Below are 144,179 nucleotides of genomic sequence, written 5' to 3'. Positions count from 1 at the left end.
TTCAAAATACCATATGTGAATTGGGTACACTCTTCCCTCTATACTTCTAAAAAATTGTGTACAGCTTCAAAAATTAGTTTCCTGGCTGATTGTAAGCCCCTCTTTTGGGATAGCCTAGTTCCCTCGAATTTGCAAACTTTTGCTTTCTGAATATATTAATTTAGGTATTGTACTGTGGTTCCATTGACTGTCCTTTTGTACAGTATAAACTATCCATTTTAATCATTGTCACCATAAGTAATTCTAAATTATTTTTGTTTACATTTTTCTGATGTGTGGATGTGCACACCATTTGTTTCATAAATGGATTGCTATGCACCACTGCATTTTTCATTAAATACTCCTACTCATTGTATTTTATCAGTTATATGTGACACAATTTGGTTATAGTTGTTTGGTTTTCACATGATATCATAACTTAGCAATTGCGTGATGTTGACAAATAATTTCGCCCTCATTTGATTTTGTTTTACTCCATTCCCACTTGACTGTAAGCCCTCTTATTGGGATAGTTCTATATTTGCAAAACATTTATTTGAACAATGGATCTATTAACTTATAAGTACTTTCTATTATTTGATTTTCTAACTTTGTTCCCTTTAGTTGTCCTCCCCCCACCTTTTTTTCATCCACATCAATTTGGGTTCTAAAAAGATAGGTCAGCATACTAATAGATTTCTTACAGACTGACCACTGTATACTTTTGCCAAGTCTTATTTATTTCTGTGTCATTACCCCAGCCCTTTTGTGATAAAGGTGTGCAGTCTAGTTTTTACATGCACTGCATGCCCTATGTTGCTGTACTTGATTACCCCAGCCTTTTTGTGATACAGGTGCTCAGTCTACTTTTCACATACGCTGCATGCTCTACATCCCTGTACGACTAGCGTCATCATGATATCAGCAGTTTTTAGGCCGCAGCCCACCAGACAGCACAGCTGTCTGGTTTGCTAAAGGCATTTTGGGAACATTCAGAAACTTGACCTAGGAATCTATCCATCTCTTGATTGCCACTGGCTCTGTGGTATGTCACCACATGTTCTTAATTATTGGCGTTATTTGCATTAGGCTGTCGAGCTTTAGTGCATACCTTCCCTTGCTCAAACCTTATTTACAGTATCTTTCAGAGTTCTCCCTTTCTGTAAACAGGTCCGTAGATCTTGTTCTTATCTTGTCACATTTGCTGTGCATTCAAAGACTGAGGTCAAATGTCAGGCACTGTCTTCTGAGGGCTCTTGTTTACTTTTCTTTCTTTGATTTCAAAGAGAGAGGATTTATGTTACAATCTTGCAGGATACTGGGTGTAGGAAAGAGTTTTTTCTAGCACATGACAATGTTTAATGAACTGTATAATTATTTCAGAATTAGGAACACAAATGAAGCAAATTTGTTGTTATTTCTGAAGTGTGTTTGAAACAAATACTTTAATATGATCAAAGCAAATCATTACACTAGGTGATGCAATTTCCACACATATTTGTCTGTGCACTGTATAGTTTTATTAGTAAACTGCATGTCTGTGCAAATGTCATGGTCATTTCAATTGTAAATGTGTTGTCTGTAATGGCATTGTGCTGCAACACCATGAATACTCTACTCCATGCCTCTTCAGTCTATTCTGCACCAGTCCACACCACTGCACTCTGCTCTGCACCATTCCACTTCATACCACTCCATGCCACTGCACTCTGCACCACTCCACTCTACACCACTGCACTTTACTCCACTTCACTCTTTGCCTCTCTACTGTACTCTATACCACTCTACTCTATGCCAATGCACTCTTCGCCTCTCTACTCTTCACCATTACACTCTTTCCACAGCACTCCAGACCATTCCAATCTATACCACACCAATCTACTTTGCACAACTCCATTCTACACCACTGTACCATTAACACTCTGCAACACTGCACTCTACACCACAGCACTCTATACCAATACACTCTATGATAATGCACTTTACTCTGTAACACTCAACTCTATGTCCCTGCACTCTAAGTCAAATCACTAGGCGCCACTATCATCTACTCTGCACCACTGCAATCTGTGTCACTGCACTCTACACAATTGTGCACTTCTAGGTGTGCATCTGTGTTTGGCCAACTGTCTCAGGCTGGTCAAACACACATGTGCACCCGGATTTTTCCAACCCAACTGTGCTACACTGCCAGGTTGGAGAAACTGCACAGGCTCCAGTGCACTGTCTGAGTGGCAGAACAAGCTACTTGGACCAATCCTGACGGTGCTATCATTCTAGGTGTAGCATGAGAGCAGCACTGGGATTGCTGAGGAGCTTGTACTGGTGTCTCAGTGAATGCTGGGACACCAGAAGAAGAGCAGAGGAGTGAGGCCGCAGGCGGCGATGGGAACAGGTAAGTTTTTGTTTTTAATTATTTTTTTATTTGCTGATGTGTGACACACACATACCTTTGTAATATACTGCAATGGTGTCTGTCTAAGTCTACATAGGTTTTGTACTGAAAGGTTAGCCTTCCAGTACAAAACACTATGCTTAGACTAACTTTAAAACTTTTCACACTTTGTGAGTGTGCTGTACAGTGCAGCATACATGCAAAGCCAAAAAAGAAAGGAGAAAGAAAAGCATTTCTCCTTGATAGCACCTAGTTGGAATGGGTGTTATTTTTTGACACAAAACCATGTCCACGTTTTTTTGTAAATAGGGATATGAGTAAAAAACCTTGGGTGGTTGCATGGGAACGCCCCTGCACCACCTATGGAACACCCCCTTGGCACGAAGTAACGCAGAGCAGCACTATGTGTTGTTTACCGTTACTTTCAAGTGATTTTTGCAGTGGAAAACGAGTTTTGCACTGGAAAGTAAATAGGTAAAAAAAATATTTTGCAGCTATTTGTGTCACTTTTGTGATGCAAGCTCAGTGGCAATCTTAGTAAATATACCCCTGTGTGTTCATCTTACACAATGATCACTTTGCATCTATGCTTGATGTTGCCTTTGAACAACTGCATATGTATAAATATGTTTTAAAATATTAAAACATCTTCAGTATTACAGTTGGCCATATCTACTTCTGTAATTTGTTTACATAACCAATATGTTGAACTATTATGGTGCATGAATTATGAAAATTAGTTACCTTAAATGATGCCATTTGGGACATTATTGTAGATTTTCTTTATTACCCCTGGCCTCTTGGGTCTAAGGATTTCTCCTATTGTTTATAAAACAATTAAGAGCAGTGACAGAACTTCAAGAGTTTTGTGACATTGTTGTGGGATGTCAATACATCCCTGAGGCATTTACACATATTATGGCTCAACTTTGTAAATGGGGGGTATGGGGATAGAATAAGAATAAGCCTAAAATAAAGCCTCCTCCACCATAAAGGTCGGGGTGCTATGGATGCAGGGACATATTTATGAGAAAGTCAAGCAGCGAGGCATACCAAGTCACCTTTCTGCATTGCGTTGCATGACAGGGAAAGGGCCGTAACACACCATATGTAAAATGATACAGCTCATTCCTTCCTTTTCCTTTTGCTGACACCCTTTTAGCTGCCTAGCACAAACTTAGCACCCTTGCACCATGGTGAAAAGGTGCCTGTGTTGTAAGGAGGATCGTTTTTCTGCGTGAAAGTACACCTTCCTGTATAGACAATCCCCTGAGGCATTTTCCCCTTTCTCTGTGTGCTACATGATACAGCACACATATAAAGATATTTCTCCTTGTTACACCTCACCTGTGGAAGCATAGCATTTTGTTGCATTCCAAGGTCTACCACTTTTGATAAACCTGGAAATGTGTCAAAATCCATTGGTGTTGCATAGGAACACCCATGCAACACCCATTGAATGCATCCCTGGGAGAGAGTAACGCAACTCAGTGATTTGCACTACATTGCATTACTCTGGATTTATCAAGTCAGTCAGGGCCACATAAGGTGCCTTGTGTGGCTTTATAAATCACATTTTACAGTTGCATCATGCATTCACCACATTGCCTGGTGCAAGAGCGACACAACTTCCTATGCCCCTAGTGTCAGTGTCGGAGGTACCATACATTGAGAAGTAGGGCAGAGCAGAGACAGAGAGGCAATGGTGCTTCCTTAATCAAATTCTAGCATGATGCACAGATGTCAGAAGCTGGGTGACCTATTCTCAAAGGGGGCCATTAAATCCTTAGAACGGTTTAAAAGAAAGGTTGCACACAGTATGGAAGGAAAAGGTGAAATGTTTGCAAAAAGGTGTGCCCTACTGCTGAAGTTTTTTACAGACAATGTTAGATCAGTCACCTGGCCAAGAACACTGGGGGCATTACTAATCCTGTGATGAGACCACTAGGGAGGGCCTTTACTAATATTTCTAAATTCCTTGAAGTCATAACATTGATCTGACAAACATCGGAATGAGAACTACAGATATGATTCCATGACATCTCATAATTGTGGTATGCCATGAGGTCAGAGAGGGGAGGATGGATGGGTTTGAAGTTGTTGTGTGCTCTTATGTAAAACTTACTAAAAATCTTGAATCCTAAAACCACTCTTCCATCATTGCTGTTGTCATGACCCTCTCATCCATCAGTGGCCCATTAAGATTAACAGAAATGTGACTGAGAAGGCTGTGCTAATCAAATAAATCACCCAGGCAACCCTCCTGCTTATAAATTGAACACTTTAACACATGCTCTTTCATCATTGTGTCAGTGCTCTGAAACCATTCTTTACCCCTCAGTTTCCCATTAGGATTGACTATACTTTGTACATCCTTTTGTGGAAGGGCCACCACTGGCAGAAGTATTCTGCATAATACCACCAGTTTAAGAAAACACAACTACAGTCCGCCCTTTGAAATGGCTCAGCCTGAAATGTTGACAGCTGCATAAGGTGCACTAGTGCTTTGCGCCCTTTCTTATATGCCATAATGCATTTTTTATTTTAAACAATCATTGGCAAAGCAAAAAGGCCAGGCTTTAATATGCTAACACATGCAAATTCAGGCATGCAGAAATTCTGTTTTCCGGTTTTCCATGCACAATTCCTTTAATCACATTAAAGCAAGACCTATCACCTGTTTTCAACATGGAAAAGAACTCAATAAAACGTAATGGCTTTTTGTAAAGAAAGCATTTAGTAGGCAAAGGACAGAATGTGACCGTGTGATGACTAGGTGTACTTTACACACGTAATATCATCTCTCATGCATTCCAATGGAATTTCTTCTAGAAGGTGAAATGACACCCCAGTCAATAGCACGAGGTGGGAGAGAAGTGCTACCTTTGGCAGTGTCAAACCCCCATGTATACAAATTTTAGAAAGGGACACTTGATACAGAAAATCTGGTATGCTGGGCTCCTCCCAAATCCTCCAGCTCCTCTAATAATTAACTTATGAATGCCCCCAGAGGAGGAGATGCTTGGCCTCGTGGCACATCATTCTCTGCCTTAGTACATCTTTTAAGGAATTCTTTACATTCAGAGCCACAAGCTACGCAGCAGAAAGAACCTTTCAAAGGGGACTAAAACTTGGTTTTAAGTCATTGCGGGTCACAGAATTCCCTGGGTCATTACCTGCCAGCACAGTAAAGATCAATGCATCACTTTTGGTATGTCAAGTTTTTTTTTCGCTTCTTCCTCGTGTGTCGCTATACGTAGAGTCTTTATGGGAAAACAAACGCTTACCTAACCCTTTAATGTAACACTGTCAGGCAAAGGCATGCATCTCTTTACAGTGGACACCAAATAATACTCCAGACCATTAGTAATGTTTTTCGTGTGCATGTTTGTGATGGCTGATTCTAGTGACTTTATAATTATTTTATTTCATAAAAATTGAGTGGTTCTATTCCATCAATATTTGATTCAGCTGCTCCGTTTTTACATGGTTTATTAAACTGTATGTAGTTTTGGGGCACTGACCGGATTCTGTAAAGTGTGTGAGTAACAGAACTGTTTTTATCAGTGGTCTCACTCGTGATGTTTGACCCTGCGAGGTAGGATGGCCTGAGATGGGAAGTAAAAGGAATGAAGATTGTTTCTCAGTGGACTTCGCAGCGAACCCAGACCTAGTTTTGATTCTGTTTAAGGTGAGTTTATGTCACCTCACTGCTCAGACCTCATGTGGGGTTAAACAGATTGTATAAGTATATTTCATGGACCTGAAACAAAGAGAGATGGAAGGAATACTGGTAGCGCACGGTGCATAAACTGTATTGATGACTGTTGAAACAAACAACAAGCTTTTATTGACTAACTGGGGAAAAAATAGGGTAAGTAGGCAAGGAAAAAATATATACATTCCTTCACTCAAAATATTGCTTTGATTAAAGTAACTATCCCAGGATCTGTTGATTATTTTCAGATCATATGGCCATCCCTCCATGGGTGAAATGGGTGAGGCGTTCTCTATAGGGATTCCCCATTGAAAAGGAGAAAACAGCTTGCAGTCTCTGATTATCTGCAGTGCATGCAGACTAATTGTTCAGGGTATCATAAACAAAACACGTTGCTTGCTGGAAACTAGCAGACTTCATGTTTCTGTGCTGACGTGAACACTCTGCTGATTTGCCGTGCCAGCCTCAGTAAAGTCCAGTCCTCCCCAAGTACCCCAGTAGGTCTACTGTTGTGACACTGGCCGCAGAGCGATCAAATGTCTGCTTCCGTGAAAACGAGCATTTCTGTGATGGCTACTGCATTCCTTGTAAACCCTGTAACTGTTGAATGCATCCGGCGCCAAACCTGCCCTTGGGCTCCTATTATACAAGTTGCCCAGAGGGGCAATGTGTGTGTGTGTGCGCACCTCCTTTTTACACCGTTAAGGCACTCTTCCATTAAAGAAGTGGCTGCAGATGCTTGTGCGCCCTTTTCCGTAGTATGGAGCGCACCAATGCTAAATGTGCTATTTTTACCATGCAAGCCTGTTCTTCTTCCTTTTACTGAACCCCAGCTGCACTTTCTCTCAGGAAGGTGGTGCTTTCTGGGATTAGCAGGAGAAGCACATTAACTGCCTCTAACATTGTCCACTTTGTTCTTTGTCCCTATAGATTCAGATCTATATGTCCTACACATCTGGTCTTGCAGGGCTCCAGGCCAGAACCGAATGGTTCAATGGCACACTGGCCTTTTACCAACGTTAGTGGTCTTGTTGTGAAACATGAGCCTGTATAACTGGAGGGCGGTTGTCTTGTTCCATTATTATCAGCCCAAGTGGCCACCAGGCTACATCCAGCTCATCTGCAGGGAGCAGCTCAGAAGCGCATGTTTTATCTCTCAGCACGCAAGAGGAGACAGTTTAGTCTTGGCTCCACAATAACACAAGTTTCATTGAAAGTCAGACCTCCTTTTTCTGAATAAGATCAGTGTCCACCTCACAGAGTCCTCTTTCCCATCGATACTGTGAAGCCATGGGGCCTCCTCACATCAAGATCTCATCAGAGACCTTGTCTGGTCATATTTTGTGGTGTGGGTTTTCACCTCCGTGTAGGTATTTATTTTTGAATGATTCTCCTTGATATGTCATGTCCACTTAATACACGATATGCTATTTAACACGGTATAATGTTTTCCTTACCAAGTACTAACTGTCTGTTAAGGTATACAACTATAGGTTCTAAAAAACGTATTTTTTACATATTGTCATAACAACTTTATATCCATTATTATAATATATACATAGGGCCTGATTACAATTTTAGGTGGTATTTATCGCACCTGGTAAATAACAATACCTCAGGGTTCGTTATTTAATTGGTGCAATAAGTAACACTTATTATGAGTTGTTGGGGAATAACATGCAGCTTTTGATGTTGAACACACCAAAATCCACATGGCAAGGTGGTTGCCATATGTTTTTCTCCTGTTAAATTTCAGCACGTTTGACCTGACGAAATTTGATGAAGGCTAAGGTATTTAACATATCCGATAATCATCAGTTGCATTAAATATCACTCAACTGGTAATTCTGACTCATGCATAAACAGGGGTTTACCCATGGGTTGCAATCAACCGACCCACTCATAACCAAGCCCGTAGTGTCTTCTAGAGTTTGTATTACTATCATAACTATTCTAATATATCTATTCAATAATACGTCAAAGTATACAAATTCGCCATTATTGTAGTAACCTATTATGTATACTGATATTGAGATCCAAAATGGGATAGCCCTCTCACTTTCCTACATATTATTTGGCAGGTCTGTTGTCTCTATATCCATTTTCATCCAATCTTTATTACTGGCAGGCACACCTCTCTGTGCTTTCCCTTTCTTCACAGAGATACGCTATAGCCACACTTCTGGGAGAAAGGGAAATCTAATGGTGCGTGCCCCCAACAATTGGTGGTCCAAAACACGTTGCCCATCATTTTTCTGTGGTAGGGCTTTTCCTGAGCATCTCCCAGACTAGGGATTCAGTTGGTAATTGTAGTGCTTTGGGAGTAAGCCTGGGGGTTAACAGAGGTCCATCCTCTGCTAATCACATGTGGAGGAGCATAGGCTTATTGGGTGTCCCTCTCCAGAAACAAGAACCAATATCTGGCCTCCTTCCTACATTTACCTAAACCAGGGCATAGCTGGGAGCTGAGATCCAGTGTCACCATCAGTGCATTCTCCTAACCTGCCTGGGGGATTTGGGGGGAATGCCGAGGTAAAGCAGCAGATTGCCTGAGTCCTATCCTTCTGGACTACTGATGAAGTATAACATATGAAACATGTTAGAAATGGGGTCTTTGGTTGGCAGTCAGGTTACCCCCTGTCTAAGCAAGGACCCTCACTCTAATCAGAGTAAGTCACACACAATCCAAATTATTTTGTGCCCACCCTCTGGTAGCTTGGCACTGAGCAGTCAGGCTTAACTTAGAAGGCAATGTGTAAAGTATTTGTGCAATAAATCATACAATAACACAATATAGCACCACAAAAATACACCACACAGTGTTTAGAAAAATATATAATATTTATCTGGATATTTGCAGGTCAAAAAGATCAAAGATGCAATAAGTAAATGTAGAGATACTACTGAAAAGTGATATGAAGTGTCTTAAGACTTTAAAAAGCAAACAAAGGTGGTCATTCCGACCTAGGCGGGCGGCGGTTGCCGCCCGCCCGTCGGAAGCCGCCTGAATACCGCCCCGCGGTCAATAGACCGCGAGGGGTATTCTGACTTTCCCGCTGGGCCGGCGGGCGATCTGATTCAGATCGCCCGCCGGCCCAGCGGGAAAGCGCCTTCCACAAGGAAGCCGGCTCGGAATCGAGCCGGCGGAGTGGAAGGCGTGCGACGGGTGCAGCAGCACCCGTCGCGCTTTTCAGTGTCTGCATCGCAGACACTGAAAAGCCTAGTTGGGCCCTGTTAGGGGGCCCCTGCCGTGCCCATGCCATGGGCATGGGCACGGCAGGGGCCCCCAGGGGCCCCGCGACCCCCCCTACCGCCATCCTGTTCATGGCGGCTTTCCCGCCATGAACAGGATGGCGGTAGGGGGGGTCAGAATCCCCTCGGCGGCGCAGCGAGCTGCGCCGCCTTGGAGGATTCTAAGGGGCAGTGGAAAACCGGCGGGAGACCGCCGGTTTTCCCGTTCTGACCGCGGCCAAAGCGCCGCGGTCAGAATGACCAAGGGAGCACCGCCGGCCTGTCGGCGGTGCTCCCGCCCCCGTTGGCCCTGGCGGTAGAGAACCGCCAGGGTCAGAATGAGGGCCAAAGTCTCTTTCAAGCACAAAGTACCTGTTTGGAGTGGAAAATCTCCGCAAATGGCCGCAGAGGAGGAGATGCGTGGAAAAATGGTGTGTGCGTCGGTTTCGCCCCTTCACACACAGACTTGCGTCGTTATTTTTCACGCGGGGAAGACGTGCGTCGTTTTCCAGCGCGCGGACAGTCTCCTTCTGTGGGTCGCGGGATTACCAGATGTCCCGGGGTCTGTGTGTGGAATCCTGGGCTTGTTATCCAGTTGGAAGATGGAAGTCTTTTTGGTCCTGAGACTTCAGGAAACAAGAGGCAAGCTCTATCCAAGCCCTTGGGGACCACTTCTGCAGCAAGGCAAGAGTTCAGCAAGGCAGGCCAACAGCAAGGCAGCAGTCCTTTGTAGAAAGCAGTCAGGCGAGTCCTTTGAGCAACCAGGCAGTTCTTTTTGGCAGGATGCAGGTTCGGGTTCAGGTTTCTTCTCCAGCAAGTGTCTGAGGTGGTAGGTCAGAGGCCCTGTTTTATACCCAAATGTGCCTTTGAAGTGGGGGAGACTTCAAAGAGTGGCTTAGAAGTGCACTAGGTCCCCTTTCAGTTCAATCCTGTCTGCCAGGGTCCCAGTAGGGGGTGTGGCAGTCCTTTGTGTCAGAGCAGGCCCTCCACACTCCCAGCCCAGGAAGACCCATTCAAAATGCAGATGTATGCAAGTGAGGCTGAGTACCCTGTGTTTGGGGTGTGTCTGAGTGAATGCACAAGGAGCTGTCAACCAAACCTAACCAGACGTGGATTGTAAGGCACAGAAAGATTTAAGTGCAGAGAAATGCTCACTTTCTAAAAGTGGCATTTCTAAAATAGTAATATTAAATCCAACTTCACCAGTCAGCAGGATTTTGTATTACCATTCTGGCCATACTAAATATGACCTTCCTACTCCCTTCAGATCAGCAGCTACCACTTCAACAATGTATGAGGGCAGCCCCAATGTTAGCCTATGAAGGGAGCAGGCCTCACAGTAGTGTAAAAACGAATTTAGGAGTTTTACACTACCAGGACATGTAAACTACACAGGTACATGTCCTGCCTTTTACCCACACCGCACCCTGCTCTAGGGGTTACCTAGGGCACACATTAGAGGTAACTTATGTGTAGAAAAAGGGGAGTTTTAGGGTTGGCAAGTCCTTTTAAATGCCAAGTCGAATTGGCAGTGAAACTACACACACGCCTTGCAATGGCAGGCCTGAGACAAGGTAAAGGGGCTACTGGAGTGGGTGGCACAATCAGTGCTGCAGGCCCACTAGTAGCATTTAATCTGCAGGCCCTAGGAACATACAGTGCACATTACTAGGGACTTGTAAGTAAATTAAATAGTCCAATTGTGTATGATCCAAAGTTGCCATGTTTAAAGAGAGAGAGCATATGCACTTTAGCACTGGTTAGCAGTGGTAAAGTGTGCAGAGTCTAAAAGCCAGCAAAAACAGTCCAAAAATTGGAGGGAGGCAGGCAAAAAGTTAGGGGTGACCACCCTAAGGCATATCAGATCTAACAGGGCCTGATTATGATTGGGTGGTGTATTCTGACCCGTGCATAAACCCCTGTGTCTGAAGTATGGCCCATGTTTATACCTTTTTTTAGCGATGCATTTGCATCGTTTTTTGACGCAAAATCTGCGCAAACATAAAATACAATTGTATTTTGTAAGTTTGCGCCGATTTTGTGTTAAAAAAAACGACGCAAATGCGTCGCTAAAAAAGTATAAATATGGGCCTATGAGTTAAATTACGCACCTCAATTTTTGTTAAAATTCCGCACCTCAAACCTGCCGAAATGTAACTAACAGGGGACATGTGTAAATTATTTACCGTTCTAATCGGATTTTGGTATTTTCACCCCCACATTCTTCATGCGATTACGCACAAACTTGTAATAGCTGGTGTTTATCACATCTGATAAAAAAACAACCCCCATGGTATAGTAATTTATCAAGTGCACTAAACAACACCTGAACTTGTAATCAGGACCACTTTCTGAAGAACGGTGAACAGAGCCAGGATGCGGCCAATGTTTGTTCTATTTACCTATTAGATCCAGTGTTTTAACTGGTAAACACAGCTCCATTTCGTGTTCCGTGCCTGGGATTAGAGGCAGGCACCTACACAGGCACCTACTCTGCGGGACACACGAATCGATCGGACAGACGTGTGCTCGCGCAAACCTAATACACCGAATAAACACTAATCGCATTTGATTTCAACTTCATTTAGGCCAGAGCTAGAGAGGGCGCGATACACTGCATTCCTTGCTCTCTCTGCGCATAAATGAGCCTTGCTTGATTGGGTGGAATTGCCTGATCGTTATTAATGTCGTGCAGTCTCTGGAAGATGCCAGCTGCTGAGCGAACCACGACTGCGGATCTCGCAGCTATGCTTGTCGTGCACGTCATGCTGATTCTGGAACAGACGCCATATCTGAGGGTGTAGAGGCCGACCTCAGAAAGCTGAAACAGTATAGAACAGTCCGAATGGAATACCACGGTGACATATTCAGTTTCGAACACGCCCTTTGAGATTTTTTTGTCTTTCTTCCTCCTCCAATGTTCCCTAAATCGTGTTTTGCCGTATTTTTTGTGTTTTCTGTAACTCACTTTTGCATTTACTGAGGAAAGGTTTTATATTTTGGGTGGTATGTATGGAAGCAGCGCTGACCTCTTTAACATCATCTGTCCACTGTGCCGTTACTCCATTTCAGTAGACATGCCATATGCAAGAGCTGCATACCCCTGTAGCGGCGGCGGCACTCCAATCACTGCAGAGCAGCATAAGCAGTTGGTGATAAGGTTTCAGAGCAGGGGTGTACAACACTTCCTCGCAAAGTTGGGAAAGTGTCCTTCAGTAAAGTGGGTGAAGAGTCTGACTTCATCTGACTTGTCCTTGGTAATGGTCGGTCCTCTAAGTCCCTGCAGCCAGCGGAATTATTTCCTCTTCTATCACCCAAGGCAGCGGGTCTTTCCAGTGGCCAGTAAGGTCAATCGAGAATCATTGTTCTTCCACTGCAGTGCAATGAGGGGCTCATCTACGAGGACATAGCGGCACACTGTGCCATCAGAGCATCATTGTTTTTGTGCTCCGGTGGCACAGTGTGCCAACTCATATTTACAAGGCCAGCTTGCATGGCTTTAACCGGAATGTATCTGATGAATTACCAGATTTACAAGTCTCGGAATGTGTCAGATACCTACGCCACCTCAGGGGTGGCATAAGAGTGATGCAACAGGAAGACAAATATCTTTAGTTCTCCCCGTTTTTTCCTCTTTCTATGTGTGCTGCATCCTACAAAGCAAATAGAAAGGAAAAACAAATGGCACTGTGATGGCGCAGAATGGCGCGGTGAAATCTTGTAGATTTCACTGCGCTATTTCCATGGCCCTTTTTGAGGGTGAACATCTACCTTGCATAGATTATACCTGGCACATACCTGGTGCAATGCTTTACAAACCGGCACAGTGCTACCATTGAACCAGTTTGTAAATGCGGTGCTGTGTGGGAGATTGTTTGTGCCACCATAGCATTAAAAAAATAATGCTACAGCAGTGCAAGGAGCTTATAAATTAGTCCCTCAGCGTTAATGATGTGACATTTAGCCATATGTACGATTTATGACACCTATCCAATGTGTGACATCTAGCCAACAACTATAAACCTTTCTCCTCCCATGCCACAATTATATATATCCCCATGGACCTTGCCACGCATCTATATTGTCGATCATTCTTATCTCAACCTGAAACTCTTTATATTACATTCAGAGCATGACCACCCTAGCCTTCTGTCTTAGCTTGAATAGGTTGATTTCCCTTCTGCTTTAATTTGTTTCACCCAAGACTGTGGGACCACATTTCAGCCCACTGCTTCTGAACAGTTAGAACACCAAAACAGCCCTTCTTTTATTTCACTTCCAGACTTTAGAATTATGTTCAACACGACACAAATAAAGACCCAAACTCGCAGGTCTTCTGCAAAGTCTTAAAAATGCATTTATTTAAATCATATTTCAAGTGCTAACTCTCCTTCTGTTTCCAATTAATTAGTCATTTTATGACAGCCCTTGCTACTCTCTTGTCTATTCTTTTTTTGATTTCGCATAAAAGTTCCAGGGCGTATCTAAGAGAAAAAAAGATTAACAATCAATTGTATAATTACATTAATACATGTTCTAAAAGAAGAAAACATTTATAAAGTGGTATGAGCACTCTCAAGATGAGAGCTATATGACAGTAATGCCACCTCCTCTGTGCAAATGTTCTAAAATTAATACATTGCCTTGTTAAAAAGTAATCTTTGTATACAGCATTCAGCATTTCATGTGTCTGTTTTTGCGAACTGGGGTGCTGTTTGCTCAACTATGCTCTTGCTAGTATCATGTGGGACATTAATTAATTTATTTTATTTAAATGTATTTGCAAAGAGCAAACAAACACTAATGAATAGTCTCTTAGGACTCAAGGAGAGGAAAGAGCAGAAAGTCTTAAGTACATAAAGAATAACTGTGACAAGGATGAAAAGAGGCAGGTCTTTAAATATTTTCTAATTCTGAAATGATAGGGCTGTGACGAAAATAGGAATCGTGGGCAGGTTGCTCCAGTTTAAGGCACATTGAACACAATAAGATCTGTATCTCCACCTATTATTATATTTATAAGTGTGGACTTTAAATAAAAGTTAAGAGCCAGGTGGTATATTGGGACTAGATACAAGTTTAGTGAATTTTTGACTGGTGGATTGCTCATGTTAGAAGGTATATTGAGTGGCATGTTCTCTACGGCTAAGTTATGAAAATATATCTGTTTCCTTCACGTCAAGCAAATTCATTATGTATGCATCTCTGATGTTTTTCTGACTAATAATGGTAGTGATGGTAGCATGTTATGCTTCCAACTAAGATGGAAGATGTTTAAAATACAAAAGACTTATCCCCAATCACAGTCCAGTATGGTAAACGACCCCTCATGGGATTTTGACCCACCCTCGAGAGAGAACAAAACTGAAATGGTTGCTCGAGGACATCTTTAAACGATCAGTATACTAAGACAATTAAATGAAGATCATTGTCTCACAATCTTTGCTTCCCAATCCCATGTGCTGACATATGTATCTGTTTGAGTGCACTTTCTTCTATGATCATCGATGTCACAGTGTTTCCAGTTCTCTCCTCTCCATGGCTCTTTAAGTATCCTCACTGACTATGGCGTTTGTCTTTTGAGTCACCCATCTGAGTCCGAAAGGAACCATACAGTCATATAAACGCAGTATTGTATCCTGAATTCACGTTTGCTGAACAATTCCTGTTGAGATGAAATACTTTAGATTATGATACCAAAATCCCTTTCTCCTGAAAAACTAGGAACTAGGATATTTGTTTTTGTCCTAATCGCCATTCTGCAAATGAAATACAATATCCTTTTATATTCATTAGGTACATTAGATGGTGTATACCTGCATGCAGAAATCTGGACTTGGAACCCAAAGCATCCCTACCAAATTTTGTCAGACTATACCCCGTACGGTGAGTAACGAGCAAGTGCAGCAAGCAAGTCTGACCACTACAATAGTATTTGGGGAAGAGTTCCCTCCAAGAAAATTCAGGAAAAATGGTGCATTCTACAACACCTTTTTTTATCATATATTCAATTGGATTCGCTTTTAAAGCATAGCAAGTGATGACCTTACAGTGCACCAACATACCTAGTCATCCCCACAGACATTCTTATGGAAACACAAAAAATAAGATGTCAAGCATGAAACATGAATTTAAATATAACAGAAGAGCACACATTCACATTTAAACACAGTCAAGAAGCTGAGAATCCAATGAGAGACCATTTTAATGGATGCTAGCATCCTCCATCGCAATAAGCAGCACGACAGGGCCAGCTTTAGTGCTGGTGGCTCCCGGTATGATAGCATCCTCCACCCCAAATTAGCAGCACGGCATGACCAACTTTAGCGCTGGTGGCACCCGGTATGATAGTATCCTCCACCCCAATAAGCAGCACAGCAGGGACAGCTTTAGCGCTGGTGGTGCCCAGTATGACAGTATTTTTGAGTGTCACCCAATTGACCTCCTCCTCTACAAATTCCCTCACAATCACTGTCCAACAGTATCCCTCATCTCTCCATAGCCCCGTCTCACAAGTATTGCATTTGTTTTATAGCACATCTCATACCAGTGTAGGGTGTCTGAGCACTTTACATCCCACATACATAAAGAGACAAAGATTCATACATGTGTAATCAGTGTATAAAAAATGTTACATGAGACAAAGCGGACTACAATGTCATCCATACTGGTAGGCCATTTTTAGGATTACTTGCTCTGGAGAAATACAAACTCAAGGACTCAAAATGTAACAGTTGTTAGGATTGGCTTTACTATTAGCATTTTCTTTCAACCTAAACAAACCATTTTTAGCAACATAAGGATAATGAAAGACTGGGAAAAACATAACTTTCTAACCTGTATCATACAGTTTGCATTCAGCACTTTGATGGCAGTTCATAGTGTACTAGGGACTTATAAGTAAATTAAACATTCCAATTGGGGATCAGCCAGTATCACTATGTTTAAGGGAGAGAGCACAAGAACTTTAGCATTGGTTAGCAGTGGTAAAGTGTGCAGAGTCCTAAAGCTAGCAATAATAAGGACAGAAAAGTGGAGGAGGAAGGCAAAACATTTGGGGGTAACCCCGTAAAAAGGGCCATTTAAAACATTTTTCATTTTTGTTTCTGTTTTCATTCATATTACAACCTTCCTTTGAGGCAATATGGCTTGTGTATCTCAAAGGAAAATGTGTATTCCCTGGTGAAATATCCCTACTTTCAGAAGCTCCCACACTGATGTTTTCAGGCACAATTAATGCAGTTTGGAAACACTTTAAAGATGCTCTTTCAGAAATAATTTTTCAGTTCAGAAGGATAATTTATGATTTTGGCTCCTTGGTATCAGAGGGCTGTTACTGCTATGGCTGTTATTTTATGACTTTTGTGAAGACATGTACTTATCTACATTGATAACGTGTTTTATTATATCAATACTGCCCTCTAACGAAAGCTAAATTGGTGTAACTTGTCTCCTGTGCAATCTTGTAAACTCTGAGTAACTGAGCAATAGCATTGCTATATGAGCCTGTAAGATTTTTCCAGCTCTATTTTCTATGGGCTGAGATAGCAAGATTTGCATAACCTTTAATTGCATCTAGCATCCCCATTGAAGTAGAATCTCCTTCATAACATGGAAGGGGCAGGGTGGAAGAATGAAGTGAAGGAAGATACAGTAAACATTTTTTATAAATTATAGGTCATGTTACGTTTCAGATTCTCCTTTATACCATGCAAGGGGCAGGACGGAAGAATTAAAAATAGAGGAAGATACAGTAAACATTTTTTTTCATTATAGGTCATGTTACATGTACCTCTGTGTGTGGTCAATTTTAGGGCAATTGTGCTAAAACATACATTATTTTGGCACCCTATTTTTCATTTTTCTTGGGGAGGTAGAGCCTGCACATTAATGTGGATTATAAGTTTTGTCTGGCGAGGCACAAAAGAATGAAAGCATATTATAAGGAGCCCTTCTGATAGTTTCTGTCTTTAGCAAACTGATGTGAAAATTGTGACATAAAATGTCACATTCGCCTCTCTGTTTTTCAAAATGTTTTCTGTGATGGAAGCGCCCACATACCCTAGACATCTCAAAGAATACTAAGGATGCTTTAATCGATTAACACTTGCATGCTTATTTAACTTCGAGGAAGGTGTCTATCCCCCACCACTAACAAAATGTACTAGCTGCGACTTTATGTAAACATCATAATAAACAAATGGAAATAATTAGTGGCAAGCTGTTTGACCACATGAATAGTACAAGCTTTTAAAGGAGGAGGCTGGTTCAAGATTGTTTACTGTTGCATGCTCTGTATGGGAACACGCCCAGGAAATGGAGATGGATGGAGTGGTGGCTACTTGGGCCCTGGATTTTGTGTGTTCATTCTGACTGTAGGCTAGCACAGCCTAGAAAAAGGTCTACATTTGTGTGCTTGATTCTGGATGCATGTTATCATTGAGTGTATATGAATTAAAACCCCAGCTAGGAGTAGACTCTACCGATAAGACTTCATGGTAGCATATCCGGATGGAACAGGTGGTTGTGGTCACCAAGTTGAGCGTATGTATATTATCCATGTAGGCCTCAGAAGGACAACATAGATGTGACCTTCCCCTTATTTGGAGTCCTATACTTGAGCAGCTTCTGTCTCCTGATCCTTCTTGACCTTTCTGCAGCCTTTGATACTATAAACCATTAAACACTTCTTAACACACTAAAACAAAGAATGGGAATTGAACGTACAGTACTTAAATGGTTTGAATCTTCTCTCACGGGGAAATCACAGATGATTAAAATTGAAAACTGTCTCTCAACTCAAAAGGCGGTGGATTAAGGTGTCCCTCAAGGCTCTATCCTTGCATTGACCCTATTTAATCTTTACTTTGATCTGCTAGGAGCCCTTTTAAAAGAGGCCAGGGTTGTTATTCACCTTTATGCTGAAGACAACCAACTCTACCTCAACGTGTCCTCTGCACAAAGCATCTCACTTCTCGCCACCACCCTCAGCTCCATCCAAGAATGGTTGATGTCTCATCACCTAAAACTGAATCTCTCTGTCACTGAATTGCTTTATCTCGCCCTCAAATGCTCCACCTCCTGTTCGATCATGGATAGATAATATAAACACTTTTAACAGTAAGCCTATCATTTTTGACAGTGCCAAATCCCTAGGTGTCATCCTGGACAAAATACTTAGGGCCATGTTTATACTTTTAGACGCACAACTGCGCCAACGCAGTTGTGCGTCAAAAAATCTAACGCCGGCTAACGCCATTCTGAAGCGCCATGTGGGCGCCGTATTTATTCAATGACGTTAGCCGGCGTTAGCCGGCGGAGCTGCCTGGTGTGCGTCAAAAAAAATGACGTACACCAGGCAGCGCCAGCGTAGGGGAATATGGAGCTTGGGCGCCAAAAAATGGGGCAAGTCAGACTGAGGCAAAATTTTCACCTCAACCCGATTTGCGCCATTTTTTTTTACTCCCAACCCCCATTGAAATGACTCCTGTCTTAGCAAAGACAGGAGTCATGCCCCCTTGCCCAATGGCCATGCCCAGGGGACTTCTGTCCCCTGGGCATGGTCATTGGGCATAGTGGCATGTAGGGGGGCACAAATCAGGCCCCCCTATGCCACCCAAAAAAAAAAAAAAATTACTTACCTGAACTTACCTTATGTTCCCTGGAATGGGTCCCTCCATCCTTAGGCGTCCTCCTGGGGTGGGCAAGGGTGACAGGGGGTGTCCCTGGGGGCATGGGTGGGCACCTCTGGGCTCCTTCCGAGCCCACAGGTCCCTTAACGCCTGCCCTGACCAGGTGTTAAAAAACGACGCAAAAGCGGCTGGACATCATTTTTTTTACCCGCCCACTCCCGGGCGTCAGTTTTGCCCGGGAGTGTAAATACGGCGCACATGCCTCGGAGTCAATTTTTTAGACGGGAACCACTACCTTGCATATCATTAACGCAAAGTAGGTGTCCACGCTAAAAAATGACGCAAACTCCATGGACTTTGGCGCTAGACGCGTCTAACGGCAGAGTATAAATATGGAGTTCGTTTTGCGTCGAATTTGCGTTAAAACAAATGATGCAAATCCGGCGCAAACGGAGTATAAATATGGCCCTAAACCTCCAAACCCATATCAGCACCATGGCCAAAATGAACACTTCCAACAGTGCCATCTCTGGGAAATCTGATTTTATATTCCTGAGCATGACATAAAAAACTCTTGTCCAATCTTTCGTACTCTCCAGACCAGACTGCTGTAATTTTTTCCTTGCAGCTTACCCAAGATCCACCCATATCCTCTAAAATACATTTTTACTCAGCTGTGTGTTTCGCCTATGGCGCCAAAAGAAATGACCATATCACACCTATGCTGCTAACTCTTCGCTGACTTCCTAATGAAGCCAGGACTATATTCAAGACTGCTTGTATTACCCATAAAGCCATTTATACTTCCACTCCTCACTACCTAGCAAACAAACTCAAGATATGAGGTGTCTCCAGACCTTCATGAAATGCTGTAAATCTGCTGTTCAAACCTCCAAACTTCAAAAGGAAAAGACTCATGGCATAATCTTTCTCAGGTAATGCTAATAGAATTTGGAATTAGCTACCTCCAACCCTTTGCAATACCACCTCTTTTCGGATCTTCAAAACGGACCTTAAAACTCTTCTCTTCCCAATGCATTTTTCTCAGTAACATTCCTCGGTAAATGCTCCCCACCAACCATATTCCCTCACAGTTAATGGTGTGACCCTGACTGGTACATGACACCTCGAGAGCTATAATGACCTTTCGCTCCAACTCTGTAACCTTGTATTTATGTAGCCCTAGTCGTTTTAACTTTTCTAATTTATAATTTATGATTATGTAATTTGTATAACTGTCAACATGAGTAAACGTAGTAGCTGTACGTATTGTCGCCTACTTCCATATTACTCTAAATTTCTCATGTGATGTTCTTTCGCTCTGCTGTAAAGCGCTCTGACTCCTTTGAGTAATAGCCGCGCTACATAAAAGCACATAAAAAAATAAATACATACATTTGGAGGGTTTCACCCACCTTGGATACAACTTCGTCTTCAAGCACGCAAAATGCCTCCCATTGACTTCAAAGGGATCACCCGCCCTGAGAAGCTTCCTCAGTCTCCAAAAAATATTTCAGCTTTATTTTTTTAGTGTGCCCACCCTCCAAAAGCAATTAATCTCTCCTGACTTGGAGACTCAAGGCAGGTTCAGGAACGGGACAGGCTATTTCTTTCATACCCTGTATTTCAAGGGTCCCGGGGGAAACTATTTCTGAAAGGGTGTTGTTTGCCCTGAGGCCTCCACAGTGGGCAGAGTTGGTTCCTTCAAGTGGTAAGCTGTGATATCCAGCGGCGTAGGTAATAACGGTGCAGCAGGTGCAGTGGCGCCGAGTACCACGGGCTCTCGTTGCCCTCTGCCACCGAAATATGTCTGTATTTCGGTATAGGCACTTGTGTTATCATCACCCATACTGTGAGCTGGATAATTAAATTTAAAGATAAACCATATTGGTTATGATCTTGTAATTCTAAAACTTTTCATCCTTGTATTTTCGTCTCGGGAATTAATTACGCTTCAGTGAATCAATCAGTTGGGGACGGGATGACCCGGCAACCGAACCATTAAGGCCCTCATTTTTTTTACCTCAGTCTTAAAAATTAATTGTGTCTTTGTTAGAACCGCTTCACATAAGCCCCATCAAACCATACTTTAAAGCGAACTCCAAAGCGCGCGAATGCAAATCCCGCGCAACGGGCGGCTAATTATTGGTGTATCTTGGCATCAAAGCCGAGTGAGATCCCAGCATAAGGGAAGCAACGCAGCCCCGGCACGCGAGGAGGGGGATAGACATAGGAGAGAGTAATTGCAGCTAAAGAACCTTCCTTTGAAAGATTCAATTAACTTTTCTGGCAGAAGAGGAGATTGGCAGGATCATAATTAAGACATACTTTTCGCTTGGATGTTTTCGTTACATCAGTGTCTACTGCCTTCACGATGCACGGTTGTCTCGGTGCTGGGATTAAAAAATCCAAACATGCAATTTAAAGTGCCACATAAGTCAAGAAAAGTAGTTCCCATAACAACGCTGCTATTTACAAGTAAAGTATGACCCATAAATAGCTTAAAAGACCTCCATAAATGATGGTACTTTTCACAATAGCTAGTGATGTTTGTTTCAAATGGATAACATTTTCGATACCGTTCAAATGAACGTCCAAGCTTCTCCAGTGGTACCTGCTGTATTTAATGCAGTAAATTGGTTACGGGTTAGGCCTGAGGCTAATGTTCTTGATGTGCTGAATATATGAATACTGGTGTTTGCATAGCGCGTTCTGCCTCAGGCATGGCCTTGAAGCCCTGTGGGAAGACAACCGGCGCTTCGGTTATCCAACTGAATTTTGCTCGTTTTAGCCACGGCTGAAGAATTCCTGCACGGAATACACATAAAGTTACGATTTTCCCAGGCTCTGTTCCACTAGATTGCAAGCGGTGTATTTAGAATACCGCAGATATCAGATAATGTGGGAAGTTCATTCGTTGTCTATGTTAGTAAATAAACCAAGTGTTCAAATACTGACTTCAGAGCACTCCTGCTCAAGCCATTTGCTTCTGGGCATGTGATCTACAGTCTTGTTCGTCTTCTTTGGTCAGGGTTGCCCATGTAGGTGTAACACAATGATCCTTTCTTTATTTTATTGGCCAAAAGAAGCCTTTTATGTATGTTATTTTTCTCAAAGTACCAACCTTTAAATGACTGAATTCAACCTAGCTTTCTGGACTTTACTAATCATCCTTATACAGTACATTGGTAAATGCAGTGCCTTTTGGAGCTTCAGTGAGCGGTATATTGTTCCTCATTAAATACACTATGATTATCTGAATATTAGCTACTTCTTTCAGTATTCAGAATCATAAAATGGGTGTTTTTTTGTTTCAGTTTGCTCATGCTGTCCCAAGTTGACCTTCAGTGTTGGGCATCAGACCATCTTTTACTCTGAGGCATGTGAACTCTGGGTTCCAGCACCTGTGAGTTGTTGCTGTTCATCCTTTCTGTAATGCGAGCACTTCCTAGATTGCTTGACACTGCTTCTGGTACCCTTGTGGTCAGGGCTACCAACCTTGTTTCGATGGTCCCACAGTTCACTTAGGTAGAAAGCATGAAAATAATGGCTGTAAACCAGCACATCTGTCAACATGTTTTACTTTTCCACTGTACCTTTAGGAAACCCAAGCTCAATAAATTGGTCACCATTAAATTTCCAGGAAACAGGAACACCTGCCATGTACTACCCATTTTGTAACCCATGTGTTGGTGGGATGGTGGACTATAGAAAAGAGCTATTATTATACCTATCGACGCTGGAAGTCCTGGACCTCTCTGACATTGCATTTCTGCTCTGCATCTGCATACCATAGGCTTGGCACCCTATCTCAACCTTTCTGCTTACAATGTAAGACGGCCTTGAAAGGAAATTAGCAACTGTGTCAGGAGTATATCTCTGCTGCAGATTTACTTAGATGTACAAGAACCATTTGATGTACTTTGATGTGTAGAGTAGGGATATGTACAGCAGAGGGATTGTACACATGGAAGGATCAGTTAATGAAAATGAATAATACTCTTAGTTACTACATCTTTTACACTACTTCCTATTGGACGTGAGCACAGCCCCACAAAACCCTCATAAGACCCACAGAGAAGGAGTATAAGACAGGGATTGTCTCCAGAGTGATGGAATGTTTATGCTGGTCTTCAATGTAGCAAAGTCCCTGATTACCAAATGTGAGCATGGACAACATCTGGGAAGTCTTTGTTGTAGTCAACATGTAGAAAACCAGAAGGAGGTATCACACTTGGTCACTACACTCTTGTTGAGACACTTTAGAGAAGTTTATAACACAACACATTGAAGTTTGAATTGTAAATGACTGAAAGGTCCCAACCTTAATTTCAATTGTACCGTGGTCAATAGTATACAGGTCAACATTTTTCTCCATATTAGTCCAGTCTGGTGATATTTAGATGCTTGTTCTTGGTAATTCTTTCCTCTGACAATGCAAACGATCTTATGTATATACTCAGTGGATCTCAGCACTCTTGTTTGCCACCATTCCACCATACGCTTGAATATGCAGACCTTCTGGTAATATTCGTCATCGCTTCACAGTCACCAAACCTTTCCAAATGCAGTTTGTGCCTTTACAAAGAGTGGCTGAAGTTCTGTCTTAGAAACTAATTCATGGACAGGTGTGCATGTGTCTCTTTTTTCTCTCAGATTGCATCACTATCAGTCCCCTGTTATCCTGTGACCAGTCTATTTCCAATGTTTATTAGCTTCGGGACTAACTGCATTGGGATTAACTCAGCTGGTTACGAATCTTCCTTTATAAAGGGACTCGAGGTAGCTTTCCTTTTCAGAAGGTATGTTATTTTGCATTTATATATTGCGAACCACAAGTAGTGCTAGTTGTAGCTGCATATTTCTAAGATATATGTAGGAGGGGTGGATGGTTGCTGTTGTTTGACTACCTAAATAACTTTGGAGCTCTGTTGTGCGCCTAAAGCTGAGAGGGTTCTTTGTAGCATGTGTGTTACCATTTATTAATGTTTGGAACAATAGTGTGTGGTGTTGTTGGGTACAGCGTCGGTATTACGTCAAATCAAGTCCTAATATATCGTGGAGCTGCTGCAAACACGTGTTAAGGTCGAAAATTAATTAATTGTGATGACGTGCTGAGTCTTAGATTAAGTAGCAGATACATTACGAAACATCAATTTTATATAACAGAGATGGTGTGTTATCATGAGTGGAATTAAACACAACCTCCTCAAGCAGTTTCATACTCAGCTTCACTAACATGCTGGCTCTCTGCCATCTTTACTAAGTGCAATTCAATATATTACTTTAAAAAAATTGCCTGATAAACAATAATCTCCAATACATGGTGCCTGGGTGCTTTACTATTTGCCGCCATTGTCAAAGTATTTCTATGGTACCTGCAACGGTAACACCGGAACCAAGCACTACTAGGAGCCTATAGTGTTATTAAGCACCTACCTGGAGGCTCACTACTAGATATTGGCGGAACAAAATTAATAGTCCAGACATCACATTTATCACTTAAAACAAATGCACTGTAGTTTTTCATTAATTATATAGTTTTAAATATTACATATTAAATATTTTCATACATAACATTAATATAATGTATAATAAATAAATGTAAAATGTAATATTAAATACAGTTACTTCTATAAACTTTGATACATACTTACATATTTAGGTGTATGTTTATATATATGTAAATATAATCTACCACTATTGCATTTTTAGTACATGTTTTACATTATATTACATTTTTTGTATTTTTTTCCAATTTTCTACTCTCTCTCTCTCTCTCTCTCTCTATATATATATATATATATATATCCCCAACTCTTCATTAGAACCAGTCTTCAGAATATCTAGTGCAGAGAAGTAGGCATTGTTCATCTTAAAATCCCGACTTAACTATCCAAAGACACTGTGCCAAATGTTACCCCCAACTCAACCACCTCTCTTCAGATGGACAAGCAAAGTGTTTGACTGTACTGATCCTGACGAGTAGCATTTCCATTCATGCTCACTTCAAATCACATCCTCGACCTTCACATCAGGACTGCAGAAAAGCATTGATGAGAATCAGATGTGACAGGCATTTGTAGATAAGAGCAATGGATATCCCTTGAACACGAGAAGTGATGAATCCATCCTAAGCAAGTGTGACATTTCAAATGCTGGTGCCAGCTCCCTGAGCCTCCCACATTCACCACCAACCTTTGGAGTGCTTTAAAGAAGTCGGCACATTAAAAACCCCAAACCTCAGGCGCTACCAGTCACAGCACCTGGAAGGGCAAGAAGTGCCATATTTCAAGAGACATGAGAGCCTCCCTGGGGGAACAAGTTGCAAGGCACTTAAAAAAGAACCTTGCAGGATCTCAGCCAGACCATGAACACTGTAATTAGTGAGATGTCTGACACATGTACTCAGATCTTACCAATCATGCTTTGTGGTGTTAGCCTTACCCATCTCAGGTTCATCCCCACTAATGCATGTCCCCATTTGGAAATGTGCCACCAGTCCAAAATTAAAGGTAAAGCACAGAATAGGATACAAAAGGACCTAATAATCTGCCATCTTTAGCTCAGAGCCCATATAGTTTGCAGAGTGTGTGACAACAGCAGTAATTACATACGTCACAGCCAAGGAGGCCATTTTAACCATGGAGCTAAGCCTAGTCCCTGGTTCTACAGTGCCTGCCATCCATTTTGGACAGAAGACATGAGTTCCTTCCCTCCCTCCATACATCCCCTCTCTGTCCAGTCAAGCATCTTCCATTGTTGTGGCTTCTCTCCTTGAAGAAAATACACACTACAACCCAGCCAATACACGCCTGCCTATTGGGGCCTGGCACCTTTTTGTTTAACATCTCTGTTAGATTCATTAGCTCATCTTTCCAGTCTTGGTTAGAGCAGTGACAGCCCTACTAGACTTGACAACCACAACCTAAACATGTTGTCCACAACTTAGGCTTGACAATCTAAACATGTTATCCACAACCTGATAAAAGTGTATGGAGCCCAAGTGTGTTCTTCTGTGCGAGGGTGATGAATATCTGCAACCATCAGCATTCAGGAAACAGTAAAGAGGGCTGATGAGAGGCAGACTAGGAGGTCCAGTGTGTTATAGGAGGTTGAATTTGGCCAGTAAGCACAGGCTTTGAGAAGTGTTATGTGCAATATGATATCATAAGTGGTTTCTGAAAAGTTGTACCAAAATGGGAGAGACACTCGATTGCTGTTTTACCATGCAAATGCTCAGCAAACACAATGTCAAATCAAGTTCCCAGGCAATGTAATGTCCACTCCTATAACGTACTTCATGAATTAGATTTTGGGCCTGATTTAGATATTGGAGGACAGGTGACTCCATCACAACAATGATGAATATCCCGTCCAACGAAATATAAATCCTATTATTTCCTATGGGTTTTAGATTTCGGCAGATGGGGTATCCGTCTCCATTGGGATGGAGTAACCCATCTGCAAATATCTAAATCAGACCTTTAATTAGACATATTTTCAAAGAAAAGCATAATGTGAATTGAATCAGCCAATGTGCTTGGTTCTGCTTCTGGAACTTCTTCCAGACTAAAACTGTTCACATGTGAAATCATCCTCAATGGATCTCACTGGAGTAAACCAACTGTATGATGACTAAAAATTATATTTAATCATGTGAGGGCATGATAAGCCAACCATATGTTAAGCACAAACTGCGTTCAGTTTACAAAGTATGTAGTGGGCTTCTCTGCAAACCTCATTTGCCTGCAACCAATAGTTCAACCCTATCCTATACTTGGTGAGATGGTCAAGACCTTCACACTTACTGTGGCATGTGTATCGTTTGTCCCTGATACAGTAGTTTTCAGTACTAAGCATGCTTAGTTTCGTATTTAATTATGCAGGATGTAATTTGCACATTATAGGAAATCAGGTTACTGGTTGAGAGGGTGAAACCCTACTCAAGCAGCAACCACAAGCTCTGTCAGGGTGAAACACAAGGAAACCCCAAACTAACCTGTGCTTAACCCTGTGATACCTTGGCACAAAAACAGTCTGCACATCTACAGGAAACGTGTCCCTGTGGTCTTAGGTGACATGAATGTTTGCGGTCACCTCCATGGGTGTCAATTCACCAAAATGCCAGGGGTAGCGGAATTGACATCACGTGCCCTTTGACCTCCACTTTCACTCACAGAAACATACTTATACATACACACAAATTCACACTTACACACACACACACACACTCTCACATAAACACACTCTCACCCGCAAGCACGCACACCATATACATTTGAAAGCATTTTACTTGAATCAGCTGCCATGGAAGGGCATATAGACATTTTTATTACACTAATAGTGAATATTATTTTATTATTCACTATTAGTTGAGTAATATATTGACCAGCGATAGCTGGCTCTCACTTACAATGGGGGAGGGGGTGGTAGGGGGTCCAATTATAATAGAAGAAAAAAAAAACAGCATTTACCTTTGGATGGACGTCCTCCTCTCAACGTCTCTCCTTCTCTCCTGGGTCCAATGCGTGAAGGGACCCAGGAAACTACAGTAGCCAATCCTGGTGCTGCTTTCATGCTGGTAACCAGCATGAAAGCAGCATCAGGATTGGTGGTAGGGGGCTCTCGCAGCTCTCGCATGTCTGGCTGGCCGTTGCAAGACGGCCGGCCAAAGGGACATGCACACTTTAAACAAGTGCACATCTCCCTGCTGCCACTCAGCAGCAATTGCCTCGCCCCGTCTTGACACTCGGTTCAGGACGGGGTGCTGAAAAATAAAATGGTAATAAATAAAGTTTATTGCCATTTTATTTTTCTGTCCTGGGGGCATTTTTCTCAGCAGGGCGATGCTCCTCCGCTCTCGCCACCCCTGAAATTTACTAAAAACAAAGAGAGCGGAGCCCTAATTGACGGCCACAAAGACCAGCTGCCACTGTGTTCCTGGCATTGAATTTGCCATCTCTGAAGCCAGGAGTTGCAAAAGCAGGGCCATGGGTCGCAAGGGGCAAGCTAGGGCATTGCAGCTGCAACCATGGCCTCCTCAGTGGATTGCTCCCTAAAGAGTGCCATGGGTATTTAAAGCATACCATGACTACCTTACACAGTTTGCTTAGGAGGACCTTTTCAGCTTTAATTTACTGACATTAAAAGAGAGGCTGCAAATCATTTCTCCAACTGTACCTGAACCACAGTGCATATAGAAAATGTGATAATTTTCATTTTTTGAGGTTGGTTAAAACTGCAGTGACTAAGGATGAGGCCACATGACCCTGGTTACGTGCTTCCAATTAAGTGTGAGCATTTCTCTCTAGGGCGTTGGTGAGTACCAGGGCAAATATCTGCTCAACCCTTCTAGGAATTGTATGACCTTTGAAGAACTAAAGGCTGAGTGGATGAGCCAGAATTCAAACCTGTGAAGTACAAGAGAATACATATATCTACAGTAGGTGAAACAACCCACTAACATGTATCAACTTGTTGTGTAAAAGACTTCTCAGAAAAAGTTGCAGCTGGACACCATGCCGTACTTCATTTCTTTATTAAGGTGCCACATGCATTAGGAACAGGTTCATCCTCGGTCTGTCTCCGCCAACCGCCTCCCATCTCTCCCCATTGAATATCGCTGGTTCGACCATTCTAGCGTCTGGCAACTGCCATGACGCAGTAATTGCCAACACAACACATCCCCCTTCTTTAATAATAAAGAAAACAAAAAATAAATAAATAAATGCAAATAAAACAACTAATGAGGTAACAATATGAGATTAAAACAGAACAATTACTAAACAATTAATATAATACAAAATACTTTAACCACCCAGGTAATTCTCTTTTTCTCTTATTAGTGTCCACAATCCGATTCTGTTCCAGCTCTTGTGACTCTTGTTATGACTCTTGTACCTCTGCACCATCTATCCCTTGTCCATCTAGTTCTATTCCTTCATCACCCCTTCCTGCTTCTCCAGTTATTCCTTTGTAGGAACCCCCTGACGTACCACAATTAGTGTCTCTCACAATTGGTGTGCCTGCCTCATTATTCTTATCATCATACACCCCAATGGGATCATTCACCTTGTCATCCAGATGTTTTTCCCCCATGTCCTTCCGGACACACAGCAACATGTTTCAAATTCCATATCTTCCCACTTCACAACCTTACTGCATTATGTAACACATCCTTTACTATTTCTGGTTCAAAGTACTGGCTCTCCCCTTTCTTCACCTTGAAGGGTTTTTTAACCCTCACCCAGTCTCCTGCTCTAATCTGAGTCGGTTTCACACTATGCATCTTATCATAATATGATTTGATTCTGTCTTGAATCCTTTCCATTTTCTTTTTAACACCACTCAAGGACCAAAAATCCATTCCACATTTGCACAACCACACAGGATTAAATTTGCATCTAGGTTTCCTACCCCTCATGGCAACAAACAGGCTAATGGCAGTAGCCTCATTCTCTGTTACTCTATATGCCCAAACCGCCTTCCATACCGCAGTATGCCAATCATACTGTTTCCTCATTGCCGCTTGAATAATTCCCTTTAACACTCTGTTAAACCTCTCCATAGTACCGTTCCCACTAGGATTGTATAATGAGGTAGTCTTGTGTGATAAACCAACTCTTTCAAAATATATTTTGGCACTGTTTGACAATGTTTTACAGTTTGTTTCACTTAAAAGTAAAGCCGGAATACCTTCATAACAAAAATCTGGTCCAAACATTCCAATACAGATATCAGCCTTTTTTGCTACCCTGACAACCGGCCATTTTGAAAAAAGATCCACAATGACCACCAAATACTCCTGCTGTTCTCCAATAGGTCTCATTAAATCTACAACTACACATTCCCAAGGCCCTTCAGATCTAATTTCTGATCTATAGGTGGTCTTAAGGTGTGTAAAGTCTAATCAGCAGATAAACAAACATGACAATTATGCATAAATGTCTTCACAGCCCTGCCAACTCCTGGCCACCAAAACTATTCCTTGACAATGGTTTTAGTTCTCACTATCCTAAAATGACCTTCATGGCAAAATTCTATGATGTTTTCACGTAGGATATTGGGAGGAACAAACCTATTGCCCTTTAAAATCAAATCATTCTCTATAGATAACTCTGATCTAATCTCCCAAAAATGCCTACACCCCTTTGATAATACATCCTTCTTGGGCCACCCTTCCAACATACATTTTTGTACACTCTGTAACTCAGCATCTTCTTTCTGTCCTATTTCCTACCTGTCCTTACTTAAAGCCGTTTTGCCATAATCAAAAACAAATGCAAATTTAAATTCATCCCAAGGATCCTCCATACATTCTTCAAGTGGACACAGCATTCTAGATAAAAAATCAGCTGTCACATTCTTCTTCCCAGGCACATACACCATCCTGTAAACAGACTCTTTCAGTCTCATAGAAATCCTTGCAATTCTAGCTGGAGCTACAACACTACCCTCAGAAGATAGAAGTTTTATCAATGGTTTATGATAACATTCTTTCCCTACACAAAGGAACGGAAATGCTCCAACCCCCATGCACACGCGAATGCCTCCCTTTCAATAATAGGATATTTTTCTTCCACTGATGTCAAGGATCGGGATGCAAACAAACAATATTTTCTTTGCCATTATCATTCCTTTAGATAATACAGGCCCTAGTCCTTTTTCACTTGCATCAGTAGTTAGATAGCACTGAAGCTGAGGATCAAAACTGCTCAAATTAGAGACCTTACACAAACTCTCCTTGATGTTCCTAAATTCCATATCACACTTTCAATTCAATTCAAATTTTGCATTTTTTAAAGAAGTTGTCTAATGTAATACACCTTCTCTGCGAAATTCAGAATGAATTTTTGCAAAAATTCTGCCATGCCTAAGAATGATCTCACACCATATTTACTAGATGGTGCTGACATCTCCCTGATTAGTGATCTCACTAAAGATGGTTTAGGTCTCACCCCCTCACCCCTGATAACATGTCCCAAATATGTTACACTCCTTTCAGCAAATTTACATTTACTCATTTCAACAGTCAAACCTTTCTTTTCCAAAACACTTAACACATGATGCACCCTTTCATCATGACATTCTCTATTGTTTCCAAATATGAGAATGTCATCTTGGAAAAACGTTACTACCTTTTCTTTCCCAAATAGTTTATGCATCAAGGGCTGGAAGACAGCCGTGGCTGATCCAAACCAAAAGGCATTCTTTTAAATTAGAAACTACCTACATGAGTGATGAAAGCTGTTAATTTCCTCGATTGGGGTGACAGAAGAATTTGGTGATATGCCGCATATAAGTCAATACTGGAAAACCAAGTAGCACCCTTCAAACTTGACATAATTTCTGTAATTATAGGCAAAGGAAATTGGTCTATGACAATGTTATTGTTAAGATGACATAAATCCACACAAAGACGGATTTTTCCTTTACTGTGTAGTACTACAACTACTGGTGAAATCCATTCCGATCTCTCAATGGGCTCATGTTTACCAATTTCTCCAATTCATTTGACACCTCTTCTCTTACCATTATAGGTACAGGTCTTAACTTATGCATTTTAGGTTGTGCATCTTCCTTCAGTACAATTTCATGCTCAAACCCCTTTAGTTTTCCAAGCTGATTGCAAAAAACCTTTGGAAATTACTTTTCTAGTTCCACTTATATTGAACTCCCAGTATCCGCAATGAGTACTTTATCCCCGCTGCTAGGATCCAATATCATATGTTATTTCCCTTGATCTTGCCAACCCAAAACAGAAGGTCCTTGTTCTGCCACGTATAGTTTTCTTCTAGTACTCCTGCCTTTGAATTGAAAATTCAGCCACCTGTAACCAAACATGTTGATTTTTTCAGCTGTATAACTTTCTGGTTCAATATCAGGTGGTAATAGACATTCTCCCATCTTAGGTACGAATTTACTCTTCCATACACTTTCATTAATTATGGTAAAGGGTGACCCTGAATCTGTATGAATTTTAATATATACTCCACCAATCTTCATTTCGCAACCTGGTTTGTTAGCATGTAACTTTCATTAATATTCAATACGAATTGATCCTGTAAATATTTAACCACATTCGTATTTTCACTGTCATCCTCTGAATCGCTATTTCTGCCTTCTTTATCTTCATACACACATATAACAGTGCTCCCTTTCTTCTGACACATTTTCCCAAAGTGAATGCTGCAGTTATTGCACTTATGTTTTGTAGCAGGACAAGATTTTGAAAACGTCAAATGCTCTTTACTACCACAACAATAACACCTTTTCTCTCTGCTTTCTCTTTAAAGTTTGGTGTAGAGGTTTTATCTGACTTCCGGTTGTTTACTTTGTAAAAACCACCCTCCTCTTTATCAGGTGTGTTCAATTCTGTCACACATCTCCTGGAAATCTCAGCCTTGTGTACAATTGCGAGAACTCCTTCTAGCGGAGCGTCGCCATTTATCCATAAACGTTTCTGTGTAGACTGATTATGGGCACACATAACCAATTGATCTCTGAGGAGATCATCATGTAATATGCCAAATTTACAATCAATGGCTAACTTCTTTAATTCCACTACATAATCATCAACATCTTCCCCTTTATGCTGTTTACATTGAAAAGATTTAAATCATGTAATGCCAATACACACTTTTGGCGCAAGATCCCGTAAAGCTGCAGAAAAAACATTCCCATCTCCGCTCGGTAAATTCTTCTGCATCCTACTATATGTCTTTAGATCAACAGGGCCCAAAGAAAGCAATACAATTATTTTTTTCTGTTCCCCTGACATTTTATCCTTCTTCATTAATGGCCTCAATATAATTAGTAAAATAATCCTTCCATTCTGTCCATTTCATTGAAGGCTCTGTCCCTGAGACCCAAAACGCATGAGGAGGACTAATACTGAAGTTCTGTTGTGCCATTGTGATAATAAGAACACCCAGGCACCAGAGTAAAAGCACCGAAAAGGAGTATGACCTGTTCCTACTAATTAAAGTTTAATTCAAGTATAAACAACAGTTCACTTCCTGTTCTACAATTCCTCTTGAATGTACTTCTTTTTTTATTTTTTATTTAAAAAACATCCTTATAAGCTTGTTTCCTCTTTAATTACGCTGCCTTTAATAGATGTACACAGAAACTCCGATGCAGAGTCAGTGTTGCCTTGACAACACTAAAACAATACTGCCCAGGGTGTATATCTGTTTTGCAACATGTTTCTGTGTCGTAAAACAGGTTAGAGTCATTTTTCCAGAGTTAACATTATTTTGCCTTACGACAAAGTGCAATGGTTAACGTCAAAAATTTGGACTCCAACCAGTTTTAGTGCCACCCAGCATCATAGTATAAATATGACACCAGGGTGGCGTTAAAAAAAAGATGCTAGCCAGCGGTAAACTTTTTGATGCAAAACTGTGTTTGCACAGTTTTGTGTCAAAAAGTATAAATATGCCCCTTAGTATTTCAAGAGAAATAAAAGGGTGCAATAATTGGTCAATGAAGGACATACGGTCAAATGCTTGTATACTATTATACTATTGTGTACTATTGATACATACACAGCATTGGAGGGTACAAATAATTACATGATCATGTTCAAAAACACCTTTTTTACATGATTGAGCTGGAGCAAAAAAAGAAAGCTTTCTCACAAAACATGTGTAGAATACCTTATATGGGAATGCAATCTTCAGTACATGGGTTCTCTGAGCCTTACCACCACTCCACAAGATAAGATGTATAAATGGAGAGGGAAAGCTCACTGACAAAGCAGAAGAAAAGAAGCTACAGACAGACTATTACAGCCAGACAGTTTGAGGTAAAGAAACTTGAAATGTAGAAGTAAATAGGATAATGCAGGGATAAGAAGAATTTATGAAACAGATACATTGAAGTGGAGTTAAAAAAGAATTAGGAGGCAGGCACAGTAAAAAAATAGAAAATAATTCTAAATGTGGAACAGTGAAAGTTAGGGGAATAAATATTAAAATTAACAACAACAGGAGGACTTACAGGGGCCAGGAGAGCCACCTGCTCTGGCACTTCTGGAGGGGCCATCTTAAGCTACCTCGCCCACCTCTCCAACCCTCTTCCTGCCCCTGGATGCTGGATGATGTAAGAAAAAAATAGAAAAGATTAGTGGTACTGTTAATAAATAATCTCTCAGAGAACATTGCGTTTTTAAAGGAAAAGTGTAACACAGCATCATCTGTTCAGAGCGCCTGTATTCTAATAATAATACTATTTTCATGGACCATCCTATTCCAAGTTTCCTAACCCTATTCAAAATGTCCTAAACTACATTTTGGAGGTACTACTAAATTGCAATGAATGATTTCTACAGTCCTCATCTCATTCTCAATCACTCAATGCATAGATTGGATGTAGGTATGCAAATCTACTACACATCACTGGGAAATTGCTTGGAAGTTGGCACTGTATGAGCTATAAAAAATAAATGCACAGAGAAGTGAAAGAACATGCTAACTCACTAATACTAAAACTAATGACTATCTTAGACAAGGCACAGGAGGAGTCTCTGCATTACTTCTTAATCAGTCCATGCAGCGCCAAAAACAAGTACAATTAGGTAGCGCTGAGCACAAGTCTAGATGACGATCACATAATATTATATTTGTAACATAAAGTTAACTTACCTGCGTGTGAGCAGCATGCTTGCTATTTGGGAAGAAACTTTAAGCATAGAACACAACTATTAATTAATTATTACTCACTGAGCCCCACAGCCTCTACGCCTAGCAGGTCGAGCAGGTCCATTTCACGGTCCAGGATACTGGCCCACTGGTTGTAAGCTACTGCTGGGTGCGCCGGACCCCAGATCTGCAGCGCACAGCACGGTGCACCCTCTCCCAGTGTTGCTGGTGCTCCCAGAGGCAGTACCCAGACCCGGGCCTCCCGCCTGCTGCCAAGGTGGAGGGCAGATGGCGCTGCACATAAAACAACAAAGGCAGCCACCTCCATCTCAGACAAAATGGCGCGGGCTGCACCCCTTCACGTTGCCACCTGCAAGGAAGGTGGCTGATGGTTGTGGTTCGGGGCCCTGCATTGCCACTCTCCTGATTTACCATGGTGCTCAGGGTTTGGCGATCCGGAGCGTGCGCCAGTGTTATCTTGACAAGCATTAAACAACACTGAGATGACACATACGTCAGCACATCATGCCGTCTTCACATACCGGAAAAATAAACCCCTGAGGCTTGTGGAGCGGCGAGCAGTTAAAGCTGTCTTACGCGTTTGACAAACCATCCCAACTAGGTTGCGCGCTGCGTCTAGCAACCAACGGTAAGTTTGAGAGTGTCCATTAATTTCTTCACCAGACAGCGCGATAGCTTCAATTACTGCACACCAAATCGCATGCAGATTCGTTCTTTCCCCAATACTTGGCAGGCAATTAAATGAGGCTGCAATCCTTCTAGTCTTCGTAGAGTGTAATGAAATCAGTGGGTTCCACACGACGCTCGTCGCCAAATTTTGTTGTGTAAGACACTTCTCAGAATAAGTTGCAGCTGGACATCATGCTGTACTTCATTTCTTTATTAAGTTGTTACACGCATTAGGAACAGGCCATCCTCCGCCCGTCTCCGCAATCTGCCTCCTGTCTCTCCCCATTGAATATCGAACCTCCCTGGTTTGACCATTCTAGCAACATGGCAACTGCCATGATGCAGTAATTGCCAACATAACACAACTACATGCATAAATAAAAATTGTGCTTGGAAACAGGTGGAACGCCAGCTTGAGGCATGACTTGTACTTTTTGTTTCAATGTGTCGCATCCTAAGTGGTTCTATGTGAGTTGTCATTTGAGCATTGCAAATGAAGAATGTCTGCTTCAGTAATACAGTTCCTTTCCTCACAAAATAGTCTCCTTTTTGTCTTCCCTCTCACTGATAATCCTGAACAATACTTATGTATGTGTTGTCACCACTGAAATGTTTTTTGCTGCACAAAAGCTATCAATGTGTTTTACCAAGGTTTGTTTAAATTGGTCGAGACAACTACTCACTGCACTTTTCTCCCTCCATGTAGGTCTTACATTATTACATTTGTGCAAAGAATCGTCCCTCCTCATCACCCCAAAAGTTATGAGCCTGACTTGTTCCTGAAAAGCACCATTATTCCTGAGGCTAAAATACCAAGATCCTGGCTAGACCTTGTGGTCATCCTTTGCTGTGAACATTTAGGCCCTCATTACAACCCTGGCGGTAAATCCTGCTTACCGCCATGCCGATGGCCGCCAAGATACAGTAATCAGTAATCCACCACGGGTATTATGACCCACGCTGAGAATACCGCCACAATACAGACACCCACACAAGTCCGCCAGACCAAAGGTCAGTGATAAACTGGTGATAGCAAAACCCACACCGTCACGCCAACAGGAATACATCCACAGTATCATGACCCACGAATCAAAGCGGCGGTCTTTCAACCGCGGTAAACCATTGGTGGTATACACCGCCACGCTCAAAATACACACACACTTACAAAACTACACCACATTGGACAATTAAAAATACACACACCTGATACATATACACACACCACCCCCACACACCCACAACACTATAAAACACACACACACACACACACACACACACACACTACCCATAACCCCTTACAACAACACAAAGAGATCAAGCACAGAGAGACAAGCAAACAGCACACAACCAATCAGCGGCACAGAACACGATCACTCATACACCATCCACGCACATCACAGTATACACCCCAACACATCACCCCACACATCACCTCACACATATCACTCACACCACATCCATGGTACCCCAAAGACACCCCAGGTTTTCTGAAGAAGAGCTAAGGGTCATGGTGGAGGAAATCATTCGGGTAGAGCCACAGCTATTCGGATCACAGGTGCAGCAGACCTCCATTGAACGGAAGATGGAGCTATGGCGGAGAATCGTCGATAGGGTCAACGCAGTGGGACAGCACCCCAGAAAACGGGATGACATCAGGAAGAGGTGGAATGACCTACGGGGGAAGGTGCGTTCCGTGGTATCCAGACACCAGGTAGCTGTACAGAGGACTGGCGGTGGACCCCCAACTCCTCCCCCACAACTAACAACATGGGAGGAGCAAGTCTTGGCAATCATGCATCCTGAGGGCCTCGTAGGAGTAGCAGGAGGACTGGACTCTGGTAAGTCAATTCTTTACAACTACATCCCCTACCCCACCTGCATGCCATCACATACCCCCACCCTCAGCCGCATCACTCCAACACCTCACATATGCCTCACCATCACAACCCACCCATCCCAATTCCAAGCCCTGCATGCAACACCTATGCATGGACCTCCATCACCAAAGCATGTCCAGTACAGATACCCACCCAGACCCCAAAATCACTAATCACACAAGGGCAAACACATTAATGCAAGCACAGGAGTAGAGGGTAACTCGCCCATTGCACAGGATGGCACACACAGATACAATAACTATGCATTTACACCCCAACAGGACCCATACCCAACATCACCGGACAGGAGGTGCCAGACATATCCAGTCCCCCCACAGAAGAGGCCCACAGTGATGATAGCAGCTCTGCACGCCTGGATCAAGATGACCAGCCCGGCCCATTAGGGACCTTTGGACAGTCGGTTCCCCTGCCACAGTCACAAACCACCACAGAGCCTCCCCCCTCAGGAAACACCAGCACAGCACCCACGCAGCTGGCCCATCCCTCTGTCCCCAGGACACGTCAATAAGCAGTGTGTCCACCACTACAGGGACCCCTGGCAAACCCACCAACCCAAGAGAATCAGGGACCTGGGGTCAGTGGCAGTGGGCACACGGTTCAGGGAACAGAGGCACAGGATAACAGGAAAACTGGGCGGACTGCTGTGCGACAGGGGGAGGACAGGCCCAGGGAACCCACTCTCCACGAGGCACTCTGCAACATCATGGGAGCATACCATCATTCCCAGGAGACCATGGGCACGGTACAGACCAAGTTTCAGGAGACCCAGCGGCTGCAGGAGCAACACTACCTGGGGATCAAGAATGACTTGAAGTCCATCAACACCACCCTGGTCACCATTGCAGGGGTGCTGGCAGACATGACCAACACCATGAGGGACACAGTGGCACACAAACAGTACCTGACATTAGCCTGAACGATGAACAGCCCTCCATCCCGCCGGCGATAGTGGACAGGAGATCTCGCCACAGGACCAACAGGCCACCAGCACCCCACCCCCTGCAGAAGGAGAAGCAGCCCGCACACAGTCCCTGAGATCCAGGAACAAGACAGAGAACATTGCCAAGACCCCCACCAGGAAATAACACTCTCCTGATTGTCACTCTTTTGTCCCACTTTGTCACACTGACAAATTTGAACTGCCATTACTCCACTTCCTATGCCCCCTTGGACAATGCACCTGTGATACCAAGAAACTGGATTCTACCATGGACATTCCTCCACCATCACCCCAGCTCATTGCACAGCCCCCTCCACTTATTAGCACAGAAATAAACATGCTTGAATCAAAAATCAATCTGGAGTCACTCTGTACTTTCACAATGTGTAATTGCAACCTCTCAGAAAAATATAAATGTCAATGTTCATGTTCACATACCAATGTTCAACAGTTGTTGGGCATCAGTAAACATAGCAGAAGGAAGAAAGTGTGACCCAGATCTGTGAAATGGAAAGCCAAAGTGACCTGTCAGGGTCCATACACAGAGGTAAAAAGGCAGATTCAGGTAATGTCCAGCAGTAGTATGATATGAGAGGAGCAGTGCCAGTCTCTTACCTGTGTCTCACTGGAAGTATTGCATGATGATATTGTTTCAGTTGTCTGTCTTCTTCTTCTGCCTCCTCTTCTTCACTGTCCACAGGCTCCACAGCTGCCGCAAGACCAACATCAGGCCCACCCTCCTGCAGAAAAGGCACCTGGCGTCACAAAGCTAGGTTGTGCAACATACAGCATGCCACGATTATCTGGCACACCTTCTTCGCTGAGTAGTATAGGGAGCCACCTGTCAGATGGAGGCACTGGAATCTGGCATTCAGGAGGCCAAAGGTGCGCTCTATTATCCTTCTAGTTCATCCATGTGCCTCATTGTAGCGTTCCTCTGCCCTTGTCCTGGAATTACTCACTGGGGTCAGTAGCCATGACAGGTTGGGGTAACCAGAGTCACCTGCAAATATTGAGGGACAACTGCTAGACATCCTCCACCCCTTAGGGACTCTCCCATACCCAGACACCTATGTCAACTGTGTTGGGGCCGTGGGCTCACCTATTAGCCACACACGGTGCCTCTGGAGTTGGCCCATCACATAAGGGATGCTGTTATTCCTCAAAATGTAAGCGTCATGCACTGAGCCAGGATACTTGCGATTCACATGAGACATGTACTGGTCTGCCAAACACACCATCTGCACATTCATAGAATGATAGCTTTTGCGGTTTCTGTACACCTGTTCATTCCTGCGGGGGGGACAAATGCCACATGTGTACCATTAATGGCACCAATGATGTTGGGGATATGTCCCAGGGCATAGAAGTCACCCTTCACAGTGGGCAAATCCTCCACCTGGGGGAAACCGATGTAGCTGCGCATGTGTTTCAGCAAGGCAGACAACACTCTGGACAACACGTTAGAGAACATTGGATGTGACATCCCTGATGCCATGGCCACGGTTGTTTGAAAGGAACCACTGTCCAGGAAATGGAGTACTGACAAGACCTGCACTAGAGGGGGGAATTCCTGTGGGATGGCGGATACCTGACATTAGGTCTGGCTCCAACTGAGCACACAGTTCATGGATTGTGGCACGATCAAGTCTGTAGGTGATAATGATGTGTCTGTCTTCCATTGTCGACAGGTCCACCAGGGGTCTGTATACCGGAAGATGATGCCATCTCATTACCTGACCCAGCGGAAGTGCCCTAAGGAGGAGAAGGGTGAGCAGAGGGTCATACACCACATAGGTTTCACAAGGGTGTTTAGAAAAAATTGTGATGTAATCGGTGAGTGGCGCTGTCTGTCCGTATTTCTGCCCAAAAGTGCTGTGACGCAGTTAGTTGCCCTGCCATGTGCCCCCCTGAAATGGTGGCTGCCTGACCTGTAAGGAGGGACAAGGGGAAATGAGGTAACTGCGCTGGCATTGTGCAGCGTCGCAGTAGGGATGTCTCCACTCACACCTGCATGCACTACATCCTCAGCCACTACCTCCATCACCAGCACGCCCATCACTACACACCGCTCACGTGCAAGCACCACCCCCACTACCATTCACACGTCCCCAGTGTCCTCTCCCAGTGTGTCTGTGAGCCCTCCTCCCAAACTACACAAACGCAAGCACACCCAATCAACAGCCATCCACCTCACAACAGCCTCCAGCCCCTGCACCTTCACCCAAACTCAGCAGACGTACACCTCCTACAACCACTACCTCTTCCTCCACTCCAAAACCCCCTCCGTCTTCCCGTCCCAGTGTGCCTAAAAAACTTTTCCTGGCTAACATTGACCTCTTCCCTACACCTCCCCCCCGTCCTTCCCATAGGGCCAGGATGTCCATATCCCAGCCCAGTACCTCAGCCACCAAATCCTCCAGCACTGTGGTCCTTGCAAGTCCAGTAACATCGCGGGCGGCACCCATCAGGGCTGTCAGTGTGTGCCACCTAGCGAGGCCAAGGATCACCCTATTCTGCCACCTGCCAAGGTGAAGAAGAGGCCCACCTGCCGTAGGGAAAAGCTGCACCAACCACCCAGCAAGGCCTCCTCCAAGACAAAAGGGGACAGTGGCAAGGTCCCAGCAGCGACTTCCAAGGTGGGGAAGGAACACGAGGCTAAGGGGAAGTCAGCTCATGGCACGGAGCCTCCGGATGAGGGACTGGTGTCACTCCTTCTGTCAAACAGAACAGCAACCTGTACGGCGGTGGCCACCGCCGCAAACACAGACACCTGTACCGTCACCTGCGCCACCAACCGGAACTGCTTCCTGCACGTCTGCTGCCTCAGCAACAGTCCCCAGCATCATCCCCAGAGGGCAGCCGTCCGAGGCTGCAGAAGACGTCCTGCTGTCTTCCTCCACAGGTGCTGACACATGCACCACAGGCAGCATCTTCGCCACAGACACTGCCGCAACCACCGCCACCTGCCCCACGACGTGCACAGACAGTGACACCACAGCTGATATGGACAAAATTCCCAGTGGGCAGCCGTCTGAGGCCGCAGGTGATGACCTGGACCCTGTACAGACTACATGAGGCACCACAACCAGCAATGTTAGTACCAACACTTGGCAGGCAATGTCGCAGCAGGGTGGAGTATGTCTCTGACTCCATGGAGTATCATGTTACTTGTTTCCAGGAAATCTCGTGGTACACACACCCAGGTGAGGGAATGGGAACTGCCACACCCCAGGTGCAGCACTCTGGGCACTATGCCCCCTCCAGAACCAGTGGAGATATACATCCACTCCCCAGTCCTTGGCAGGATGAAGCACACTGGGCACAGAGCCCCCTCCAGAACCAGTGGAGAACAGCATCCACAACCTCAGTCCTTGGCAGGATGAAGCACACTGGGCACAAAGCCCCCTCCATAACCAGTGGAGAACAGCATCCACAACCTCAGTCCTTGGCAGGACGAAGCACACTGGGCACCATGCCCACTCCAGAACCAGTGGAGAACAGCATCCACAACCTCAGTCCTTGGCAGTATGAAGCACACTGGGCACAAAGGCCCCTCCAGAACCAGTGAAGAACAGCATCCACAACCTCAGTCTTTGGCCCGATGAAGCACATTGGGCACAAAGCCCCCCACTTGAGAGACTTGAGAGACTGTGGATTTGCGCTCCCCAGGACCAATCAGTGGGCAACCCACCCACTTGAGAAACTTGAGAGACTGTGGCTTTGCACTCCCCAGGACCAATCAGTGGGCAACTCACCCCCTTGAGAGACTTGTGAGACTGTGGCTTTGCACTCCCCAGGACCATTCTGTGGGCATGGAGCCCCCTCGTGGAGCAGTGGCGTTGTCCCTTCATCCGGCTGAGGTGCCCCCCTCCCCTTCCCCCTGAGGTGCCTGTTTATTTTTTACCTGATGCCCCAGCAGTGTTCTCTCCGTTTAGAGGCAGGTATCATGTGTGGGCTTCGCCCATGCATTTTGGGACCACTGGTCCACGGGCAATGATTGGAACACTATCCGGACTTGTGTAGTTGCTGTACATATTTGTATATCATGATCTGTTACAGGCCTGTTTCCATATCTGAATTTTCAATGATTACACTTGTTACAATCATTTCCTTTTGTCCTTGTGGTCTTCCAGAGGGTTACAGGGTGTATATGTTATGTTGTTGCATGTATTTGTGTGTATGGGGTTGTGGGTGAGGGTGGGGGTGGGGATGTTTCGTGTTGCGTGTGTGTGTCACTCTCTTCTTCCTTCCCCGTCCCCTGTGTGCTAGGTGCAGTACTCACCGTGGTCGTTGCTGCTGTCTTTGCTGCTCCTGGTAGAAGAGGAGGTAAACCAACATTGGTAGCACCTGTAACTCGGGCTCCATGGCGTCCTGGTTCCTCGTAGGGTGTCGAGAGGTGAGTGGTTTCCCTTCCAAAAACTGTTTCCGCCGTGCTTCTGATGGCGTTGGTACCGCCTCAGAAAAGCTGGCGGATTGGTGCGTTGTAATACAGTGGGCGGTATATTGTCATCTGCCTGTCTGTTGGCAGTTACCGCTGCGGTGTTTGTTTCTACCGCCGTGGTGGTCGGAGTGTTAAAGTGGCTGTCTGTGTTGGAGGTTTCTGCCATGGTCGTGATCCCATTCTTTTTTCTGCCGGCCTGTTGGCGGTATTACCGCTGCTTTAACACCGACCACCAGGGTTGTTATGAGGGCCACAGTGTCTTACCTGTGTGTCACTGGAAGAACTGCTGGATAATGTTTGTCCACATCTTCTTCATCTGCCTCCTCTTCCTCACTGTCCACAGGCACCACCGCTGTCACAAGACCATCACCAGGCACATCCTCCAGCAGAAAAGGCATCTGGTGTCTCAAGGCCAGGTTGTGCAACATATAGCATGCCACGATGATGTGGCACACCTTCTTGGGTGAGTAGTACAGGGATCCACCTGTCAGATGGAGGCACTGGAACCTGGCCTTCAGGAGGCCGAAGGTCCTCTCAATAATCCTCCTTGTTTGCCCATGTGCCTCATTGTAACGTTCCTCTGCCCTTGTCCTGGCATTCCTCACTGGGGTCAGTAGCCATGAGAGGTTGGGGTAACCAGAGTCATCTGCAAATATTGAGGGACAACTGTTAGACACAAACTAACCATTATGGAAAACCCCATGCACAGACACCCACTTATACTGTGTGGGGACCTTGGTCTCACTTATTAGCCACACCTGGTGTCTCTGGAGTTGGCCCATCACATAAGGGATGCTGCTATTCCTCAGGATATAGGCGTCATGCCCTGAGCCAGGATATTTGGCATTCACATGGTAGATGTTCTGGTCCGCCAAACACACCATTTGCACATTCATCGAATTATAGCTTTTTCTATTCCTGTACACCTGTTCATTTCTGCGGGGGACACAAATGCCACATGTGTACCATCAATGGCACCAATGATGTTGGGGATATGTCCCAGGGCATAGAAGTCAGCTTTCACAGTGCAAATCCTCCACCTGGGGGAAGACTATGTAGCTGCGCATGTGTTTCAGCAGGGCAGACAACAGTTGGAGTACATTGGCTGAGATATCCCTGATGCCATGGCCACTGTTGTTTGAAAACAGCCACTTGCCAGGAAATGGAGCACTGACAGAACCTGCACTAGAGGGGTATTCCTGTGGGCTGGCGGATAGCTGACATCAGGTCTGGCTCCAATTAGGCACACAGTTCTCGGGTTATGGCACGATCAAGTCTGTATGTGATGATAATGCGTCTGTCCTCCATTGTCGACAGGTCCACCAGGGGTCTGCACACTGGAGGGTGCCGCCCTCATCATCCGCCTCAGCGGTTGTAGCCTATGGAGGAGAACGGTGAGCAGAAGGTCATTTACCACATGGATAGCACAACTGTGTTTGAATTAATGTCACAGAAGGAGTGTTTAAATTCGAGAGTCAGTATATTTGCCAATATGTGCTGTGACGCAGTTAGGTGCCATGCATGTGCCCCCCTGAAATGGCAGCTGCCTGACCTGTGAGGAGGGACAAGGGGAAATGAGGTAACTGCACTGTCGTTGTGCTGCCATGCAGTAGGCGGTTGATGACCGCCATGCAACTCCGCATTGGTTATCATTGGACCCTACGGGTCCCAGTAGCCAATGGCGATGTATGGCGGCGCTGACGGTACGCACTGCCGCAGACGTCACTGCCATTTTCTACCTATTCACTTACTTGCTACCTGACCATCGACAGGAGAGGACCTACACTCAAGTGCTGTTGTGACCTGAGTCTGGAAGCGACAATGGCTAGAGTGTCTGGGGAAAGGGCCCTTGCCTTCACTGCGGAGGAATTGGAGAAACTGGTGGATGGGGTCCTCCCCCAGTACACGTTACTCTACGGTCCTCCAGACAAACAGGTGTGTACACTGGGAGCATGATGTGTGGGCAATGCCTGTTTGGAGTGTTGTGGATGTAAGGCACATGTTGGTGGGTGCTAATGCGTCCTGCCCTGAATGCTGCATGAGAGGTGGTCAGTGTATGTGCGTCAGGGAATGGGTGGGAACTGGTGGGCAATGAGTATGACGGTCCGGACAGGTGAGTAATTCCATTTTCCGCTGTCTTTTTCCTCTAGGTCAGCACCCACCAGAAAAAGGGTATTTGGCGTGCCATCGCCAAGGAAGTGCGGACCCTGAGGGTCTATCACAGGCGGAGCACCCACTGCCGCAAGAGATGGGAGGACCTGCGCAGCTGGACCTAGAAGATGGCGGAGGCCCAGCTTGGCCTGGCCTCCCAATGTGGAAGGGGTGCCCGTCGCACCATGATGCCCCTGATGTTCCGCATCCTGGCGGTGGCCTATCTGGAGTTGGATGGGCGCTTGAGGGCATCACAGCAGCCACAAGGGGGTGAGTACAGATTCTGATTCCTGCCTTTGCGCGCTTTAGGAACTAGCTGGGTGGGGATGTGGGCTGTGGCTACCCCTAGGCCAGGGCGATCATGGCAGGGTGGGTCCCTTGTTTGCAGGCTCTGAAGCACCCCTACCCCAATGGTACAAGTGGCCAACTGCTACTGTGCAAGGTCCTGTGGGTGTCAGGTGTGCAGATGCTGGCATTAGGCATTGTACCCCAAGGGCTGATGACTACCTTAGTGAGTGGTTGGGCATGGCCTAGTACATAGAGCAGCTCATTGTGTGTTGTGTACGCCACCGGTAATGGTGTTGCTGGCACTGATCATGTGTATCCTCTGCCTATCCTCCTCCTTCTTGTTTTGTCACCCTGTCCTTTTGTGCATTAGCATCATCTGGCGGAGGAGCAGAGTCACCGGCGACAGATCTGCATCCCACATGGCCCATGAGGGCGAATCCACTGAGAGTGAAGACACCAGTGGGGCAGAGGGAGAGGGGAGCTCCACGACGGGACAGGAGGGGAGACCAGTGACCGCGACTACTCCTCCGATGGAAGCTCTCTGGCGGTGGCGAACACCTGTGTGCCCACCCCAACAACAGCTACAGCCACCACCCTCCCTACCAGCACCGCCCTCCCAGCAGCCCCTCAGTGTGTTTCCCGTGCCTGCTCACCCAAGAGGGTGGGCATCTCCTTCACCCCAGGCACCTCAGGCCCTCCCCAAGTCAGCCCTGCTGCCCTCAGTGAGGAGGCTATTGACCTCCTGAGATCCCTCACTGTTGGGCAGTCAACCATTCTGAATGCCATCCAGGGTGTTGAGAGGCATTTGCAACAAACAAATGCATACCTGGAGGGTATTCATTCTGGCGTGGTGGCCCAACAGAGAGCATTTCAGGCTCTGGCCTCAGTACTGATGGCAGCCATTGTCCCTGTGTCCAGCCTCCCCCCTCCAACTTCGACTACCCAGCCCCAATCCCCTCAACCTCACCCTATCCCAAGCACACCTTCAGACGAGCATGCACACACATCAACACACAAAAGTGGCTCAGGAAAACATAAGCACCACACATCATCACACAGGCACTTACACTAGCACCATACCCATGCACACATACCAACATCCACTTCCTCCACTGTTTCCCCCTCCTCCTCTACGTCCACCTCCCTTCCAGTAGCGTCTCCACTCACACCTGCATGCACTACATCATCAGCCACTGCCTCCATCACCAGCACGCCCATCACAACACACCCCTCACGAGCAATCACCACCCCCACAATCATGCACACGTCCTCTGTGTGCTCTCCCAGTGTGACTGTGAGCCCTCCTCCCAAAGTACACAAATGCAGGCACACACCCACTCAACAGCCATCCACCACACACCAGCCTCCAGCCCATGTACCTTCACCCAAACTCAGCAGACGTACACCTCCTACAACGACTACCTCTCCCTCCACTCACACATCCCCTCCATCTTCCCGTCCCAGTGTGCCTAGAAAACTTTTCCTGGCTAACATTGACCTCTTCCCTACACCTCCATCCCCCGTCCTTCCCCTAGGGTCAGGACATCTAGATCCCAGGCCAGCACCTCAGCCACCAACTCGGCATCCACTGTGGTCCCTACAAGTCCCAGAGGATCAAAGGGGGCACCCGTCAGGGCTGGCAAGGTGCCACCTACAGATGCTAAAGACCACCCGATTCCGCCACCTGCCAAGGTTAAGAAGGAGACGACATGCAGCAAGGGCAAGGTGCATGACCCACCCAGCAAGGCCTCCTCCAAAAATAAAGAGGACAGTGCCAAGGTCCCAGCAGTGTCTACCAAGGTGGGGAAGGGACACAAAGGCAAGGGCAAGTCACTTCAGGGCTCGGATCCACCAGGTGAGGGACTGGTGACCATTATTTGTCCAGACAGGCCAGCAACCTGTACCACGTTGAGCACCGCCGCAACGACCACCACCTGCACCGCCAACTGAGCCACCAGCCGCACTGCCCCCTGCACCGCCGCTGCCACAACGACAGTCACCAGCATCATCCCCAGTGGGCAGCAGTCCAAGGCTGCTGGAGACGGCGTGGTGTCTCCCTCCACTACTGCAAGCACCTGCACCACGGGCAGCACCTGCAGGATCTCCACCGCAGGCACCACCATATGCCCAGCCGGTGTCACTATATCAGACATCAGCAGCATCCCCAGTGGTCAGCCGTCTGAGGCTGCAGGAGATGTCCTGGACCCTGCACCCAGCACTTGAGGCACCACCACCAGAACTGGCATTACCAGCAGTTTGCAGCCTAAGGGGCCGCAAGACGGAGTGTGGCTCTTCCTCCATGGAGTATCATGCTACCTGTTCCCTGCACATCTCGTGCCTCAGACACCCAGGTGAGGGAATGTGAACTGCCACACCCCTGGTGCAGCATCACTGGGCACAAGGCCCCCTCCAGAACCAGTGGAGAAATGCATCCACTCATCCAGTCCTTGGCAGGATGAAGCACACTGGGCACAAGGTCCCCTCCAGAACCAGTGGTGAAGCCATCCTATTAGAGAGACTGTGGCCTTGCACTCCCCAGGAGCAAGCAGTGGGCAAACCACCCACTTGAGAGACTTGAGAGACTGTGGCTTTGCACTCCCCAGGACCAAGCAGTGGGCAAACCACCCACTTGAGAGACTTGAGAGACTGTGGCCTTGCATTCCCCAGGACATCGCTGTGGGAATGGAGCCCCCTCCACGAGCAGTGGCGTAGCACCATCTTCCAGCTGAGGTGCGCCCCTTCCCCTTCCCCCTGAGGTTCCTGTGTTTTTTCGACCTGATGTCCCTGCAGTGTTCTCTTCGTTTTGAGGCAGGAGTCAAGTGTGGGCTTCACCCATGATTTTTTGGGCCACTGGACCACGGACATTTGCAATGGACAGTGTACGGCCCTCTGTCATATTGTACATATTTGTAGAAAGTTTTATTTTCATTCCTTCATCTTATATGCATTTTCAAAATATCACAGCTTTGACTCCATTCCTTTTGTCCTTGCGTTCTTCCAGGGGGTTACGAGGTGTATCTGTGATGTTGTTCGATCTGTTAGTGTGTATGGTGTTGTGGGTGAGGGTGGGGGTGGGTGGTTGCATGTGTGTATCACTCTCTTTTTCCTCCCCCTCCCAGTGTGCTAGGTGCAGTACTCACAGTTGTTGTCATCGCCGCCTCCTTCTTTCAAATTCCTGGTGCATTAGTAGATACAACAGAATGGGGAGGACCTGCAATTCGAGCTCCATGGTGTCCTGATTCTTCATTGAGTGTAGAAAGGTGAGTGGTTCCCCTCCAGTGTACTGTTTCTGCCGTACATTTGATGGCGTTGGTACCGCCCTGGAAAAGCTGGCGGATTGGCCTCTCATAATACAGTGGGCGGTACATTGTCTTCCGCCTGTCTGTTGGCGGTGACCGCCGCGGTGTTTGTTGCTACCGCCCTGGAGGTCGGAGTGTTAAAGTGGCTGTCTATGATGGCGGTTCCGCCGTGGTCCTGATCCCATTTTCTTGCCCGCCAGCCTGTTTGCAGTATTACCGCCTCTTTATCTCTGACCGCCAGGGTTGTAATGAGGGCCATAATCAGTCTGCTAAAAATATGCATAGATGTGAAGCATGAGTCACCATTGATGGTCCACCCAGATTGCATCTAGGTTCGATTATCAGGATATTTGTATATAACACTTTTACATGCCATAACTCCAACTCATTATCTTGGATGCTCAGTGATTACACTCGAAAACTGCCATGGACCAGGTTCTTGTAGACCTTTGTTGATACTCCTGATTGATATAAGACAGCTATGATTGCCTGGTCAAGTTGTTTCTAGATACTGTAAGACGTGTGTACTGGTCACTGTCAGTCAGGAAACCCTGAATACCTGACAATGTCATAAATGGAAGGTCTGTGCTGTTTGTTTTCCAAGTCAGGCAGTCGTGTCTGCTCAGTAGTGCTGTTATGGGCTGCATTAGGCTCTATGTGGGGTGTGATGGTGCCTATCTGAAATTTAATATTGCCAATCTGTTTTCTCTATAATTGTACCCTGATTGTTTGATATGGGTTGTAGTATTATTCTTAAGAATATCTCAACTGTCTATAATTATTTTTACCTAAACCTATTTACCAGTTCGATGATTTTTAAATTATGGGGGTCATTCTGACCCTGGCGGCCGGTGACCGCCAGGGTCACCCACCACGGGAGCACCGCCAACAGGCTGGCGGTGCTCCCAAGGGCATTCTGACCGCGGCGGTTCAGCCGCGGTCAGAAAGGGTAAACCGGCGGTCTCCCGCCGGTTTACCGCTGCCCCATTGAGGGGGTCATTCTGACCCTGGCGGCCGGTGACCGCCAGGGTCACCGACCACGGGAGCACCGCCAACAGGCTGGCGGTGCTCCCAAGGGCATTCTGACCACGGCGGTTCAGCCGCGGTCAGAAAGGGTAAACCGGCGGTCTCCCGCCGGTTTACCGCTGCCCCATTGAATCCTCCATGGCGGCGGAGCGCGCTCCGCCACCATGGGGATTCAGACACCCCCTACCGCAATCCTGTTCATGGCGGGAAACCCGCCATGAACAGGATGGCGGTAGGGGGTGCCGCGGGGCCCCTGGGGGCCCCTGCAGTGCCCATGCCAATGGCATGGGCACTGCAGGGGCCCCCGTAAGAGGGCCCCACAAAGTATTTCAGTGTCTGCTTTGCAGACACTGAAATACGCGACGGGTGCAACTGCACCCGTCGCACCCCTGCAACTACGCCGGCTCAATTCTGAGCCGGCGTCCTCGTTGCAGGGGCATTTCCGCTGGGCCGGCGGGCGCTCTTGTGGAGAGCGCCCGCCGGCCCAGCGGAAATGTTTGAATGGCCGCTGCGGTCTTTTGACCGCGGTGCGGTCATTTGTCGGCGGGACCTTGGCGGACGGCCTCCGCCGTCCGCCAAGGTCTGAATCAGGCCCTATGTCTTTTATAGTTTATTATGTATTATATTTTGTATATTTTTAAAACCGTGCTTATTATTGCAAATGATTTTAAAAAATCTATTCTAAACAATAAACTAATTAACTAACTAGCATAGTGTACGCATTGCTAAGTGTCAGAGTCATAAATCTCTGACTGCTTGGTGAGGCTTTGGGCCTCATAACGAGTTTGGCTGTCTATGGACAGCTATGGTAGCGGTACCACCTTTGCAACTTGGGCGGTCGGACCACCGGATTAAAAGTTTGGTGGTCGGACCCTGCTGTCAGCGGGGACTGCGGTGATCCTGATGGTGGTGGCCAATTTTGGAGATCCCGGCGACCAGCAGCACTGCCAAGCTTTCAATGGTGATCCCACCACCACGGAAAGTTTGGTGGTCAGTCAGGTAAGGGGCCCAAAACAGGGGATGATGAGCAAAAGAATGATGGATTAAACCCCGATCTATGACTGGGAGTAAGTGAGTGCATTGTTCAGGACTCCGTCCATCATCCTTTTGTGTTGCTAAAGTTCCCCTAAGTGGGAAGGGTATGCCCAGACGTGGGTCCCGTGCTCACTGTGCCACTGGATTCAAGCTAGCCTGGCTGATGAAGAGTGATACCCTGAAACCGGTCCCAGGACGCTTGTTTCCAGTCCAGGGAGGAGCTGGCTTGGGAGTTCGGGCTGGACTGTTTCCATGAGGAACAGGGTCAAGACTAATTTGCATATGGCTGGGTCCAAACTGGAGTGCCATGGTGAGCAAATGAATGTTGGATTAGACCCAGATCTGTGTTTGCATTGTTCAGCACTCCATCCATCATCCTTTTGTGCTGCCTATATTTTATTGACAAAAATATCACCCCCCCATGGAATTAGTAATAGACAATTTATAACCAATGGGACTACATTCTTGTAAAGCATATCTCAAACACAATATCTAACACAGACAATATTATTGTACACAACCGTGTGGTAAAATGGTAAGTTAGTTCTGGTGAAGGGGTACATTGTTTCTTGTCAGAGTCAGACACCAGGTCAGCCTGGCACTGCTGTAAGTGGGTGCAATGTAATGTATGTGTTATTTAATATCAGTCAGACAGCCTTGGAAATGGGGAATTGTCAACTGGACCCTTCCATCTTCTATGAACGCTAGTAAGCACCAAGGGGGATACCTATTGGGACCATGCAGAGGGCCAAATCTTTGAATAATGCAGGCAGGCTGGTGATGAGTAGGGTGTGTGTTGACCGGGTTGAGCCAAGGAACACTTTAATGTAGGTTTTCTTGCTGTAGTTTTCAGGAATCTAATATGATGGGGCCGGACTTTCACATCTGGAGCTTGGATTGAACTGGTAGTGCCAGGGCCCAAAGTTTTGTTCAGGAGCTCACAGCCGGCACTGTTTTAACACTTGAGGGAAGAGCTTATCTGAAACCAACGTTTTTCGTTTTGTCACTTACTCATATTCCTTTTGGCTTATTGTCCCTTTATTCTCATACAATGTTGTAGAATAACTCTATTTTCCATTGTTGGACCTGGCCCTTTCTGTAGGTTCATCCCCAAACGTTTTGCCTCCCTCCTCCTAGTTTTTCTGACCTGTTTTTTTTGGTTTTAGGACTCTGGGCACTTTGCCACTGCTTACGAGTTCTAAAGTGCATATGCTCTCTGTCTAAATTGTATTGGTGATTGGTTTATCCATTATTGGCATATTTTATATACTGGTATGTCCCTAGTAAAGTGCACCAGAGGTGCCCAAGGCCTGTAAATCAAATGCTACTAGTGGACCTGCAGCACTGATAGTGCCACCCACATTAATAGCCTTGTAAACATGTCTCAGACCTGTCAGTACAGTGTCTGTGTGTGCAGTTTTGAACTGCCAGTTCAACCAGGCAAGTGCACCCACTTCCCGGCCCAAACATTCCCTTTTGCTACAGTTAAGTCAACCCTAAGGTAGGCCCTAGGTAGCCCCGTGGGCATGCTGCAGTGTATTTAAAATGTAGGAGATGTACTGGTGTGTTTTATATGTCCTGATAGTGAAATACTGCAAATTCAGTTTCACTATTGCTAGGCCTATTTCTCCCATAGGTTAACATTGGGATTGCCTTTAAATATCTTTTAAGTGTAGTTTCTCATTGGGAGCAGATAGAGATATTGAGTTTGGGGTAACTGAACTCACAATGTAAAAATACAGTGTTTGGTAAAGTTGGATTTTGGATTCTCTGTTTGGAAATGCCACTTTAAGAAAGTTGGCATTTTCCTGCTTAACCATTCTGGGCCTCTGCTTTACTGCTGAATACACGTCTGGGTTTGACAGACAGTTGGGCTGTTTGTGAATTCACTCTAGACAGTTACACAAATGGAGCTGAGGTGTGTCCTGCATATCCTGATGAGTCTTCCTGAGCTAGAGTCGGAGGGAGGAACTGACATCTGCACTTGAAAGGGCTGTGCCTCTCCTCTCACAATACAGTTTCTAACCTCCTGGTGTGTGTTTGCTGTAGGACAAGAAAGAGGCAGGGGCTTGTGCACTGCAAAGACTTTCTTTTGAAGTTTGCCTGCTTCAAAGGCAGAATAAGTACTGGACTGCTGACCCCACAACTTTAGAACACTTCTGAATCAAGAGGAACCTCTGCCAGGGAGAAGATCTGGAGAACTGTGATGAGGAGTACTGTTCCTTTGCTGAGTGTGCTTTGCTGGGTTGTCCTGCAGTTGCTGCTTCTGCTTTGGAGAGGACTCTTCTTGAGCCGTCTGATTCATCAACTCCGCTGGATCATAAGGAATCAGCGCCTCGCACCGATGCTGCATCATCTCCCATGCGCTGCAGTAAGGAGCCAATGCTGCACCAGATCCAGCAAAGCCTCACCTCCCCGACTCCGTGCACCAGCTGGTTTCCTCATTACCAAAGGTACTGTACCAGGGGGTCCATGTGACTCTGTGAATGGCACTGCCCTCCTCGCAAGTGAAGTAGGACTGTTGGGAACACTTCCGTCAACAATGTGGTGATAGAACCAAATTGAAACTTTTTGTGTTTCTAATCGCTATATTGAGATGTAATCTTTGAAAATTTGCTTCTTTGCTTGTGCATTTAGATTTTTGTCATTTTGGTCTTGTTTTACTCAGGTAAGTATTGGCTATTGTTCTAAACTGCTGTTGAGTGCTTTTGTGGTGTTTTACTGTCTTACTGCATGTGGGTATAAATACTTTGCACATTGCCTCTGAGATCAGCCTGACTGCTTGTGCCAAGCTACCAAGGGGGGTGAGCAAGGGTTATCTGAGCTGTGTACCTCCCTTACCCTGAAAAGAGTGAGGGTCCCTACTTGGACAGCGTGTAAACTGACTACCAACTAGAGACCCCATTTCTAACATCCATGTTAAGAAATATTGTTATCCTACAAACCTTATGACATTAAAAGTGCAGAACCTTATAAATTAGTCTCAATATTCTAGTTTTGATTAATGTAATGTGCTTAAAATACACTTCTCACTACATTTGTTCCTGCCCTTTCCTGCCCACCAGGCCCCTGCACCACTGTCACCCGTAAACACCAGAACGGTAGAAACAAACACCGCAGTGGTAACAGCCAACAGACAGGCGGAAGACAATGTACCGCCCACACTATTACAAGGCACCATTCCGCCAGCTTTTCCAGGGCGGTACCAACGCCATCAAAAGCATGGCGGAAACAGTACACAGAAGGGAAACCACTCACCTCTCGACACCCAACGAGGAACCAGGACGCCATGGAACCCGAGTTACAGGTACTGCCCATGTTGGTTTACCTCCTCACCTACCAGGAACATCAAAGACTGCGGCGACGACAATGGTGAGTACTGCACCTAGTACACAGGGGAGGAGGGGAGGATAACGAGAGTGACACACACACGCAACACGCAACACCCCCACACCCCACCCACAACAACATACACACACATCCAATAACATCACAGATACACCCCATCACCACCTGGAAGAACGCAAGGAACAAATGAAATGAGTTGAACGAGTCTAATAATCGAACAATCAGGTAGCCCAAAATAACTTGAAATCATCAGTATATACAAATATTTACAGCAAGTACACAAGTCCGTACACTGTCCTATTAAATGTCTGTGGACCAGTGGTCCCAAAAAGCATGGGTGAAGCCCACACATGTCACCTGCCTCAAAACGGAGAGAACACTGCAGGGGCATCAGGTCAAAAAAAACACAGGCACCGCAGGGGGAAGGGGATGGGAGGAACCTCAGCTGGATGATGGGACAACGCCACTGCTCCTCGAGGGGGCTCCATGCCCACTGCTTGGTCCTGGGGAGTGCAAAGCCACAGTCTCTCGAGTCTCTCAAGTGGGTGGTTTGCCCACTGCTGGGTCCTGGGGAGTGCAAAGCCACAGTCTCTCAAGTGGGTGGTTTGCCCACTGCTTGGTCCTGGGGAGTGCAAAGCCACAGTCTCTCAAGTGGGTGGTTTGCCCACTGCTTGGTCCTGGGGATTGCAAAGCCACAGTCTCTATAACGGATGCTGTTCTCCACTGGTTCTGGAGGGGGCCTGGTGCCCACAGTGTTTCATCCTGCCAAGGACTGGGGTAGGGATTCTGTTCTTCACTGGTTCTGGAGGGGGCATGGTGCCCAGTGATGCTGCACCAGTGGTGTGGCAGTTCCCATTCCCTCACATGGGTGTCTGAGCCACGAGATTTACCGGTAACAGGTAGCATGATACTCCATGGAGGCAGAGCCACACCACTCCTTGCAATGACTAAGGCTTCAAACTGCTGGAAGTGCCAGTGCTGGTGGTGGTGCCTCATGTAGTGTGTGCAGGGTCCAGGATGTCTCCTGCAGCCTCGGACGCCTGCCCACTAGGGATGCTGCTGATGTCTGCTGTAGTGGCACTGGCTGGGCACGTTGCGGGGCACGTTGCGGGGCAGGTGGCGGTGTCTGCGGCGGAGATGCTGCCGGTGGTGCAGGTGTCTGCACTTGGGGAAGGAGACACCAGGCCATCTCCTGCAGCCTCTGAAGGCTGCCCACTGGGGATGATGCTGGTGACTGTAGTTGAGGCAGCTGCCGTGCAGGTGGCGGTGCAGGTGGCGGTCGTTGCGGTGGTGCCCACCGCGGTACAGGTTGCTGGGCTGTCTTGCGAAAGGGGTGACACCAGTCCCTCACCCGGAGGCTCCGTGCCCTGAGCTGACTTCTCCTTGCTCTTGTGTCCCTTCCCACCTTGGAAGTCACTGCTGGGACCTTGGCACTATCCTCTTTGGTTCTGGAAGAGGCCTTGCTGGGTGGTTGGTGCGGCTTTTCTCTTCTGCATGCTGGTCCCTTCTTTACCTTGGCAGGTGGCGGAATAGGGTGGTCCTTGGCTTCACTAGGTGGCACACTGGCAGCCCTGATGGGTGCCCCCTTCGATGTTCCCAGACTTGCAGGGACGACAACGGATGAGGATTTTGTGGCTGAGGTGCTGGTCAGGGCTCTAGACAACCTGGCCCTAGGGGAAGGACGGTGGGGGAGGTGTAGGGAAGAGGTCAATGCTAGCCAGGAAAAGTTTCTTAGACACACTGGGACGGGAAGATGGAGGGGGTTTGGGAGTGGAGGAAGAGGTAGTGGTTGCAGGAGGTGTATGTCTGCTGAGTTTGGGTGAAGGTGCATGGGTTGGAGGCTGTTGTGAGGTGGATGGCTGTTGAGTGGGTGTGTGCCGGCGTTTGTGTACTTTGAGAGGAGGGCTCACAGACACACTGGGAGAGGACACAGGGGACGTGTGAATGGTAGTGGGGGTGGTGATTGCACGTGAGCGGTGTGTTGTGATGGGCGTGCTGGTGATGGAGGTAGTGGCTGAGGATGTAGTCCATGCAGGTGTGAGTGGAGACAACACTGGGAGGGAGGTGGAGGACGTGGACGAGGGGGACACAGTGGAGGCAGTAGATGTTGGTGTGTCTGCATGGGGATGGTGCTTGTGTGAGTGCCTGTGGGATGTGTGGTGCTTATGTTTGCCTGAGCCACTTTTGTGTGTTGATGTGTGTGGATGCTGGTCTGAAGATGTGCTTGGGATAGGCTGAGGTAGAGGGGATTGGGTCTGGGTAGTGGAGGATGGAGGGGGGGAGGCTGGACACAGGGACAATAGCTGCCATCAGTGCTGAGGCCAGAGCCTGAAATGCTCTCTGTTGGGCCGCCACGCCAGAATAAATGCCCTCCAGGTATGCATTTGTTTGCTGCAAAAGCCTCTCTACACCCAGGATGGCATTCAAAATGGTTGACTTCCCAACACTGAGGGATCTCAGGATGTCAATCGCCTCCTCATTGAGGGCAGCAGGGCTGACTGGGGCAGGGCCTGAGGTGCCTGGGGTGAAGGAGATGCCCACCCTCCTGGGTTAGCGGGCATGGGAAACACACTGAAGGGCTGCTGGGAGGCTGGTGCTGGTAGGGGGGTGGCAGCTGTATACCTGTTGTTGCGGTGGGCACCGATGTGCCCGCCACCGCAAGGGAGCTCCTATCAGAGGAGTCGCTGTCGCTGGTGTCCCCTCCTGTCCCCGTCATGGAGCTCCCCTTGCCTTCCGTCCAACTGGTGCCTTCAGAATCTGTACATTCACCCTCCTGGGCCATGTGGGTTGGAGCTCCCTTCCGCTCCGGTGCCACTGCTCCCCCGCCAGATGATGCTAATGCACACAAGGACAGGGTGTCAAAACAAAAAGGGGGGGAAAGACAGAGGAGACACATAGTCAATGCCAGCAACACCACTACCGTTTGCGGACACAACACACAGGGAGCAACCCATGCACTAGCCCATGCACTAACAGTTCTTAGGAAAATCACCTGCCCATGGGGGACTATACCTAACTCCATTTGCTGCACACTTGGAACCCACAGGAGCCTGACTAATTGTAGATGGCCACTACCACTATTGGGTTTGTAGTGGCACAGAGCCTGCCTAACAAGGAACCTTACCTACAATGTTCGCCCTGGCCTAGGGGAACCCACAGCCCACATCCCCCTCCCAGACACCTCATAAAGCGCGCAGTCAGCTGAATGAGACTGTACTCACCCCCTTGTGGCTGCTGTGATGCCCTCAAGCGCCCAGCCAACTCTGGATATGCCACCACCAGGATCCGGAACATCAGGTGGGTCATGGTGCGACGGGCACCCCTTCCACGTTGGGCGGCCATCCCCATCTGGGCCTCCACCGTCTTCTTGCTCCAGCTGTGCAAGTCCTCCCATCTTTTGTGGCAGTGGGTGCTCTGTCTTTGATAGACCCCAACATCCGTACTTCCTTGGCAATGGCACACCAAATACCCTTCTTCTGGTGGGCGCTGACCTAGAGGAAAGGTAAAGTAAGAATGGAACTTACTCCCCCATCCAGTTCTTCTTACTCATTGGCCACCAGTTCCCACCCATGCCCTGAAACACTTACACTGACCATCCTCGCATGCAGGCCACAGCCCCCCCCAAAAACATGTATCTTCCATCCAGACCACTCCATACATTCATGTCCCATCCATCATGCTCACAGTGTACTCACCTGTTTGTCTGGAGGACCGTAGAGTAGCGTGTACTGAGGGAGGATCCCATCGACCAGTTTGTCCAACTCCTCCTCGGTGAAGGCAGGGGACCTTTCCTCAGACACTGTAGCCATTGTCGCTTCCAGACTTAGGTCACAGCAGCACTTGCAGTGTAGGTCCTGTCCTGTTGAAGGTCAGGTATCAAGTGACTAAACACATAGAAAATGGCGGTCACGTCCGCAGCAGTGCGTACCGTCACTGCTGGCGAACATCATCATTGGCTCCTGGAACCCATAGGGCCCAATGATAACCAATGCTGAATTGCGCGGTGGTCTTCAGCCGCCTACCGCGACGCTGCACAACGCCAGCGCAGTTACCTCATTTCCCCTTGTCCCTCCATACAGGTCAGGCAGCCGCCATTTCAGGGGGCCCACATGGCAGGGCACCTAACTGCATCACAGCACATTTGGGCACGAATACGGACAGACAGCGGCACACACCGATTAAATCACATTAGTGCAAAACATCCTTGTGCAACCTATGTGGTACATGACCCTCTTCTCACCTTTCTCCTCCATAGGGCATATCTGCTGGGGTAGATGATTGGATGGTTTCATCCTCTGGTGTACAGACCCCTAGTGGACCTGTCGACAATGGAAGACAGACACATCATTATCACCTACAGACTTGATCGTGCCACAATCCAAGAACTGTGTGCCCAATTGGAGCCTGACCTGATGTCAGCTATCCGCCATCCCACAGGTATCCCCCTCTAGTGCAGGTCCTGTCAGTGATCCATTGCCTGACCAGTGGTTCCTTTCAAACAACTGTGGCCATGGCATCAGGGATGTCATAGCCAATGTTCTCTAAGGTGTTGACAAGAGTGTTGTCTCCCCTGCTGAAACACATGCGCAGCTACATCGTTTTCTCCCAGGTGGAGGATTTGCCCACAGTGAAAGGTGACGTCTATGCCCTGGAGCATATCCCCAACATCATTAATGCCATTGATGGGACACATGTGGCATTTGTACCCCCGCAGGAATGAACAGGTGTACAGAAATCGTAAAAGCTACCATTCCATGAATGTGCAGATAGTGTGTTTGGCAGACCAGAACATCTCTCATGTGAATGCCAAGTATCCTGGCTCTGTGCATGATGCTTACATTTTGAGAAATAGCAGCATCCCTTATGTGATGGGCCAACTCCAGAGGCACCGTGTGTGGCTTATAGGTGAGCCCAAGGTCCCACACAGTATGAATAGGTGTCTGGGTAATGGATAGTCCCTAAGGGTTGGTGTATGTCTAACAGATATCCCTCTACATTTGCAGGTGACTCTGGTTACCCCAACCTGTCATGGCTACTGACCTCAGTGAGGAATCCCAGGACAAGGGAAGAGGAACTCTACAATGAGGCACATGGGAGAACTAGGAGGATTATAGAGCGGACTTTCAGCCTCCTGAAGACTAGATTCCGGTGTCTCTATTTAACAGGTGGCTCCCTATACTACTCACCGAAGAAGGTGTGCCAGATAATCATAGCATGCTGTATGTTGCACAACCTGGCTTTGCGACGCCAGGTGCCTTTTCTGCAGGAGGATGGGCCTGATGTTGGTCTTGTGGCAGCTGTGGAGCCTGTGGACAGTGAAGAGGAGGAGGCAGAAGAAGAAGATATTGACAACCGAAACAACATCATCATGCAGTACTTCCAGTGAGACACAGGTAAGAGACTGGGACTGCTCCTCTCATATCAGACTACTGCAGGACATTGTATAAGTCTGCCTTTTTACCTCTGTATGGACCCTGACAGTTCACTTTGGCTTTCCTTTTCACAGATCTGGGTACCACATTCTGCCTTCTGCTATGTTCACTGCTGCCCAACAACTGTCATACTTTGGTATGTGCAAATGAACATTAACATTGATATTTGTCAAAGATGTTGTAATAACACATTTGTGAAAATACAGACTGACTCCAGATTGTTTTGTGATTCAAGGGTGTTTATTTAAGTGCTAATAAGTGGAGGGGGATGTGAAATGGGCTGGGGTGATGGTGGAGGAATATCCGTGGTAGAGTCCAGTCTCTTTGTATCACAGGTGCATTGTCCAAGGGGGCATAGGAAGTGGAGCAATGGCAGTTCAAGGTGGTCAGGGTGACATAGTGGGACAGAAGGGTGACAATCAGGAGAGTCTTATTTCCTGGCAGGGGTCTTGGAAATGTTCTCTGTCTTGTGCCTGGATCGCAGGGACCCTTTGTGGGGTGTTTTTCCTTCTGCAGAGGGTGGAGTGCTGGTGGCCTGTTGGTCCTGTGGCGGGACCTCCTGTCCACCATCGCCGGCGGACGTGGAGGGCTGTTCATCGGTCGCGCTGGTGTCAGTGGCCCGGTGGTATGCCACTGTCTCCCTCATGGTGTTGGCCATGTCTGCCAGCACCCCTGCTATGGTTACCAGGGTGGTGTTAATGGGCTTCAGGTCCTCCCTGATCCCCAGGTACTGTTCCTCCTGCAGCCGCTGGGTCTCCTGAAACTTGGCCAGTACCGTGCCCATGGTCTCCTGGGAATGGTGGTATGCTCCCATGATGTTGGAGAGTGCCTCGTGGAGAGTGGGTTCCCAGGGCCTGTCCTCCCCCTTTTGCACAGCAGTCCTCCCATCTTCCCTGTTGTACTGTGACTCTGTCCCCTGAACTGTGTGCCCACTGCCACTGATCCCAGGTCCCTGATCGTCCTGGGTTAGTCGGTTTGCCTGGGGTCCCTGTAGTGGTGGACACACTGCTCATTGACGTGTCCTCGGGACAGTGGCATGGGCCCACTGGGTGGGTGCTGTGGTGGTGTTTCCTGAGGGGGAGGTTCAGTGGTGGTTTGGGACTGTGGCAGGGGAACCGACTATCCAGAGGTCCCTGATGGGCCGGGCTGGTCATTTTGATCCAGGCGTGCAGAGCTGCCGTCGTCACTGTGGGCCTCTTCTGTGGGGAAACTGGATATGGCGGGCACCTCCTGTCGGGTGACCTTGGATAGAGGTCCTGTTGGGGTGTATCTGTGTGTGCCATCTTGTGCAATGGGTGAGTTTCCCTCTACTCGTGTGCTTGCATTATCGCCCTGGCCCTTGTGTGAGTGGTAATTGTGTGCCCTCTACTGGACATGCTTTGGTGATGTTTGTCCATGCAGGTCTGTGATGGGTGTCCATACATTGTTGTGACATGCAGGGCTTGGTATTGGAATGTGTGGGTTGTGATAGTGGGGTATCTGTGAAATGTTGGGGTGATGGGTCTGAGGGTAGGGGTAGGTGTTTGTGATGGCATGCAGGTACCAGGGCTCACCTATTAGCCACACCCTGTGCCTCTGTAGTTCGGCCATCACATTTGGGATGCTGTTATTCCTCAGGACAAAGGCATCATGCACCGACCCAGGATACTTAGCATTGACGTGGGAGATATACACGGTCCGCAAGGCACACCATCTGTACATTCATAGAGTGGAAACTCTTCCGATTTCTAAACACCTGTTCATTCTGGTGAGGAGGGGACAAATGCAATATGTGTTCCATCAGTCGCCCCAATTATGTTGGGGATATGTCCCATTGCATAGAACTCGGCCTTCACTGTGGCAAAATCTTCAACCTGGGGGAAAACAATGTAGCTGCACATGTGTTTAATCAAAGCAGACAACACTCTTGTCAGCACCTTTGAGAACATTGGCTGTGACATTCCTGCTGCCAAGCCCACTGTCACTTGGACAGAACCAGTTGCCAGGAAATAGGGCACTGATAGCACTTGCACAAGAGGGGGGATCCCAGGGAGGTGACGGATAACAGAAATCAGGTTGGGCACCAATTGGGCACACAGCTCTGTGATTGTGGCCCTGACAAGTCTATAGGAGAGAATAATGTGCCTGTCCTCCAGTGTTACCAAGTCCACCAGGGGTCTGTACACGGGGGTGTGTCTCCATTTCCTATTCATCCACAGTGGTAGGAATCTAGGGGACAAAAGAGTGAGGAGCCAGTCACAAACTGAACAATGGAGCTAAAAAAGAACTTTGTATCCTGTTAATTTGTAATGGATCAGTTTGATTTGTCTAGTATGTCCTAATATCACCAGTGACACAGCAATTTTTCAGGGCCTGCCCCCCCCCCGCCCGAAATGGCATTCTCCTGTCCTGTGTGGAGGGACAGGTGGACGTGAGGTAATTCTGCTGATGTTGTGTGCCGTTGCGGGAGGCGGTTGGGAACTGCTGTGCAACTCCTCATTGGTTATAATTGAGCCCTATAAGTTACAGTGGCCAATGGTGATCCACGCCGGAGGTGACGGTATGTACCGCTGCAGACATGACCGCCATTTTCTATCTGATTACTCATTTGCTACCTGACCTTCCGCAGGAGAGGACCTACACTGCATGTGCTGCTGTAACCCGTGTATGGAACCTACCATGGCCCGTGTGACCAGGGAAAGGGCCCCAGCCTTCACATCGGAGGAGTTAGAGAGGCTTGTGGATGGGGTTCTACCACAGTACAGACTGCTGTATGGGTCTCCAGGCCAACAGGTGAGTACACTGTGGGCACGATGCATGTGGCATAAATGCATGGAGTGGTGTGTGTGAAGGCCTCATGTAAGGGGGGTGGGTGGATGTCCTCTGGGTGGCGTACAGGTTGTGTGCTGGGCCATGTTTGTGTAACTGGTGATGGAAATGGGTATGGTGGGCCATATGTTTCACAGGCAGGACTGTTTGTCTGAATCTATTTTCCTGGGTGTATTGCCTCTGCAGGTCAACGCCCATCAAAAGAAAGGTATATGGCGTGCCATCGCCAAGGAGGTGCAGACCCTGGGGGTCTATGGCAGACGGAGCACCCACTGTTGGAAACAATGGGAGGACCTGAGACGATGGGCACAGGTTCAGAAGGGATAATACTGCCTACCTAGCATGTAAGCATCCACTATTGGTCGGGGCTGTGTGGGTCCCAGGTGCACTGCATCTGGCGGTGTGTACCCCCCCCATGCCTTGGCCGCTAACTATTTCTCTGGTAGTGCTATGGCATATTGTGTAGGCCTGTTCCCTGTGAACGCCAACGGCGGTGTTGTTGCAGACATTGACCAAGTGTATCCTTTATCTCTTCCCCTCCGTTTTTGTTTTGTCATCCTGTCCTTATGTGCATTAGCATAATCTGGCAGAGGAGCAGTGGCACTGGCAATGGAGGGAGCTGCATCCCACAGGACCCTGGAGGCAGAGTCCACTGACGCTGAGGGCACCAGTGGGACAGCAGGTGAGGGGAGCACCACAGCGGAGACTGGAGGGGACAGTTGTGACGCAGATATATCCTACGATGGATGCTCCCTGGTGGTGGCGGACACTTCTGTGACCACCCCAGCTACAGGTACATCTGCCACCCCCATACCATCACCGCCCTCCCAGCAGCCCCTCAGTGAGTTGCCCGTGCCCGCTCACCCAGGACAGTGGTCATCTCCTTCACCCCAGGCACCTCAGGCCCTGCCCCAGTTAGCCCTACTGAGTGAGGAGGCTATTGACCTTCTGAGATCCATCTCTGTAGGGCAGTCAACCACTGTGAATGCCATCCAGGGTCTGGCTGCCTAGATGCAACAATCTAATGCATTCCTGGAGGGCATTCACATTGGATAGGCGGCCCAACAGAGATCCATTCAGGCTCTGGCCTCCTCTCTGATGGCAGCCATTGTCCCTGTTTCTACCCTCCCCCTCTACCTTCCACTGCCCAGTCCCATTCTACTCAACCCCAACCCATCCTAAGCACACAGGCAGATGAGCATGCACACAAGACAACACACAAGAGTGTCACAGCAAACACAAACATCACACTTCATCCCACAGGCACTCACACAAACACCATCCAGTTGCAGACACACAAACATCCACTATTTCCACTGTCTCCCCCTCCTCCTCCACCACCACCTCCCACTCAGTTCCATACCCATTCACACCTGCATGCACTACATCATCATCCACTACCAGCATCACCACACTAAGCAGTACACATTCACCACACTGGCAGACACCTCCACAACAGCCATGCACTCGTCCCCTGTGTCTTCTCCCACTGTGTCTGTCCCCCCTCCTAAAGTACACAAACACAAGCACTCAGACACCCAACAGCCATCCACCTCACAACAGCATACAGGCCATGCACCTGCACCCAAAAGCAGCAGACAGATACCTCCAACAACCACTCCCTCATCCTCCACTCCCATTCCTTCTCCCTCTTCCTTCCCCAAAGTCCCTAAAAAATAGTTCCTATCCACCATTGACCTCTTCCCTACCCCTTCTCCCCCGTCCTGCACGTATGGGCAGGGTAGGAAGAACCCAGCCAAGCACCTCAGCCACACAGTCCATGGACCCAGTCGTCATCACACCCACTTGTGGTGGAAAGGGATCCAGGCCACATGTCCTCAAGGTGAAGGAGCCTGCACCAGGCAGCCTCAAGGGAAAGCAGCCTGCCCCAGCTGCCAGGGCGACCCAGGAGCCTTCACCAGCAGGTAAGTAGGGAAAGGAGCCTGCCCAAGCTGCCAGGAAGACCAAGGAGCCTGCACCAGCAGACAGGAAGACCAAGGGGCCTGGGGCAGGAACTGTGACGGAGATCTCACCACCAACCATAATTGTTCAGCCGTCCGAGGATGCAGGGGATGGGCAGGAGCCTCCCCCCACCAGCAGCACCACCACCACTGTGCAGCCATCCGAGGTTGCAAGAAATGGGCAGGAGCCTTCCCCCAACAGAAGCACCAACTCCACTGTGCAGCCATCCGATATTGCAGGGGATGGGCACGAACCTCCCCCCAGCAGCACCACCACCACTGTGCAGACATAACCGCTGGTGGACGGTATGTAATCCTACCTCCACGGGCTGCTGTGCGGCCTGCCCCCTCCAAAGCCATTGGGGAAGACACCCACCTGAGTGACTGTAGCCTTGCATTTCCTAGGATCAAGCACATGGCATGTTGCTCCCTCCATAACTAGTTGGTATGACACCCACCTGATAGACTGTGGCCCATCACTCCACAGGGTCAAGCACAGGGCATGTTGCCCCCTGCAGAGCCAGTGGGTATGACACCCTCCTGAGAGTCTGTGGCCCACCACTCCCAAGGATCAAGCACAGGGCATGTTGCCCCCCCCCCAGAACTAGTGGGCAAGACACCCACCTGAGAGACTGTGGCCCATCACTCCCCAGGATCAAGCACAGGGCAGGTTGCCCTCTCCAGAACCAGTGGGTAAGACACCCACATGCCCATCACTCCCCAGGATCAAGCACAGGGCATGTTGCCCCCTCCAGAACCAGTGGGTATGACACCTAGCTGAGAGGCTGTGGCTCATCACTCCCCAGGATCAAGCACAGGGCATTTTTCCCCCTCCAGAACCAGGGGGTATGACACTCACCTGAGAGACTGTGGCCCATCACTCCCCAGGATCAAGCACAGGGCATGTTGCCCCCTCCAGAACCAATGGTCTTGTAACATCTCCCGGCTGAGGTGCCCCACCTCCCCCGTCCCCCTGAGGTGCCTGCCTATTTACCAACTGATGCCCCTGCAGTGTTCTCTCCATGTTGAAGCAGGTGACATGTGTGACCTTGGACTTTGGCCTGTGGCCATGTGACCTATGAACATTGTGGACTGGGCTGTGTCCCTTTTTCTGTACATATGTATATATCTATTATCTTGCCTAACTCATTTATTATACTGTGTTGATCTCATTACATTCACTTTTGCTAAATTGTTTTGTCCTTGCATTATTCAGCCGAGTTACAGGGTCAAATAGTTTTTATAATGGATCTGGTTGTGTGTATGGTGTGTGTGTTGTGCGTGTGTGTCACTCTCTTTTTCTCCCCCCTCCCTTGTGTGCTAGGGGGCTGTACTCACCGTCATCAACTTCGCCAGTGTTGGTGTTCGTGGTAGAGCAGAACATAGAAGATCAGCGGGAAAACATGCTGTTCAGGTTCCATGGCGGCATGGTTGTTCCTTGTGTTTTTAATAATGAGTCCTTTGCCTTCTGAGCTCTGTTTCCACCAGGCTTTTGATGTTGTTAGTACCGCCTTGGAAAAGGTGGCAGATTGTGTTCTTGTAATATGGTGGGTGGAACTTTGACTTCTGCCTGGCTGTAGGCGGCTACTGCAGTGGTGGCTGTTGTTTCCGCCCAGTCGGTCGGTGTGATACATTGGCTGTCTTTCGGAGATCTTTCCGCCATGGTCATAATTTGACGGTAGTTACCGCCAGCCTGTTGGCGGTATTACCACCAATTTATCATCTGACCACCGGGGTTGTAATGAGGGCCTTGGTGTCTCATTTACAAGACCCTTGGTGCAGCGAGTGTCTTGCTGCTCCAACCAGCACCACTGGAAAAGGGCAGAAGTGCACCGCATCTAGAAGATAAAGTGCATTTCTGTCCCCTACCCCTGTGCTGGTGCACAAATTGCTGCCATGTGCCAACGCAGGCACACTTGCACCTTGGCGCAAGGCTGTCTATGTTGTGGTGATGTGTTGAGACACCTTCCTGCACAAAAACTATTTAAAGATGTGTTTTCCTCTTTCTATGTGTGCTGCAGAATGCTGCACATCACTCTTACGTCACCCCTGAGGTGGCATATGAATCTCACACATTTCCAGACTTGTAAATCTGGGAAAGCTTTTGATTCCCACGGTGTTATAGTGTTATGATTGAACAGAGTCCATATTTACAAGGCCATGAAAAGCCATGCAAGGTTACTTTGTGTGCCCTTGTAAATATGGGCTGACACACTGCACCACAGGAGCGTGAGAAAATGACGTTCCAATGGCATACTTTGCTGCTTGAGCCTCATAAATGAGGCCCTATATCTAGAAGAATCTCTTGTCTGCAAAATTAGCATTTGCTCCATGTGATGTAGGGAGGAGCACAAACAAATGGGACAGGAGTTGCAATGATTTTCATTACTGTTTTGCACCCCTTTTTTGAAGCTTTACCAAGTTCAGTGGTCTGGTTCATCGTCAGCCTACTTTCGCACCGATTCTGATTCGTGTCCAATGTAGGAGAAAAGGAGCAAACCCTCAATGTGTGCTCAACTCAGTATTATAATTCGGGCGCAAGTTGAACTTCCTGGTGATGTTTGCTCAACATTTGCTAAGGCTTGCAACATTTGCTAAGTAATCATGTCAAATAGTGCCTATGCGTTTTATAAGAAAGAAATTTGAGAAATAATGTACTAGGAGTATGTTTTTCCCCATTCTGAAGTGCGTTAGGATGAATCCACCAGGCTCAAATTACACCCCGTAAAAACGGAATCCCACACAATCAGTATTTGGCCTGTTAAGCCGAGCATTGTTTGGAACTACCACACTCAGTACCAACTAGTGAGAAAACACAGCAATAAACCAGTGCAGAAAAAGCAACTACACTAATCAACCCTAGTGTCAAAACAAGTGCAAAAATTGACAGTGCTTACATTAACACATCTGTGGTGTGCAAAATTTCAGAATTATATAGTGATATTTCATAATGTTTCAAGAAACAAGAACATTTCACGCAATTATGCTTTTAGAATGAAATGTGGCCTGCTGGTATCTCACATTACTTTTTTAAAAATGAACACGCACATCTAAAAAGTCTCATGACTTTTTAGATGTGCGTTTTCATTTAAAAAAAGAGAATTTCAAGCAGAGAATGCGTCTAATTTTCTGTGTGAACCAGTCTCCCGCTGGCCTCTCAATGGACTGTTTATTGCACTGCGGTCATCACCTTAAAAGAAGCATTGTCAAAGCCAATAGATCTTGCCTATGCAAGAGCTAGTGGCTTGGCCAATATGTTTTAGCCATGTTGGACACAAGCGTGGCTGCTGCTTGGCATGGCTAAAAGTTAGTGGGGTGGAATAGAGTGGAGTGTTATGAAGTGGTGTAGGGAGTCGTGGAGTGGCATAGAGTGGCGTGGAGTGGCATAGAGTGGTGAGTGTAGAGTTGAATAGAGTGGAGTGGAGTGAAGTGAAGTGGTGTAGAGTGTTGTGGAGTGTCATGGAGGGAGTAGAGTGTTGTAAAGCTGAAGGGCAGGGGGTGGAGTAGAGCTGAGTTGAGAAGAGTGTCACAGTGAACTAAAGTGTTGCAGAGTGTAGTGGCATAAAGTTTCTTGGAATAGTGTAGAGCAGAGTAGAGAGGCATAGAGGGTGTTGCATAGAGTGTTATATAGTGGAGTGAGGTAGAGCAGAGTAGAGTTGTGTGCATAGAGTAGAGTGTAGTGGTGTAGAATGAGGCAGTGAAGTTGAGTGGAGTAGTGTGTCATACAGTGTAGCAAAGTGGCAATGAGTGGCATAGAAGGAGTTGTGTAGAGCATCATAGAGTGGAGTAGTGTTGGAGAGTTGCATAGTGTGGAGTAAAGTGCTGTAGAGGTGAGTCACATAGGGTGGAGTAGAGTGTCAGAGTGGAGCAGAGTTTAATGTAATATAGCGTCATAGAGTGCAGTATCTTGGAGTGGAGTGTCAAAGAGTGGACTAGAGTCAAGAGCATAAAGTACAGTGGGGCAGGGTAGATTGGCATAGAGTGCATTGGTTTTGAGTAAAGTGATGTAGAGTCCAATGGTGTAGAGTGGAGTGATGTAGAGAAGAGTGGTGTTGAGTAGAATCCAGTAGCATAGAGTGCAATAGCATAGAGTAGTAAGGCACAGAGTAGAGTAGAGTGCAGTGGCATAGAGTACACTGTTACAGATTACAGTGAAGTACAGTGAAGTGGCATTGAGTGGAGTGGTGTAGGGTAGAGTGCAGAGGTGTGGAGCAGACTGGCGTAGAGTGCAGTGGCATAGAGTAGAATGTAGACCTGAGTAGAGTGCAGTGGTGTGGAGTGCAGTGATGGAGAATAGACTAGAGTGAAGTGGAATCTGGTGATGTAGAATGGGGTAGAGTGAGCAGTGTGGAGTGATTTAGCATAGAGTGCAGTATGGTAGCATAGAATTGAGTGGCGCAATGGTGTAGTGTGCAGGGGGTGTAAAGTGCATTGTCTTAGAGTGCAGTGTCATAGAGTGCAATGGCAAAAAGTGCACAGGCAGTGTACAGTGTACAGTGGGGAAGAGTACAGAGTTGCAGTGATGAAGACTGCAGTGGTACATAGTAGAATAGGGCAGAGTGCCCTAGCATAGAGTAGAGTGGTGCAGAGTAGAGAGACGTAGAGTGAAGTGGGGTACAGTGCAGTGTCAGAGTGTAGTGGTGCACTGTAGATTAGAATGGTGTAGAGTGGATTGGTGTAAAGTGCATTTGCATAGAGTGCATCGGTGTAAAGTCCACAATTGGCAACGTGCATTTCCATAGAGTACAGTAGAGTGGTGTAGAGTGGAGTGGTGTGGAGTTTAGTGGCAGAAAGTACAATGTTGCAAAGTAGAATGTCGTAGGGTGCAGTGGTGTAGAGTAGAGTTATGAAGAGCGCATTAGGTAAAGTGCTGTGACATAGAGTGGTGCAGAGCAAAGTGACAGAGTGCAATAGTGTAATCTAGAGTGGCATAAAGTGAAGTGGCGCAGAGTAGTGTTGCAGAGTAAAGTACATTGGTGTACAGTGCAGTGGTGCAGAGTAGATTGGCGTAGAGTATAGTGACATATAGGGGCATATTTATGAGCCCCTAGCACCACCGGAGCATCACTTTACGTGATGGTCCGGTGGCTCTGTTAGCGCGTCAGACCTTAATAAGTATACTTACAAGGGGACGCAAATAGGTCGCTGAACATTTTGACTCGCAATTAAGAAGTTCTTACCATAGCTCCAGTACACAATCAATAATCAATAATCATTAGTAATCAATCAAATCAATAATCAATGGAGTCAGTAAATGTCACGCATCATGACTTTTCAGCCATGAATAACCACACCTTTAGTAAAAGTTTAGTACGTTTATTTCTCTCTATTAACTCTGCTAAGGTCATGTAGATTAAGCTCAAAATCAAATGAAACACATATAAAAACAATACTGGTTGTCCAAAGCAACGGAAGAAATACAATCTAATCAAAGCTTGAACCACAACACATTCTAGAGCAGCTACAGTGCAAATCAATAGCAGAGTCAGCTGTGACAAAGATATAACGTACATGGAAATTCAGCAAGGTAATTCATCAATCATTAGTCCCTGTAATTGTCGGTCATTTATGAGGGCACTTTACTAACGTCAGATTGGCATTAGCATGTTGGGCTTCATGCAAAAAAAATTGGAAACACAAATTTGGAAAACATATAATTATGGATCTGTCAAAACAGCGCAGTTGGTACCTAGAAAGAAAAAGCATAAAATGCAAAACAGTCACATTTCATTATATCTACCTATCCTTGGTATGAGTCAGCAAAGCAGAATCAGTCTTCGACCTCAGGTCATCAGTCGATCAGCAATGCATCAGGCTCTCAGTCAGAGAATGTGAGCCCAATGTCGGTATGAATCTCAAATCTCTCCTAAAGTCTCTGCATCTCTCAAAATCTCTAGATTTCAATAAGTCTCCCTCTCCTAAAGTATCTCTGTATATATCTCCTCTGTTGCGTTGTTATATCAAAGTCACCCAAACTACCCCCTAATTCCCTATTGGTCAGTTAATCGTACATTTATACTTTACCCAACAATATTTCTATACCAAATCTATGAATTCTAATATTTCACTCTTCACATGCAGTTGATTGTTTCACTTTACGATGTTCTCTCCATTCGGCTCGTCAGGTAACAATATTGTTGCATCTTCAGCTCCAGTCACTGTCTTCATTGTTCTCATCCTGGGAAAGTACATCTCACACACATTACACATAAATTGTTAGACTAGCGGGAACATCATCTCCTTACGGTCGCTTCTCATGAAAAGCTTCTGTTAAGCACTTTTAACAAGACAATGGACATTTCACAGTTGAATTCATTTGGTCAGCATTTTTATTAACCGCTAAGAAATACAGCTTCTGCATGAGGCCTGGCAACACTAAGGGCCAGATGTATGAAAAGTTTTTGCACTCGCAAACGGTGCGAATCACAAAAATCTGCCGTTTGCAAGTGCAAAAACGTGGTCTGCGATGCATTAAAGGCACTTGCAGACCAAAAATAAGAAATAGCAATTTTTGCGTTTTTTTGCGTTGCGAGCTGGTTTTGTGAGTCGAATATTGCGATTCGGTATTTCCAGTAGGAAGTTGCGAGGCGCAAAATGCGATTCGCAAAATCCAAATCGCAAATAGATGCAGAAATAAATCGCACATTGCAATTTTTCGCAGAATGGCATTTTGCACATGCAAAATACTATGAACTGAAACCAGGTGGTAACCAGGTGCAACCTATATAAAGAGGCCCAGAATGCCTCAGACTCTTTCCAACAATGGCTGCACTCTACGTAATGGCGAGGAGGATGAGGATCATGGCAGGTTTGAGGAGAGGGAGGAGGAGACAGGAGCGCATTTTCAGAGTGCACATTACACTTTTTGACCTGACAGAGGAGGAAATATATGAGAGGTATATGTTGCACTCAGCCAAGGGGTCGTAGCAGCAGCTGGAGGGGTCTCACAGAGTACCCTCTTCAGATTTTTTACTTCTTTCATCAATGCCATGCTGAGCAAACTACAACAGTACATCAGATTCCCCCAGACCCCACAGGAAATACAGCAGACAAAAATAGAGTTTTACTAGATAGCACAGTTCCCCCACGTCCTAGGTGCCATAGATGGCACACATGTGGCAATATGTCCACCATCAGCCACAGAGTATGTGTACCGAAACCTTCAGGTGACATGCAATGCCTCCTATATCATAACTGATCTCGTGGCCAGGTACCCAGGGAGCACACATGATTCGTACATCTTTCACCACAGTGGCATTCACACAAGACTGCTAACTGGGGAGTTTGGTGAAGGATATCTACTAGGTATTGTCCCTCTGTACACTGGCGCATTGATGGTGTTGTGACGTCAGATGGCTCACTTACTCATTATACCCTCTGTTCGTTCCAGGAGACAGTGCCTATGCAGTGCGCACCTACATGATGACGCCCTACCTCAATCCTACAACACCAGCTGAACGGAGATACAATGCAGCACACAGGGAAACCCGCAACATGGTGGAGCGCACATTTGGACTGCTGAAGAGTCGCTTCCGGTGCCTCCACAAAAGTGGAGGGGCACTACAGTACAGTCCAGAGACAACATGTAGAATAGTGGCTACTTGTGCAATCTTGCCCAATATAGCTACAACCAGGGGCATACCTGTAGAAATCAGTGACACTGAATCAGATGAGGATGACGATCCCATACCACCTCTACAGCCAGCAGACAGGACCAGTGCAGCAGAGGGAAGGCAAAGACACAACCATTTTAGACGTGAGTATGAATGACACAAATCCACTGACAACTGTACCTGTAGTGATATAAATTTATTACCTTACGTCAGGTAATGTATGAGTGAGTAATAAATGAAACAGGTGATGTGACAAACGCAAAACAACTAGGGACCAGAGTAATGCACTATTTCCTCATAGTGGCAACAGCAGTCTAATGGCAGCAAGAGTCATTTTTTTCTCCCACGCACACCACTCGGGTGCCCAGTTACGTCACTGGCACCTCTATTGTCACCTTCAGTGGCAGTGCTGTGCCTGGCACTGCGCCGTCTGGTGTCTGCTGCTGGTACGGCAACACTGCTGAGGCTGGAACTGTCCTCAGTGTCCCCCAGTGCTACCTCACTTGGAGTGGCTGATCTTTTTCCCATGATGTGCTCTATCACATTTGTGATCTGAACAAGTCCCTGGACAACGTCCCTGCTGCTATGTGCAGCCTCCACTTGCGCAGCCACTGCTCGACGGGCGATCAATGCAGTAGAATTTGCCATCCTGTTAGAGGACCGGCAGTAGCTGCCAAATATTGTCCAGAACCTGCGCTTCTGTCTGCGCCAGCTCACCCTCTCATGGCGCAGCTCCTGGCAGAGGTCACGGACAGCACTTGTAAGGTCCCTGGTGTCCTGTGAAGCCTGCACCTGTCCCTCACGTAGCTGTACAATATTACTATTGAGTGCGTCCAGTTGGCGATGCAGGCCCATCATGTTGCGGTTGTGTTTGCGCAGGTTTCGGTCTAAACTAAGGATCCGCTTATTTTGCAGACGCTGCTGCTGCAACATAGCAGCTTCAAGGCCCCCGAATAAGGAGGGACCCTCACCTGCTCATGCTGTTGTGCCCGGGACTCTGTCGCAATCCTGCGTGGTGCTGTGGTTGGCTGACCTCTGCCCTCCGGAATCTGGCTACTCCTGTCTGGTGCTGATGTTTTGCTTGGGCCTTCCTGCTGCTCATCAGAGTCGTTGCTGAGCTCTGGCAGTGGCAGTGCCCTGGGCCTGCGTCGGACAGTCGACATGTGGAGGGACCCACTGGTGTTGGAATCTGAGGGCTGATGGGTGTCTGTCTCTCCTACACATGTAGATGGTGTGGCTGCTGGGCCTGGCCCACCTGCAACAACAATATGCAGCATGTCAGTTCTGTATGTTACATTATCTGTCAGACAATGGCAATAAAGGTACAGGTACTGCTCTACACGGTGTTGTGTGTGTTGTGTTACTTTGGGTGTCACTATACTTAATTACATTGTTGTGCTACTTTCAGTTCTAGTTTGTGGACTGCCACTACCATAATGCATTGTTGTGCTGCTTCTAAGATGTGGACTGGACTACTTCACACACTGTTTCACATTACATGCTAATTCCTAAGGGGCTTTTGCGCATATACATATACAATATTGCACCTACCCTGGCTGGTACTCGATACTCAGTGTGCCAGAGGTGTCGATGTCTGTGACCCCAGTCACAGCTTCAGGGAGGAGTGTGGACTCCACTAGGTCCTCCAATGGTGTTGATGGTGCCTCTGTTGGTGGTCCACCACCTGTACCCCTGGCCTCCGCAAGTCTCCTTGGCACCCTCTCCTTTGCACGGGAGCGCAGGTCGTACCACCTTTTGTTGATCTCTTCGATGGAGCGCTGTGCCACTCCAATGGCTCAGATTTTGGACTGTATGTCCAGCCATAATCTCCTCTTTTCACTCTCAGGCACCTGGAGTGAGCTTTTTCCAAACAGGCGGTCATGGCTCCTCACCACCTCCTCAGTTAGAACCTCAAGCTCCTGTTCGCTGAATTTCAGCTTGCACTTCCTTTCAGCCTTCTCCTGGGCTTGGCCTGGGTGTCCATCCTGGCTCAGGTGTTCTTGCTCCTTCTAAGTGCTGCTCTGTGTGGCTAGGCTTCTCTCTCTCAGGATGATGGTTTGGGTGTGGCACCTGAAACTGCCTGGGATGACTCATTTCCTGCTGGTAATGTCATCAGGCTCCTCCAGGTGTGCATTCTCGAACTTTCTCGCAATTTGCGATTTTTTACCGAATCGCAAAAGAAATCGCAATTTGCGATAATGCAAATTGCGATTCGGTAAATGGGCCTCGCAAACCACCAATAGAGATTTTTAAGAAATCGCTGTTTCTGAATCGCAATTTTGTTACATGGCCAATTGCGACTCGGAAATAGCGATTTCTTAAAAATCGCTATTTGCGATTCGCAAGCTCCAGTTTTCATACATATGGCCCCAGGCCAAGACACCCGCTAAGTTAAGGCCTGCAATTAATAAAGCTAGAGCATACTTCATAACCCTTAGTATGACATATTACTACATTAGTCTAGTGCATATTCAATATTTCATAAGTATTGATCATTAATTATACATTTCGTGAACACTGGTGGCGTGTATTATTTTTCTACGTTATTCATTTTCTACATAAACTCATTATTCAAAATAAATAAACACCCATCAATAATTTCTAATTAAAACACCTGCACTAGCAGCGCTATGCCCTGCACCGCATTTATAAGGTGGCATTAAGCCACTTTTTGTTGCTTAACGCCACTTTGTAAATACGGCCCCTTCACACGCAGCACTTTGCATGGAAGGGGTGTGCAATTCTAATTAACCCCTTAAATGCGGGCATCGGCCACTGGCCGACGCCCGCACTACCTCCCTGGTGCGGGTCACGACCAGTGGCCGACACCAGGGAGGGGGTTAATAAATCCTCGGGTGCGTCGCACCTGAGGATTTATTTTTACTTTTTTTGGTCCCAGGGAGACACGGAAGCTCTTCTGTGTCTCCCCCCGCCCCCCACCCGCCCCGCGCTGACGTAACAATGTTGATTTCCCCATCGGAGCAGGAAGCAGCCTTGCGGCCGCTTCCTGCTCTGATGGGGAAGACGGCCTTCCCCACATCCGGGAAGGCCTCTTAAGAAAGGGGAGAGTCTCCCCTTTCTTACGAGGCCTTCCTGAAAGTGTTTCCTCGCCCCGATCGCAGCATAGCTGCGATCGGGGGCCAGGAAACACCACTAGACGCCAGGGATTTCACTTGGGGGGGTCGGCCCCCTCGGAAAACGGGCCGCCCCCCCCGGGGGCATATTTCTTTTTTTAAAAAGGTAGGTGCCCCCTCACCCCAGGGGCAACATTTTTTTTTCTTTCAAAAAAATAAATAAATAAAAAAACAAATGGACAGGGGGTCGCCCGTGGACAGGGCGACCCCCTGTGGGGGCAATATTTTTTTTAGTTGTTGTAGGGTTTCCCTGGGGGCCATTTTGGCCCCCAAGGAAACCATACAACAACTAAAAAAAAATAGATCTATATATATACATATATATATAAAGATCTATATATATAGATATATCTATGTAGATATATCTATGTACATGGATATATCTATAGATAGATCTATAGATATATATATATATATATATAGATACATCTATGTAGATAGATCTATATATATATATATATATATATATATATATATATATATATATATATATATATATCACTTTTGTCAATATGTGTGTGGTTTCCCTGGGGGCTGCGATCGGCCCCCAGGAAAACCAGACCCACATATAAAAGTGATTTTATATATATATATATATATATATATATATGTATATATATATATATAACTTCCAACACTCCTTTAGATATCAGGAGACCCAGGACACCTCCAAAGTGAAATTTAATTTATTTCAGCATAGAACATCCAACGCGTTTCGGCAACAGCCTTACTCATGGATAAATCATTGTCACAGTGCTCCAAACTAAAAACCCATGTTAATCATAGACATAAAAAAAAGACAAAATCTAAATTCCTCAACCATGAACACAACGCTAAGAAAAGAATTTTGGACGAGCTATTAAGAACCAGGATAAAAACTACCCAGTAGCTAGACATTTCTTCAGCCAACATTTTGGCAATGAGAATCTGCTGAAGTTTGTAGTTATTGATCAAGTGAAGATTAGTAGAAGGGGAGGTGACAGAGAGAGGTTGTTACGTATGATATATAATAGATTTCGAAACATTGGAACCTGTACGGCTGAACTCGAGTGAAGAGCTGAGTATCCATCTAGGGGAATTGATACATTTTCAAATAAGTTGGGGGAACAGGGCGGCCTTTTAGAATAGCACTTTGAGTGGTGGTGATTTTTTTGATATTTTTATTTAAGTGAATAGTTGTTGGGTTTTAGGAGGTTTTTACAGTAGAAGAACTTGTACGTCTACCCACTTGGGTTGATAGGCTCCATTATATGAGAAAGGTTTGTGAATATCATTATAACAGTATGATATCTTCTAAGAAAGTCTTTTGCAAATATACATGCCCTTTTGGGCATTAAAGGACTAAGGCGGTCATTCTGACCCTGGCGGTCCTGGACCGCCAGGGCCGGGGACCGCGGGAGCACCACCAACAGGCTGGCGGTGCTCCCAAGGGCATTCTGACCGCGGCGGTATGGCCGCGGTCAGAGACGGAAAACCGGCGGTCTCCCAACGGTTTTCCGCTGCCCTGTGGAATCCTCCATGGCGGCGCAGCTTGCTGCGCCGCCATGGGGATTCCGACCCCCTCACCGCCATCCTGTTCCTGGCGGTTTTGACCGCCAGGAACAGGATGGCGGTGAGGGGTGTCGTGGGGCCCCTGGGGGCGCCTGCAGTGCCCATGCCAATGCACTGCAGGGGCCCCCGTAAGAGGGCCCCACAAAGATTTTCAGTGTCTCCCATGCAGACACTGAAAATCGCGACGGGTGCTACTGCACCCGTCGCACCCTTCCCACTCCGCCGGCTCCATTCGGAGCCGGCTTCCTCGTGGGAAGGGGTTTCCCGCTGGGCTGGCGGGCGGCCTTCTGGTGGTTGCCCGCCAGCCCAGCGGGAAACACAGAATAACGCGGCGGTCTTCTGACCGCGCAGCGGTATTCTGGCGGCTCCCGCCGGCACCGCGGTTACCGCGGCCGGCGGGAGTCAGAATGATCCCCTAAATGTTAGTAATTCAGACATGGGTATAAATATTCAAGATTTATAAGTAATATATTGAATTTTAAATTTTGAAAAGATTTATATTTATTATACCTTTATGTTATAATGGATTATTCTATATATTTTTGTATTTTTGCAATTGGATTTTATTCTATTTATTCTTTGGAGAGTGATATCATGTTAAATTTTATGATGGATTTGAACAAATATCTGAGCAGAATTTGATCAACAACTTGAAAGACTATGTTACAAACTACTGTGCAATTGACTTATAGGTGCACTTTAAGATGGCCGCCGCCTTATGTGCTTCATGGTTGAGGAATTTAGATTTGTCTGTTTTTTATGTCTATGATTAACTTGGGTTTTTAGTTTGGAGCACTGTGACAATGATTTATTCATGAGTAGGGCTGTTGTCGAAACGCGTTGGATGTTCTGTGCTGATATAAATTAAATTTCACTTTGGAGGTGTCCTGGGTCTCCTGATATCTAAAGGAGTGTTGGAAGTTGTATTAGGGCTTCTCGGAGCCCATCCAGGACCGCTGTGCAGAGCACCTGCATTTCCGAGACTGTTTTGTGAGATATATATATATATATATATATATATATATATATATATATTTATATATAGATTTGCCACCAGTTGTTTTGCAGATTGCGTCTTCAAAGCAATGCACATACTTCAACTGACGCTTTTCAACTGTAGCTTTTAGGCAGCAATAAAAAAGTCAAGTAAGTATTGTGATTATGTTTCTGCTACAAAAGGGTCAGACTTGTCTAGTGGCAGTTTTAGTGCCATAAAGAAGCGCAGAAGGTTTATAGGCCTACTGCAAAGAGCAAATCTGTATTTTATGTAAATAGCTGAGTACATTAGTAACGTCAGCCATTACCTGCGCTAAAATACGAATGAAATGTATGTGCTGGGTGGAGGGCGGCTATGGAGAGATGAAGGGCACTTTTGCTGGGTGGTAATGAGGGAATCCGAGGAGGAGGGAGTGGGGGCACCAATAATGATTGTTGGACTGGGCGCAGGAGGTGCTAAAGACTGTGACGAATGGTATGTGACAAGGTGTTTTTTGAGTGTCTTGAAAGAACGTGCTGATTGAGGGAAGAAGCGCAGGTAAGGTGGCCTCTACTGTTGCACGTATCTCACACACACCATCGATTTTGTGATTCTCTACGTAGGCTAGTGTTTTAGAGCAACAGTTTAGCCAATAGCAGAGATGGCATCTTGATGGATGACTGCTGCCGGCACTCGGGTTATAGAGGACAGCTCTGACATAGGATCAGAGACTGAGACATCAGATACTGAGACAGCATCTGAGGGATAGGACAATGGCGCAGACTCTGGGAGTGATGTTTCAGTCAGAGGAGTCCCATTCGATAACTCCTCTTCCAGTACATTATGAGGGAGGTGATGAGGACAGTCCTGCTGTCCCTTCGCAAGCAGTCTGTGCAACTGGGTAATAGTGGGTTAGCCCAACCCAGAGAGCAGGTGAATGCGGCGGCAAGCAGAGAGATAGAGTGCTCTCTTGGGAGCTCCCCAATTTAGTTCAGCCCCAAATTCCACCGCCCAAATCGTATTGTGGAGACATCAAAATTATCTATTGCAAAACAAACTGGTTTTGTAAGGCAGGCACCTGTGTTTTTGGTCCTGGGTTCGGCGGCCATATAGAGAAACACACTAAACCCAAACATTTCTGGAAACTAGACATTCGGGGGAGTCCACAGAGGTGTGACTTGTGTGGATTCCCCAAAGTTTTCTTACCTAGAATACCCTGCAAAGCTGAAATGTTAAATAAAAACTCTATTTTTCTTTCATTTCTGTCACACAAACTACAGGAATATGCTGGGATCCACAAACTTCCTACCACCCAGTGATTCCTCACCTGTCCTGATAAAAACACTACCCCACTTGAGTGCCTACACCTAGTGCCTGCGTCAGGAATGGATCACCCCAGGGTCAACAGCTGCCTCATGTAAGGACCAACATTGACCGTTGTGTGATCTATTCCTGTCGCGGGCACCAGGCCTACCCACACAAGTGAGGTACCATTTTTATCGGGAGACTTGGGGGAATGCTGGGTGGAAGGAAATTTGTGGCTTCTCTCAGATTCCAGAACTTTCTGTCACCGAAATGAGAGGAAAAAGTGTTTTTTTGGCCAAATGTTGATGTTTGCAAAGGATTCTGGGTAACAGAACCTGGTCAGAGACCCACAAGTCACCCCATCTTGGATTCCCCTGGGCTTCTAGTTTTCAGAAATGCGCTGGTTTGCTAGGTTTCCCCAAGTGCTGGCTGAGCTAGAGGCCAAAATCCACAGGTAGGCACTGTTTTCTATGAAAAAATGTGATGTGTCCTTGTTGTGTTTTGGGGCATTTCCTGTTGCGGGCGCTAGGCCTACCCACACAAGTGAGGTATCATTTTTATCGGGAGACTTGGGGGAACGCTGGGTGGAAGGAAATTTGTGGATCCTCTCAGATTCCAGAACTTTCTGTCACCGAAATGTGAGGAAAATGTGTTATTTTAGACACATTTTGAGGTTTGCAAAGGATTCTGGGTAACAGAACCTGGTCAGAGCCCCACAGGTCACCCCATCTTGGATTCCCCTAGGTCTCTAGTTTTCAAAAATGCACAGGTTTGGTAGGTTTCCCTAGGTGCCGGCTGAGCTAGAGGCCAAAATCTACAGGTAGGCACTTTGCACAAAACAAGCTCTGTTTTCTGTCAAAAAATGGGATGTGTCCACGTTGTGTTTTGGGGCATTTCCTGTCACGGGCGCTAGGCCTACCCACACAAGTGAGGTATCATTTTTATCGGGAGACTTGGGGGAACGCAGGGTGGAAGGAAATTTGTGGCTCCTCTCAGATTCCAGAACTTTCTGTCACTGAAATGTGAGAGCTACGTTTTGAGGTTTGCAAAGGATTCTGGGTAACAGAACCTGGTCAGAGCCCCACAAGTCACCCCATCTTGGATTCCCCTAGGTCTCTAGTTTTAAAAAATGCACAGGTTTGGTAGGTTTCCCTATGTGCCGGCTGAGCTAGAGGCCAAAATCTACAGGTAGGCACTTTGCAAAAAACAGCTCTGTTTTCTGTCAAAAAATGGGATGTGTCCACGTTGTGTTTTGGGGCATTTCCTGTCGCGGGCGCTAGGCCTACCCACACAAGTGAGGTATCATTTTTATCGGGAGACTTGGGGGAACGCTGGGTGGAAGGACATTTGTGGCTCCTCTCAGATTCCAGAACTTTCTGTCACCGAAATGAGAGGAAAACGTGTTTATTTAGCCACATTTTGAGGTTTGCAAAGGATTCTGGGTAACAGAACCTGGTCAGAGCCCCACAAGTCACCCCATCTTGGATTCCCCTAGGTCTCTAGTTTAAAAAAATGCACAGGGTTGGTAGGTTTCCCTAGGTGCCGGCTGAGCTAGAGGCCAAAATCCACAGCTAGGCACTTTGCAAAAAATAGCTCTGTTTTCTGTCAAAAAAATGGGATGTGTCGACGTTGTGTTTTGGGGCATTTCCTGTTGCGGGCGCTAGGCCTACCCACACAAGTGAGGTATCATTTTTATCGGGAGACTTGGGGGAACATAGAATAGTAAAACAAGTGTGATTGCTCCTTATCTTTCTCTACATTTTTTCCTTCCAAATAATAGAGAGTGTGTAAAAAAGACGTCTATTTGAGAAATACCTGCAATTCACATGCTAGTATGGGCAGCCCGGAATTCAGAGATGTGCAAATAACCACTGCTCCTCAAAACCTTATCTTGAGCCCATTTTGGAATTGCAAAGGTTTACTTGATACCTATTTTTCACTCTTCATATTTCAGCAAATAAATTGCTGTATACCCAGTGTAGAATGAAAACCAACTGCAGGGTGCAGCTCATTTATTGGCTCTGGATACCTAGGTTTCTTGATGAACTTACAAGCCCTTTATATCCCCGCAACCAGAAGAGTCCAGCAGACATAACGGTATATTGCTTTCAAACATCTGACATCGCAGGAAAAAGTTACAGAGTAAAACATAAAGAAAAATGGCTGTTGTTTTCAGCTCAATTTCAATATTTTTTTATTTCAGCTGTTATTTTCTGTAGGAAAACCTTGTAGGATCTACACAAATGACCCCTTGCTGAATTCAGAAGCTTGTTTAGTTTTCAGAAATGTTTAGCTTTCAGGGATCCAGCATTGGTTTCACACCCATTCCTGTCACTAACTGAAAGGAGGATGAAAGCACCAAAATAGTAAAAATGGGGTATGTCCCAGTAAAATGCCAATATTGTGTTGAAAAATGTGGTTTTCTGATTCAAGTCTGCCCGTTCCTGAAAGGTGGGAAGATGGTGATTTCAGCACCAGAAACCCTTTGTTGATTGCATTTTCAGGGAAAAAACCACAAGCCTTCTTTGGCAGCCCTTTTTCTAATTGTTTGGGAAAAAACTAAATTTTCACTGTATTTTGGCTAATTTCTTGGTTTCCTCCAGGGGAAACCACAAACCCTGGGTACCATTAGAATCCCAAGGATGTTGGAAAAAACAGGACGCAAATTTGGCGTGGATAGCTTATGTGGACAAAATGTTATGAAGGCCTAAGCGTGAAGTACCCCAAATAGCCAAAAAAGGGCGCAGCACTGGGGGGGGGGGAAGGCCCAGCAGCTAAGAGGTTAAAACACCTGCGCTAGCAATCTCTCCTCTGATGACTAAATGTGTTATCACATGAATTACCACCAACAAACTTTTACAATTCAATTTCTTCATAATTGTGTCTACCCCTTGAATTTCCCGTGTAACATTTTTCTCTTCACTTTCCTTCCCTCCTCTGATTATTCTGAGACCTTTTCAATTTAATTCTTTTACATCATTTACATAGTCCCCATATACCAATTAGGCAAATCATGACAATTAATATTCCCTGTAATATTTTCAATAGAACCCCATTCCAAATGTTTCTGAGCCAATTTCCCACTGAAGCAAACCCTTTGCCAACCTTTTCCCAAACACCTGGTTCTTTCAGTTCCTTTAAATCAGCACTTGCATTAGTCAGATTAGTAAGTAAGTCTCTTATCTCTTTACTATTGTCAGGTATATATGAACAACAATGCCTAGAGTTAATCATTCTACAGACTCCGCCATCCTTCGCTAAAAGAATGTCTAAAGCAAGACGATTTTGAAGAGTCATAGCTCTGTCCACAGCTACTTCAGTATCTATCAGGAATATAGCCCCTGAAAAAATTGTCAGCATGTTATCCACAGTAGTAGAAAACTTTCGAATCTTAATCGAATTTAGGATGACTCCCACTGTAGGAATCACCGCACCAAATATATCTCCCACTATCGCAGAAGATAGTGGGAGATATATTCTCTGTCTCTTCTGATGTAATTCAGTCACTTTCGGAAACTTTTTCAAATCCTCCAACTGATAAATCTTTGGGAAAACTATCCCCAAATAACATGTCCCATACCATCCTCTTGGAAGACAGTAATAAGCATTAAGTCCACAAATATAGTAGATCCCTGGAATTGCAGGGTCCTCTCCATTCAACATAAAAGTCAATTTTCTCTGAAACAAAAACACATGCCTGCATTCACTCGTACCCACAAATAAAGTGTCAGTGCGTGATTTAGGCCTATATATACAAAGCTTTCCTACGTGTTGTGCTTCTAAAGCTAAGTTCCCTTGCGTTTTAATTGCACTGTATGCATAATCATTCTTGTAAGTCCTTTTCTCTAAGCCTCTTACTAATTTCTCCTTTAACGCCTTTCTCCTGTCATCTGTGTGATCTAAAATGTTATTTTCTAAAGGTGTGAGCAAGCATGTCAAGTTGTTGCGGCGCACCTAAGCTGTGCTAAATGTAAATGTTGGTTCAAAGAATCCTCTAACTAATACTATGTCATTATCCTTAGCTACCTTACTCAAATACCTAATTATAGGAACAAATGAAAACATGACATCCTGATTCGAACAGAAGTACTGAATATTCTCCTGGTTATAAAATCTTGTTAGTAACATACTACAACTTGTCCTGTAGGTTAGAGGCAAACTATGATAGGTGACTCCTTCCTCAACTAATGAAGCAATCTGCGTACACACAAAACAATTCTTCACCTCCACCGTCTCAACATACTCACTCAAGAAGCGATAGAAAACGTTGGAAGAAAGTTCTCCCTGTGCATTAATATAGTCATGCAAATATTTCTCATCTAACTTAAACTTCTCTAATGCCGTTAGTGCAGTAGTCGTCTCAAAAGCAGAAGTGTTGGCTCCTCTCACATCTAGAACAGACATCAACACCACAAACAATATCCCACACATAACTGCCAAACCAATGCTCATATATTTACAGTGCCTAGCATCTCTACCCTGTTTATCAAAATCAGCCATGATCTGTAAAGAATCAGAAAGTAGAAGGAGTTTAGAAACTTGCAGCAAAAATCAAAAACAGACAGCTCTTCTTTCAGCAATTCAGTTTCACTTCCAGGAACCCTCTTCCTTGTCAAAATTGGTTAGCAGCTTTGTCAAAATCAGGTTTCAAAAGTCAAATCAGGTTATCACTGTCTCTTCTGGTTACTTTCAATAGTCTCTTTCTCAAAAATATTTTATCTCAGATTGTTTCAACAGTTCAGTTCATTAACCTTCTTCACGTCAGCTCAAAATATTGACCTGGAATATCTCTATCAAAACAAATAGACATAAACTCTTGCTGCCATTCGCTTGTAGTTACATACACCCATTCAGGACCTGCGTATCTTCTTTTCCTGTAGTATCTACTTCTTCCTCAATTGTTGGTTCGACAACCACCTCTTTCATTTTCTCCATTTGCGAATTGGGCCACTTATCTACTTTCAGTGGACCTTCTGTCAGTATTCTTTTCAAGACTAAACTTGAACCCTTATCCTGCTCTGTAGTGTTTTCTCTTGATGGACCTGCAGCCAGTTGAGGAGGAGTCAGATCACCTTGACTTTGATCCAGCTCAACTCCTTCCCCTTCTGGTTCTGGCAATTGCTCTGTTTGTCTTTCAGAATCATCTGTTTCTGGGAAAGACCTCCTCTGACTAGGCTATCCTCCCGCTTCAGTTGAGATAGGCTCTCTGATACCCTCCCGGAGGTCTTCACCCTCGTCTCTCACAGGAGGGATACAACCGTCCTCAACGTGCTCAGATCCGGTCTCAGTTACTCTTTGTTCTCCTTCTGGCTCTGAGACTTATCTCACGGTTGTTGGTACTCTCAACAACGCTTCTTCATGGTCCAGTGGACATGCCGCTTTCTTCGTGTAAGTTGCTTGAATCCAGTTCGGGATCCCAGCACACTTCACAGCTGTCGTAGTCATTAGGGCCACTTGGTATAGTCCCTTCCAAATAGGCTCCAAACACGTTTTTCTCATGTGCTTTCAGATGACAACCGAGTCTCCAGATCTCAGGTTGTACCCTGGGTCACAGATCGGGCACAGTGTGGTGGCCTCCACCTGCTCAGAAAAAGAGTGGACTACATCAGCCAGACACTTACAGTAATCTAACACCATATCATCTGTAATGTTGACAAGTGCATTTGCTGGCACCGCTAGTAATCTCATTGCTCTGCCCATGAGGATCTCATGAGGCAACAATCCTGTCTTCCTGTCCGGTGTGCTTCTCATTGACATCAACACTAAAGACAATGAATCAGGCCATTTCAAATTCGTAGCTGCACACATCTTTGCAACTCTTAACTTCAAGGTACCATTCATCTGCTCCACTAGTCCTGATGCTTTAGGGTAGTAACTACAATGCAATATCTTCTCAATGTTTAATGTTGCACACAGTAATTTTATCACTTCATAATTGAAGTGACTTCCCCTAGCTGATTCTAAAGAGATCGGAAACCTGGAATGCGGTATCAGTTCCCTAAGCTGCAGTTTCTCTAATGTGAGACTATCGTTCCTTCATGTAGGGTACGCTTCAATCCAGTCACTAAAGATGCAAACAATCACCAACACATATCTCAAACCTCCACACACAGGCATCTCAATAAAATCCATTTGCATCCTGCTGAATGGACCTCCTGCTCCTCCAATGTGGCTCAAGTTAACCACTGTCCCTTTCCCCGCATTTAACTGTTGGCAAATGACACAACAACAGCAAACTGCTTCAGCAACTTGTCTAAACTTGGAGTTGAACCAATCAATCTTGAACAGATGAACTATGGAATCCCTCCCAATATGTGCCTGACCATGATTGTACCTTGCCATTAGAGACAACAGGATTTTTGGCAAAACCAATTGACCTTCCTCAGAAACCGACAATTCATCTTGCCTTTGAACACATTTCGATTTACTCCATGAACGTTTTTCCTCTCTGTTGACATTATTCTGCAAAGATCTTAATTCTTCCATAGTGTCAATTACTTTCAGTGCATAGCTCGTACAGGTTGCGTCTTCTTGAATTAAAAGTTCCCACTTGTCTTAGAATAATATACAGTTCAATGCGCAAAACCTTGCGACTTTATTCGCATATCCATTTCCCAATGACACATACGCCTGCGACTTCAGATGTGCACTTCATTTTACCACGGCCATCTTTTCAGGCAATTGAATTGCATACAACAACTCTTTGATCATCTCACTGTCCCTCACTGGTGAACCAGAAGAGGTCAGGAAACCTCTCTGTGACCACAATTGGCCAAAATCATGAACTAAGTCAAATCCATATTGGCTATCTATATTGATAGTAACTCTCAACTGAGCAGAAACATGGTACGCTCTAGTAAGGGCGGCCAATCCTGCTACCTGAGCAGAATACACTCCTCGAAACCAGGAAGCTTCCAAGGTACCTGTAATCGTGCACACAGCATATCTTGCTCTTAATGTCCCTGTATTGTCTATCAGACAAGAACCATCAACAAAGATAATTTGATCATTTTCTTCCAATCGGGTATCTCTAATGTCAGGTCTCGGTTTCGTGCACAACTCAGTTAAATCAAGACAGTCATGTCCAACATCTTCCTCTTTCTCTATTTCAACATTTTCACTCAGGAGTAAGGTTGCCGGGTTCAGCACTGTACATCTTTTCAGTGTCATGTTTGGTGACCCCAAAATGCTAATTTCATATCTATTCAACCTTGCACCAGTCAAGTATTGGGTTTTCGTCCTTGTCTTTAAAATCTCAATCGAATGCGGGACTATTACAGTCAGAGGATATCCCATCATCACGCCTTCACACTGTGAAAGACTTTGACCAACCGCTGTAACTGCACTCAAACAACTGGTAAGGCTGCTGTAAATGGGCCCAAAGTAGGTGAAAAATATGCTACTGGGCGATGAGTGACTCCATGGACCTGTGTCAAGACAGAAAATGAACATGCATGACGATCATGACAAAACAATGAGAAAGGCTTTGTGCAGTCAGGTATACCCAACCCTGGAGCCCTGAACAAACTCTCTCTCAACTCAGTGAATGTATTCATCTCATCCTGGTCTAGCACTATGAGATCAGTGACTTTCTTATGGGTCAGCTTCTGCAATGGTTTTGATATGACTGAAAAATTTGGGATCCATTTGCGACAATAGCCCACCATCCCCAGGAACATCTTGACATCTCTCTGTGTGGTTAGGGGACTTATGAACAATATCATTGTAATCCTTTCTCAGGATATCTTTCTCAACCCTTTCTCAGTTTGGTGACCCAAATACTTAATTACCTTCTGACAGTACTGCAATTGTAGTGGAAACACTTTATGACTATTCTTTCCCAGATGATTCAACAGGGCAATCGTATCATACTTGCACTCATCACTTGTTTTGGATGCAATTAATAAGTCATCAATGTACTGCACCAAAGTCGATTGGAAAGGTAATTCCAATGACTCCAAATTATTTTTCAAGATCTGATTGAATAAGGAAGGTGACTCTGTAGAACCTTTGAGAAATTCTACACCAGCAATAGACTCGATCCAGGAATCTGAAGCAAAAGAAAAATTGGCTGTCCTCATGAAGAGGCACAGAAAAGAACCCTTGTGACAAATCAATGACCGTGAACCACTCTGCATCACATGGAATCTGAAATAGTATCACAGCTGGATTGGGCACTAGGGGACAACATTTGACCACAATCACAGTTATTTTTCTCAAATCCTGAACAATCCGAACCTTTCCACAAGGCTTCTTCAAACCCATTATCGTTGAATTACATGGACTGCTCAACACTACTTTCAGAACTCCCAGCCTCACAAAATCTGCAATTATCTGAGCCACTTTCATCAGAACATCTTATGTCATGCTGTACTGTGGAAGTTGAGGGAGAACTGCATTTCGCTTTATGGTAACTTCGACTGGCTCCACCCCTTTAATCAGACCTACTTCCTTTCCTGTCAAATCCCACATGTTCTTTTGTACTGTTTCCTGCAAATCAGGATGGAGCTCCTTCACTGTGAACATGGGGAAAAACTCAATCAAAGGGTACTCCTCACTTGTATTTTCACACTCTATTTCTGGGGCTTGGTCATCCTCATCATCACTATTTGTCTGTATCTCAATTCCGTCATTTGAGCAAGTAATCAACATTTTTTTTTAATACAGCAAGTCTCTTCCCAGTAGGGATACCGGACTTGAATCGCAGACTACAAATGTATGCAGTCCTTGAAAATTGCCAATCTCGACTTGAACTGGATCTGTAATTGGGTTTGTCAGATACTGATTTGCTACCCCCACAACCTGAACTGTCCTACCTGAAAGGGGCAAATTTAGAACCTCTGGACTTCTCACTGTAGAGTGTATAGCTCCCATGTCCACCAAGAATTAAACTCTGTGACCCATAACCTTTCCCCTCACATAGGGTCCTCTCTGACCTACCTCTACAGAAGTTGCAAGCACACATGGCTCCTCATCTGAACTATCACTCATCCATTTACCATTTATTCCATCCTCATAGTGTAACAGGAATTGGTGCACTGTGTTACTACTTCTGTCTGGTCTCTGACCTGCTGAAAAAGCATCATCTGTTGTTGCTCCATCAGGGCTTTAGGTATTTGCATTTGCTGTCTAGGAACCATATGAAGCTGCTGCTGAATCGGCTGCAACTGTGACACTTGTGCACGGGCATTTGTACCTGCTGCATAGGCTGAAAATTCTGCACTTGATTGACATTATTTAGAAAATTTGGATTAGGACCCCTTAGTCTCGGTCCTCTAACATTCTGAAATGAACTGATGTCATTACCCTGCTGAACAACACCTTCCTGCAACATCATCGGACACTCCTGTTTCCAATGTCCCATGGCTCTGCAAATGTGACACGGCAATAGCTTCTTCATTTCCTGCACATCATTCTGAACCAATGCAGTATTCAAATCTGGACCACGATTCATATTCCCTCCAGGACCTCTACCTCTCATCTGGGGCTGAAACATGACATTTCCCTGCTGCTGCTGCATCTGCTGCACAACATTTCCTTGCACTCATTTGAGCTGCTTTAATCTGCATCATCATCGCTTTCTGCGCCTGTATTCTTTTCTCTCTCCTGTTCACTTGTTGGCCAGTCTACACTCCTCTTACACTCCGACCCATAAGTCAACTGCAACCACTATCTCCAGTAATGTGTTCAAGTCCTCCCACAAACATTTCACAAGTTTCATAAACCTATCTGTCTGCTGATACCACTCTACTGGCTTCTCTCTCAATTTTGGATAATCATTCATAAATTATAGAATGTCACCTCTGCTCTAGGGGACATGAACAAAATTTACCCCTGGAATCTCCCTTACTGGTAAAATCCTTACTGGATCTTTATCCGGCTGCACATTCTCAGTCAACTCCAGAGAATCTCTTTTCTTCTTAGCTCTTTTCTCTACCCATCTACCTTCCAATTTGTCTAATGCTCCCCATATCTGAAAAATCTGCAGTAATTCTTTAAGGTGTGCCTTCATTCCGGCAGACCTCATGTGTTCAAAATCTTTTGCCTCGAAATCTAATCTGTAACTCCTCTTCAAATGCTTCGTTTTCTCAATTTCTATGCGGTATTTCTCTGCCAAATCTGCTAATCTTTGATGCACTCTGCTTACTTTCCTCGTAATCCTTGGGCACAAGTATCTCAACTCTGCCTCTGTGTAGGATTCTAACTTATTCACCCCCATTGTTCCCTCAATTAGCTCACCCGCTTCCATGCCTAGTCTGACACAATTCAAGTGTTCTTCTCCTTTAGAGGCATTCTGTGGGGTATTCAGTTTGTCTAACCATTCAGTCAGCTGCTGAGTTGTCAGTCCCTGCAATAAAATGCTACTCACTTGAGTCGGGGGCACCTGCTGTGCCACTGCATTCGAAGTCTGCGGTGTCAATAATGTCAGGCTCTGGCCTACATTTGGTCCTGTCACAGCATCTGGAAAAGCAACAAGTAGACTTAAATCTAACAATGATCTTGATCCGTCAAAAGTCTGACCCACTGGAGAGACTACCTGAACTTGATCAATTATGTCCTCCCCTCATTGGACTTTGGACCACCACTCCCTACTCACTGGCAGTTGGTTTCGTTTGTGCAAATAATGGTACCGCTGGACGAACAGTAATCGGCAGCGATATTACACCCAGCGCTGCTCTGGTACCTACACTCTGTGGGAGAGTAAATCCCATACTCTGATTCATCACCGGATTCAAGTCTGACTGTGTCTCTGTCACTACCGTAAATCTTGTCATTACCTGCGGCTGCACTTGGGCTTACAAATTGGAGTCAGCTTAGTCTGGACCAGTATTGGTCTCTGAACCACCTGCTCCGTGGGCACCAATGTTTGAAGTCATCTCTAAAATGGGCACATCAGGATAAATTCTCTGTTTCTGTGGTGGCTGCATCTGTGTCTGCACTACAGGAGTAGTTGGCACATTAGAACTACGTTGAACCACATCCTGTGTCAGATTAGCATTAACCTGCATGGGGCTCGCTGTCCCCGTTACCTGTGACGGGGCTGTCAGATCAGCACTATTACTTGGGCCACTCTCTTGTACTGTATATGGTGGTGGTCGGTCTCTCAATAACTGTGTAAGGAACTCTTCATTATCTGATTCTTCCTCCACTGTTGAAGACCTTCTAGCTCCCTTGCTTTCAGACAGACTTCTATTAGTCTTCCTAGTCGCTTTCTTTCCTTCCTTCTCGTCCTCCTGTGTAATCGATGAAAACAACTTAACTCCCTGCAAAGTCTCCGATCTCCATTTCTTCTGCTCCCAATCCCATTTAGCCTCCGCTAAAATCTTTTCTGCCTTTCTCATCCTTCTGTCAAATTTCAATTGCTGTTGCTGCCTAGGTACAAGCTCCCAAATAGCTAAGGCCTCAAACTGTGCTGGTCTTGGAAGGGGATTCAATTCATATAGCGCCGTCTGCAATTGCTCCAGAATCCTCAAATTGAACGTCCCATTTTCAGGAAACACTAAGTTCCCATTTTTCTTTGTCAACTTACACCATTGCTTCAGCCAAATATATGGTGCAACACCTCTTTCTTCCATTACAATGTAAGCCGGAGTATTCCCTGGTGGTGTAGGCTCCCCTACACTCGCTGTAATGTTCGTATCTCCCCTTAGGGCACTTCTCAATGCTTTGAAAAACTTCATCTTTTCTACTTTTGTTTACTCAAAATCAAATCAGAAAATGACTTTTAATCCCAAGATTCCTTTCGCCCACATTCTCAACCAACTGCCTCTCACGTACAGCTGCCAATCCATGCGCAACCCTTCTCACTAACCGACATATCCCAGTGCGGCTCCAATGATGTACTGCCAAGTACTGCGGCTGACAAAGTCTTGTGGCTCGTCCTCTTCAACTCCAATCCTCACAAAATGAATGCAAAATATTGCGAGCACTAATCAAAAACCAAAACCCAAAACAAATCTGCTGGTTTACTACAGGAAAGGTAACACAATCGCTTCAGAAACCTTACGGATTTTCACTGATGGCTCTTTTTCGCGAATGCAGCTATTCCTCTTTCTCAGTCTCCCAGATTTGCAAGCAAAATTCGACCTGCAAATTTTACTCTCAACTGATCAATTGGTCTGTCTTGGTTCACATCCCAGTCGAAATTTCCTCTCGCCCACTTTAACTCACACACTGACTTGTTGACCACGCCCGGTCAACCTACAAAACCAGACAGATTACAACATATAACCAAGTGTCTCATACACTTTTCAATATACTTTGGAGTCTTAGACCATGCAGGGTCCATACATCAACAACCACATGGACAATTTTTTGGCACAAAGCTCCACACACATGTGAAGTTCGACGACTTCCCTACTCGCACACTCCTACTAAAACTTCATTTGGAGTACGCAAACTCCCTAAAATCCTCACAAACCTCACAATTCACCTGCAATTTGCATAAGCTTGGGCAAGCCCAACCTATTTCTCTCACTCTGTCACTAGAACACCAGTAACATCCTCAACAACCATTAGCAGGATCCAGGATCTGGGAAATTCATATTACGCTTAAGGGAACATCATTATCTCTCCAATTATCATTATTGAAAAACAAAATCCAAATCTCAATAAAAAATGACCCTCAAAAGGACCACTTCTAACAGCTACCATCACTGGGGGCACCTGTCACTGTATACTACACGTAAAAAATATATATAGTACACTGTTCCATACACTAAGTACATGCAGGGCTGAGAAAAGTCAGTTATTTCAGGAGAGCCCTCACACATCCAATAGGATGTCAAGCTTCATCACTGGGCAGTCTCCTCGTCAGACGGGTGCTGCAATGTCTGGTGGACCACCCCTGTTATGATGGTGGTACTGAACCGAAGACTGTATACCAAATTCGGTTAGATCTGAGATGAATACTGACAGTTGAAAAGATGTAGGAGAGACAGAAAGAGTTACAATTAGCTCAGAACCTTAAACATCACATTTGATGAATCAGGGATATGTTCAGGCCAAGATTAAAAGAAGAACAAGGGGAGTGAAGACGGGGATAATGTCCCACTACACTCCACACAAAGGAAAAACGTAGTGTGCCCAATCCTAGAAAAATGTGGTCAACATGTTTTGCGTCTAGATGGTCAAAATGATCCCATGACGCTTCTTCAGGACCATAACTACTACTTCTCCTATGCTAATGTGCAAAAATAAGTGTTGGATGGTCACTTACTTAATGAGGACTGTCCGTCAACGTCGATTGGTCAGCTAGTCGCCCTGCGTGAAAATGAGAACATAGAAGTTCATTAGTGGAAAAGCAGTGAAAGACTCAAAGGGTGATAAAATCAATAGAAACCCAGGTCCCAAGTGTGGCACATAATGAAGTAACAAAATTTGGCTTACCATCCCATAGTAGAGATTGGGCATCATAGGAACGTGCAAGCCTCAAACCAAAGGAGCATCACTAGGTACAAAAACAGCATGGTAGTACAAAAATTGAAAATACACTGACAGGGTACCACCTGGAGGTTCCATGAAGAAATAACATTCATAAAAATTGATAAGTAATGCAGCTCCTAAATTAAATCTAAACTATTCGTAGAAAGGGTAGAAACACTGTCCCATCGTAACCCTTTACAGGTGGACTGATCACTGTCAGACCTCAATCTCATATGCATGGTTATCGTTTTCAAATTCAGAGAAAATGGTTGCTAAAATCATATAAGGATCAACCATTGCCTTCTGAGCGTCAGCATTCCATAGCGTAAATCAAGTAAAAAAAGGGGGAAGAGACAGACTCACTTTATCTTGTCCCTGGTCTCGATATAGACCTACCCACAGCCGCGCGCCTGGAGACAATGAACGTGCACGTTGGGGCTCCTAATAAAGGAAAGCGTAACGGCGCGATCACTCGCGTTAATTCCAGGAAGTGCTGTCCGCATCGGTCTGACGTTTAGCCACAGTCGGGTCCGAGGGAGGCAGTAAAACATAAATGATGGACTTGCGTGAAACGATGTATGGCAGCCATCTTGCTTGTATGAATATAGATGTGCCCAACATAAAGTCCTAGTTAGGGAAATATGCGGCGGCCATCTTGACGGTGTAGAGGTGACATAAACGATGGGCTTGCATGCAGAACATAAACAGCGGCCATCTTACTAGTATAAATATAGAGATGATAACCACAGTATTCTCAACTGGACAATCTGCGGTAGCCATAGAGGGGATAATAATAGACTCAACAGTAGTCTAATGCACACATAAGTGACCCCAACATGTTTAATTGAAAAATGTAGACAGGTGTAAATAAAGATTGATCCCATGTACACTGGCCATTCAAGTGAAAATCCGTATTGGGAACTGTCGATCGTCAAAGTTCAATGTGATACAGTACAATTAAGGTATTAAAGTGCACCAAGGAATCTCGTCATTCAGCCCCTCACTGAATGTCTTCAGTTTAAACACTCACCGTTGTTTTGTTCTAAATAGGTATTTAGGGTCATTGTTATTGTGTCCAGGAACCTGTAAATCAATCCACCATGAGTCGTCAGGACCATGGTTGGCTTCCAAAAAATGTGAGCTCAATTTAGTGGTAATGCGAGAGCACCTAATGTTACTCCGATGTTCATTGATCCTCTGTTTCACAGGTCTGGTCGTCATACCAATATAATGTAGATTACAAGGACAGGTAATCATGTAGATGCATTGTCGTGTGTTGCAATTGGTATGTCTAGTCAGATGCCAAGTAGCAACATATTTCAAGTCCAATCAGTCAATTCGTTTTGTGAGGGGGCAAACGGTACAGGAACCACACGGGTAATGTCCAGTGACCGGGGGCAGGTTCCATAGAGTGGTCTATCTCGACGGGTCCTGTTGCTGGCGGAGACGTGTATTGGCTACCAAATCTTTGATATTAGGTGACCTTTTAACTGCAAAAAGGGGCAGAGGGATCTGGGCACCGCCGCTCTGTAAAATGTTCCAACGTTTGCTGATGAGTTTTTTCACAGTGTTGGACAGAGGGGTGTATGTTGATACACATGTCAGACGAATCTCTTGTTCCTTAACCACAGGTGCCAATAGCGCATACCTGTGGTTGTTACGAGCCCTCTTGCAGGCAGGGTTGATGATATTCTTAGGGTAATGTCGATTGTGTAGTTTACGCTTAAGGTAAAGAGCCTGAATGTCATATAATTGAACCGAAGTACAATTACGACGCAGCCTCAGAAACTGGCCAAAGGGAAGATTATCACACACGGCCTTGGGATGATGGCTGTCATACAGTAGCAGGCTATTGCGGTCGGTACTCTTGTGGTAAGTATCAGTAACGAGTTTACCATTATCAATTTTAATCACTAAATCCAGGAAGGAAACCTGTGTGGGCGAAGTGTGGGCAGTGAATCTCAAGAAGGGGTCCAAAGTATTGACCCAATTGGTGAAGGGATCCACATCCTGGAGGTTACCCTGCCAAATGATGAGGATATAATCTATATCCCTCTGCCATAGTTTGATCTTGTCATGAAAGGGATTTGATGTAGGTAAAATGAACATTCTCTCGAAGTCGATACATGTTAAGACAGGCCAGACTTGGTGCGAATGTGCTGCCCATAGATGTACCCCGAATTTGATGGAACAGGGAGTCTTCAAATTGGAAAAAAATCATTGAATTGAAATCAAAAATTTTTTTTTTTGCATTGCATCACAAAATGTACTGGAGTCGGGGAAGTCCAGGAGCTCTGGAGAAGAGAAGACTCCACAACTCGTAAGGTGGCTTCCTGAGGAATATTAGTATAGAGGGCCTCTACATCCAAGGTAATCAGGGCCTGGACTTCGGTAGTGGAATTGACCCCGGGGGGGGAAGCGCCCTTATGTATTTTGGGAAGGCAATAGAAATACGGAGTGCAAGGGTGAGCAGTATCAAGGAACTCGGCTTCTGTGGGGGAGATCCAAGCATTGTTACGGGCCGCTTCGATCATGCTCCTGATCTGAATTTGTACATTATCGGTGGGGTCGCATGCTAGTGGTGCGTAATACCTAGTGTCGCTCAGGAGGCGAAGGCATTCATGCCTATAGTCAGAGGTGTTCATGATAACTATAGCTCCTCCTTTGTCAGCTGGTTTTATCACTATCGATTGATCTGTTGAAAGAGTTCTGAGGGCCTCCCTTTCTAGTGTAGATATATTAATAAATAGTTATTTAGGATGAACCTTGTCAAGGTCAGATAGAACAGCTTTCTCAAATGTGAGGACCTCACATGGAAGGGACTGGGATGGAGGGACAAAAGTAGATGCTTTCATTAAACCAGTGTCCTCAATTGTGGAGACCAGGGGTTGGTCCTTAAAGAAAAAGTGAAGACGGATCTTCCTGAAAAACTGGTAAAGCTCACAGTTCAATCGAAAGAGGTCTTCTGGTGGTGTAGGTACAAAGCCTAAGCCTCTATTGAGGGCTTTCGACTCATGTAACAATACTTGTCTACAGGATAGGTTGACCACTAGGTCATCGGCGTCTATGGTAGGCTCCTCAGGAGACGAACCATCGGTCTCTTACCGTCTCTGTTATCACCCTTTACCGGACACCTATGGCAAGCTCTTAAGGAGACTAGTCATCAGTCTGCTACCATAATTGTTAGAGTGTCAGACCTTAAAAAGTACACTTACAAGGGGACGCAAATAGGTCAATGAACCTTTTGACTCGCAATTAAGAAGTTCTCACCATAGCTCGAGTACACAATCAATAATCAATACACAATAATCAATAATCATTAGAAATCAATAAAATCAATAATCAATGGAGTCAGTAAATGTCACGCACCATTACTTTTCAGCCATTAATAACCACACCTTCAGTAAAAGTTTAGTAAGTTTATTTCCCTATATGAACACTGCTAAGGTCATGTAGATTAATCTCAAAATCAAATAAAACACATATAAAAACAATAATGGTTGTCCAAAGTGGTGAAGAAATGCAATCTAATCAAAGCTTGAACCACGACACATTCTAGAGCTACAGTGCAAATCAACAGCAGAGTCAGTTGCGACAAAGATATAACATACATGGAAATTCAACAAGGTAATTCATCAATCATTAGTCCCTGTAATTGTCGGTCATTTATGAGGCCACTTTACTAACGTCAAATTGGCATTAGCATGTTGGGCTTCATGCAAAACAATTTAGAAACACAAATTTGGAAAGCAACTTACTATGGATCTGTCAAAACAGTGCAGTTGGGCCCATATTTATACTTTTTTAGCGCAGCATTTGCCTCATTTGTTTACTTAAAAGCAGCGCAAACTTATAGTTTGTGAGTTTGCGCCGCTTTTGCATCAAATAATAATACAAATGCGGCGCTAATAAAGTATAAATATGGGCCTTGTTACCTAGAAAAAAAAAGTATAAAATGCATAACATTCGCATTTCATTATATCTACTTATCCTTGGTATGGGTCAGCAAAGCAGAATCAGTCTTCGTCCTCAGGTCATCCGTCGATCAGCAATGCATCAGGCTCTCAGTCAGAGAATATGAGCCCAGTGCCGGTATGAATCTCAAATCTCTCCTAAAGTCTCTGCATCTCTCAAAATCTCTACATCTCAATAAGTCTCCCTCTCCCTGTATATTTCTACTCTGTTGCGTTGTTATATCAAAGTCACCCAAACTATCCCCTAATTCCCTATTGGTCAGTTAATCGTACGTTTATACTTTACCCAGTAACATTTCTAAACCAAATCAATGAATTCTAATATTTCACTCTTCACATGCAGTTGATTGGTTCACTTTAAGATGTTTTCATCATCCGGCTCGTCAGGTAACAATATTGTTGCATCTTCAGCTCCAGTCACTGTCTTCATTGTTTTCATCCTGGGAAAGTACGTCTCACACGCATTACACATACATTGTTATACTAACGGGAACATCATCTCCTTACAGTCGGTACTCACGAAAAGCTTCTGTGAAACACTTTTAACAAGACAATGGACATTTCACAGTTGAATTCATTTGGTTAACATTTTTATTACCCGCTAAGAAATACAGCTTCTGCATGGGGCCTGGCAACACTAGGCCATGACACCCGCTAAGTTAAGGCCTACAATTAATAAAGCTAGAGCATACTTCATAAGCCTTGGTATGACATTTTACTACTTTAGTCTAGTGCATATATTCAATATTTCCTAAGTATTAATAATTAATTAGTACATTTCGTGAGCACGAGCCATTTTTTAAGGTCACATTTTCAAATGTGTGCATTATTTGTCTACGTCATTCATTTTCTACATAAATTCATTATTCAAAATGCATAAACACACATTAATAATTTCTAATTAAAACACCTGCACTGCCCTGCACCGTATTTACAAGTTGGCATTCAGCCACTTTTTGTTGCTTAACGCTACTTTGCAAATACGGCCCCTTCACACGCAGCACTTTGCATGGAAGGGGTGTGCAATGGGTGTTGCTGTGGGCATGCCACATCAACACCCATTGCATTTTGGTGCTGCCCCAGATTTAAGTGTTTTCTTAAACTTGAGACAGCACCAAAATTTAACTCCACCCAAGGTGCATAAAAGCATTCTGCAGCACACACAGAAAGAGAAAAATGCCAGAAATTATTGTTTATGCATGGGAAGGTGTCCCTTCCTGCATAAACAATCATTTCAAAATGACACTTTGACAAGTGCCAAATCGCCATTACTGATTGTTTATTTGCAGGAAGGGACACATTCCCACACAGAAACAATCATACCCCTCAATGAAGACATCTTAGAACAATGGTGCAAGGATGCCTGCGTTGGCACTGGGCAGTACAATTTAGCGCCAGCGCAGGGGAAAATGCAGGGGTGTGCCATATACTAATAAATATGGTGCATCCCTGCATTTCTGAAGTGACGCAGAGATGCCCTGCCAATTCTGGTGCAGCACCGTGCTGTGCCACTTTTCAGTAAATCTGAACCATAGTGTTTTGGTTTTGACTAAAATAGTATAGAGTGCATTGGCATAGAGTGCAGCGGCATGGAGAGCAGTGGCATAGAATAGAGTGCGGTGAAGTAGAGCGGATTGGCACACAGTAGATTGCAGTGGCATGGAGTGGCATACAAAGGAATGGCACAGAGTGGAATAGAGTGGTTTAGACAACAGTAGTGTAGAGCAGATTGTTTCAGAGTAGAGTGTAGTCACATAGAGTGCCATGGTACATAATCGAGCCTCATAGAGTGCAGTGTCATAGAGTGCAGTGGTGCAGAGTAGATTGTCAGAGAGTGCCGTAGCAAAGAGTGCAGTGGTGCAAAGTAGAGTAATGTGGGGTAGAGTATATTGGCATAGAATATTGTTGTGAAGAGGAGAGAGGTATCAAAGTGAAGTGATGTAGAGTGGAGGGGTGCAGGGTAGAGTGCAGTGACGCAGTGTGGAGTGGTGAGGGGTAGGGTAGCGTGGAGTGGTTCAAAGTGGAGTGCAGTGGTGTGGAGTGGAGCTGAGTAGAGTGGGGTGGTGTAAAGTGTAGGATGCATGGTGTGGTAGCTCACTGCCATTACAGACAACACATCTGCAATTGAAATGACCATCACATTTGCACCTGTATACAGTTTTACTGATAAAAGTATGCAATGCACAATCAATAATTTGTGGAAATGTCACCACCTAGTGTATTGATTTGTTTAGATTGTATTAAATTAGATTTCACCACACTTCAGAATTACCAAAATATGTGCTTCATTTGTGCTTTACCTACTCTGAAATATCTGCACAGTTCATTTACAGACATTTAAATTATGTTTTGTGCTAGGAAAAAGATATTGTGCAGCACACCCTGAAAAGCCAGCATAGTTGTCAGATACATCCTCTTACTTTGAAGTTAGAGAAAGAAAAGTAAACACCAAGGTCCCTGGAAGACAGAGCCTGACATTTGACCTCTGTGTTTGAATGCACAGCAAATGTGACAGGATGAGAAGAAGATGTAAAGGCCTGTTTAGAGAAAATCAGCACTGGTGGAAGAATACAGTAAGTAGAGATTGGGCCAGGGAAGGGACTAACCCAAGCTGGTCAGCCTAAAACAAATAAAGCTAGCAAATCGAAAGCAAGCAAATGTGAGCTATAACCTCAAAGAAACTGGTAAGTAATGAACAAAACACATTTCCAGGGAAGCTTTCTTAATGTCCCCAAGATGCTCTTAGCAAACCAGACAGCTGAGCTGTCTGGTAGGCTTGGACCTAAAATGGTTTTGCAAAATTGAATAAGTCGAAATTTTGAGAAAAGTTGCAAATTTTGCCAGTGGAGTTAAAATGTTGCCTAGGGTTAATTTTAAGTGAGGGCTACAGTGTACAATAATCATTGCTAAAAGGGCTCCAACAATTTTCAGAGCCCAAAATACAACGCTGACAACTGACTTGTAATTTGCTTAAAAACAAAATGAGGGTTTCCCTTGGTAGAATGATTGATTCAACAAACTATTTTATTCATCAATGAACTGGCAAGACACTTTCTTTGTTGAAGGAGTGCGCACATCGAGAACTGCAACAATTCCAGAAATCATTGTAAAGCAAACATTTGAGAAATAAGCTTTTATCGTCACCAGTTTGCCAGAGCACCTCTGCTGCTTGGGGCTGCTCTGTATCCCCCGCATGTCTTGCTTGTGAACCGGGGCTGCCAGAGAGATTTAGAGGTTCGTAATAAACATGTTTTCTGGTTCATAAAATGCTACTGCTGAGGCCCTTGCATTGGAGTCAGAGCAATAAACAAGTTAGAGCTACTGTAGTCCTGCCAACACTTGTAATTTTTCGGACACAGAAGTCGATGGATCTCCTTTAGAGAGAGGTGTTCATGCATGAAAACCAGCAATTTGTGGTAAAGAATATTTTTAATAGGGATGTCGGAAATCCGTATAATTGTATTTGCCCAGTTATGCAAGCTTTTGGGAAAATTGACTAATTACACGAAATGAAATACCGACATTGGGTACTATAATTTAATGCGAAATGCATCCTTGTTTCCAATTTGCACACGAATACACATTTTGCAGTTTCAAAATAGTGCAAAAAACACAAGGGGTGCAAATAAAAGAGACTCGTTTTCTGGTTGATCGTTTTGTTGCCATGCGCTGGTGTTTTTTGGCATGAATGGTGCATAAATTTGTGGTGCAGCATAATTGCCCAATTTGGGGAACTTTGTGTAACAGGTGTAATGCAAAATTACCGAAATAACCTCAGATTATGCCAGCATAAACGGAAATTTCACCTGGGCCCAATTATTATCAGATTGCATGGATATTGAATACTATTAACTATTTTATCCGAAAACGTATAATTAAGGTGTTTTGCTGTATGAAAAATATGATCTAAAGTCGTCTAGATGAGTGTATGCGAAAAGTCGAAGATTAATTGAGGCTTTCTTGATGTGATGGATTGTAGTCAGCCGAGACACGCTTTACAGAAAAAGACCACAGAGCTACCACACAACTGTAGATTTCTTAGTTACATCAAGAGGCCATGGTGAGGAATGTTGGAGGTGAATATGAAGGATGAAAACATTATGTACATGGACTTTATTGCATAAGACACATATTTGTATCTAGGCAGTCTATCAGGGGGAAAAACAGGTCACTTCCAAGTGATTTAGACTTTTTCAAACAGGTTACTCCATCACTACTTATTGGATATCCTGTACCCCATACTTAGAGCTTATAATAGTGCACTTTCAATGTGGTGGATGGGGCATCTGCCCATTTTTGACAGTGTACAGTGTTTGCCAAACTCTGAACAAGGCCATAAATCTTAAAAAGGCTAAGAAGCCCGTTGAAAGTTGGCTAAAGAGCGGCCAATACCATTGACATAGTTATTACCCAGGGGGTGATTACCTTTGATTACAAAACAAAGGGAAATAACAAGTGGAAAAAGTGTTTCTGCACTAATTTTCGCATCTCCTCTTCGACTTTTGGTCAGATATCTTGCTTGCTTTCAACCTGTCAAATGTCAGGCGGAAAAACTCCGGACACATCATGATACTGCACAATATATTCTGCCCCCATTGGCACAAGTTGCTGACTCCCATCTGTAATTATGGGCCGTTTGAAATTGCTCCCTTAGAGTGTGAAAAGCACTAGGTGGACACTTCTGTGTTTTATTAGCAGGTCACAGCCAGACTCAAATGACAGTAACGTACCGCAGTGGGTTGTTTGATGTAAACATGTGCATGCAACCAGTCTATCAGACTTTGCAATGTCATCAATTATGCTCAGTGAGGTAATTCCGTTTCTACAGCTACCTGTTTTCAATGTACAAGTTAGAATTTCAAATCAGATAGAGACAACTCATATATCCTTCAGAAGTTGTTACAAAGAGTACTAATTAATTGGCCACTACCTACTAAATCTCTGTCAGGGTCAGGAAACAGTCCAGATTACTGTTAAAGGTTTGAACCTGTGATCACAGGATCAACACAGACCTATGCAGAAACTGCTTAACATATGAAGCCATTAAAAGTTCAAAGACAAGCATTAAGTCAATGAGTGATAGGAGAGGCATCTGGATTGAGGTCTGTTAGTGCTTTGTAAGGTAGTGTTCTTTCTTGTGGTGCATCTTCAACCTTTTCCTACGTTGGAGCAGTGCTGATGCCTTCCTGATTCATATGGGACCCAGGGTGCATAGATGGGCAAGACCCGCTATGTGAACCCTTAGGGTTGGGGAGCTTGTCTTCAATATGAGAGAGATACTGCTTGTGAAGGCTTTGTAAATTATGTCACTGGTTTTGAAGATAATGCGGGCTAGAAAAGGTGGGGGGAGGGCAATGGAGCTCCATCAGGATGTGGGTGATATGATTGCATTTCTTCATCATCAGATGTGAGAGTACAAGAGCTGGAACAGCATTTCTGAAGTCGCTTCCTGAGAGGAAGCATTTCACTTTCTTTAGAAGGGAGCTGGTAACAAGCAGTCTTTGTGTTTTTGGCAGTGTGTTCATTGAGGGTAAGGTTGGTGCCCAGGGACAATCCAAGTTACTTGGCATTCAGCGAAAGTTCGGAGCTGAAGCCATCAAAGTTCATGTAATTCAGCCAGGTCTGTACTGTTCCTTGTTTGTTCTTCTTGCAAAATACCAGGAAACTGTCTTGTTTTGGATGAGCTTCAGACAGGTGTTTAAACAACCAGTTCTGGATGATGTGCAGGCTGTTTTTCAGGTGTTGGATGTCTAAAGTGAAGAAGCTTTCAAGTAGAGTTGTGTATCATCAGCATATGGGGGAATATTGATGCTGTTATCTGTGAACAGAGCACCAAGCAGCTTCATGTAGGCAGTGAAGATGAAAGGGAACTGTATGGAACCCTGGGGGATGCCGCAGCTGACAGGGATCTTTTGGGACCTGGAAGTGCCCATGTGAGCAAACTGGTGTTGGTTGGAAAGTAGGAGGAAACCCAATGAAGGATATTGCTGGTAAATCCCATCTCAGATGCCAGGGGGTGTATGAAGGTGTGGTGTTCGACTATGTTGAAGGCTGCTGAGAGATCCAGGACCCAGTGGTCTTCATCTACGTTTGGGAGGGCATTGTTTACTATGTACACTAGGGGTCTCCATACCACTGTGTGATCAGAAATCTGACTGGTAGTTGTAAAGGAGATGGTTAACATTAATGTGATGATGGAAGTGACAATATAATGTTTTTTCAGTGATTTTGCCAATGAACCCCAGGGGCCAGTAATGGCAGGGTCATCAGGGTCTAGTACAGGTTAATTTTAGCAGTGAGTGGCTCTGGCGTGTCTTGGGAATTTCTTGAAAGATGCTTTGAGTGATGAGGGCATGGACCAATGGAGAACAAGATTCATAGTTCATCCCCAAATAGAGCCTGGATGAAGGACAAAAGTAAGACACCATATTCATAAGAAGTAGTTTTTGAAAAGTTGAGTATATCTGCTGGATCTGCAAGAGAGGGCTTTGATGGATGATTATTGCAGGATTATGCAGGAGGGGTGGAAGGTAGAAATTAATCAGGGTTGAGGCTGTTGATGTGCTGTTGGATCTTCTGTATATTTTCACTGAAGATGTTGCTGGCATTGCATTTTTCTGCGGAGTGAGGAATAGGTGGCTCCAGCAGAGGGTTGATGCTTTGCTTGATTGTCTTGAAAAGTGTTCTGCTTGTGTTGGTGACTTCATTGATGGTGTTGGTAAAATACTTTGCTTTGGCTAATGTGATGAACTTTGTGCATGTTGCACAGAGGAGCTTCAATTTCATGAGGTCATCAGGAGTTCTGTTCTTCTTCCATTTTCTTTCATTTCTGCGGATACATTATTTATTGGTAGCAAGGTTTTTAGAATATCAGGGTGCTCAAGCCTTTGGTTTGTACTTGCATTTTAAAATGGGGGTTTGAAAGTTCATTTACATTTTTAAAAAGTGATGAAGTTGTTTAGAAGGATGTTGACGTCTGATGTGGAGTTGATAGGGTGATAGATGAGTTAAATATTAAGTTGTTTTTGGAGACGTTTTTGAAGGACCTGAAGTTTACCGAAACGTTGACATGTTCCATATGTCACAGACTACTTATACTAAACTTCATAAGCTTTCAAGGTAAGCACAAATCACAAAACCGTAAAAATTGAAATATTTTAAGTTGATTCAACCTAGTTCACCCAGGGTTTGCCACCAGGCCAAAAACAGACTCTGTCTTGGGAACAAAGGATAAAACAGAATAAGGGACTAATGTTCTTTCATAGGATAGCATAAGATCTGATGACTGGTGGCATCTGCGTTATATTTGTTCTACTGGAGGCAATATTAGCAGCAGAAAGACCACCAAAAGAAATACAAATCACAACAGGCATAAGATAAAGTAGTGTGTTCAAAATATATACCAATTTATAATTCAAATCCCAGTAAATAGCAGTATCCCTCACTGGAAGCTGGTAATGCATGAAACCATCATGGTGTCTTTCGGTAGCTTCCTTTTTCAAAGAAGGTAGCCAACAGGGCAATCAAGGAAGGCCATAACAGTGGAAAGATAATTTTTTAGACAACATTAGGCTACCAGAGTTCACCAACTAAGTCATCATGAAGCATAAGATAACATTATTTGCAGCCGGGATGGAGATGTCTTCTTCTCCAAAGCCATTAATAGCAAATCAGACTTGTCTTTTTAATGTTTTCTGGTAAAGTTCTACTTTCTAGCACATAATAGTTACACATTCACTGTAGATATCCAATATGGCACATGTTCTAACTGCCAAAACGTCTAGAGTTTATAGCTGGAGGTATAGGTGTAAAACCAACCAAATTTCCTAAACTAGAATAACTGGAACCAGAAGAAATACCCCAAAAAAGGACAAATCTAGAAGGCCCAAGAAAAGAAACTGGTGAGGCGATTATGGGCATTGAGAATCCAAGAGATATTCCAGAAGTCAATGTTTTGGACTTTTCTTTGTATCAGAGGAGTAGAAGAAAGTATGTAAAGTGTTTTCACAGGCCAGTTTCTTTTATAGTCTATTCCACAAGGTATCTGGCCTCTTTTCATCTGGGAGGGAACTGGGCAGTATACGTTTTTTCGTGGGAGTCAATACACTTGAAATATTAAGATCCAGACTTTGGGATTCACTTTCCTTTTGTATGAAGCATGGTGGAGTTTGCTAAGCCTTTCTGTCTTCTGGTGAGCCCGTTTACAATAGAACATACTGATGATAATGACTGTTGGCCCAGTATATTTTCCCCAAAAATATGAACCACCTTATCATCTGTCTGTGGATAGCGAAAACTGAGGAACCATATTGTAGATAGTCTTTTGACATTATTGAGAACACCGATTTTTAAAATACTCAGCTACCTTACTGTCTAGCACATATCCTATGGTAATGAACAGGAAGAAGACTTTCAACACTTGTGGTGCCCGAGGACGGTTGTGTTCGGAAGGAAGAGGAGAGCTTCTCTCATAGTCATGAAGTTTGCATCACAATTAGTTCAACTATCTTGTCTATGGAAACAGTATTTATCTGGGAGAATTTGCAAATTCTCTTCAGCATGTACAACGAATCCTGCTTCTGATTGTCAGATGTCAGTATCAGCTGTTTACTGCCATACATTCTCCATGGTACCCAGTAGCGGTGCTTCCAATAACAGTTGATGAAGTTGTGCCCTGGGGGGTTGGGAAATAAAAAAATCTAACAACTTATCTGCCACTGCAGGATGCTGTCTCGATGTTCCTCTGCTCCTGCCACCTTGGTGCTTCTCTGCTCCCCTCCCCACCCAGCCCGGATTCTGCTTTCATGCCATTACCCAGCACAAAAGAAACACCGGAATTATTCTGAGCAGGCTGATATGCCACTCAAGGCCTGGGAGTCTGCACTGGTTCTCCACTCGGCTGTGCAACACAGCTCAGGTGGAGAGTTCTAACTGCACAAGTCGGTTTGGCCGTCCTAAGACAGCTGCCCAAACCAACATGCGCACTTACTTACAGTGCACCTACCACTCCTCCCAGGCTCCTGCTGATGCAGAGGATCACCCTAACCCCCCCAGACTCAGCGGACTGGCTAAGAGAAGAATAAAATTATAATAAATTATTTTTATTATAATTTCATTTTTCTGCTACCTTTCAGCAGTGGGGTGACGCTCCTGTGCCATAATGGAGGAGTCGCCCCTGATGGTACCAACTGCCTCAGGTAAAATGATGGTATCTGCTGAGTGATTCATTCTCTCTTTAATCGTGAAGTACTAGCAGTCCTCTCTAGCTTTTACTGATCACTGTTTCTCTATTCCTGTGCAAAACATTGAAAGCCTCTAACTAGCATTTCCCCACTGATCATTGTGTGCAGGTTGCCTACTGTACTGTGGTATGGATGTTTCTGTCACTTGCTTCATTAGGGCTCCATGCTGTCACCAGTTTCTACTAGCACTTCGTGTGCCAGCCGTTTTTTGTATTGTTGAGTGGTGGACATTCTCAGGTCCAGCGCTCTACAGAACTGTCGAACAGAAGCTGACATCTTGCACACAGCATGCAACTGTTGAGCAGAAGCTGACATCTTGCAGACAGCTCCTGCCTTGCCTTGTGTTGCTTGTTGCTACACACTGCAATTAGGACAATGGAAGTGAAACCGTGGACAAAGAGCAGGAAAATGATGCTGAACATAAGGATCAACCACGGAGTATTGAGCGACAACGGTCCCCTTAAGAACACCAGAGGCAGAGACGATCTGGGAGAAAGAATAGGTATAGTTGTCGGCAACCCCATCACTTTGCCTTTCATATCCTATTATTAGGGAACAGAAGACACAATGCACATGAGTAATCCAGCCCCAGTATGCAAAGAGATAAGTGATTCACATGGATGCTGGGAAAGAACAGATATACCCATGCATTCTACTCTCCAAGTCCTAGTAGACTGGCAGTTATCTGTGTTTGCGAGTGACAAATGCTTCTTGGGAGGAAGATAATCTTTTTGTACCAATGGCAGAATCTACCCCAATCTCAGAAGGGCAGATTTTACCACGAGTATCTCCCACCATGATCCAGTTCGTATGTACATCAGGAGATTGGATAGGTGTCCAAGTGAAGTGTCGACATTGAAGGCCTGGTGGATAAGAAATTAGCAATTTACAGATCTCCCACTAGACGTCATTCCAAATACTTTGAGATAGATATGGGTTTGGTCTACACAGAGATAACCCACTTGGAAGCCATTGAAACAATAGTCATAATGCGGGACATGTCTTATTGTACACGAAACGAGTGGGAGATTAAGCACCTAGAGGAACTAATTAGAACCTTGGAGACAAACTTGGACAACACAAAGACATAAACCACTCTCATACAATTGAGACATGGGCAAAGTGGGCTCTGGCTCAGGGGCCCAACCTTTCAGGATGCCCATGAGAGTGCCAACTCAGTTCTGCAGAGATCCTTGCCCTGATGACCTTGAAGAATTCCCAAACAGATTGTTTTAGAAACCGTTTTCCTTTAATTTATTTTAAATGTGTGTGATGTGAGAGTCTGATTCCGACATTTTGCAGAAGAATATTGTGTTTCTGTTTCATGCAACATCCATAAAAAGGTTGTTTTAGATCAAAACAGGACCTTACATATGAGAAATGGGAGGGTGTCATAGAGATTATTTACAGTAATATTAGTGAAATGCTGCTATGTTAAAATATTAATCACTATTCCAGAATATTGGATATAAGCACATTTAAAATTTGGATGACTGTGCCTATGCAACGTCAGTGACTAGCCAAAGAGATCATGAACAGGCTGAAATTGGATCATAAATGCAAAACTGTTCTGAACAGGGGCCCCCAAAATACGTTTGGCCCAGGGCCCCCCAAATCCTTGAAATACTCCCCTGTCAGGCAAGTAAAAGCAGCAAAGGCCGAGCTTAGGGAGTAGTGCCGCACTCAACCTGATATGCCTGGCTGATCATGCAGCACAGAATATATGAGATAGCGACAAGGCTGATAGCTGTTGTATGAAGTGGGTAGCTCATAGACAGGGGCTCTAATCGTTCCATCGATACTGGACTCAGATGGGCGCTTGGTCACGGAAGCCAGAGGACCTGAAGAAATCTTTGCAAGGTATAATAGGAAGTGGAAGGCCTAATTGTGAGTGATCTAATTATTAAGACCTTGTCCCTTGCCTATAAAATGGAACTGGATATCTCCGTCATCATAAGCGATCTAGCAAGCAATCTCAGCTATGCCCTCTGGTAAAATCCTTGACCCAAATGGATTTCTGGTGGGTCACCATAAAAAAATATACTTAGCTGCGAAGACCACACCTGCAAGCATTGTTTGATAAGGAACTGAGCACAGGCACGCTCCTATATGATTAAATGGGTGCCACAATGTCAGTGATCCCAAATCCAGACAGAGTCCTCAAGGAATGTACCTCCTACCAGCCAATATCATTGATAAATGTGGATGTCAAACCCTTAGATAAATGCTGGCAATGATGCTTGCATACAGGTACATAGGGGGGTCATTTTGACCTCGGCGGTCTTTTGAGAAGGAATTCCCTGGCACTGATAGTGCTTACCGCCATGGATTTCATGGCGGTTTCAAACCTCGTGAAATCCATGGCGGTCAGCCGGGTCAAAATACCGCCGGAGGTATTGTGACGACTGCTGGGCTGGAGACCCGGGTCTCCAGCCCAGCAGGCGGAACGGAAAAGTGGCGGATTACCATGGGTCATAATTGCAAAATATTTACCGCAAGCCTGTTGGCGGTAAGACCGCCGCTTCTCCGTCATCCGTCAGGGTCATAATCAAATCAAATCAAATCATTAACATTTATAAAGCGCGCTACTCACCCGTGCGGGTCTCAAGGCGCTAGGGGGAAGGGCGGGTTACTGCTGCCCGAAAAGCCAGGTTTTGAGGAGTCTCCGGAATGCGGAGTGGTCCTGAGGCTGGTGGGGAGGGTGTTTCAGGTCTTGGCTGCCAGGAAGGAGAAGGACCTCCCACCCGCCGTGGAGCGGCGGATGCGAGGGACGGCAGCGAGCGTGAGGCCAGAGGAACGGAGGAGACGGGTGGGGGCGTAGAAGCTGAGGCGACGGTTGAGGTATTCCGGTCCCTTGTTGTGGAGGGCTTTGTGTGCGTGGGTGAGAAGTCGGAAGGTGATTCTTTTGCTGACTGGGAGCCAATGCAGGTGTCTCAGGTGTGCGGAGATGTGGCTGTTGCGGGGTACGTCGAGGATGAGGTGGGCCGAGGCATTTTGAATACGTTGCAGGCGTTTTTGGAGTTTAGCGGTGGTCCCAGCATAGAGGGTGTTGCCGTAGTCCAGGCGGCTCGTGACGAGGGCGTGGGTCACGGTTTTTCTAGTGTCGGTGGGGATCCAGCGGAAGATCTTGCGGAGCATGCGGAGGGTGAGGAAGCAGGCGGAGGACACGGCGTTGACTTGCTTGGTCATGGTGAGAAGAGGGTCCAATATGAAGCCGAGGTTGTGGGCGTGGTCTGCCGGGGTCGGTGCGGTGCCGAGGGCCGTGGGCCACCAGGAGTCGTCCCAAGCGGACGGGGTGTTGCCGAGGATGAGGACTTCTGTTTTGTCAGAGTTCAGCTTTAGGCGGCTGAGCCTCATCCAATCTGCGACGTCCTTCATGCCCTCTTGAAGGTTGGTCTTGGCTCTGGCGGGGTCCTTGGTGAGGGAGAGTATAAGTTGGGTTTCGTCGGCGAAGGAGGTGAAGATGATGTCGTGCTTGCGTACGATGTCGGCGAGGGGGCTCATGTAGACATTGAAGAGTGTCGGGCTGAGCGATGAGCCTTGAGGTACGCCGCAGATGATCTCGGTGGGGTCTGAGCGAAACGGTGGGAGGTAAACTCTTTGAGATCGGTTTGAGAGGAAGGAGGCAAACCAGTCCAGGGCCTGGCCTTGGATCCCGGTGGAGCGGAGGCGGGTTATTAGGGTGCGGTGACAGACGGTGTCGAAGGCAGCCGAGAGGTCGAGGAGGATGAGGGCGACTGTTTCACCGTTGTCCATCAGGGTTCTGATGTCGTCTGTGACTGAGATGAGGGCGGTTTCAGTGCTGTGGTTGGTTCGGAATCCGGTTTGTGAAGGGTCGAGCAGGTTGTTGTCTTCCAGGAAGGTGGTAAGCTGTTTGTTGACGGTCTTCTCTATTACCTTGGCAGGGAAGGGGAGGAGCGAGATGGGGCGGAAGTTTTTCAGGTTGCTAGGGTCAGCCGTAGGTTTCTTTAGTAGGGCGTTGACTTCGGCGTGTTTCCAACTTTCGGGGAAGGTAGCAGAAGAAAAAGAAGAGTTGATGACGGCCTGGAGGTGCGGGGCGATGATGTAGTCGGCTTTATTGAAGATGAAGTGAGGGCAGGGGTCCGATGGGGCGCCGGAGTGGATAGAGTTCATGGTGGTTTTGGTTTCTTCAGTGTTGATGTGGGTCCAGTCGTTGAGGGTGATGGCCGGGGGTGTAGGTTCGGTGATGCTTGGTTGGGTCTGGTGTCCGAAGTTGTCGTGGAGGTCGCTGATCTTGCGATGGAAGAAGGTGGCGAGGGAGTTGCACAAGTCTTGTGAGGGCGTGACGGCGTTGGCGTTAGGGTTGGAGAACTCTTTGACGATGCTGAAAAGTTCTCTGCTGTTGTGGCTGTTTTTGTCCAGTCTGTCGGTGAAAAAGTTCCTTTTGGCTGCGAGGATCAGGTGGTGGTGTTCACGGGTTGCGTTTTTGAGGGCGGTCATGTTGTCAGTGGTGTGGTCCTTGCGCCAGGCCTTCTCGAGGGCGCGACATGTTTTCTTCGATTCTTTGAGGGTGTCAGAGAACCAGAGAGGTTTTTTGGTACTGGCCTGTTGATGCATGCGTCTGAGGGGAGCAAGGTTGTCTGCGCAGTTGGAAATCCAGTTCGAGAGGCTGAGGGCTGCGTCGTTGGGGTCGGTGGTGAGGGTAGGTTGGTTGACGGCGAGTGCGGAGAAGAGTTGCTCTTCGGGGATTTTGTTCCACTGTCGACGAGGGATGGGTTGAGTGCGGAGGTGGCGGGTCTCGCGTCGGAATGTGAAATGTACACAGCTGTGGTTTGCTGGGGGAGAAGATAGGGTCAAGCGTGTGTCCGGCGATGTGGGTGGCGGTGTGACCCCCATAGTCACCAAAAAGGCTTTATTCTATGAAGAGGTACCTAACATTGTCTGAAGCTCGAGAGAAAACGTACAGGGCTCAAGCAGCACTAGGCGGAAAATACTTTAAAAAGGTCCTTGATGCAGTCCACAGGCCTCTCAAGCACCGAGTGCTTCAAAGGATAGCATTTGGTCAGCACTTCCACAAATGTATTAAAGTAATATTTACATCCCTGTGGGCAGAGCGTTTTCGAACAGGACGCCCAGCCTAGAGTCTTTCAATGGAAGAACGGATTCAAAGACAGCCTACATGCAGATGACCAGTTCTTATTCGCTCAGCGACCAGACAGTTTGCTACCTCAGAATATTTCATATCTTAGAGACGTGTCACAAGGCCTTGGGTTTTAGTGTAAATTGGGAGAAATACACATATATGAAAGAAGCAGGTGCAGTTCCAGGCAACATATAAACTACCCGCTTGAGAGTAGCTGATACCAATTTTAAACCTGCGCCTGACGATACCGAAAGACATCAAACGGAATTAGGAATTACATTTTGTCACCGAAACAGTAATGGAGGGATGAGCGATTACCATACTGGAAAGGGGCTACTTTTTAAAATGGTATTAACCCCACGAATCATATTCATCATACAGAACTCTTCGCGTCCCCTCCCCCTGCCGTTTTTCCCATCCCTACATTAACAACTAAGCACGTTCCTATAGTTGGGCAGAGTCAATTATTTCCGAAATGTACATGGGCCCCATTTAATGATGCTTTAGGGATACCGCATTTCCAGTTTTACTCTAGGCAATAAATTCTACTTTATGACTGGCTGTTTTGATAGAAGGACAACCGTGCGGTGTGAGGTAGTTCTTGAACTCCTAGACTTATTCCCCCCGGTGTATGCAACAATGCTCCCCCACCCACTGCCAGCAATTAAGAGAACCCCTGTAATTTGCTGGAGGTCTGCTTTGAGGTAGATTAAATTGTAACACATTAAGAGGGGAGACTCCTGTATGGCACAAAACTCTGATAAAACACGTGATGGATGCAAGGATTTATTGCATTGGATTTTTTCGGATCACAGAGTTACAAGATGTTTGGACATCGTGTCACAATACAACCTACACACAGCTAGCAAATGATTTCACCTGTTATCAAAACTCAGTTTTGGTAAATATCTCCAACGTAGCCATGTCATAGAGCATTGTAAAGAGAAGCTTTCAGGCGTTCTGGAGTTCAGCCCTCCTAGAGGCAAAGATAATAATGGAACAAAGAGGAAAGAAGGGCATTTAGAGAATGTATGGATCACTAATATTTAACACACTTGATTCCTTTAAGAAATTAAGGAAGGAGAGGGAGCAAGACCTTGGAGAATCAGAAGATGGAGATCGAATAGATGCAAACATGGTGCCATGCACACTAGCATTCTCTGCATACTTCAACAAATACCATTTAAATACATTCACTGTCACGATACCACAAAAAATATGTTGTTTTAGTTAGCAAGAGATAGGATACTCAAACTTCTATTGATGTTAGGTGGTGTGGACTTGAATAGCAGATGTGATACCAAAGAAATTGAAGAGAACGTCAAGAAATAGCTAGAAATATTACATGGCCTGATACGATAGTGAAACAATGCGAAGTTTACTTGTGTGTGTGATGGTCAAAATGTTTGAGTGAAACAACCATGAATGGGATGGAGAGGGGAAATTAAGGCCCGTATTTATACTTTTTTTAGCGCCTCATTTGCGCCGTTTTTTGACGCAAAACAGCGCAAACCTACAAAATACAATGGTATTTTGCAAGTTTGCGCCGTTTTTGCGTCAAAAAGCGACGCAAATGCGGCGCAAAAAAAGTATAAATACGGGCCTAAATTCTTAGAACACTAGGAAGTAATTAAGGTGGGAACAAATGTGTCAAAGTACAAGATGGAACAGTATGGAACACGAATAGAATTGTGGTGTGTGAAACAAAAAGTAGGGTGAAAGAAAAAGGAGAGACAATTGACCATAAAAGAAAAGGAAATCACTGATAATAAAACAGAGATGAATAATAAAAAACAGAAAATGACATTACACTAGGAAGAGCTAAATGTGCATGTCTAAGATTTAAAGACAATGGGCTTGATTACGACCTTGGCGGAGGGGATTACTCCATCACAAACGTGACAGATATTGCGCCCGCCGTATTACAAGTTCCATCATATCCTATGGAACTTGTAATGTGGTTACGGGATATCCATCACGTTTATGACAGAGTAATCCCCTCCATCAAAGTCAGGCCCTATGTGTTGTGGAAATAAACCCACACATCCAATTTGAAAATTGTAGGTTAATATGCAGCTTAGCAATGTTTTTACATTTTGTATAGAGATCTCTGTAATATATGTAGTAGTTGTTTTATGTTTGGTTATGGTGTATTTTCAAGACAGGAGAATATGTTACTTCCTGAGTTTGAGTAAAATGGTAGAACTCCTAATGATGTCAGAAATTAGAATCTATGAAGAATTGTGGGTCATATGATAATTCCCAAACCCAATAGCTTTGTTGGGCATAGGGATGTAGGGGACAATGCAGCAGACTCTTGGACACTAGTCAGGATTTGGGCATGATACTCAAGTAAAACATCACCAAGAAATTGGAGAGTTCTGATCCTCTCATGCTGTAAAAATGCAAAAGAGGAATAGAGTGTGTCTGTTTACAAAGCGAAAGGCTGCCAGAAGGTGTTAGAAATGGGGTTTCTGGTTGGCTAGAGTATGAAGATATGTCATGCAGAAACCACCACTCCAGACAGGGCAAATGAGATACACACCCAAGATAGCCAGTGTTCACCCTCTGGTAGCTTGGCACAGAGCAGGCGTATCCCAAGAGGCAATGTGTAAAGTATTTGTGCAACACACACACAGTAACCCAATGAAAACACCCCAAGAAGACGCTACACAGGTTTAGGAAAATAGTAATATTTATAGGAATAAAATAAGATCAAAGCGAAAAAAATCAAGTAAGTAGATTACAAGTTATTCATTTTTACACATATCAAAGCAGTGCTTTGAAAACAAACTGGGCTCCTTGTAAAGCTTTTACAGTAATGTCTTAAAACTGACACAGTGACTGTTGTCTACATCGTAACAGCTCTCTATGGACTTGAAGAGACTGGAATATCACTCCCTTTCTTTCCCCAACTGCCCGGAATGCCGCAGGCCAGCAACAGATCACACGGACCTGGTAAGTACAGTACCTGTTGTGGAAGACAGCTGCGGTTCAACGGATCATGTGGCAACCCCGTTTCAGGGCAGAGGTAAGGCACACAGCCGTGCGGCCACACAGAGACTGGAGAGGGCACTCGGCTGCAGAGAGGCACTCTTCCTCGAGCACGGAAAATCAAACTGAAGGTTCACATCGGCAAAGCTGGTGCAGATCTGATTAAGCACCGCACTCACTGGGGAAATTTAAAAGGAAAGCTCACTTTGGCAGGGTGGTGCTAGAGTTAAAAATAAGATCTAATCTCTGGCACCAGCTGGCAATTAGAAATGTTCCCAGACAGGGGAGTGCTTTTGCTTGTGGAAGGGTGCAGGGAATTAGATTCAGGTGGTTCACAAGGTTTTTGATGTCTCTAAGACCTTGAGGAAAAACGGGGACAGACCAGCAAGACCTTGGAGTCACTCTTGTTGCTATCCTTAGTTCCTGCAGCAGGGTAGAGGTCAGCAGGTAGCGGGGCAGCTCAAGTCAGACAGAGCAACAGTCCCTTTGAACAGTCAAGCCCAGCAAGATGGCAATCCTTAAACAAAACAGCCTATACTCCAGCATAGTTTCTTCCAGGTCCAGTAGTGTACTGATTTCAGAGGGTCTGAGACCCAGTATTTATACACAAAAGTGCCTTTGATGTAGGGGATGACTTAAACAGATCTGTTTGAAGTGTGCAAGACCCCCTTTCAGCCCAGCCGCGGCCCCAGACTATCAGTAATGGGTAATCAGCCATTTGTTTGGGCTCAGGCTACTACCCTTTGAAGTGGAAGTATGAGCCCTTCCCAATTTTCTTCCCAGGAAGACCCATCAGTCTGAAGATTAATGCAGATGTAGTTGAGTATCATTTGTTGTGGGTGTCTGAAGGGAATGCACAAATGTAGCTGTCACCGAGCCCAAACCAGACATGTATTGAAGATAGGCTGTCTGGTACACAGGGTAGTGAGGGTAGAGACGTGCCCACTTTCTAAAAGTCTGACTTTATCAGTAAAGGTGATTTATCATTACTATTCCAATAATATGAAACATGAGGCAGCTACTCCTTTCTGATTAGGAATTACAGCTTAAAAGTATATTAAGGAATTCCTAATTCTGGCATATGAGAGGAGCAGGTACCACATTAATGAAAAATGACTTTGGGAGTTTTTCATTTCCAGAATGTTAGAAATTGGGTCTTTGGTTCACAGTCAGGTTACCCCCGTTCAAGCAAGGACCCTCACTCTAGTCAGGGTAAAAGAGAGTCACCCTCAGCTAACCCCTGCTTACCCCCTTGGCAGCTTGGTAGAGCAGTATGCTTAACTTCAGAGTGCTAGGTGTAAAGTATTTGTACCAACACGCACAGTTCCTTAATAAAAACAAAATGACACAACACAGGTTTAGAAAAATAGGAAATATTTATCTAAACAAAACAAGACCAAAACTATAAAAATCCACAATACACAAGTCAAATTATCAATAAAAATGCAAAAAAGTATTTAAGTAGCTTTAAACACACACTAACACCGTTAGCGTGAAAATGTACGTTGGGTGTGTCAAAAATAACCCCGCACAGGCAAGTGTGCGTCAAACAGGGCTTGCAATGCGTCAATTCCACTCACAAGCGGGACCTTGCGTCGTTTTTCCTTTCGTCGGGTCAGGGCACCTCGTTCCTTCTCTCCGCAGGAGAGTGATGCGTCGATCTGGTCAGCACTCTCAGGTCCGGGCAGGCCTTGTGTTGTTTTTACACACCCAGCGGTACTTGCATCAGAAATCCAGCCGCATGATGATGCAAAAACCACACTGCGCGGGTTTCGATCTCCGAGTCTCCGTCAGAAATGCTGCGTGTCATTTCTCCTGCTCCGTGCATCAATTCTTCAGTTGCATTTCCCGCTAGCATCGATTTTCAGCCGCGGAGCCAGCGGTGCGTCGTTTCTTCAGCCACAGATCGGAGTTGCGTCGATCTTTTCCCTGCACGGCGCTCTGTGCATTGATTTCCTACTTTTAGGCTGCCAGCTTCTCCTTTCAGGGTCCCAGGAACTGGATAGGCACCACATGGCAGAGTAGGAGTCTCTCCAAAGATTCCAGGTGCTGGCAGAGAGAAGTCTTTGCTGTCCCTGAGACTTTAAACAACAGGAGGCAAGCTCTAAATCAAGCCCTTGGAGAGTTCTTCTCAAGATGGAAGGCACACAAAGTCCAGTCTTTGCCCTCTTACTCTGGCAGAAGCAGCAACTGCAGGATAGCTCCACAAAGTACAGTCACAGGAAGGGCAGCTCTTCTTCCTCAGCTCAGGCTCTTCAGCTCTTCTCCAAGCAGAGGTTCCTCTTTTTCCAGAAGGGTTTCTAAACTCTGTGGTTTTGGTCACCTTCTTATACCCAATTTCTCCTTTGAAGTAGGCTTCCTTCAAAGTAAAGTCTCTTTTGAATGTGAAATCTTGCCTTGCCCAGGCCAGGCCCCAGACACTCACCAGGGGGTTGGAAACTGCATTGTGTGAGAGCAGGCACAGCCCTTTCAGGTGTGAGTGACCACTCCTCCCCTCCCTCCTAGCACAGATGACTCATCAGGACACGCAGGCTATATCCCAGCTCTCTTTGTGTCACTGTCTAGTGTGAGGTGCAACCAGCCCAACTGTCAAAGTGACCCAGACAGGGAATCCACAAACAGGCAGAGTCACAGAAATGGTATGAGCATGCTCACTTTCTAAAAGTGGCATTTTCAAACACACAATCTTAAAATCAACTTTACTAAAAGATGTATTTTTAAATTGTGAGCTCAGAGACTCCAAACTCCACATGTCCATCCGCTTCCAAAGGGAATCTATACTTTAATCAGATTTAAAGGTAGCCCCATGTTTACCTATGAGAGGGACAGGCCTTGGAACTGTGAAAAATGAATTTAGCAATATTTCATTGTCAGGACATATGAAACACATTACTATGGGGGCCATTCTGACTCCTGCGGGCGGCGGAAGCCGCCCGCCTGGCGGGAACCGCCAGAAGACCGTACCGCGGTCAAATGACCGCGGCGGTCATTCTGACTTTCCCGCTGGGCCGGCGGGCGACCGCCAGAAGGCCGCCCGCCGGCCCAGCGGGAAAGCCCCTTCAACAATGAAGCCAGCTCCGAATGGAGCCGGCGGAGTTGAAGGGGTGCGACGGGTGCAGTGGCACCCGTCGCGATTTTCAGTGTCTGCAAAGCAGACACTGAAAATCTTTATGGGGCCCTGTTAGGGGGCCCCTGCACTGCCCATGCCAGTGGCATGGGCAGTGCAGGGGCCCCCAGGGGCCCCACGACACCCGTTCCCGCCATCCTGTTTCTGGCGGTAAGGACCGCCAGGAACAGGATGGCAGGAAGGGGGTCGGAATCCCCATGGCGGCGCTGCTTGCTTTACCGCCGCGGTCAGAATTGGCCAGGAAGCACCGCCAGCCTGTTGGCGGTGCTTCCACGGTCGTTGGCCCTGGCGGTCCATGACCGACAGGGTCAGAATGACCCCCTATATGTCCTACCTTAACCATACACTGCACCCTGCCCGTGGGGCTACCTAGGGCCTACCTTAGGGGTGTCTGACATTTAAGAAAAGGGAAGGTTTAGCCATGGCAAGTGGGTACACTTTCCAAGACGAATTTACAGTTAAAACTGTACACACAGACACTGCAGTGGCAGGTCTGAGGCATGATTACAGAGCTACTAATGTGGGTGGAACAACCAGTGCTGCAGGCCCACTAGTAGCATTTGATTTACAGGCCCTGGCACCTCTAGTGCACTTTACTAGGGACATACTAATAAATCAACTGTGCCAATGATGGATAAACCAATCAACAATACAATTTACGCAGAGAGCATATGCACTTTAGTACTGGTTAGCAGTGGTAAAGTGCTCAGAGTTCAAAAACCAACAGCAACAGGTCAAGAAATATAGGAGGCAGGAGGCAAAAAGATTGGGAATGACCCTGAATAACCTAGAAAGTCCAACACAGAACATGAAACCTCAAAAGTACATGTCCAACTTACATGGCACCTTTATCTATAGGCTACCTAGGGCCCACCTTAGGGGTGACATATTTGTGATGAAGGGGGAGTTTTAATGCTTGGCAAGAGGTTTAAATGTCAAATCAAAATGGCAGTGAAACAAACTGCACACATAGGCTCTGCAGTAGCAGCCCTGAGACATGTTTACAGGGCTACTTAAGTGGGTGGCACAGTCAGTGCTGTAGATTCACTAGTAGCATTTCAATTACAGGCCCTGGGTATAAGGTATAACACTTTAAAGGGACGTACAAGTAAATTAAATAGGCCAACTGTGGATAAACCAATGTTACCATGTTTAGAGCAGAAACACATGCACTTTAGCACTAGTTGCAGAGGTAAAGTGCTCAGAGTACACACAGAACATTGAGAAAAGAGCCATGGTTAGGAAGTTAGGGCCAGATGTAGGAAGCATTTTGCATGGTACCGACTGGCAAATTGTGAATGCGACTCACAAATAGGAAGGGGTGTCCCCTTCCTATTTGCGACTCGCATCGCGATGCTAAATGTCGCAAATGCGGTCGCAAAGCAATTCGCAGTTACCACCAGTGTCACACTGGTGGTAACCCATTGGCAAAAGGGAAGGGGTCCCCATGGGACCCCTTCCCCTTTGTGAATGTTGCCCAAAACGTTTTTTCAGAGCAGGCAGTGGTCCAATGGACCACTGCCTACTCTGAAAAAACGAAACCAAATGGTTTTGTTATTTTTTTTATTTTGCAACTCGTTTTCCTTTAAGGAAAACGGGCTGCAAAATAAAAAAAGAAACTGCTTTATTTAAAAAGCAGTCACAGACATGGAGGTCTGCTGTCTTCAGCAGGCCACCATCCCTGTGAGTGCAGGGACTCACTATGGGGTCTAAAATGCGACCCACCTCATTAATATTAATGAGGTGGGTCTTTGCGACCCCATAGCGAATCGCAGACGGTGTCTGAGACACCGTTCTGCATCTGATTTTGCAAATCGGAAATTGTGAGTCGCACCGACTCGCAATTTCCAATTTGCAAAATCGGAACTTGCTACATCTGACCCTTTATGTCTTCCAATAAGAAAAGCACTGCTGTATTGTTATTTTGGAGATGTTAAAATAACACCAAAAAGAATTACAAAAATAAATAATGAGAACATGTATTGTGGCAACTGGGAATCCCTTCTTTTCAAATGTGTCATCTAATGCAGGTAAAGGAAAAGCCAATCGCAAAGGCACTAGCATTCATATTTTACAGCAGATAAGGTACATGAGACACCATGGCATGATATGATGTGTGTGAGAATGCACTGATTGGTCAAGAGATGGCAATGGGGTTAGATCTGAGGTCTCCAAACAAAGCAGTTGTAAGAGCACATCAGTCTCTTACCCTGCAAGACATGATACTTCTTACTGTTTTTGTACATATACGAAAAACACACCACATGGGAGGTCATAGCAGACTGTTAATGGTGATAACGTGTACCAGCGATGGCATGCTCAACATTTTACATGACTGACAAGATTTTAGAGCTAAAAGGGCAGTAATTGGGTAATAAATACAACATCAAGGGAAACTAATAGAAAGAACACAGTCATTTTTCATGGGATTGCTTTTTAAGCACAGAAGCAAGATGACAATCTGCCACATGTCAAATGTGCATATGTTTGTCCCGGAAACTAAGATAATTGAGCATGGATGCATAAAAGTTTCATACAAATGGCAGAGGCCAGTTTGACGTGGACCTCATATGTGTACACTGTACTGTTGCACAATCCACAAACTGTGCTGTCATTTACTACTCCAATGTGGGATTCAAGACTACACCAAAGATGTAAAACTTTAATGTTGATGGTGAATGCTACGTTATATGTAATTGTAAAGTGCGCTATTACCCACGGGGTTATCTTGACACTGAGTAGGTATGTCAACCTATCCTCACCTAAAGCATATTCATGAACTCAAAAACATAAAATCTGCAACTTAGAGATTCCATTGCCATTATAAACACCACTACCCAGGTGGACTACAACAAATCTTATTCAAAGATAACCGTCCAAGTGTTTGATGGAGATCTCTGTGATTTAATATGCAGGCCCCATGTTCAGTTCACCTGCACAGCAAATGTTTTAGTTTTGCCAACTCCCAAAGAGGGAGATAGTTTTTGTACAACTATAAATAAATGCCCTTGCACATTGGGAGTTTCTTCCCAGGGTGTGGTGTTCTTTTATATATTCTTATTTTCAGGACTTTCCCTGGTGGGCCCAACCAGAAAATAATTACTTTAGATTGTCTGCCCTACTGTCCAAAGTATTGATGGTCTGATGTCCATAACACCATTGGTCTAAGTTTTCCATGGAAAGAGCAAGTGGGGTCTTCGCAAGTAAATGAGCACAGGACCACGTATCTGCATTTTATTCTAAATAATGTAAAAGCAAATAGTTTTATAGTACCCATTAAGTACACTTTAAAAACATTTGTTTATGCATTGCCTATTTAGAAATACTGCAAGTAGGAACATGGCAGGTTCCAAGAAACAAAGCCAACCCTCGCAGCCGCGAAACCCGCCTCCACCCTGACACTCCACTGAAACGTCTGCTAGCAAAGGCGTAACGTGGGCAGCAAAATTGGGGGGTTGTGAGATCCAGATTTTCCAAAAATAACATTGTCAAAAAATGTTAAACTATATTGTTGGACAAGTAGTGTGCATGAGAGGGTCTTAAGGGGCAGTAGAGAAAGAGAGGAATGTTTGATTGGTAGGGGGTGCTAAGTGAGATAAAACATAATACTTTGTAAAATAATATACATTTTTGAAGATTTTCAAAACAAAGGGAGGGAGAACGTATGTATGTTTCTGTTGGCATCCATCTAAATATTCCTAGTGAAATCTGACAAACACCTCACGATACCTGATAGAAAGCAACTGTATCCAACTATTTCTCTGAAAAAACATTTATTGGGGGGCTGTAGCAACCCCCTGAAGCTCTGACCATGCTGGTAGCCAATTCAGCCCTGACTGGAATCATGACAGTTAATCCATCTCTAAATAGAACATGATGGACAAGATGGACTCAACCACTTTTTTGGCAAAGTACCCTGCCAACCAAACTCTAAATTAGCAGCAGCGGTTCCTCCAGTGAAGCGGAGAAGCGCTGCTCCGCCCACATCGCTTCGCAGAAAGTGTAATAAATAAAATGTCAATAAAATGACTTTATTGTTATTTTATTTTTTACTGTCTGCCAGCAAAGTGGAGTCTGAGGGCAGGACGGTGCCAGTGCATCACTGCTGCCATTGATTGGCAGCAATGAGGGGTGTCCCCTTAGTTGGAAGTGTGCATGTTGGTTTGGCCGGCTACCATGGTATGGCCAAACCGACATGCACACCTCAAACCTCTCCAATTTGGCTGTCTTGTACACCTAGGCTGGAGAGCAGGAGCAGGCCTACAGTGTTTTTTGGAATGTTCCAGCCACTCACGATGCATCAGTCATGCTGCTTAAAAGCATGAGAGAAGTGTCTTAATTGGCTAAAGTAGGTTCTTGTGGGACCTCATGGTCGGAATGGAATCTGGAGCCAGCAACAGTGAGGACTATGACGTGCTGCAGAACATGTTGCGGCAATGTAAGGTAAGTTTTTTTTTAAAAAATATATTTGGATTGTTTTTCGGCCCTCCATAGAAATATTTCACCAACCGCCAAAGTCAATTATGCATTTTCTTAGCTCCAAATATTTATTGGTCCTGTGTTATAGAATTTCCACTGTGAAGTCCTTGCCACTGGAAATCTCTAAGGGTCATCATAAAGAGTTACTGAGTGTGAATCAGAGCACCAAGGGGATGTCATTTGGCCTCTGTATCAGTGATAAAGTGTTAGTTCTGTGCAGTCTTTGGCACAGCAGGCACACATGCTCTGAAACTGTAGGCCATGCTTAGCGAGCTGGCCATTACAGAAAACTGCTGATTTCCCTGCAGGCTAGTGACGCTATCAGAAACAAAAGGGTTGGGGCAGAATAATTTAAAAGGCAGACTCGGATTGTACCAGACCTGCAGTACTAAGCTCCAGTGGTGGATTCAGCATGTCTCTGCTGTCATCAGAATAGTTTAGTAATTACACCCCGCATCCTGTATGGAGTGACCCAATATTATCCACACATTTGCAGTGGAGGAAATAGCACAAACAGGAAAATGATGAAAGCATAATTAAAGAATGCAGATATAGCCAGAAAGAGGAGAACAGACTTTATGGGAAAACGCTTCCAAGGGCTTAAGGTCGTTATAAAACTAGAACAGGGAACCAGGTCCCTGCGAAGAAAACCTGAACTTCATATACATAGAAAGGTAGTGCTTGCAAGAAGCAACAATCCAATAAATATAAAATAGTGAAAAAAACTGAATTTGAATTGAATTATCAGATGTGAGAGAGAGTGAATCAATAATATTGTCTACACCAGCATCCGGGGGGTCTGCCAGCCAGAAGTCCAAATCTTCCATCTGTAGGCTCATTGCTTCAGCATAAACAACCTCTTCTTTACTGTGCCTGGTCCTGACACCGGTTCCTCTGACAGAATTGAGGGGCATATTTACAAGCCTCTTGTGCTGCTGGTGTGTCACGTTTTACCACGCTCCAGTGGTGCAAAGTGCAGATCCATATCAATGAGATCTCTCGAAACCAATTTGCGTGGCTTTTCATGGCCTCTTAGATATTACACTGCATCAGGAGAACATTCCATGGATTTTGAGGTGGGTTTTCCCACGCAACACACATGGGGAGTAACGCTGCCCCAGATTTACAAAATCACATAAACCTGGGGAAGCGCAAAAATCTTACGCCTCCTGAGGTTTTTTCCTCTTTCTATGTCTCCTGCATGCAGCACACATGGAAGAGGAAGACACATCTCAGGAGTTGCCCCTTTCTGCACAAAAACAACCCTGCATTCAAAGGAGGCAACCTTACACATTGGTGCAATGGAGGCAACCTTATACTATGGTGCAGGGGTTCCTGCATTGGTGCTAGGCTGCCGAGATGGCACCAGCACAGGGGAAAAGGACAGGAATGCATCGTATTGCATAAATACGGTGCATTCCTACATTCCACTTTCGGCATAGGGTGGCGCACAAGATTAATTGTGCGTTGCCCTATGCCAAATCCCCAGAAATATACCTCCCACTGTTTTGGGCTGGTCTGATAAGATGTCATCAACCAGCACCCACAACTTCACAAGAAATATTTTAATGTTGGACTAATAGGACATTGTGACGACAAAGCAGTTTCATTTTATGTGCTACCTTTCAAGCATGGTATAATGGACATCAGCAATGTACAGAAGATCCCCGGATATAATCTCAGTGGAGTGACTAACAGTTCTGTTGTTGCAGAAAGGTCTGAAACAGCAAGGTAAGAGGTCCCTAAGGAACATGTTTAAGAGAAACGGCAATGCACACAGCGCAACGCCACTTTTCTTGTGCCCTTTACTGCCACAGTGTGCTCCCTATTTAAAATATGGCGCACTATGGAGCAGGGCAGGGGAAATAGCGTAATTTTTTATGATGTATTGATGTACTCTGCAGGAACAGTGCCAAAATTTTGACAGGCGGGAATGCTCGACTGCAATGTTTCCACCAGTGAGACTGACAAGAACATAGTAATAGGGCAGGGGGACACTACAGCCATGTCAGTGGTGTCCTCTTCGTGAGTTTGGCGGTCACACATTGGGACCACCAAACTCGTAATGAGGCCATATGTGCTCCCTAGAGCTTTGCACGCTTCAAAAGCAAATCTTCTTTGCATCTCTAACTTTCTCAAAGTTAGGTCCGCAGTTAATGATTTTTTGGTGAGAGCCGCTCCAATCTGGAACAACCTGCCACCTTTAGGAACAGTTGAGCACAGCAAGAACTGCTCCTGTTTAAGAAGGCTTTGAAAATCTGGCAGTTCTCAGGATAATGCATGCCAAGGTTAACTGTCTCCAAATCGTTTTCTAGGGGGCAAGCGCGAGAATATTTTTTAGATCTTAGGTGCACTCTACAAATACCATTTTAATTCAATTCACCTAAAGGACAAGGTAAAAAAAGATCGAAAGTGGCTTAGATTATTTCAAGTTTACACCCATCACATTTTATCTGAGATATGGTACAGATATTCCGGTAAAGATGTTTCATTATTGCCTGTGGCCTGACAAGCAAGGCGATGAGGACATCTGATTCACGAGTTCAGAAATGGGCCATAAAAGCATCTAAAGCTGTTCTGTAACAGAGATGTGCCACACAAACATAAAAAGTGGGTGCAAATGTTCGCTTCCCTACTAGTCCACACGTGTATAAAATGACGCTATGTCTGACCATACACACTGCTATTTTTGAGTAATTACTTTCTAGCTTCTAATATTTTTCCATTATTTTAGCTGCACTCGTTCCGCCTTTAATACCATTGAGAACCGCAAACTGAGGCCATTGAGTTGGGTGACAATACCATCTGTTATTCTGGGAGCCAGATAATTATGTTTGTATTGTGGCTTGTGCAATATATAAATCTATTATCTTGAATTCACTCATTACTGCAATTCAACTAATACAATTTTTAACCAACAAACAGTATATATTTTGGTACAATCTCGCACATGACTTGTAATACTCAAACATACGGACCATCTGGTGCTATCGCACTATATCTGTCGCTACCTCAGATAATTCAAGGGCTAACGAGCCCATCGCGAAATGTTGACAATATGGATTCCCGGCCTCTTTCTTCTGCGCACGGCTGACAAACAGTAATTATCTTGAAAGCAGAGACTGTTTGTTGCCAGCCTCTTGTTGTTCAGCAAATGATATTTGCGTGCATGCTAAGTGGGCCCGTTGTTTGGGAGCGGACGTTCAGACGCGGGCTGATTAGTTTGCCTAGTTATGTTCTGCTTATCAATGGAGGTCCTCGGTTTACAATTACCGACTCAACAGACATTCAAGAAAGCATTGAATTAAGCCCCTGTAAAATGGAGTAATGTTTTCTTTTCTTGGGATAATGGTGCCTTATCCCAACAAACCAGATGCCATATTATGCCCCCTTGGCCGCCGAGGAGCGATTGGAGGAAGAAAACGGATCATTTCCTGTCATAAGTCGAATCAGAGAGGCATTTGTAAAAGGTTAACTCTACTCTGGTGTGTTGGGAACTGATGGAACCTCATTTGTTCTGCTGTGTTTCAAGTTATTACAACTATGCGGTATACCAGTGATGTCATTAATGTTGCCATCTTTGATTTAACTGATGTCATGAGCAGTGCATGGCAGAGAAGAAAGTAAAAGTTGTGTGGGTAAAGTTCAAGCATTTTTAGATTTTGTGCAAACGCTCCATGACAACAAATTGGTTATTGTTGATTTATGTTGTTCAACTGGCTCCCGCACAATTGTCACCTTAACTAAAATTTGCCCAGTGAATTCAAAAGCCGTTTCACTGAAATGTCATGTTTTTTTGTCCCCAAGCTTCTGCCTACCATTTTCCACCGTGGGCAATATGGATTGGTTTTGATTGTAATGTGGAATATCTAAGAGGGAATCTAGGTCACACAACGACATGGCTAGAATATCGAGAACCTAATAATTGTGAATGTAAGTACGTAGAGGGACATAATGATTCACTTTTGTTAATTCCATATTTACATCCCTTGAAGGTATAAATATCGTCAAGGTATTTACATGTGGAGTTAGGATTGAACTATATATGCAAACCTACCTGTTGAAATTTTGGTCCTTGATATTCTGGTTATAATATTGTGTCACCTTGATATTCTGAAACAACGAGCACTTACCAAAGAATCTCTGTTTTCATGAAAGCTACTGTGTTGCCCCAACTTTGTAGTCATTTTCTGTAAAATGCAAAGTAATGGAAAGTCCTCCTTTTTGCCCTGATCACCCCTAAACGTTTTGGACAGATACTAGTGTTTTCTGACTCTTGGCAGTGCCCTGGGAACTATTTACCAGTCCCAGGGCCAGTGCTCAGTGCAAAATGTATTATGCAAATTAAGCTAATTACAATTGCCTGTATCAACCTACCTATAAGTTCCTGGTATATGGTAGGGCATGTATGTTTAGGGACCCCAACATAAGTCGTGCACCCATAGGTGCAGTGTAGGTACCCAGTGTAATTTTAAAGGCAGGCCTGCCTTGATGGCTGCTTTTAAGTTAAAGTTAACCCCAAATTCAACTTTAGAATTAAAAGTACTTCCAAAGTATTATACTATCTTATTTGTACATATAAGTCACCCCTAAGGTGTGCTTTGGGAGCCCCTGGGGTTGGGTGCAGTGTAACTATGAGCAGGAACTATATAAAATATGTTTTATAAGCACTGGTGAGGAAAAATAGCTAAATTCATTTCCCCCCATTGTAGTTTTAAATAATAAAGTCTCAAAAGGAGCTAGATATTTCAAGTTTGGTATCAAACTTATTGTTACAATAAATCCAACAATTTTCCATTGTTGAATTTAATATAACTAACTTGGGTAAATAGTTTTAGAACTCTACCTGAAAGTTGCCAGCTTCAGCCCTGTAATGCCCTTCTCTGAAAGGCCAGCCTCTGGAAGCCTGGCCAGGCTGCCTTGATGAGGTGTGAAGTGGCCTGGTCTGAACACAAAGGAAGTGCCTGGGGGAGGAGAACTGCCTCAGCAGATAGGGAAACAGTATGGGGGAGAGCAGCCAAACTGTACTTCAAAGGAGGGAAAGACATTTGGCCCAGCAAGGGGACCTCCCTCATTTCCTGCAAAACCAGACAGCCAGGTACCCCCTGATTAGATTAGGAGAGGACTGGAAAGGGTGAAAGGGGTATGTTAAGGAAAACTTAGCCACACCAGTGACATTGAATTTCTGACATTTTGGATTTTTGGAGAATGTTGCTCCCTGCGATTGATTTTTGCCACGCTTCCCAGGAAGTGGTCACTCAAGAGGGTGGTGGCCTGCACGTGACTGGACAGAGTCCCCCCTTTTTTACACCCCCAGAAATAAAACTGTCAGAGCTGCACCCCACCTCAGATCCTGACCACGAACAAGACAAGAAGAAGAAGGACTCCCCTGCTGGACCCCTGACCTGCACCTTGTCACTGCACTCTGAAGAACTGTACCACCTGCACACTTGGGCTTCACCACTAAGAGGACTTTGCCTATCTTCTACTGCTTCAAGAAGGGACGTCTTGTTTTCTTTAGGTAGAAAATAACTGACCAGAGTCCCCTGCATCAAGCCCTGATGAAACTGACCAGCTGGCCGGTGGTCATTTTTGGATTTGAATTAGGTGCATTCGGGGAGATGGAGTCCTAATCCTCAAGGAGCAACTCAGAGCTTCTAATACCGTGGGGTGAGTTGTGGACTACTAAAATACCTTCAAATACCTTCTGGAAGAAGATCCAGAGGTTTGGAGAAGATTTCAGAACTTTTGGAAAAAAGCTCCATAAGTGGACCAATCCGATGTCATGAGTCAAGCCGGCTTACATCAACAGCATTCTGGCTCGTTCGTTTAGCTGAAAAGATCCGGAGCACCAGACTTCCACGAATCCACCAGGGGCCCATGGAAAGGTAATCCGATGATGTCGGCTCAAAATCGGCTTGCTTTGGAGGGTTGTCCGATGTCGGAGAGAAAAAGCTCCAAAAAACTGTCTAAGTCCGAACATCAAAGTTCACCAAGGCTTCCCACGCAGCATATTTGAAGAGTTCTCCAGGTAAGATGGATTCAATTTCACGTTCGGCCTAGACAAAGATTTCCATCACGAAAAATCATCTAAGTTCGAAGGTAGAATTCTTCACAGAGGTCTCCTGTGACTCATATTTACAAAGAGGGCTCCAGGGAAGTCTTATTTGATTTGCTACTTCGTCCCGGTGAAGAAACTCATCCTGAAAAAAAGACTAAGTTAGAAGGTAAAACTTTGATCGAGGCCTCCTGCTCAAAAAAGCCGAGCAGGGCTCCATTGCGTTCGACCTGAAATTCTGACTTTGTCGCGGCTGAGTGCGACCAGATGTCGAGATTGGCGCATTTAGTTTCTATGTGCTAAAAAGCATTTTGTCATTTTAGTGTAATTTTAAGGATAAACACATAATCTATTTTTATAAATTGGTGTTACATTTTTATTGTGTTTTGCATTTTACTTATTTAATGTTTTGTGATTTTTAAATGCTTTACACACCTGTCTCCCAAGTTTAGCCTAACTGCTCATTGCCAAGCTACAAAGGGTTGAGCTGGGATTAATTTATTGAGACCTGACTGGACCTAGTGGGGGTTGGTGGCCTATTGCTAAGTGTAGGTACTTACCTGCCGTTACCAATAATACACTTTCCAAGTCAAGGTCAGTAGCAGCTCACTCATAGGGTATGTAAGAGCGGTACCCCACTATTTTAAATCACCTTCATTTACCTTTGTTTAATTAATGTAGTGTGAAGGGTTAGGATGTTGTAGCATAGGAGGTGAGGCATGGCCATGACATCATGATTATTATGGCAATGAGGGAACGCTATGTCTGCCATGTAATTAAAGTGTGCATGTCAATCTGATGGATGCCTTTTTAACGGCCAGCCTGGAATGCATACTTTACACCTCTGGGACGCGCACAACTTCTTTCCTGGGCGGGAGCCCTTTAAACATTGTCGGAGGCAGCCTCAGCTGCTGATAGGGCGGGAAGCCCTTCTTAACTTCACAGCGCGCCCGCAACCGCGGGACGCGCACAACTTCTTTCCTGGGCGGGAGCCCTTTAAACATTGTCGGAGGCAGCCTCAGCTGCTGATAGGGCGGGAAGCCCTTCTTAACTTCACAGCGCGCCCGCAACCGCGGGACGCGCACAACTTCTTTCCTGGGCGGGAGCCCTTTAAACATTGTCGGAGGCAGCCTCAGCTGCTGATAGGGCGGGAAGCCCTTCTTAACTTCACAGCGCGCCCGCAACCGCGGGACGCGCACAACTTCTTTCCTGGGCGGGAGCCCTTTAAACATTGTCGGAGGCAGCCTCAGCTGCTGATAGGGCGGGAAGCCCTTCTTAACTTCACAGCGCGCCCGCAACCGCGGGACGCGCACAACTTCTTTCCTGGGCGGGAGCCCTTTAAACATTGTCGGAGGCAGCCTCAGCTGCTGATAGGGCGGGAAGCCCTTCTTAACTTCACAGCGCGCCCGCAACCGCGGGACGCGCGCGGGCGGCGCCCGGGCGAAGCCCGGGCCATGGGCGGGCCCGTCCTTCGCCCGTCATCGACAGGAAGAGGCTGGGCTGGGCCACCCCTCTTTAATATCTGGTCACAGACATATTAATGCTGTAATTTAATTACACCTGTATCGTGCAGCATACCTGTGTGCCCTTGTGGTCCTCGGGGGGTGCTGTCCCTTTTGTTCCCTCTGCTGACCTCCACGTCTCCCCCCCGCCGTCGCCCGACATTGCGACCGCTGTGTGGGAGGAGCGTTGACGGACCAGGACGGGACTACTTTAGCCAGGTCCCCTAGCACCACGGAAGCAGAACAAACGGATCTCACACGCCCGAAGGTGATATCAAACTGATCCTGCCCCTGGCTGAGCGGGGTCGGGCAAAGGACAGGCCATTGTGAGTCCGTTAGGGAGCCGTTAGGGGGCCAGAAGGGGTCGGGTTGAGCAAGTTCACTAAGCAGTTAATTGTAATTGTTTTTATTGAATCTGATAACGTTTTAGTAAGCTGTATACCTGGGCTCCATTTAAATTGATTCATTGTGTCTTCTGGGTGTTATACACTTGCTGTTCTGTGTTATTGCTGATATATGTAGAGGCCCTATACTTTGTAAACAATATAAAAGTTCTGTGTAGTGCAGGGCCATAAAACTAGACAGTCTAGTATTTATCAAAAACTAGTAGTGGTCGTCATATTCGTGAAGGCGGTGTAGAATGGCTAAGAATATTTCCACCCTGGATAATTACCTGGTTAAAATGGTGAGCAAGATAAACACTGATAGAAGGAAGTCCTTAGGGAAGGAGTCCACCCCAGAAATGTTTTCTCCTGTAAACAATGGTAGCGGTTCTGTTACGATGGACCCCCTTAATATTGAAGCTTTCCCTTTGGAAAACTCAGCCGCTTTACCCTTAGTTTTAGAGCCACCAAATCAAGTCCCATTGGAGCCCCCGAGTGAGCCTGCATCGTCTCACTCTCCCCCTAAGAGAGCTGTTAGAAAATGCAGAAAAATGCTATCCAAGCGGGGTAACACTCATTTCAAACCAACAATAGAACCAATGATAGAATATGGTCATAGAAGTAATGTAGCTGAAAATGGGATTACAATTAACAAGGACGATGTGAATGGTGTTCTCTTGGGCCACATCGCTAAGCTATTTGAGGAAAAACTAGTCCATATGACTAAACCTCTTATGGAAAAGATTGAATTACTATCTACGGAGGTATCTAGGTTGGGTGGTCTTTTAGACAAAATGTATATGGAACAGACTATGAAACAGTCTGAGCTATCCGTCCAATCCGGCAACCCTGAACAATTGGTTGAAGCACAGAGGCCACATTTACCTGAATATAGGGAGCCACCAAGTATGGTGGATAGTACCCCTCATATGAAAGCAGCTGCATCTAATATTGTGAGGAACACTACTCCTGTGAACAGACCAAATTTTATTAACCTTCCACCTGATTGTGAACCCTATGTCATAGTCCTTTCGAACATTCCTCCCTTAGACCCAACAGCAGTGAACTTCCGTGAGGAATCACATGATTCTCTCAAACGGAAATCAGTTGCCTGGTTAAACAAAAATTGTGGTTTCCCCCCACACCTATCCGATCAAATACTGTCTACTAGACGGATACCATGGATCGGAAACGCAAGGAAAAAATGTAAGGGAGACTGTGTAATTGTCAATTTTAGGCACCCTCAACATGTTGCGACTGTCCTTCTTAGAGCAGCCTCCTTGGATATAAAGGAATCTGACGTGGGTGTGCATCCTCTGGGTTATTTTTATCGACACTTAGCCAGTACATCAGAACCTTCTAAAAAACACAGACCCTTGACTATTAGAAGAAACACTAGCTCTTATACCCCAACTGGAAATACCTTTTCGGTACTGAGCACTTTGGACGAAAACGATTGACTCCCACGAGCAGGGGATCCCATCACAGAAACGTTAGTATATACCCAGACGTGGGAACAAAAACAGAGTATAGAAGATCTTGAACCGGAACTTATAGTACCCTCGAGTCCGAGAAATACAAAGACAGTTAAATTGGTAGGCAACGTTAAATCCCCTTATTCTATTTTAAGTAAGACAACTAGTTCGGGTGTACCGGATAAGTGCCTCTCAGTGACCATGGAGGGTAAAGACACTAGTAAAGACACTAGTAAAAACTACAACCAAGATAAAGAGCCAAACCCCTTAGTTGAGCTGGAGGATGTTACAGAAAAAGACAACCTACTTACAGTATTAGATCCTCCCTGTGTAAAAGGAAAATCAAGTATTAGATTGATATCATGGAACATAGCTGGCTTAGCAAGGAACCTTGAGGATGTGGTATGGTGCTCCTATATTGAGAACTACGACATCATACTCCTACAAGAAACTTGGATGGTAGAAACCCCCCATAGGCTGGGGTATAAAACCTATTGTTCCCATGCTATTCCATCAACTAGAGGGAGAGCCTCAGGAGGACTGGTCATCTGGGTTAAAGTGACCCTAGAAATAGATGTCACCCCGCTACCCATCCCCTCCCCGGACCTACTAGGCCTTAAAATCAAAACAAGAGGGAAAGAAACTATACATCTAATAAATATATATAACAGACCGTTCCCTTCTAACAAGGAATCAGAGGTAGTAGAACTCTTGGACTCCGTTCTAGACTCATTAGGAGATAATGCAAAGGTGTTAGTTGGTGGAGATTTTAACTGTAAATATGAGCCTATCCCGGGGTTGGAAAAATTATTTGACGATCAAGATGCTGCTAATGACATCCTGCCCTTAAAATCTGTAAGTGCAGCTAAAGGCACAAAAGCCGCCTTACAGATTTTACAGTTGACTGTGGCGCATGACCTAAGGGCCTGTAATGGTCGATTTCGCTCAGACAGACCAGCAGCCCCAACCTATTTTAAGAGAAATTCCAGATCCCATATAGATTTTGTAATGGCTACCCGGAATATATGGGACCAAATAACCGATTTCAAGATAGACCTTAGGACGGAGAGTGATCATTTTCCCCTCCTACTATGGCTGGATTCTCAATCATTCATTATTAAATCCAAAGAAGAGACCCTATTAAATACCACGGTCGCTGAACTAGAGGTAACTAATAACAGGCGTGCCCTAAGATGGCCCTATATCTTGGGAACTGAAATAACGCTGATAAATATATACAATGTATTTACTGACACGGTAGGAGGCCTTCAGACAGCATTAGTGGGAACACAAGGTGTGCTTGACATACATCTTAAGCTGGTAGACGCATTAACCCCACTATTGAGCAAAATCTATAAAAAAGATGGTAATAGGAAACGGAATGATCTTGAGGCAGCGAACCCATGGTATAATAAAGACTGTCGTATAGCAAAATCAAGACTAATCCAGGCAGTAAAATCCGGGAACAGCTTGGATATAAAAAACAATAGACTAGCCCACAAAAAAATGCTGGCCCAAGCTAAAAAAACATGGGATGAAAATTTCTGGGAGGATCTCTTGAATGCAGCTAAGCTACGGGATCAGAGTATGTTCTGGAATTTAATCGCTAATGGAAATAAGCAGGGCAGATCAACAAAGGATATTTTCCTAGATGAAAATACTTGGTGCGACCACTTCACTAAGCTCTATGCTAACAAACAGGAGAATTTGCCCTTTGAGGACCATGAGACAAATTCAGAGATAAGTGTTGCTCCATTAACCTTTAGTTTAGAAGAAACTAATAAGGTTTTATTAGCTGTGAAATTGGGCAAAGCCCCAGGCCCTGATAAAATCCCCGGAGATCTTCTAAAATTATGATGTGGATGTGTGGGGGCCTTACATAAATTACTTGAGTAATTCCATTGTGGCAGGCACACCAATCCCCGATTCCTGGAAAGGGGCAGAAATTATGACAATTTTTAAAAAAGGTGATCGCTACGATCCAAGTAATTACCGCCCAATAAGTTTGATAGACTCATTTCAAAAGATATATGCCAGACATATTTTAAACAGGCTTTTAGATTGGATTGAAGAGACTAAAATATTAACCAAATATCAGGCTGGCTTTAGAATAAAAGTAAGTACGGTTGACCAGGTGTTTAGGTTCATGTGCATCTGTTGGAAGTATATAAACATAAGGAAGGGTAGCCTCTATGTGGCATTCATGAATCTAAGGGCCGCCTTTAACCTTGTTCCTCGCAATTTGTTGTGGTCTACATTAAGAAACATGGCGGTCCCTGGGGAACTACTTAAAGAACTTATCAAGCTTCACACAGGGAACTATGCAAAAATTAGGTGGGGTAAAGAAGGTGAGACCTCAAGGGCCATACCTGTAGACCGTGGTGTGCGCCAAGGCTGCGTGTTAGCTCCTACACTTTTCTCACTATATGTTAATGATATTCCAATCTATTTAAGGGATTGTGTACATGACTCACCGAAGCTAGGTGGCGAGCCGGTTACGGCATTACTATTTGCCGATGACACCATCCTCATTTCTCAAACTCCTAGAGGTTTACAGAATTTGGTGGATTCTTTCCAGAAGTATTGCGTGGGGAAGGGGCTAGAAATAAATCGTACCAAAACAAAGTATATGTCAATAAACTCCAAGAAATCCCTCAGGAATAATCTGTCCTTGGATAACCAAAAACTGGAACAGGTAGGGAGTTTCAATTATCTGGGGATGATGCTGGATAGTAACCTGTCCTGGAAAGGGCAGATGGATAAAAGCATCCTAGCCCTTAAACAAAACTCAATGCCTATTTTAAAAATACACGGAGCCAGTTACTCTAAAGCAATCTCACCAGCACTGGAAGTATATAAAGCAAAGGCCCAATCGACCGCCCTTTATGGTGCTGAACTCTGGGGCTTCCATTCCAATAACAACTTTGGAAAAACGGAAAACCATTTTGTACGAAGGCTACTTAAAATACCGACAAGAACCCCCCTAGTCCCTGTTTTCCTTGATATTAATCTTAAAAGAGCAGACTATCAAGCATTATTAAGACCATTGCTGTATTGGGTCAGGCTATGGGTAACCCCGGAGTTGAGTGATTACAAGAACGGACTGACTGAACTAACTCAGATAGATGGACATATGAATACCCCTTGGTTAAAATATGTATCTAAGTGGTACGAGAGATTAGGTTTATCACACCTATGGGAAGCTCCACAGAACATGACAACATGTACCAGGAAAAATGTAAAGGACACTTTTTGGTCTTATGTCAACGGAGAGCTATTGCATAGTTCATCGATTGGTACTCTGACTTTGAATTTTTTAAACATAAAAGATACACCTAAATTCGAACAATTTTTGGATGAGGTCGGCCCTCCTCTGGCAAAAACACTTTATTTACAGTTTAGGTACGGGGTCTTACAGATTAAAGCTTACACATGCAATTGGGGAGGGGTAAAAGGATGTGAACTCTGCACTCTCTGTACCTTAGGGGCTAAAGAAGACGTTGTTCATTTACTCTTCTTTTGCCCAGTATACAAGAAACCAAGGGATCGGTGGATCAAACCCGTTTGTAAATATGTGGGGGTCAGATCCTATAAAGAAGCAGTGCGCATATTTCAGTCCAATACTTCACAACTAGTGGTGTTTGGCACAAGCAGATTCCTATATAATGTGTACCTTATCAGGAATCGACTTGGTCACAAATTGTAACGCTTTGTCAGGTGGCCCGCTCATCCCCCTCCTTGCAAAGGTATATGATGCACTGTTTTATCGACAAGTTAATTAATGTTTTTTTTTTTTTTTTTTTTTTTCTTTCCTCTTAGTTCTGGCTTTTAATTATTTTATAAATTGTTATTTATATTTTTATACACTTAATGATACTGCTTAATCATGGGGACATCCATATACTTCTTGCCAACTGTATGTATTGTATCTTATATTTTATTGTATAATGTATTTATGTATGTCGTATTTATTTCCTGTCCTGACTTTTATGGCAATATTTGCCGAAATAAAGTAACGAACGAACGAACGAACCTCTGAAGTTGGCTGAATGGAAGCCTGGTAGTGTGCAGAGATTGCAGTCTCTCAGTCCCCAGGGGAGCATTTGGTAATCCTGATCTTGCCAAACACAAAGCTTCCCTCATGCTCTCTTCTGTAGTAAACAGTATGAGCTCAGCATCAGGAATGGCTGGAATAAGTTCAGTGCTGTGCAGTGAATCCATGCACAATGGAACAGAACAGAGCTGGGGCCTGTGCTGCTTACTCATTCCTGCAATTGAAGTTCCAAATCGACAAGTAACAGTTAGGAACTCTGAACTACACTTGTGTGATTCAGTTTGCAGTCGCCTCTCGAGCAGGTGCACGGGCCTTGACTCTCACTACATATTACTAGGTCTTCAAAGTCACAGTGAATTAACGTTGTTTTGAAATAAGTTTTATATATTTTTTTCTTTGCTAAGATCTGACGTTAACTAAAATGTCACATGGCTATAATTGAAAACCTACTTGCAAACACTGTCAAAGGTGGTGTGTGTATATTATTTCTTCAAATAAGAAATGCTTCCCTACGTAAATGGTGAAAGAAACATGCCTTGGTTGTTGTTAATTGTTGATGGCATTTAGTACATTTTATGTCATGTAATTGTTCATTGGCTTCAGCCACTAAATGTTAATTCAAGGCTTTTTTGTAAAATGTAAAGGACATTACAGTGAGTTCCTTAATTTAATAGCTTATTGCTGTATTTGGATGTCAGAATGGCATTAATGAGGTGAATTCTCAGCCAAAATAGTGTTCGCATGTACAAATAAAAAAGTAATAATGTGATACTATCACAAAAAGTGCAGCTTTACGTCACATAAGCTGCCATTTCTTGCTGCATCATTTGCTCCTCCCCTGCTGCATAATTCCAGGACCACTAATTATAATGTAAAAACCAGCAAATTATTAGATCATATATCTACAGTTCTTCCTAACTGCAAGATTGATGCTAGTTCACGCCAAAGACTGTCTAGCCATGCTGCAGTCAGCTGCCACAGGGGTGTAGCTGTGCACAGTGGAGCAGATGCAGGGCCATTGACCCCAGGTTTCTGAGGGGCAATCTGCACCCCAACTGGGAGTGTTTTTGTAATACAACCAAACACATGACAGAGGGGGGCCATCTTCCTTGACTGACCTAATGCCAGAGACACCCTTGCTATGCCACCAGATAGCCAGATAGTTTAGTAAATAAACAAAACTAACGATGTACCATAAAACACTGAAGAGTTCAGTCAAAATCTACTGTTTCAAATCTTCTTTTCTATCTTTTTTCAAAGAATGTCACATGGTTTTAAAATTCCAAATGACACAGCCAAAGTCAAAGGCAAAACTTTTTTTTTCTTTGTATTGGTATGGTGTTGGTAGTGGGTTGCATTGCATTTGGGCACGGATTAAGGTGCTTCAAAAAGAGGGCGTCCTTCTCCCTTCAACTTACATATCGGTTGCTAATTTTCAACAACCTATTTGGCATAACAGACTACTATGAGTTAGGAGGCGTTCTATATATTGGAAAACCTGGCACACTAAAGAACTTTGTTGTCACAACTCTTTGCTGATAATCGTTTTCTGATCTCCAAACTAAATTCTTCCTTCCCCAAGCATTCAGACCACAATATGAACTTTTACCTACCTCCATTGATCAATTCATTTCCACATTGTCTTCTATATGTTCCTCTCCCTCCATGTCTACTACACTTTTACAATTATTACACACTAATCCATCGGTGTCTGCTATTTGCAAGTCATTACATGTTAATTTGGATACAACCAAGTAAAAGACTTGGGAAAGGGATTTAATGGAATGATGGCCTACTGCCTTATGGGACAAACTGTGGCTTGAGCTTCATAAAACTACATATAGATATAAGTTGATAGATTTAATGTTAGCTGTTGCTTTCAATTTAATAACATCAAATTGGAAACAAGCTCATAATGTTTTATTTCGATCCTAGTGGAGTATGCTTCCACTACAGATTACGCACCAACTATGCTTCACCTATATCTCTAGCAATAAAGAGAGTTCCCCCAACGGCTTCCACTAACTACCTACGGATCCAATTCTGCAACATCTATCAATAAAACTATTACTATATCTGCTAAAGTAAGGAAACCATGTTGAATGCACCCAACAGCCTCATTTTTATATTTAATTGATGACTTAAACAACGTCATAAGTGTATATAAGTAACGTTTTCATTTTTCTCTTCTTTATAATGTCTACAGTTTTTTGTAACCGTTTTCTTCTCCTCTTCACAGTATAATTACATACTTTCTTCTTCCCCATCTGTTGGAAAATGGGTTATTGGTAAGGGCAGGTAGGTACCTACACCTAGCAACAAGCCACTAACCTCCAATTAGGTCCAGTTAGGTCTCAGTAAATTAACCCCAGCTCAACCCTTGGTAGCTTGGCAACGAGAGTCAAGGCTTAACTTAGGAGACAGTGTGTAAAGCATTCAAATATCACAAAACAGTAATTAAATAAAACACAGGAAACAGTTTAAAAATCCAAAACCAGTTTATAAAAATAGTTTATATTTTTATCATTAAAATGACACAAAAACGAATAAAATCGGATAAAGGGAACCGGAGATATGAATTTTTAAAGAATTATTATTTTTCTAGCGCTTAGAAACAAAAAGCGCCAATCGGGTCATCTAGTTGCACCTCGACCGGGGCAAAGTCAAAGTTTCAGGCCGACCGCGATGGAGCCCTGCTCGGCTACAGGTCGCGGGAGGCCTCGGTTAAAGGTTTACCTTCACACTTAGGGCCTCATTCTGACTTTGGCGGGCGGCGGAGGCCGCCCGCCAAAGTACCGCCGTCAGAATACCGCTGCGCGGTCAAAAGACCGCCGCGGTAATTCTGAGTTTCCCGCTGGGCTGGCGGGCGACCGCCAGAAGGCCGCCCGCCAGCCCAGCGGGAAACCCCCTTCCACGAGGATGCCGGCTCCGAATGGAGCCGGCGGAGTGGAAAGGGTGCGACGGGTGCAGTTGCACCCGTCGCGATTTTCAGTGTCTGCTATGCAGACACTGAAAATCTTGGTGGGGCCCTGTTAGGGGGCCCCACGACACCCGTTACCGCCAACCAGGTTCTGGCGGTCAAAACCGCCAGAACCAGGCTGGAGGTAAGGGGGTCCGAATCCCCATGCCGGCTCTGCCTGCAGTGCCGCCATGGAGGATTCCTTAGGCCAGGGGAAAACCGGCGGGAAACCGCCGGTTTCCCTTTTCTGACCGCGGCTTGACCCCCTTAGTCTTTATTTTGAAGATTTTCTTCAGCGGGACGAACCTGCCAGTCCTGTCCGACCTCCTGGAGCCCTTCTCCGGATAAGCGATGCTGGAATCCTCGGTGGAGATTTTTACCTTCGGACTTAGTCGTTTTTTCGAGGTGAAAATCCTTCGACCGGGGTAAACCTGGATCTTGATCCGACGTCCATGGAGCCCTTCTCGGATACGATGGCTGGGAGGTCCCGGTCAACTTTTTACCTTCGGACTTAGTCTCTTTTTCGGAGATTTTTCTTTACCGGGACGAACCAGCAAATCAGGCCGGGTCGCGGTTGAGGCAAGCCGGCTTGAGTTGCCGCGGCGGGTCGGTCCCTCTATGGAGCTTTTTTTTAAAAAATCTCCAAACTTCTCCAAACTTCTGGGGCTTCACACAGATGTCCTTTTAAGGTTCTTTTGGGGTCCACAGCTCACCCCAAGGGTCCAGAAGTTCTGAGATGGTCCTTGGGGGGTGCGGACTACAACTCCCAGAATGCACCTGGCGCAAACTCCTTTTTGGCCACTGGGCAGTGGTCAGCTGGTCGCTTTCTTCAGGAGTTGGTGCAGGGGACTCTGGTTAGCAATTTTTCACCTGTAGCAAACAGGGAGTCCCTTCCTTGAACCAGTTGAAGCCAGGCACAGTCCTTCTTGTGGTGAAGCCCAAGTGTGCAGCTGGTGCAGTCCTTCTGAGTGCAGGTTCCAGGTGCACGCCAGGGGTCCAGCAGGGCAGTCCTTCTTCTCCTTTAGTTCTTCCTTGTTGGAATCTGATGGGGATCTGAGGTGTGGGTGCAGGTCTGCCAGTTTTATCCTTGCTCCTGGGTGAAAAGCAGGGGGGTCCTGGTTCTCCAATCAGGTGCAGGGTCCTTCCCCCTGCAATGACCACTTCCTGGGAAGTGTGGCAAAAATCCATCCCAGAGGGCAACATTCTCTAAAAATCCAACATGGCTGAATCTGATTTTTGGAGGTTACATCTGGCTGAGCCCACGCACTGGTGTGGCAAAAAATCATAAACACACCCCTCTCCTGCCCTCTCCTAATCTAATTAAGGGGGCACCTAGTTGTCTGGGGTTGCAGGATGTGGGGGTGTTGCTGGTTGCTCCAAATGTCCTTCTCTGCCTTTGAAGACCAGTTTGGCAGCCCTCCCCCTTCCTGCCTCACCATCTGCTGAGGGGAGATTCTCTCCCACAAGCACATTCCTTTGTGTGAAGCCAGGCCACTGCACACCTCATCAAGGCAGCTTGGCTAAGCTGCTGCAGGCTGGCCAATCAGAGCACAGCAGCAAAAACAATGCAGGGCTGAAATTGGCAACTTTTTAGGTAAAGTCTAAAACTTTTTACCTGAACAAGTTATATTAAATCCAACAACTGGAAGTTGTGGGATTTATTGCAACAATTAATGTGATACCAAATTCTTGGTATGCAACATTTAAGGAGACTTTAAAATTTAAAATAAAGTCTCCCCATTCTAGCCTATGAAGGCCAATTACTACAATGAGGGAAAAACGAATTTGGCTGTTTTTACCTCACCAGGGCTTATAAAACTATTTTTATCAAGTCCCTGCTTATAGTTACATGGCACCCAGCCCTAGGGGCACATAGGGCACACCTTAGGGGTGACTTATATGTAAAAATAAGGTAGTTTAAGACTTTGGAACTACTTTTAATTCCAAAGTCGAATTTGCATATAACTTTAATTTAAAAGCAGCCAGCAAGGCAGGCCTGCCTTTAAAATGACACTGGGCACCTCAGAAGTGCACCTATGGGTGCACTACCTATGCTGTGGTCCCTAAACCTACATGCCCTACCATATACTAGGGACTTATAGGTAGGTTAACTTAGCCAATTATAATTAGCCTAATTTGCATATTGATTTTACACAGAGCACAGGCCCTGGGACTGGTTAGCAGTACCCAGGGCACCATCAGAGTCAGGAAAACACCAGCATAAAGTGGAAAATGGGGGCAAAAAGTTAGGGGGCCTCTGTAATCAGCCCTGTTTTCTCACACAAGCCCCCCCCAGCCCACACGCCCAGGAGACTCAGTCCAACCCTGGGAGAGTCTTCCTGGCTTGTTAGGCGAGGAAGACAGTGAAGAAAACTGGCTGTCCCTTTGCAGGGCCTACTCTGCCTTACATCCTCCTGTCATGGTCACTCCCTCTGGGTAGTGAAGCCATCCCAACAGTGAAAGGACCCATCTCAAACTGAAACTTCCCTCTAGGGGGTCTTCCTCCTCTCTCTCTGCCAACTTGGGTAGTGAGGTGCCCACCTCCCCTACTCCTAACTTTGCTAGGGCAACACTTAGCTTACCCAAAGAGGTCACCCAACACTTGAGCAACCCCACCATGACCAACAGGGTCAGGGGGCCTACTTTGCTATTGGCCCTGGGGTCTGCCTCCCAGGCCAAGTACAGTGCTGCCAGGAAGGCTAGCACCCAGCAGAGGCTACTGACAGCTGTCAGTACCCAGAACCACACCCTAAGCTCTCCACTGACAGGTGGCTGAGCTGCTTTAGGGGCAACTTTGGGGTCCTGGCACCCCTTTTGCTGTCTAGAGTGGGGGGTTACCACCTCCTGTGGCAGACACCCTCCTTCCACTCTCCCTTCTGTCAGTGCAGGGGCAACACCCTGCATCTGGACAGCTGCCTGACTACTCAGGACTTCCTTGGGGTCAGGGGAGGCCTCACCAGTGCCAACTCTGGGCTCCCCCCCTACTGGGGCAGAAGGCCTTTGGCTCCCTGGAACTCTCTTTAAGAGTGGCCTACCCTTCCTTTTTTTCTTTCCTTTCCTTGGGGACCCCTGTCTCCTAACTGTAGGGACTGACTCCCCAGGACTTTGGTTTGGGGGGGCGCCCTGGGCGACCGCCCCATCTGGGACCAGACCCACCTCTGGGAGGTCATTTCCCAGGATACAATCTAGGGGGAGGTCAGCACTGACTACCACCCTAAACCAGTCAAGGATACCCTCCCTCTCTAGGGGCACTATGGCTACAGGTTTGGTGGTGACCTCCCCTGTGGCTATCCTGACTTTCCTTGTCTCTCCTGGGACATACATGTCTGGGGTCACTAACCGGTCACTCACTATAGTGTGACTGGCACAGGTGTCTCTCAGGCCCGTGGTAGGGATCCCATTCACCTGAATGGGGTGGAAGTGCCTACTTCCACCCTCAGGGATCACCAGCTTACCATCTGGTCCTGTCTCCCAGCTCAATGCTAGGAGGACTTCATCATCTGAGGAGTCCTCCTCCATGGCTACACTGGACAGCCCAGTGCTAACCACCTTCTTTGGACAGGCTGCATCCCCTCTGAAGTGACCTGTCTGCTGACAGTCAAAGCAAGCCCTACTGTCCAAGAGCTTTTTTAACCCTGGGTCTCCCTGTCTCTGCTTGTCAGAGTGGGAGTGGGATTTACTCTCCTCCTTCTTAGGGTTCTGGGGTACAGAGGGAGTCTCTGTGGTGGGCTTACCACCTCCCTCTTTAGGTTTTTGGGGACCTGACCACCCCTTCTTGGAGTCTTCCACCTGGGACTTGACAACCACCCTGGTTCTCAACCACTCATCAGCTGCCTCCCCTAGCTCTCTAGGGTTGGTCTGCTTAGAGTCCACTAGATGCTGGCGTAACCTTTCTTGGGTACAATTGGTCAAGATGTGCTCTCTCATGATCAGATTGTATAACCCCTCATAAGTATTTACTTTGTTACCAATAATCCAGCCCTCTAGTGCCTTTAGAGAGGTGTCTACAAAGTCAACCCAAGACTGGGTACTGACCTTCTGGGTGTCCCTGAATTTCATTCTATACTGCTCTGGGGTCAGACCAAACTTCTTGGTTAAGCACCTCTTCATACTAGGGTACGAATCTGCCTCCTCCCCCCTTAAGGTCAGAAGCCTATCCCTCCCTGAGTTGGGGACCAACTCCCACAAAAGGGAACCCCAGTATTGAGGCCTAACCCTTCTCATTTGGAGTGCCCTCTCAAAGGCCTCCAACCACTTGTCTATATCATCCCCCTCTACATAAGCAGGAACCACCCCCTTGGGTAATCTGGGGCAAACTCCCCCACCCATGGACACCTCAACTTCTCTGTCGCTGCCACCATCTCTTTTCTCTTTCTTCGCCCACTTTTTCTTTTCTAGGGCCAGCTTGTCTGCTTCCAAAGCTATGTATGCTAGCTGGGCCTCCATCTCTCTTTCTCTGATGGATGGGTTCTCTCCTCCTGAAGGGACCCCCTTCCCACCACTAGCTTTGGGTCTGCCCCTAGTGACTGTATGTACTGAGGACCGGTCTTCCTCATCCTCACTTAGGCTCAGATGCCCTCCCTCCCCTGAGTGGTTAGAGCTAGCATCCTCCCCTGTTTCTCCCTCCTCTGGAGCTTCCCCTGGGTCTACCTCTTGGGCCTCAGCCCATGCTGTCAGGGATTTGATCAGGACTTGCTTCCTGAGGTCAGTGGTTGCAGGCAACCCTCTTTCAGTGCACAACCCCCTAAGCTGGACTACTGTTAGTGTGGGTAGGCTAGCCAGATCAAGCTCCATGGTTCCCTAGTTTTGTGTGAACAAAAACTTTTTGCAAAAGTTGGAAACAATAATTTAGAAAAATTACTAAAATTCAATAATAGAAATTAATCCAAATTAAAATTTTTAAAAACAAATTAAAAAAGCAAACAATTTTTGCACTAAGACAATTTAAAGGATTTTTAATTTCTTTTACTTAAAACTGTAACATGATACTGAACACAAGTACAGGATCCCACCGCTGCCACCAAAATTTTTGGAAAATGGGTTATTGGTAAGGGCAGGTAGGTACCTACACCTAGCAACAAGCCACTAACCTCCACTTAGGTCCAGTTAGGTCTCAGTAAATTAACCCCAGCTCAACCCTTGGTAGCTTGGCAACGAGCGTCAAGGCTTAACTTAGGAGACAGTGTGTAAAGCATTTAAATATCACAAAACAGTAATTAAATAAAACACAGGAAACAGTTTAAAAATCCAAAACCAATTTTTAAAAATAGTTTACATTTTTATCTTTAAAATGACACAAAAACGAATACAATCGGATAAAGGGAACCGGAGATATGAATTTTTAAAGAATTATAATTTTTCTAGCGCTTAGAAACAAAAAGCGCCAATCGGGTCATCTGGTTGCACCTCGACCGGGGCAAAGTCAAAGTTTCAGGCCGACCGCGATGGAGCCCTGCTCGGCTACAGGTCGCGGGAGGCCTCGGTTAAAGGTTTACCTTCACACTTAGGGGGTCATTCCGACCCCGGCGGTCCTTGGATGCGGGAGCACCGCCAACAGGCTGGCGGTGCCCCGCAGGGAATTCTGACCGCGGCGGTTTGGCCGGGGTCAGACCAGGAAAACCGGCGGTCTCCCGCCGGTTTTCCGCTGCCCTGGGAATCCCCCATGGCGGCGCAGCTTGTCGGCGGTGAGGGGTGTCGTGGGGCCCCTGGGGGCCCCTGCAGTGCCCATGCCCATGGCATGGGCACTGCAGGGGCCCCCGTAAGAGGGCCCCACTTTGTATTTCAGTGTCTGCTTTGCAGACACTGAAATACGCGACGGGTGCCACTGCACCCGTCGCACATACCCACTCCGCCGGCTCCATTCGGAGCCGGCTTCCTCGTGGGGAGGGGTTTCCCGTTGGGCTGGCGGGCGGCCTTCTGGCGGTCGCCCGCCAGCCCAGCGGGAAAGCCAGAATGGCCTCTGCGGTCGACGGGCGGCTCCCGCCGCCCGCGGGGGTCAGAATGACCCCCTTAGTCTTTATTTTGAAGATTTTCTTCAGCGGGACGAACCTGCCAGTTCTGTCCGACCTCCTGGAGCCCTTCTCCGGATACGCGATGCTGGAATCCTCGGTGGAGATTTTTACCTTCGGACTTAGTCGTTTTTTCGAGGTGAAAATCCTTCGACCGGGGTAAACCTGGATCTTGATCCGACGTCCATGGAGCCCTTCTCGGATACGATGGCTGGGAGGTCCCGGTCAACTTTTTACCTTCGGACTTAGTCTCTTTTTCAGAGATTTTTCTTTACTGGGACGAACCAGCAAATCAGGCCGGGTCGCGGTTAAGGCAAGCCGGCTAGAGTTGCTGCGGCGGGTCGGTCCCTCATTGGAGCTTTTTTACAAAAATTCTCCAAACTTCTGGGGCTTCACCCAGATGTCCTTTTAAGGTTCTTTTGGGGTCAACAGCTCACCCCAAGGGTCCAGAAGTTCTGAGATGGTCCTTGGGGGGTGCGGACTACAACTCACAGAATGCACCTGGCGCAAACTCCTTTTTGGCCACTGGGCAGTGGTCAGCTGGTCGCTTTCTTCAGGAGTTGGTGCAGGGGACTCTGGTTAGCAATTTTTCACCTGTAGCAAACAGGGAGTCCCTTCCTTGAACCAGTTGAAGCCAGGCAAAGTCCTTCTTGTGGTGAAGCCCAAGTGTGCAGCTGGTGCAGTCCTTCTGAGTGCAGGTTCCAGGTGCACGCCAGGGGTCCAGCAGGGCAGTCCTTCTTCTCCTTTAGTTCTTCCTTGTTGGAATCTGATGGGGATCTGAGGTGTGGGTGCAGGTCTGCCAGTTTTATCCTTGCTCCTGGGTGAAAAGCAGGGGGATCCTGGTTCTCCAATCAGGTGCAGGGTCCTTCCCCCTGCGATGACCACTTCCTGGGA

Source organism: Pleurodeles waltl, chromosome 7, assembly GCF_031143425.1.
Source record: "Pleurodeles waltl isolate 20211129_DDA chromosome 7, aPleWal1.hap1.20221129, whole genome shotgun sequence".
Classification (NCBI taxonomy): Eukaryota; Metazoa; Chordata; class Amphibia; order Caudata; family Salamandridae; genus Pleurodeles; species Pleurodeles waltl.
The sequence above is the reverse complement of the archived record's forward strand: the minus strand, read 5'-3'. Positions refer to the sequence as shown.